At 43.5% G+C, this 124,893-nt stretch overlaps 2 protein-coding genes across 2 annotated transcripts; one reads left to right on the top strand and one right to left on the bottom strand.

The window, feature by feature from the left end:
* The first annotated feature begins 23,816 nt into the window (after window positions 1-23,816).
* Window positions 23,817-30,339, top strand: lrrn2 (leucine rich repeat neuronal 2). Its single transcript, XM_046294181.1, has 2 exons — window positions 23,817-24,117; window positions 27,513-30,339. Exon 2 carries the CDS (start codon window positions 27,783-27,785, stop codon window positions 29,535-29,537), a length of 1,755 nt encoding a protein of 584 aa, XP_046150137.1. The 5' UTR covers window positions 23,817-24,117; window positions 27,513-27,782; the 3' UTR covers window positions 29,538-30,339.
* Window positions 30,340-48,733: 18,394 nt separating this feature from the next.
* LOC124002027 (GTPase HRas-like) lies at window positions 48,734-80,249 on the bottom strand. The gene is made up of 5 exons (XM_046309242.1): window positions 79,925-80,249; window positions 55,724-55,862; window positions 53,617-53,795; window positions 49,145-49,304; window positions 48,734-48,880 (listed from the first exon to the last, which is right to left on the bottom strand). The coding sequence occupies exons 2-5, from the start codon at window positions 55,832-55,834 to the stop codon at window positions 48,761-48,763; spliced, it is 570 nt and encodes a 189-aa protein (XP_046165198.1). The 5' UTR covers window positions 55,835-55,862; window positions 79,925-80,249; the 3' UTR covers window positions 48,734-48,760.
* Between the last annotated feature and the right edge of the window lie 44,644 nt (window positions 80,250-124,893).

The raw sequence follows: 124,893 nt of genomic DNA on the forward strand, positions 1-124,893 counted from the left end.
ATGGGGTCATTGGTTGGACAGGGTAAAATAGATTTATATAGACTTTTTGCCTGCAGTGCCTCCATGCCATTGTGATGTCCGTGATAACACAGGACCACATTACACACAGTGGTATTTGTTTACAGTAAACCCTTATGGCAATGATGGTCACAGAAAGCGGTCGATCACATTAAGTATTTAGGCCCACAACCAACATTTTTATTTTGCAAACTTTAATTGAAATTCCATTGAAACTTCCATTGAACAACCCCCAGAAATGGAAATGGTTCACTGAACTGGCATCTATTAAAAACAAAGAAGGTTGCAACACAGACAATGATGAAGAAAGAGCCAGTAGTCTTTACTTTCAGGGTGAGGGTTCAGGAAGTCTTTGCTCCAACCTTAATGAGATGACTCAGGTGCTCCAGGGTTGTTTCCGTGGTAACTGGATGCAGAGGGTGTGTCTACTCTGCGGAGCATGAGGAAGGGCGGTAGAGGGAGGGTCGTCCCTAGTTACCACAGCCACAAAGTCAGAAGGCCCGCCTACTTGACCAATCAGATGAGAGTGAGGATGATGCGTATGCGGCTTACGTTTGGTGGTAAACGACCAATCAGATGAGAGAGTGTGATGATGCGTATGCTGACTGGCATGCAGGGGCAGACAAGAGACATGCATTTATTTTATCTAGTAATCCATCAATGATATGAGTATTTATTAAATATAGTTAAATCAACTGTTCTAAATGCAAAGTGTTTGCCCTAATCGATGTTTGCCCTTATGTTACTTATTGTTTGCAAAGTTACTATCATGATGTTTGCTTATAAACTTATCATGATGTTTTGCCCTTACTCATGGTTACTATCATGATGTTTGCCCTTACTCATGGTTACTATCATGATGTTTGCCCTTACTCATAGTTACTATCATGATGTTTGCCCTTACTCATGGTTACTATCATGATGTTTGCCCTTACTCATAGTTACTATCATGATGTTTGCCCTTACTCATGGTTACTATCATGATGTTTGCCCTTACTCATGGTTACTATCATGATGTTTGCCCTTACTCATGTTACTATCATGATTTTGCCCTTACTATCTATGATGTTTGCCCTTACTCACTATCATGATGTTACTATCATGATGTTTGCCCTTACTCATGGTTACTATCATGTTACTATCATGATGTTTGCCCTTACTCATAGTTACTATCATGATGTTTGCCCTTACTCATAGTTACTATCATGATGTTTGCCCTTACTCATGGTTACTATCATGATGTTTGCCCTTACTCATGGTTACTTGCCTTAACCCAAAATGTTTCCCCCCATGTCTGTGTGTGGAATTGTGATATGTAAATGTATGTGTACTCCAGGCTGGTTTGTGCCGGGTTATTGTAACCTGCGTGTGTTTAGTTTTCTGAGTGCCGTATTTTGTTGGCCTCAATAAAGGGCTCTGTTTGCTACCCATTTCTGCTCTCCTGCGCCTGACTTCCCTCTGCAGTCAGTTACACACTACTTTACAATACAAATATTTGTATTTTTGTTGGTTTTGATAAAATCCCCAAAATTGACCCGAGGACACGAAAGTGCCCTTAGTTGCAGAATCATTATTTATACACTTTTATATATATACATTGTACTTTTATACACAGTTACATGATAGGATTACAGTTTGATTTACACATAAAAATGGTACTCATCATTAAATACTCTTGCAATAAGTGCCATGGGATCTTTAGTGACCACAGAGTAAGGACACACATTTAAAGCCCAGTGTATGGTATACATTACAGTGATTTGTCTTTGAACGTACTGCCTTCATGTTCATTTCAGCAACACATTTCTCTTTAGATTTTGTTTGTGTGTCTTTCCCCTGGTGGCATTCATACGTCTTTGTGCCCACGACTTGAAGCAGAACATTGGATGGGAGACTTTTACTCTCCCAACTGAGGTTTTCTTTTGCATCTGTTGAAGGTCATGAATATGATACATTACTATTAGAATTAAAGGCTTGGGAAACTAACAACGTTGCTCTATCAAATAGAATAACTCCTCTGTGTTTGGAATGGAATCCCATATGTTGGCTAGCTAGCAAGCTCATTTTAGATGATAGTATCAGAAGTTAGCTAGTAGTTTTCTTAAAAGGAAATGACAACTTACCCTTTTGCCCAAAACCTTTTGTCTTTTCAAACTAACCACGTTTCCATCCACAGTTTTTATGTTGAGTAAATCATACCGTATAAAACAGCTGCGTTGGAAACAGGAAGATCCGGTACAATTTAATACATGCCGACAGATACAGTTGAAATCGGAATACAGTTGGGGTGGCAGGCAAATCCACGAGCTGACAATGTACAAATCTGTCATTGAACAGGCAGTTAAACCATTGTTCCTAGGCCGTCATTGTTAAGATTAAGATTTTGTTCTAGTTAAATAAAGGTCAAATAAAAAAACACAAGTTTACATACACCTAGGTTGGAGTCCTTAAAATTAGTTTTTCAACCACTCCATACATTTCTTATTAACAAGCTATAGTTTTGGCAAGTCGGTTAGGACATCTAATTCTTCCAACAATTGTTTACAGACAGATTATTTCACTTATAATTCACTGTATCACAATTCCAGTGGGTCAGAAGTTTACATACACTAAGTTGACTGTGTCTTTAAACAGCATGGAAAATTCCAGAAAATAATGTCATGGCTTTAGAAGCTTCTGATAGGCGAATTGACATAATTTGAGTCAATTGGAGATGTACCTGTAGATGTATTTCAAGGCCTACCTTCAAACTCAGTGCCTCCTTGCTTGACATGATGGAAAAATCAAAATAAATCAGCCAAGACCTCAGAAAAAAATGTAGACCTCCACAAGTCTGGTTCATCCTTGGGAGCAATTTCCAAACACCTGAAGGTACCACGTTCATCTGTACAAACAATAGTACGCAAGTATAAACACCATGGGACCACGCAGCCGTCATACCACTCAGGAAGGAGACGCGTTATGTCGCCTAGAGATGAAGTTATTTTGGTGCGAAAAGTGCAAATCAATCCCAGAACAACAGCAAAGGACCTTGTGAAGATGCTGGAGGAAACAGATACAAAAGTATCTATATCCACAGTAAAACAAGTCCAATATCAATGACCGTCATTATGTTTGGAGGAAAAAGGGGGAGGCTTGCAAGCTGAAGAACACCATCCCAACCGTGAAGCACGAGGGTGGCAGCATCATGTTGTGGGGGTGCTTTTCTGCAGGAGGGACTGGTGCAATTCACAAAATAGATGGCTTCATGAGGCAGGAAAATTATGTGGATATATTGAAGCAAAATCTCAAGACATCAGTTAAAGCTTGGTCGCAAATGGGTCTTCCAAATGGACAATGACCCTAAGCATACTTCCAAAGTTGTGGAAAATGGTTTTAAGACAATTAAGTCAAGGTATTGGAGTGGCCATCACAAATCATTGACCTCATCCCATAGAAAGTTTGTGGGCAGAACTGAAAAAGTGTGTGCGAGCAAGGAGACCTACCAACCTGACTCAGTTACACCAGCTCTGTCAGGAGGAATGGGCCAAAATTCATCCAACTTATTGTGGGAAGCTTGTGGAAGGCTACCCGAAATGTTTGACCCAAGTTAAACAATTTAAGGGCAATGCTACCAAATACTAATTGAGTGTATGTAAACTTCTGACCCACTGGGAATGTGATGAAAGAAATAAAAGCTGAAATAAATCATTCTCTCTACTACTATTCTGACATTTCACATTCTAAAAATAGTGGTGATCGTAACTGACCTAAGACAGGGAACTTTTACTGGGATTAAATGTCAGGAATTGTGAAAAACTGAGTTTAAATGCATTTGACTAAGGTTTATGTAAACTTCCGACTTCAACTGTAATTCCTTCGTTCGACATGGTGGGATCTTTTTTTGTCTGTAAAATGAATCCAAATTGGAGTCACGCGATGATAAGGTGTGTGGTCCTCCCACTACAACAACCATGCAGTTTATTAGGCTACAGATGAAATAACGTATGATGAACTTCACAGCTTGGTGAAAATGCACAGTGATCTTGATGCTCCTTTCCAATAATGAGGGTCTGATTCTGGTGACATGATGATCAATGCTTGACTGCCATTTGACAAATAAAAGTATTCTCGCTCTTATCCATAATAATCTCATCATGTTAACTACCTATATCTGCCAGTTGTTTGCTGGAGCGTACGTCCCAAGACCAGAGTACGTAAATTTGCTCTTTAACGCAACAGTTGTTGTGAGAAAACTATCGATGGATTTGAAAATGCAATGGAAACACATTGAACTTAGATTTTTATTCGGTACATGAAAAAGGTACATTTTGTGTGCACTATGTCATCACACACTGATTTATATCCACATGAAAATCTATCGCTGTGTCACGACTTCTGCCGATGTCGGTCCCCCTCCTAGTTCGGGCGGCGTTCGGCGGTCGACGTCGCCGGCTTTCTAGCCACCGCCGATCCACTTTTAATTTTCCATTTGTTCTGTCTGCATTTTCACAGCTGGTTTCACTCAACTAATTACTTGTTTATTATTTAACCCACTGTTCCCCATGTGGTATTTTGTGAGTGATTGTTTATTTGTATTTTCGGTCTGTCATGGTGTGCATGTATTTGTTACTTTGTATTTTTGACATTTTGAGTAAAAGTACGTTGATTACTCATATCTGCTGACTGGTGCCTGACTGTCTACACCAGCTCCACCTAGGACCCATTACAAGCTGGTTGGATGGAAACCTAGTTAATGTTATGAATTTGAGTGACGTTGACAATTCTTGTTCGCTAATGTATTTAGTTATTTGGTCCTCAAACCGGAATAGGCGTCATCACACTACCTCATCTGATTGGTTGGGTAGGAGGGCCACATGACTTTGTGGCTGTGGTAACTAGTGACGACCCAGACGAGGCTCTGGGTGGTGTAGGGTGGTATTTTCTGAAGTCTGAGGGCCCTCTGCTTGCGGCCCATTTTGTCCACGCCGTCAACACACAAGCACACACACACATACAGACCCTTACATGCACGCACATATGGAAAGACAATCTGTCTACTCTACAATTACTTACCACTGCTCTTTCTCTGTATATGTCCATATATGTTATTAACATATAATATGTCATAAACATAGAGAATTTCCTCACTATGCGCAAATATGAGCGTTTTTGCATCTCACCGGTAGACACGAGGCATCTACACTTCCTGGTTTAAAACAAACCATAATATCTAGAATTCATAGCGATTTCAGGACGTAGTACCGCCCCTGTCGAGGTGGATCCGGTTGAGAATGTGTGTTAACAGTTGCCAACGTTACTCACTAGACCAGCCACTCATTCATGAAATATTTGCTGGCAAAGAACCATTTATTTTGTGTCGACAACAACTGTAAAGTTTTGTCATGGTGTGGTGCTCAGTCAGTGGCGACCCGTCATTCAGGGCAGAGCCCCACCTGTTTTGAAACCCACATTTTTTTGCATGTTATTTTGGCATTAATACGTGTCACATATCAATTTGCAATTAATGTAAAAAAAATGTATCATTGCATTAATAAAGCCGCATACAAACAGTCTCTTTTTTTGTTTTCTTGAGTAAGGTAGCTCCAAAATGCAGGTGTTTCAGCCTAACTCAGTGCTTTCTGTGGTGGTGGGGCAAGCCAAGGTTAAGGGCAGACTTCGAAAATTCTAGCTCCTCTGATGCTGCCATAGTTACATTAGAAGTGCCCATCCAAGAAGGCTCAAGGTCATTGGCCACAGATAAAATTACGTCAAATCACATATATACAGTAACTTTGTTTGGACTGATCATGTCAACATCATACTTTCAAAATCTTAGCTAGCAGTCATCATCATGAATCAAGTCGATAATCTACTGGCAAATCCTTTTTAATATTATCATATGAAGTGAAATGAAGAAGTGAAATTATAGATAAAACTTATGGCTGATCATTGGCCATTGGGCATAAACAACACACAACGAGTTGGAAATCGCAAATTCACAATGAGTGGTTTGGAAGGAATCAGTGACAGTAGTTGTGTGGTCCCAAATCTGGGATTAAGGGGCTCATGTCCAAGTTTAAAATGATAAATATTCAACATTGGCCATGCTGTCAATGAAGCATGATTTGTGCTGCCCTCAAAACAAATGTTAACTCGAAACTGCGAAAACTTGACTTCAGTGAGTTTACAACTGGGAATTCCGAAAAAAACTAGCTCTGACTGGGGAATATGTTTTGAAATGTCATCCAACTCCGAATTGTAAATCGGGAACTGAGGCATCTTTCTAGAGCTACGACCTGAAGAACAGAGAAATGTAATCATAAAATGTTGTAAGAGCTTTCATAGTCTGCATATATGCCCCCGTCATTTATCACACGGTTCTGACATGGATGAGAACTCTGTAAGAACAGACCATGTACTGAATTCTGTTGCTGTACATTTCAAAAGTGCTAAACAAATAGTTATTAACTATGTCCGTCCTCGCTCACTCGTTAATGTCTTCATCCAAATTACGGATTGCCTCTTTTCCACTTGTCATCCCCTTCTACCATAGTTTGTACATCTCAATTGTCATTAGAAACACATTTGTTTAAGCAAGTAAGCCATATCAGCTATGTTTTTATTAAGTCAGTAAATGAGGCTGAATTAACTGTTTCGCTGCCAGACAAGGCTCTGCTGATAGCCAGGTGTAGCAGTGTTAGGATGTTGGGACTGCTGTTGGGACAGATTTATGTAGGCCCTAACAGTTTGGTGGCACAGTTTGTCACCGTTATAGTGCAATTAATGACTGTAGTGACTTTGCTTGCATGCATCCCACTTTTTTGTTTTGCCCCATCAAGATTTACATGCTAAAATCGTCACTGTGCTCAGTATCTGCATGTGCAAACTACAAGCAAGCACAGGCTGCTGGGGTAACAGTTCATTGGTTACCTTACTATGAAGTCGAGCAGAGATAACTAGCTGGCAAACTACATTTGTTTATCTAAACCAAACTCTGTCTAGCTAGCTTTCATAATAAGCTGGCTAGACATTCCAAAGCAAATGGCAATGTGATTTGTAGCTTTGCAAGCTAAAGTTAGCTTCATTACAATAGCAACAGCCTACCAAATGTGATCAATATCATGCCAAATGTATTCACAAATGTAAATCACTTTCGACAAATGTAAATCACTTTCCACAAATGTAAATCAGCAATCCACAAATGTAAATCACTTTCCACAAATGTAAATCACTTTCCACAAATGTAAATCAGCAATCCACAAATATAAATCACTTTCGACAAATGTAAATCACTTTCCACAAATGTAAATCAGCAATCCACAAATGTAAATCACTTTCCACAAATGTAAATCACTTTCCACAAATGTAAATCACTTTCCACAAATGTAAATCAGCAATCCACAAATGTAAACCACTTTTGACAAATGTAAATCAGCAATCCACAAATGTAAACCACTTTTGACAAATGTAAAACACTTTCCACTAATGTAAATCACTATCCACATATGCAATCCACTATCCAAAAACAAACACCTTTTGATTTGTATTTGTAAATCAATATATTGCATTATAATTTTTTTAATAACTGCAGATATACAGGTAATATCCAATTAAGTAAAATTACTGCCATGAAGACAAAGTTCTCCAGGGTAGAAAAAAAGTTCCCATAAACATTGATCCCATTGATGCTTTTGACCCGGATCACTGGTTGCTGCGGAAAGGACGCAGTGAAAGCGAGTGAGTGCAACTGGTGTGAAATGGCTAGCTAGTTAGCGGTGTGCGCTAATAGCGTTTCAATCGGTGACATCACTCGCTCTGAGACCTTAAGTAGTTGTTTCCCTTGCTCTGCAAGGGCCATGGCTTTTGTGACTGTTGTGTGCAGAGGGTTCCTGGTTCAAGCCCAGGCTGGGGCGAGGAGAAGGACGGAAGCAATACTGTTACAAAGTCTGATCTCTGAGGTTGAATTATTATAATCAAAGGAGAGACTTTTAAGATTTCTTCCAAACAATCAAACTTTATTATTTAATTAGTGCAGTAATGGAGCTGGTCGGTAATCACCCCTGGAGGTGATCACTGAGAACTCAACCAGCTGGTTTGAGCCACAGCATTTTATAGCAAAGTCCATCCTCCGTCATTCTACATGACACACAACAGATGTATGGAATGGGTCACAAGGTTAAGATTTGTATGAAAGATACTTATAATTCACGTGAGAATTATTGTTAACTCATTGTGTAAAGACCAGTGTCTGGCCCCGCAACTCCATACTGGAGCCATCTCTCCCTGGTACCTTATAGACAGAAACATTAACTCATGCTCTGGAATGCGAAATCCCCAAAGACATCGTAAATCTTCCAGAAGCCCATCCTCAGTAGAACACACACAGATGAGCATTCTAACAACCCCTTATTCTGTTGCATAAAACAACCATTTGATGCAGTAACAGCATTATAACATAATCTTGTAATCTCCACCATATCCTGCATATCATGCATCTCTTGGGAAAATGGTTAGAGGCCTCAGGAATGGTTAGAGGCCTCATCGTCTGTGCATCATGAGACAGCGGATGGATTATAATCATTTACAATGTATGACATATCCTTCAGATTCAGTGATGCTGTCACACTGGCCAGCTAATTCAACTATTTGGGTGATGCACACCGCAATAGTGTTGCAAATATAGAGTAATCTAGGGCTAGGGTTTCGATGTATTTATGTTGGATATACTATGGTTACACACATGGTTAACATATTATGGTTACTATTCTATAATTTCCGCAGCCTTGAAAGGCAGGCATCAACATGGCCGAATGAGAGGCTGCCAGCAATTTATAGAAATCACTTTCTATGGGTACAAACCTTTTTTTCTATTAATATAAATAACTTTATACGTGTGAGAACTTTTTTTCTACGCACGAGAACTTAATATTTTTCTTGTCGTCAAATCCCTGCCAAAAGTCAGGTGACCTAAGCGCAGGTTTGCCATATGCCATGTGTGCGCATATCCCTCCTATGTGCAAATCTTTATGGCAGTCATTTTTCTTAAGGCCCTTGGAAATTACCTGCATATCTGCAGTTTTAAAACAATTCTAATTCAAAATATCGATTTACAAATCTAATCAAAAGGTGTTTGTTTGTGTATAGTGAATTGCATTTGTAGATAGCGATTTACATTTGGGGAAAGCAATTTACATTTGTGGATTGGTGATTTACATTTGTGGATTGGTGATTTACATTTGTGAACACATTTAGCATGATATTGATCCCATACTACCGGTCTGTATTTAACCATTAGCTAGTAAAGTCTAACATGACTGGCCTAAGTGTTCTATTGATAGAGTCCAATTCTATTAACATCTGCAGCGGCATCTACATCAAGCTCAGCACCAAGAACTAGTGTCAACTTTGTTAAATCTTCTGTTAAATCTTCCCATGACAAGTAAATAAACATACTGGAGCTAGGCATAAACACGGTCTGTGTCTTGAGGTCATAGTTGGTGTGCTTATAAGTAGGTTACAACTTTTACTGTAGTTTCCTTTGTATTATGGAGGCTTGAAGTTTAAATTGGAGAAAAGCAGAGTTAGTAAGGAGGGGATGGTGTGGGTAACCGACTGCTGTCTGTTGGGGGTAGGTACTGTGTGTATGAAGGTTATTATGCATGATCAATTTACACAAAAGGGAGGGGTGGATATAGTGCCTTGTTTGAGTGTGTATTGATCTGGACAAAGTAGTAATATGTTGGCTAATCCCTGACTAGTGTATGTCCTACAGACTAATTCTGCTGCTGCTGCTGATGATGATTCGTCACACCTTTAGTAGTACAGATCCTGTAGACCCATTGGAGGAAAACTTTCAGCATTGGAGGAAAACTTTCAAGTTCTGACAGACCAGCTGACATTTTCCAACGCAAGATGAAGTTCACCAGCTGAAGAACATTCAGGTCCCTGCCAGGAGCATTCAGCCAACATACCACCTCAAGCTGAACTTCGGCAAGACGGAGCTGCTCTTCCTCCCGGGGAAGGACTGCCCGTTCCATGATCTCGCCATCACGGTTGACAACTCCATTGTGTCCTCCTCCCAGAGTGCTAAGAACCTTGGCGTGATCCTGGACAACACCCTGTCGTTCTCAACTAACATCAAGGTGGTGGCCCGTTCCTGTAGGTTCATGCTCTACAACATCCGCAGAGTACGACCCTGCCTCACACAGGAAGCGGCGCAGGTCCTAATCCAGGCACTTGTCATCTCCCATCTGGATTACTGCAACTCGCTGTTGGCTGGGCTCCCTGCCTGTGCCATTAAACCCCTACAACTCATCCAGAACGCCGCAGCCCGTCTAGTGTTCAACCTTCCCAAGTTCTCTCACGTCACCCCGCTCCTCCGCTCTCTCCACTGGCTTCCAGTTGAAGCTCGCATCCGCTACAAGACCATGGTGCTTGCCTACGGAGCTGTGAGGGGAACGGCACCTCAGTACCTCCAGGCTCTGATCAGGCCCTACACCCAAATAAGGGCACTGCGTTCATCCACCTCTGGCCTGCTCGCCTCCCTACCACTGAGGAAGTACAGTTCCCGCTCAGCCCAGTCAAAACTGTTCGCTGCTCTGGCTCCCCAATGGTGGAACAAACTCCCTCACGACGCCAGGACAGCGGAGTCAATCACCACCTTCCGGAGACACCTGAAACCCCACCTCTTTAAGGAATACCTAGGATAGGATAAAGTAATCCTTCTCACCCCCCCCCTTAAAATATTTAGATGCACTATTGTAAAGTGGCTGTTCCACTGGATGTCATAAGGTGAATGCACCAATTTGTAAGTCGCTCTGGATAAGAGCGTCTGCTAAATGACTTAAATGTAAATGTAAATGTAATATCATCCATATTCATACTGATGTTGTAATATAGAGTGCCTAGTATGCTCACAACTGCATTGTGGTATAAACACAACTGTGTTGGTGTGTGTGGACCATGATCATTCTTTAGTGATGTGTGGATGGGGGCATGCTCGGCCCTCTGTTTCCTGTAGTCCACGATCATCTCCTTTGTCTTGCTGACGTTGTGTCCTGGCATCCCACTGCCAGGTCACTGACACCATGGTGTCATCTGCAATCTTAATGATGATATTTGAAGTTGAGCGTGGCCACACAGTCGTGGGTGAACAGGGAGTACAGGAGGGAACTAAGCACGCACCCCTGAGGGGAACTGTGTTGAGGGTCAGTGTGTTGGATGTGTTGTTGCCTACCCTAATCACCTGGGGACGGACTGTCCGGAAGTCCAGGATCCAGTTACAGAGGGAGGTTTTTAATCACAGGGTCATTAGCTTAGTGATGACCTTGGTGGGCACTATTGGTGTTGAACGTAGAGCAGCGCTTTATTATAGACAGACTTATTCCCATCCTAGCTACTGTTGTATCAATATGTTTTGACCATGACAGTTTACGATCCAGGGTTACTCCAAGCAGTTTAGTCTCCTCAACTTGCTACATTTCCAGATTTAGTTGAGGTTTAGTGAGTGATTTGACCCAAATACAATGCTTTATTTTTTTTTAAATATTTAGGACTAACTTATTCCTTGCCACCCATTCTGAAACTAACTGCAGCTCTTTGTTAAGTGTCATTTCAGTTGCCGTAAGTAGCAAACGTGTATAGTGTTGAGGCTTCTGCATACATAGACACACTGGTGTTACTCAAAGCCAGTGGCATGTCGTTAGTAATGCTTGAAATAGTAAGGGGCCTAGACAGCTGCCCTGGGGAATTCTTGATTCTACCTGGATTTTGTTGGAGAGACTTCCATTAAAGAACACCTTCTGTGTTCTATTAGACAGGTAACTCTTTATCCATAATATAGCAGGGGGTGTAAAGCCAAAACACATACATTTTTCCAGCAACAGACTACGATTGATACTGTCAAAAGACACAATGAAGTCTAACAAAACAGCCCCACAATCTTTTTATCATCAATTACTCTCAGCCAATCATCAGTCATTTGTGTAAGTACTGTGCTTGTTGAATGTCCTTCCCTATAAGCGTGTTGAAAGTCTGTTGTCAATTTGTTTACTGTAAAATAGCATTTTATCTGGTCAAACATTTTTTCTCAATGTTTGAAACAGGTTGATTGGCTAGCTATTTGAGCCAGTCGAGGGGGCTTGACTATTCTTAGGTTGTGGAATGACTTTTGCTTCCCTCCAGGCCTGAGAGCACACAATTTCTAGTAGGTTTAATTGAAGATGTGGTAAATAGGAGTGGCAATATTGTCCACTATTATCCTCAGTAATTTTCCTTCCATGTTGTCAGACCCCGGTGGATTGTCATTGTTGATTGACAATAATAATTGTTTCCACCTCTTCCACACATACTTTCTGGAATTCAAAATCACAATACTTGTCTTTCATAATTTGGTCAGATATACTTGGATGTGTAATGTCAGCGTTTGTTGCTGGCATGTAATGCCTAAGTTTGCTAATCTTGCCAATGAAAAAATGATTAAAGTAGTTGGCAATGTCAGTTGGTTTTGTGATGAATGAGCCATCTGATTCAATGAATGATGGAGCAGCGTTTGTCTTATTTGCCCAAAATTTCATTTAATGTGATCCAAAGACAATAACATTTTTCAATTCCTCACAGACCAACAAATATTCTTCACATCAACAACATATGAATCACGACAAAACTTATTGTATGACCTCTTATACATTATATTAGGCCAGGCATTTGGAACTTTGGTTTTCCTAGATATGGCTACTATATTGTGATCACTACATCCGATAGGTTTGGATACTGCTTTCAAACAAATTTCTGCAGCATTAATAAAGATGTGATCAATACATGTTGATGATTTCATTCCTGTACTGTTTTTAACTACCCTGGTAGGTTGATTGATAACCTGAACCAGGTTGCAGGCACTGGCTACAGTTTTGAAGCTTTCTCTTGAGTGGGCAGCCTGATGAAAGCCAGTCAATATTTAAATCACCCAGAAAGAATAACTCTGTTGATATGATATACATTATCAAGCATGTTATCCAGATAATGACTGTTAGCACTTGGTGGTCTATAGCAGCTTCACACCAGAATGGGCTTTAGGTGAGGCAGGTGAACCTGTAGCCATATTACTTCAACAGTATTTAACATTAGATCCTCTCTAAGCTTCATAGGAATGTGGTTTTGAATATAGACCGCAACACCTCTGTAACTGACAGTTATACTTTCAGGTTATGTCGTTGTCTTTTGTTTGAATTGTTTATGTGTCCGCTGTGCGGGGGAAATGATAGTACAAGCAGAACTACGTAGCTAATACTGTTGTAACGGGGATCCTTATTGTAGCAACACACTTTTGGAGGGAAGGCAATCCTGCGCTGCCTTAGCTAAGTTTTCATGTCACCGGGTGTAGTTCATAAAGGTTGAAGAGTGTATGTTAGGATGAAGTGTGAATTCATGCCAGGAATAATACGTGTGAAGTTTGATTTCCTCCCTTCTGTAATAAGCAGCCAATGAGGTATTTGTTCCTTTATTCATGTGTTTAATCTGAACCCGTTATAACGCCGGTTAAACTGTTATGCATGTAAACACTTCAGAGTTATACCAAGCTAATAAGTCATGCGTAAGATAAGTGTCACGACTTCCGTCGAGGTTGGCTCTCCTGCCCGTTCGGGCTGTGCTCGGCGGTCGTCGTCACCGTCCTATTAGCCACTACCGATCCCTTTTCGGTTATCTGTTGGTTTTGTCTGATTGTTTTCACCTGTGTGTTAGTTAATTAGTATCTGTATATAATGTAGGTTGTCCCGCCCTTGTTTTGTGCGGGATTGTTTGTTTTTGACATTTCGTTTCGGCTGTCGGTGTTTTTGTGTTTTATTTCTCCGGTTTGTCTGTTTATTCCTGTTTTGGATATTTTCACCCTGTTTGTATTTTTGGGTTGTCCATGTTTATTGTTGTTCACCGGAGAATAAACCTTTATTCATTATTTGCTCTCTGCGCCTGATTCCACCCACCTTGACTAGTCGTTACAATAAGGTTGTAAGAGTGTGCTTAACTGTATTTTTCATTTACTTTATAGTTCTCACTGAAGGTGATAATTCTGACTAAAACTACAGAATAAAGCCGCCAGTTAAAATCAAGGAACGGTTGTGCTCGTGGTTACTGAAGGGAGCTACAACCTCCACCATTGGCATTTCTGTCTTTTCTGTAAGTGTTATAACCTTGTATCTACCACTGTATCATCAAAGGTTTTATCTAAGTGAGTTTGAGATAGTTAAAATATGAATGTCATCTGTTGCTAGCAAATGATTGATTTCATGAACCTTGTTTCTTAAGTTAAATATGTTAATGTAGGCTATTTTTAAAACTTTTCTGGGATGCTTGATTATTTTTCTTGCTTAGCAGAGGTATTTTTATTTGTGCAGGGTGAGCTGCATAAAGTAGACTTCCTACTAGGGCACACCACCTCAGTGCTAACAGTATTACTCTGGTTCATAGTCATATGATTACTGCATACAATAGCTGTAGGACCAGCAGAGGCATTCTGGGCAGTAAGAGGGACATAAATGAGGTTATTTACATTGAAGACACTTGCCAGGTTGTCAGCGCATGCACTGAGTACACATCAAATGAAATTGTATTAGCCACATGCTCTGAATACAACAGTTACAGTGAAATGCTGACTTACAAGTTCCTAATCAACAATGCAGTTTAAAAAACACAAAGAAGAATAAGAAACTCCCTACTCTCTGTAGTGCCTTGAGGTCAAGCAGTTTCCATACCAGGCAGTGATGCAACCAGTGAGACCATGCTCTCTATTTGTGTAGCTGTAGAACCTTTTGAGGATCTGAGGACCCATGCCAAATCTTTTCAGTCTCCTGAGGGGGAATATATTTTGTTGTGCCATCTTCACAACTGTCTTGGTGTGCTTGGACCATGTTCGTTTGTTGGTGATGTGAACACCAAGGAACTTGAAGCTCTCAACCTGCTCCACTATAGCTCTGTTGATGAGAATGGGGGCATGCTCGGTCCCCCTTTTCCTGTAGTCCATAATCATCTCCTTTGTCTTGATCACGTTGAGGAAGTGATTGTTGTCCTGGCACCACACTGCCAGGTCTCTGACCTCCTCTCTATAGGCTGTTTCATCGTTGTCTGTGATCAGGCTTATCCCTGTTGTGTCAAAGGCAAACTTAATGATGGTGTTGGAGTCGTGCCTGACCGTGCAGTCATGAGTGAACAGGGGACTGTGTTGAGGATCAGCGTGGTGGATGTGTTGTTACCTATCCTTACCACCTGGGGACAGCCCATCAGGAAGTCCAGGATCCAGTTGCAGAGGGAGGTGTTTAGTCCCAGGGTCCTTAGCTTAGTGATGAGCTTTCGGGGCGGAGTGTGGAGTGCAAAGAGATTGCATCATCTGTGGATATGTTAGGGTGGTATGCAAATTGGAGTGGGATAATGGTGTTGATATGAGCCAGGACCAGCATTTCAAAGCACTTAATGGCTACAGATGTGAGTGCTACAGGTCGGTAGTCATTTAGGCAGGTTACCTTCGTGTTCTTGGGCACAGGGACTGTGGTGGTCTTCTTAAAACATGTTGGTATTACAGACTCGGACAGGGAGAGGTTGAAAATGTCAATGAAGACATGGTTGGGGTATGTAGGTACAGTCACTGTGGGGACAACATCATCGATGCACTTATTGATGAAGCCAATGATTTATGTGGTGTACTGTCATAGGAAGAATACCGGAACATATTCAAGTTTGTGCTAGCAAAAGAGTCCTGTAGCTTAGCATCTGCTTCATCTAACTACTTTTTTATTGACCGAGTCACTGGTGCTTCCATACATGAAGGGAACATTTTGCCATTTGCCATATGGTCGGTGAGAAAGTCCATATTGCAAATGTACGGTCCCTTATGTTTCTAAAATTCGCGGACGGCGGCGGGCCGTTCACGGGGGCCGGATCTTCCGGGAAGTCATCGAACGAAGTCTCTCGGACATTCGGTTTCCGTTTGATAAAATGAACACATTTTGGTCATTTTTCCACTGTCCCGGTAAATCCCACCAGAGGGCGAATGGAATCATATTCCAAATGTACAAAACATCACCAATCACGACGTGACCTTTTCTCCTAAACGGAAAATACTTTGAAGACAAAACTTGGTGAGCATAGGTTTGGCATAATGGGCAGTTGGCACCGAACAAGATGGTGTCGAGGCCTCAACGCTTTTTGAGTTATGGAAATTTTTCTGGGATTAGTGGTCAAAAACTAAAATAGAGCACTAATTTGACCGCTTCACGTCAAAGTAAATGAACCTACGGTGTCAGGAAAAAAAGAACCAGCCATTTATCTATCGTAATTTAAGAGAAATCATACAATGTACAATTGGAGATGTTCAAAAAAAGGTGTTTCCCCCCCCAAAAAAGTTACAGATCCAGTTGCAGCGTGTTCAGACAAATATTTTTTAAGTGGGTTTCGGAGTTCTGCGAGATTTCTGTGATTTTCTGAAATAACACACATTCATTCAACCCTCCGTAAATAAGTCAGTTCTTAACATAAAGATTTAAAAATTCTATAAGTGCCTACACCAAAGAGGATATGTGTTCACATTCAGCTTCCTGTGTCAACCAGAAGTGCCTTAAAATGGTGTCATAGGTGCTGTTTCGAAGGGTTAAAAAGGTCTGATCTTTTCAAAACTTCATATGCGTGATTAGGCAACCCTCGAACTGTAAATCAGTCATTTCTCCCAACAGATGTCAAAGAAAAGCTCTCTCTCACACACACACTCACAGCAAGGATGGAGTGACAAAGTGTGGTGCTTAAAGACACTCAGAGCCTTCAATGGCATTATCATAACATCATAATCATCTCTAGGCTGTTCCGAGTTCAACGAGATGCCCCGCTAGACCGTAGCTTGCTCGGTCTGAGCTCAGCGACCATGAAAAAAGTAGGCCCATAATGAAGCCTGCCCTAAATTGCAGGTGCTTTGGGTGACAGCGGGAGAACAGTTAGGGTTAGAAGCACAATTCGACCTCAGGAACATTCCTGAGGTCCTCCCGATCTGTGCAAGCCTAACCTTGACCATATGCCATTAACCCTTAACAGTTAAAAGAAGGTGTTTACACCCTAAAAGTGTTTTTCCATACCCAACAAGCAGTTTGTGATAAGTAGTGCATTCAACCCTGTGTAAATCGGTCAGTTCTTAACATAAACACTTAAAACTCAGGATTTTGCAAACTGGAAGTGCCTTAAAAGGGTGTCATAGGGGCTGTTTCGAAGGGTTAAAAAGGTCAGATCTTTTTAAAACTTCATATGTGTGATTAGGAAACACCCATGAACTGTAAATCAGTCATGTCTCCCATAAAATTTCCAAGAAAAACTCACACACACACACAGCTAGGACAGAGGGACACAGTGTGGTGCGTAGAGACAGACAGAGCATGCAATAGTTTGTAACCTTTGTTTGTAATAAAAAAGAACCGTCAGACCTATAGTTCTGAAACTTTAGAAACCTGTTCTAGAGCTCAGGTCGATACTGCGTGGTGAGTTATGTGGCTCTAGAAGGTTCTCAGACCGAGAAACAGCCTCGTACATATGCAATAACTTCAATTCATTTAGACCATTATGAAAATGACGACATTTAGAAAAGTCCCAGAGTCGCAAGACTAGGTGCATTGAAACCATCTCGGCCCATAGAGACGGACCAGGACATTTCTGTCCGATAGCTCATTCAAGGACCCCATAGCAAGGCATGGAAAAAGTGGATTTTCAGCACCAATTAAGGTCATTGCTCGGGCACCGAATGACCTATCGAGCTGAAACTCGGGATTCGGGGTCGCCTCACATAGGTCTAGACATAATGTCAGAACTGGACCCACAGCTAGAACGTAACTATGTGTTTTTAATGTTTTTATTATGTTTTAAACTGAAGGCGCTGTGAATTATGGGCCTGCTCTGAAATATGTGATAGTTGGCTTCTAAACGAGTTGGAAAAAGTGGGTTTAGTGTCAGATGGTATCAGTTTGGTGTCCGAATGACATCTAATTTACTGATGGACACTGACTTGCTAGTTGACTTTTGTAAATTTGCAATATGTTTAAACAGTAAGGGACCATCACCAAAATTACATTCTGAAATCAACACTAAAAAGGGCTTCACCATAGTCTCCAGACCATGCCAAATTCAACGAGATGCCCCTCTTGACCGTTGCTCGCTCTGAGTGCAGCAACTGTGAAAAAAGCAGGCCCAAAATGAAGCCTGGCCATAAATTTCAGAGGCTTTTGGGGGACAGCGACGGAACCGTTAGGATTAGAAGGAAAATTCAACCACGGGAATGTTCCTAAGGTCCTCCCGATCTCAACGTCAACAAAACTAAGGAGATGATTGTGGACTTCAGGAAACAGCAGAGGGAACACCCCCCTATCCACATCGATGGAACAGTAGTGGAGAGGGTAGCTAGTTTTAAGTTCCTCGGCATACACATCACAGACAAACTGAATTGGTCCACTCACACTGACAGCGTCGTGAAGAAGGCGCAGCAGCGCCTATTCAACCTCAGGAGGCTGAAGAAATTCGGCTTGTCACCAAAAGCACTCACAAACTTCTACAGATGCACAATCGAGAGCATCCTGGCGGGCTGTATCACCGCCTGGTACGGCAACTGCTCCGCCCTCAACCGTAAGGCTCTCCAGAGGGTAGTGAGGACTGCACAACGCATCACCGGGGGCAAACTACCTGCCCTCCAGGACACATTTATATTTACATTTAAGTCATTTAGCAGACGCTCTTATCCAGAGCGACTTACACCTACACCACCCGTTGTTACAGGAAGGCCATAAAGATCATCAAGGACATCAACCACCCGAACCACTGCCTGTTCACCCCGCTATCATCCAGAAGGCGAGGTCAGTACAGGTGCATCAAAGCTGGGACCGAGAGACTGAAAAACAGCTTCTATCTCAAGGCCATCAGACTGTTAAACAGCCACCACTAACACTGAGTGGCTGCTGCCAACACACTGTCATTGACACTGACCCAACTCCAGCCATTTTAATAATGGGAATTGATGGGAAATGATATAAATATATCACTAGCCACTTTAAACAATGCTACCTTATATAATGTTACTTACCCTACATTATTAATCTCATATGCATATGTATATACTGTACTCTACATCATCGACTGCATCCTTATGTAACACATGTATCACTAGCCACTTTAACTATGTCACTTTGTTTACTTTGTCTACACACTCATCTCATATGTATATACTGTACTCGATACCATCTACTGTATGCTGCTCTGTACCATCACTCATTCATATATCCTTATGTACATGTTCCTTATCCCCTTACACTGTGTATAAGACAGTAGTTTTGGAATTGTTAGTTAGATTACTTGTTGGTTATCACTGCATTGTCGGAACTAGAAGCACAAGCATTTCGCTACACTCGCATTAACATCTGCTAACCATGTGTATGTGACAAATAAAATTTGATTTGATTTGATTTTGATTTGATCTGTGTAAGCCTAACCTTGACCTTGTAGCATTAACCCTTAACAGTTAAAAGAAGGTGTTTACATCAAACAGGTTTCACTGACTTCTCTCCCCATATGAAAACATTGCCTGCAACCCTAAATTCAACCTGAAGCCTATGTGGGTTAAGAATGCCTTATGAACCTGTCTTCGATAACAATCCATCAGGGCACTATGAGGTCTACCTGTGTTGATTCTAAGCTTCCTGGAGCAACCAGAATTGTTTAAATTTACCCAAAAGGTGTTTTGATGTACATAACCTGCAATTGTGAAAATCACTGCATTCAACATTCAACCATGTGTAGGTAGATCAGTCTATTCTTAACATAAAAACTTAAAACTCAGGATTCTGTAAGAGCCTACCCCAAGGAGGATATGTGTTCACGTTCAGCTTTCTGTGCCAACGGAAGTGCCTTAAAATGGTGTCATAGGTGCTGTTTTGGAGGGTTAAAAAGGTCATATCTTTTCAGAACTTCATATGTATGGTTAGGCAATCCTCATGAACTGGAAATCAGTAATTTCTCTCAACAGATGTCAAAGAAAAGCTCTCACACACACATACATACATACATACACACAGCAAGGATGGAGTGACAAAGTGCAGTGCTTAAAGACACACAGAGCCTGCAATGGCATTACCATAATCTCTAGGCTGTGCCGAGTTCAACGAGATACCCGCTTGACCGTAGCTCGCTCGGTCTGATTGCAGCGACCGTTAAAAAAAGAAGGCCCAAAATTAAGCCTGGACCTAAATTTCAAGTGCTTTTGGGAGACAGAGAGTGAACCGTTAAGGTTAGAAGCACAATTTGACCTCAGGAACATTCCTGAGGTCCTCCGGATCTGTGCAAGCCCAACCTTGACCGTGTGGCATTAAGGGGGTGATACGTGTTTTGAAAAAATGTTCAAAATGTTACTCTTGGGTCTTGACTTGTGTTACATTTGCAATATGAAAAATTACGGTGGAGCGCACTCGCATTCTAGCGCACTCGCTATCTATTGGATTTATGCAGTGTTACACTTGGCATTGGCAATCAACTTTGAATGAAACAACATCCAATTGAGTGGTATTGTAAATCGTGTATATGTTTCGTACGGTGCCAATATGCTCCCATTCATTGTTGTCCATTTCAGTGGGGTGCTCCCTTACTGCTTTAATATTTGCTTGTAAGCAGGAATCAGAAGGATAGAATTATGGTCAGATTTGCAAAATGGAGGGCGAGGGAGAGCTTTGTACGCATCTTTGTGTGTGGAGTAAAGGTGGTCCAGAGTTTCCCTGCATTTGGTCTAAGTTTCCCTGCATTTAAGTCCATGGCTTTGATGCACGAGCGGCACGTCTGGATGAGCGTTTTACTGTTTGCTTATGGCAAAAGACAGCTCATTGAGTGCGGTCTTAGTGCCAACCACATCGGTTTGTGGTGGTAAATAGACAGCTACCAAAAATATTGACGAAAACTCTCTTGGTAAATGCTGTGGTCTACAGCTTATCATGAGGTATTCTCACTCAGGTGAGCAGAACCTTGAGACATCCTTAATATTAGAGATCACACGCCAGCTGTTGAGCCGCCCTGATTCTGCTGTTCTGTCCTGCTGATTGTATAGAAAACCAGCTTGATTTAAATTGACCATGTCCTTGTTCAGCAATGACTTGGAGAAACATAGGATATTACAGTTCTTTAGATCACATTGATTGGATAGTTTCAAACGGAACTCATACAGTTTATTCTCCAGTGATTGCACATTCGCCAATAGAATGGAGGGTATAGGCAATTTATCCACTCTGACATAGTCTCGCCAGACATCCTTCACGCTGTCTCCTCCTTCTTCGATTGTGAAGTGACTATGACCACAAATATCCTATTTAATTTGTAGTCAATTTTGACACTATAATAAATGTTTCCGACTCATATCAATGCCACATTGGCCACTTTCTAGCATTTTAAGAGCAGTCACTCTTTAAAACCGTACTGGATTTAGTGTCAAATAGCGCCAACGTGACCAAACAGCCATCATAAACAAGGCCGGTCGGTCTAACTTGCATTTGATTTTCTGCTCTAAACTCAACCATGCATTACAAAACCCTCTCTCTCTCTCTCACACACACACACACACACACACACACACACACACACACACACACACACACACACACACACACACACACACACACACACACACACACACACACACACACACACACACACACACACACACACACACACACACACACACACACACACACACAATCCAACTCCTCTCCCAATGCAGGCTCCCTAGCAACTGGTTGCTATTAGATACTGCTGGGCCTGTCACCATGGCAGCAGATTCTCCCTCATCCTCTCTGCAGTGTTACAACACACACACCACACCATTTAGCTGTGTTGTGCTGTGGAGGGTGTGTCATAAGTCCTTGAGGACTTACCCAGTCCAGCACACCTGTTGTGGACAGAATTCCAATGCAGAGAGAGAGCGAGAGGAACAGGGAGGTAAAGAGGGAGAAAGAACCATAAGGATTCAAAAGTATCACATGGTATCATACTGCATTGTATCATATTCATTCATATGAGATGCACTTTCTTGAGGCTGCTGCTGATGTACAGTTTGCTTACACTGAAATCAATTACTAGAGAGGCAGAAGTGTTTGTCTGTCTGTGTGTGTATGCTTTAGTGCTTTACTCTGATATATGAATCATTCCCTGGATCTGACACTGCAACATGCTTCACCTCAGCCCTAACTAAGGGTCATCGTAATGGAGCATATGATTTACAACCATGACTCAGTGTGAGTAGACCACACACACACAGAGAGAGGAAATGAGAAGAGAATCAAGGAAGGCTGGAGGAGAGAAGAGGTGAAGAGGAAAGACACAGGAGAAAAATTCAAGAGAGAATAGAGGAAGCAGTGCTTGTTTTCTCTCAAATAAAAGCAATGCTCTCTGATTGTTGCTATGACGACCTCTCCTCTTGATTCCTTTTCATGCTGCTCCCTCTCATCCCTCATCCCCACTGCTTTTCAGCCTGCAGGGTGAATACGTGTGTGTGTGTGTGTGTGTCTCGGTGACATACTTTTCTGAATCTCTGTCACTCAGCTCCCATAATCCCCTTCTCTCTGCACAACAGGAATCCTTCCATCCCTCCATTCTTCCATCCGTCATCCATCCATCCATCCATCCATCCATCCATCCATCCATCCATCCATCCATCCATCCATCCATCCATCTCCATCCATCCATCCATCCTCTCTCTGATGTTCATATTCTGTGTTGTTATGTGATTAGGAAAGGTAAAAAAAGGTCAACACTAAACATGACATTCCATCCCGACTTACATTATGGTTAGATGGGTTAGGTTAATAATGAAGATATATTTATATATCTTTATTTATAGATTTGCTGATCGATCACACAATAGACACACACATTCAAGCCTGAGTTTGAGCAGAAAAGCCTTGTGTTGAGCTGTGTAGGTTAGGTGACTTGTCAGTGTTTGTTGGGAGAGAACGGAAACTTTTGTGCAATCCTTTTGTTTCTTCCCCTCAATTGTCACTAATGGCACAGGAATGTCTGAGCATAAACACACAAACACAAAGATATATAGTCATTCTCTTTTACACACAGAGAGAAGGAAGAGGAGGGGGGAGAGGTGCAACTGCTGGAGAGAGAGAAAGAGAAGATAGAATCTTCTGCTTTACTGCACACACACACACGCAGGAAAACTCAGTGCACTGAAGCTCATATAGTTCATTCTCTATGTGGCCAGCAGCTACGCTCCAATACACAATTTTTTAAAAGCAAACCAGTGCGCTATTCCAAAAGCTAGGAGTACCTCTTAAAATAATATCATCTTAAATAATCCCACAGCCCCCCCCAAACTGTATCTATTTATTTAGGCTGATAGCTACTTTATTGAGGAAAAATGTACTTACTTTGACATATGGTTGTCCCGCCTAGCAATGTTAAGATTAACGCACTAACTGTAATTTGCTCTGGATAAGAGCATCTACTAAATCACTCAAATGTAAAGCTCACCGAGCCTGCAATTATGAGGCATTGGAGAGTAGAGAGGGACAGAATCTCCTATTAATTCATATTTGTTTTGAGAGAGAGAGAGAGAGAGAGAGAGAGAGAGAGAGAGAGAGAGAGAGAGAGAGAGAGAGAGAGAGATCCATGGTAGCCTACATGGAGAGCGCAGAAACCAGTGAGAGAGAGAGAGAGAGAGAGAGAGAGAGAGAGAGAGAGAGAGAGAGAGAGAGAGAGAGAGAGAGAGAGAGAGAGAAACCACATATACACTGTCAAAGATACAGAGGGGTTGGGGAGAGCAGAGGTAGTAGGCAGATTCATCCTGTAGAGATCTCTCCTCAGCCTCAGAGAGAAAAGCAGGGATATTTAAAAAAAGAGAGAAATACAGAGAAGGACATACAGATGTTTTAAGGAGAGAGAGAGATCGAAAGAATGACTATTTATGGTAGAGCTTGCCCTGAACACATAGAAAAAAAGCTGACAGAACATTCCCAGATAAAAACAACACCGTAAAAAGATCGAGGAGAGGTAAAGAGGCACAGCAGGAGAGTGAGGAAAGATCGAGAGATGCATGCAGTCAATGATACTCATCTGATGGTAAGGACTATTTCTCTGTGAGCTGCAAATGTTTGGACATAATTGCTTGAGTTTGTTTGCTAGGACATGTCTGGGTTAGACACAGACAGACACACAGAGCAGTAGAGTGAGAAGAGTGGCATCTGTGGTGTGTCACAGTGTTGTCAGCTCATACGTGTGCTGAGACTCTGGCGTGTGTGTGTGTGTGTTTGCTTGTGTGTTTTTGTGTTTGTGGTGTGTGTGTGTGTTTGCTTGTGTGTTTTTATGTTTGTGTGTGTGTGTGTGTTTTTGTGTGTTTGTGTGTGTGTTTGTGTGTGTGTGTGCGTGTGTGCGTGTGTTTGCTTGGCAGCAGGGGGATACATCTCTATTTGTATTGATCAGCACCCTCGCTTTCCCTCACTCCCTTCCTTTCCTAGACTCCCTTCCTTTCCCTCACTCCCTTCCTTTCCTAGACTCCCTTCCTTTCCCTCACTCCCTTCCTTTCCCAGACTCCCTTCCTTTCCCTCACTCCCTTACTTTCCCAGACTCCCTTCCTTTCCCTCACTGCCTTCCTTTCCCTCACTGCCTTTCCCTCACTGCCTTCCTTTTCCTCACTGCCTTCCTTTCTCTCACTGCCTTCATTTCCCTCGCTGCCTTCATTTCCCTCACTGCCTTCCTTTTCCTCACTGCCTTCCTTTCCCTCACTGCCTTCCTTTCCCTCACTGCCTTCCTTTCCCTCACTGCCATCCTTTCCCTCACTGCCTTCCTTTCCCTCACTGCCTTTCTTTCCCAGACTCCCTTCCTTTCCCTCACTGCCTTCCTTTCCCTCACTGCCATCCTTTCCCTCACTGCCTGCCTTTCCTCACTGCCTTCCTTTCCCTCACTGCCTTCCTTTCCTCACTGCCTTCCTTTCCCTCACTGCCTTCCTTTCCCTCACTGCCATCCTTTCCCTCACTGCCTTCATTTCCCTCACTGCCTTTCTTTCCCTCACTGCCTTCCTTTCCCTCACTGCCTTCATTTCCCTCACTGCCTTCATTTCCTCACTGCCTTTCTTTCCCTCACTGCCTTTCTTTCCCTCACTGCCTTCATTCCCCTCACTGCCTTCCTTTCCCTCACTGCCTTCATTTCCTTCACTGCCATCCTTTCCCTCACTGCCTTCCTTTCCCTCACTGCCTTTCTTTCCCTCACTGCCTTCATTCCCCTCACTGCCATCCTTTCCCTCACTGCCTTCCTTTCCTCACTGCCTTCCTTTTCCTCACTGCCTTCCTTTCCCTCACTGCCTTCCTTTCCCTCACTGCCTTCCTTTCCCTCACTGCCATCCTTTTCCTCATTGCCTTCCTTTCCCTCACTGCCTTTCTTTCCCAGACTCCCTTCCTTTCCCTCACTGCCTTCCTTTCCCTCACTGCCATCCTTTCCCTCACTGCCTTCCTTTCCCTCACTGCCTTCCTTTCCCTCACTGCCTTCCTTTCCCTCACTGCCTTCCTTTCCCTCACTGCCTTCCTTTCCCTCACTGCCATCCTTTCCCTCACTGCCATCCTTTCCCTCACTGCCTTCCTTTCCCTCACTGCCATCCTTTCCCTCACTGCCATCCTTTCCCTCACTGCCTTCCTTTCCCTCACTGCCTTCCTTTCCCTCACTGCCTTCCTTTCCCTCACTGCCTTCATTTCCCTCACTGCCATCCTTTCCCTCACTGCCTTCCTTTCCCTCACTGCCTTTCTTTCCCAGACTCCCTTCCTTTCCCTCACTGCCTTCCTTTCCCTCACTGCCATCCTTTCCCTCACTGCCTGCCTTTCCCTCACTGCCTTCCTTTCCCTCACTGCCTTCCTTTCCCTCACTGCCTTCCTTTCCCTCACTGCCTTCCTTTCCCTCACTGCCATCCTTTCCCTCACTGCCTTCATTTCCCTCACTGCCTTTCTTTCCCTCACTGCCTTCCTTTCCCTCACTGCCTTCATTTCCCTCACTGCCTTCATTTCCCTCACTGCCTTTCTTTCCCTCACTGCCTTTCTTTCCCTCACTGCCTTCATTCCCCTCACTGCCTTCCTTTCCCTCACTGCCTTCATTTCCTTCACTGCCATCCTTTCCCTCACTGCCTTCCTTTCCCTCACTGCCTTTCTTTCCCTCACTGCCTTCATTTCCCTCACTGCCATCCTTTCCCTCACTGCCTTCCTTTCCCTCACTGCCTTCCTTTTCCTCACTGCCTTCCTTTCCCTCACTGCCTTCCTTTCCCTCACTGCCTTCCTTTCCCTCACTGCCATCCTTTTCCTCACTGCCTTCCTTTCCCTCACTGCCTTTCTTTCCCAGACTCCCTTCCTTTCCCTCACTGCCTTCCTTTCCCTCACTGCCATCCTTTCCCTCACTGCCTTCCTTTCCCTCACTGCCTTCCTTTCCCTCACTGCCTTCCTTTCCCTCACTGCCTTCCTTTCCCTCACTGCCTTCCTTTCCCTCACTGCCATCCTTTCCCTCACTGCCATCCTTTCCCTCACTGCCTTCCTTTCCCTCACTGCCATCCTTTCCCTCACTGCCATCCTTTCCCTCACTGCCTTCCTTTCCCTCACTGCCTTCCTTTCCCTCACTGCCTTCCTTTCCCTCACTGCCTTCATTTCCCTCACTGCCATCCTTTCCCTCACTGTCTTCCTTTTCCTCACTGCCTTCCTTTCCCTCACTGCCATCCTTTCCCTCACTGCCTTCCTTTCCCTCACTGCCTTCCTTTCCCAGACTCCCTTCCTTTCCCTCACTGCCTTCCTTTCCCTCTTCCTCTCCTCTATCCCCTGTCATTCCCTTTTCTTCGCTCTCACTCTCTTTCTCTCCCATTCCTCCATGTCTCTCAATCTCTGTCAGTACGTATAGCTAGTTCAGCTACATCCCTCCTACTGCAGTCTCAGCTACAGCAAGACAACATCCCCTCCTTTCTATTCCCTTTTCCCCTTCTGATATTTCCCCCCTCCTTTCCTCTTTTCCCCTTTTCTCTCCAGTGTGTGTGTGTGTGTGTTATTTCAAACTTCCTCTGTTGTCATTACTGGTGACCACTGCCACTAGGTGATACTGGTGGTCATCAGTACACACACACACACACACACACACACACACACACACACACACACACACACACACACACACACACACACACACACACACACACACACACACACACACACACACACACACACACACACACACACACACACACACACACACACACACTTTAATTAATTGAATACACGATGAGAGTAAAGAAGAGAGAGATCAAAACTACATCAAATTAAATAGAATCCATTACTTAGCAGGGATGCAGATGAAAAGAGGAAGTAAATTGTTGATGGGGAGTTGAAAACACAGGAGGTATTCTCCTTTTAAATCCCTTCCTCTCACACTGGCTTTCTAAATGTGTTATAAACCTGACCTTGACCCATTATCTCCCCTGTCTCTCTCTCTCACAGGTAATCTCCTGAGTGTGTACAGAACCAACCCCAATACACATGTCGCCACAATGTGACAGCAACTGTCTGACCACAGAGACCGCCACCTAGACAATCCACAACACTATACATTCCTACAGCACTGTAACCTGACAACAGTAGATTCCTACAGCGCTGTAACGTTGTAACAACACTGAGTCAATCACCATTAAATTGCTGCCGCTGAATCAACGTCTCTGATTCAACTCCTATAGATCGACTCCTCTGAATCAACTCCTCTCTGCTGTGAGGATGCTGAGGGTGTCAATGGTCCTACTGAAGAGGCAGCTGATCCTGTCGGTGTGGGTGTCCAGTGCTCTAGTAGTCTATTCCCTGCCATGGCGGGTCTCCTGTCCGACAGGGTGTGTGTGTCAGATGAAGCCCTGGTTCTCCCCCCAGTCAGTGTCCTGCGAGGCTTCTACTGTGGACTGTAACAACCTGTTCCTAACCCAACTCCCCTCTCCTCTGCCCCCAGACACACACACCCTCCGTCTGCAGAGTAACCTGCTGTCTGCCCTGGAGATACCACTCTTACACACACTCCCCAACCTCACTGAGTTGGACCTGTCTCAGAACCGCTTCAGCTGTGTTAGAACCCTAACCTTAACCCAGCCCCAGGCTGCCTCCCTGCCCTCCCTACTCTCCTTGCACCTGGAGGAGAACCAGCTTTGGTTCCTGCCCCCTGCCTCCTTTTCCTCCCTGCCCGCCCTACAGGAGCTTTTCCTCAGCCACAACCGGCTGTTCTACCTGGCTCCTGGAGCATTCTCCGGCCTGGGCTTACTGCTGCGCCTGCACCTCAACAACAACCACCTGACCTCAATTGAGCCCCGCTGGTTCACTGCCCTGGCCCGCCTCCAAGTGCTGATGCTGGGGGGAAACCCAGTGGAGGTCCTCCCTGACCGGGGCTTCCAGGACCTGGGGTCTCTACACAGCCTGGTGCTGGGGGGCATGGGGCTGAAGGGGCTGACTGAGAGGGCCCTGGAGGGGCTGGACAGTCTGGAGAGCCTGTCCTTCTATGACAACCTCCTCACCACCGTCCCCACACAGGCTCTGAGGAGGATCCCGGGCCTCAAGTTCCTGGACCTGAACAAGAACCCTCTGAGTGTGGTTCAGACAGGGGACTTCAGGGACCTGGTCCACCTGACAGAGCTGGGTCTGAACAACATGGAGGAGCTGGTGGCCATCGAGAGGGCAGCCATGGAGAACCTGCCTGAGCTCACCAAGCTGGAGATCACCAACAACCCCCGGCTGTCCTACATCCACCCCCAGGCCTTCCTTCGGCTGGGCCGGCTAGAAAGTCTGATGCTCAACTCCAACGCTCTGAGCGCTCTGCACCAACACACTGTCCTGTCTCTGCCCAGCCTGAGGGAGGTCAGCCTGTACTCCAACCCCCTCCGCTGTGACTGCCTGTTCCGTTGGGTGGCTAAGGAGCAACCTCACACAGATACACAGATGCCGCAGGCTGTGAGATTTATCCAGCCTCAGGCCACGTTGTGTTCTGAGCCTCCAGAGCTGAGGGCTCGTAGTGTGAGGGAGGTGTCAATCACCGAGATGTCAGCCTCCTGCCTACCCCTCATCCCCCCTGGTATCCTTCCTCACTACATGGGGGTGAGAGAGGGGGAGAGGCTGACTCTGCACTGTCGCGCGCTGGCAGAGCCTCAGCCGACAATCTATTGGGTCACTCCTTCTGGAATGAGACTAGGATCATCCAACCACACCCACAGCACCAAGCTTGCATCCAGCCAGACATCATCTTACCATTCCCCCTCACCCAGCCGAGCATCTGGTAATGCCTCAGTCCTCACCCCTTCCTCTCCCTCCTCCACTGCCTACCGGTTACTGCCAGAGGGGACATTGGAGATTGTCATGGTGACGGCCCGGGAGGCGGGTCTGTACACCTGTGTGGCTGAAAATACACTGGGGGCCGACACTCACAGTGTGACTGTTGGGGTGCAGGGGCAAGGGAGGGGGGGTTTGAGGCGCCGGATGTTGGAGGGGAGAGGATAGGAGTTGAAGGAGAGGGTTTTGAGGGAGGTCAGGGCAAGGGTTAAGACAGCAAGCATGATGAGTAGTACACACACAAATAAGCCTAGCTATATAAATAATTGATGATATAACAACACACACACACTTCCTTGCAGTCCAACGTTTCCAAAGATAACGGGTTATAGGATAGATACGGCTACCGCTCTTGGCGGCGGTACCATTGTAGGTGGTTGTGAAGCCCGATCCGGGAACCACATGTCCTGCCGCAGCTGAATCTGGAGCAGCTTGCGGGAATTTTTTGGGAGCAATGGGGCCTGTAAATAGAACATATGACAGGGCAGTGGTGTACAATCAGATGTGTATTTATATTACAGTATATATGCATACACATTGACATTGTTCGTGTTTGTATAAAGAGGACAATCAAATTGCAGTACTGCTTTCTATCCCCAGAACCTATCCACCTAACTCTAACCCAGCGATTGAACTTCAGGAGAGGACTCTCACCCTCTTTACTCACACAAAGGCACAGGCATTTTCTAAACAGTGCCATTTTATGGTAGCCTATCCTTGCTTTCTTTGAGGTTTTGTAAGTCAAAGTGTTTAATGTGAGTAGCCCTTTCTCACTCCATCCTTTCCCTTGGCTTTCTATCACATTACTTTATTCTTCTATCCAACTGCCTGTACATACCTGCCTGTACATATCCAACTGCCTGTACATACCATGAACTAGTTTTCCTACCCAGTATACCACTTCTCTTTCAAAGATGATTTAGATGTATTAAATTCTATTTTGAGCTATTATTAAAACATTTTGGACTGATATGCTGATGGTTTGTTTTCCTGACTATTAGCCAATTCCCTTATCGCTGGAGGCATGTGCAGAGAATGCAATACATGATTCACTCTCCAAAACGGTAAGTGGACCACATTGAATTGACAACAATCTTTCTATCCATCTTCCTACAACAACTTAAATTCATATTCAATTGCATGTATACCTATACATTTCTACTGGCCATGGTTTGTATTAGCAATATGTCTGGGGTAATTAAATACAATCTCAGATCATAACACCCTACATAATTAGTATGCTGTGCCGATTCACACAAGAGTCAAAGTGATCCCGTCCAGAGCTTGTTTGGTTGGGGAGTCGAGGAGGGACGGACGTAGTCTATCGTTCCTAATCAGGTTTTACCCTGATGAACCCAGTGTCTCGGCCCTCTGGCGGAGTAGCGGTGAGCTTGCTGGGCAAAACTACAAAGTAATTTCGATGGCTATTGGGTCAAGCCACACGTGGGTTGATGTTCTGTTGGGAGATATCCTCGACGGCACTCTGAGGTTCCATGGAACAGGTGTCTCTGCAGGACTGTGCCAGGGTCCAAGTGCATGTGTTGCTTCTGCCAAGGGAACACACACAACACACTGTCAAAGATTTACTCACACACAGCAAATATGTGCATTTTGAATGTATTTGAAGAGCTCAATGTTAGTGGGGCCAATTCTTAAGAGACCATCAAGATGGCAAAGCAGTCAGACGTCTTTTGTCCTCGTCTTGTCGTGTCCCGTATATATACAGTATATATTTACTACTTTCTTCGCATACCTTTTTATATTTATTTTTATTTTCCATAAACTCATCTTCAAAACACTCTCCTGCAACTCGCCTCACCAATTTATATATATTTTTTAAAAGAAAGTATTATTTACCTTAAATCTGTAATCCTCCATAGAAGCTACCCAGAAGCTAGCCAGAAGCTAACCAGAAGCTAGCCAGAAGCTAACCAGAAGCTAGCCTGAAGCTAACCAGAAGCTAGTTAGCTTCTTTACTGACTAATCGTTAGTATTCAGCTAACCACGGTTTGTGGTCATCGGCTATCCTTTAGCTCAAAAATCTATCGCCAGTTTTGTAAGGCGTGGCTCGGACCGGAACATACCGGACCTATTTTTCTCTCCATGTCCCCGGATTTCAACCCCTAACTCTGGATTTTATACCTGGATCTCGCAGCTGATGTATTAGCTGCTATCCGTGTGACTATCTGCTTACATCGATTCCGGAGCAAACATCAATTATTCCGGAGCTAGTCAGCTGAAGAGTTCCATCAGTCACTCCTGGGCTACAATCACCTATCCGGATCCGTTTTACTACCAACGAGGAGCCCCACCGGGCCTTCACAACTGGACTACCAACGTTATCTGCCCGAGGGAGTTATCCAGCTGGCTCCTCCGTCTCGACGTTACCTGAACGCCCATCTGTGGCCCGCTTATCGTTAGCTGTCTTATCAGCTGCTATCTGAATAGACCTATCGGACAATATCTATAAAAAAAAAATATTGGGCCTCTATAACTATATATACAGTGCCTTGCAAAAGTATTCGGCCCCCTTGAACTTTGCGACCTTTTGCCACATTTCAGGCTTCAAACAAAGATATAAAACTGTATTTTTTTTGTGAAGAATCAACAACAAGTGGGACACAATCATGAAGTGGAACGACATTTATTGGATATTTCAAACTTTTTTAACAAATCAAAAACGGAAAAATTGGGCGTGCAAAATTATTCAGCCCCTTTACTTTCAGTGCAGCAAACTCTCTCCAGAAGTTCAGTGAGGATCTCTGAATGATCCAATGTTGACCTAAATAACTAATGATGATAAATACAATCCATCCATGTCTAATCAAGTCTCGGTATAAATGCACCTGCACTGTGATAGTCTCAGAGGTCCGTTAAAAGTGCAGAGAGCATCATGAAGAACAAGGAACACACCAGGCAGGTACGAGATACTGTTGTGAAGAAATTTAAAGCCGGATTTGGATACAAAAAGATTTCCCAAGCTTTAAACATCCCAAGGAGCACTGTGCAAGTGATAATATTGAAATGGAAGGAGTATCAGACAACTGCAAATCTACCAAGACCTGGCCATCCCTCTAAACGTTCAGCTCATACAAGGAGAAGACTGATCAGAGATGCAGCCAAGAGGCCCATGATCACTCTGGATGAACTGCAGAGATCTACAGCTGAGGTGGGAGACTCTGTCTATAGGACAACAATCAGTCGTATATTGCACAAATCTGGCCTTTATGGAAGAGTGGCAAGAAGAAAGCCATTTCTTAAATATATCCATAAAAAGTGTTGTTTAAAGTTTGCCACAAGCCACCTGGGAGACACACCAAACATGTGGAAGAAGGTGCTCTGGTCAGATGAAACCAAAATTGAACTTTTTGGCAACAATGCAAAACGTTAGGTTTGGTGTAAAAGCAACACAGCTCATCACCCTGAATACACCATCCCCACTGTCAAACATGGTGGTGGCAGCATCATGGTTTGGGCCTGCTTTTCTTCAGCAGGGACAGGGAAGATGGTTAAAATTGATGGGAAGATGTATGGAGCCAAATACAGGACCATTCTGGAAGAAAACCTGATGGAGTCTGCAAAAGACCTGAGACTGGGACGGAGATTTGTCTTCCAACAAGACAATGATCCAAAACATAAAGCAAAATAATCTACAATGGAATGGTTAAAAAATAAACATATCCAGGTATTAGAATGGCCAAGTCAAAGTGCAGACCTGAATCCAATCGAGAATCTGTGGAAAGAACTGAAAACTGCTGTTCACAAATGCTCTCCATCCAACCTCACTGAGCTCGAGTTGTTTTGCAAGGAGGAATGGGAAAAAATGTCAGTCACTCGATGTGCAAAACTGATAGAGACATACCCCAAGCGACTTACAGCTGTAATCGCAGCAAAAGGTGGCGCTACAAAGTATTAACTTAAGGGGGATGAATAATTTTACACCCCCAATTTTTCAGTTTTTGATTTGTTAAAAAAGTTAGAAATATTCAATAAATGTCCTTCCACTTCATGATTGTGTCCCACTTGTTGTTGATTCTTCACAAAAAAATACAGTTTTATATCTTTATGTTTGAAGCCTGAAATGTGGCAAAAGGTCGCAAAGTTCAAGGGGGCCGAATACTTTCGCAAGGCACTGTATATATTTTTTGCGAATTGGATTGATCCCCTCTACCACACGGAACCCCACTAATCCTACCGACGGAAACGCACAAGGTGGCTAAAAACAGACCTCCTCATAAGCAACTAATTGTAAAACACTGAGAAATATTGACATTTCATCAATTACATTACCCTCCCCTGGACTAGATAAAAAAAATACTAAACCCTCCAGATCACAACACTCTCTGCAGTGTCCATGTCAAGCTGCGAGGGACCTTGGAGCGGGGCACGGTGGCAGGGACAGGGGTTGTAAGATTTGGGTAGGGGTAGGGGTGGTGAAGGGTGTGGGGTTGGGGATAAGCGTGGTGTTTAGAGGTGGGGTAACTGGGGTTACAAATATCGGTGGTGTCATGGTGGGCTGTTCTAGACTCAGAAGCTGTGCTAGAGCTGAGGGTAGAGAGGTGTGGTGTGAGGGAGGTGGGTTCAAGACTCCAGGGAAGGTGTTTAGGCAGGGCAGCAGGTGTTGCAGTTTGCCTGGTGTGTTTAGGCCCAGCTGGATGGGGCAGCTTGGGAGCGGAGGAGCAGGAGGGTGTGGAGAGGTGCAGCAGATTCAAGCAGGGGCTTTAGAGGATCTTCGGGTTGAGAATCGTGCACTGGTGGAATGGGGCACTGGACCCTGGGCCGGTGGCTGTGTCCGGTGCTGGATCCTTGTGTATGAGGGCTGGGCTCGAGATCAGGACACTGGGTTTGAACGCTGGGCCTCAATCCAAAGCCTTTTCCTGGACAGATCACGACTGGTGGTTTTCTGTCTGAGATCAACTTAATGAGAAACAGACAGTCAGTCAAGTCACTGGCCATGAAGAACCACTTTGCTTTGAGAGTTTGATACAACTGCAAGTCTTGATTTCTGAAGTGATAATGAATAGCAATTGTATGCGCAACTGTGCCTGGCTGCTGATATGATTTAACATTTTATTTTGAGGATGTCGTGGTTTCAGATCATTCACAAATAAATAACATTCAGAACTTTCAGAAAAAATTGTAGAAGCATACAAGATCCTATGTCAGGTGAATTTCTTTCTATCAGCAAATAGCCTATTTCTATTCTAAATATTTAAACCTGCTGAATAAGCCCCTCTATCCATGTAATACTGCTTGTGGTTTAGTAGCCATAAACGCTAGCTCGGGATAGTTCTTACCTGGGAGACCAACAGTTGTCTTCAATTTGGTCCAAAAAAAAGAACAAATTAGATTATGAAAAAAATAAATAATCCAGTCTCCAGGCTGCCCACAATGCTGCACCTGCCAGCCCGGTGAAACTTACTTCCATGAATTTCCCGCCATTTGCAGAACGAAAAAGGAAATCGTAATGTAGCTAGCGCCCGCGAAGGTAAATGACGAACTAAAGGAAGATGGTGGGGAAAATAGACAGCATGCGACGACAGATCGTGGAGGTCAATGAAAGTATGTTGAGCATGGCAGGAAAACAGAAAAAGGTGGAAGAAGGCAATATCTATCATTACACCTGGTGAAGACCCCCAAGATTAAGCCTCGCCCTGATGATGATAAAGATAATTCTGGCACATTGGGTGTGAGTTTTTTTGGGGAGAGAATGGTGGTTCCATATGTGGTGTTAGGTTGGGTGGAGAAGAGGTGGGGTACTGCTGAGTTGGTGAAAGTAACTCGAAGTTGACTCACAATGATTTTTTGTTTTTCTACCATCCAGAGAGAGCGAGCGCTTCATACTAAATGCCTCGGGACATGTACTGTGACTTGCATTGTTCTCTGGAGCAGGGTGCCATTGAAAATAGTGATAACTGGGGTGCTGTTAAGTTGGGGAGGAGCAATTGAAATGGAAGATTCCCGGTGTCTGTGACGTCCGCCATTCAACACATCTCTGGTGGAGAGTGTGTTGAAACAGAGAAAACATTGTCTGTTCTGCTAAGTTTTGATGCAGAGTCTTTCCCTGAAAAAGTTAAGTTACAATGTGTCAGTTACACCGTGAGAACTTTTGTCCTGAACCCATTACAGTGTTTTAGGTGCCAAGCTTATGGTCATGTTGCATCAGTGTGTAGGAGGGAAATTCCTCGATGTGAGAAGTGTGCAGGAGGGCATGAGACAAATAATTGTGTAGTACTGGTAGAAGGAGGTTGTGTGTGTTAAATGTAGGGGTACCCATGGTGCTGGAGATCAGAAGTGTCCGGTGAGAGAAAAGCAGGTTGAGGTTGCTACAGAAGGTATCATATGCTGAGGCAGTGAAGACAGTAATTGTGGCAGATGGGTCCAGGGTGAGGGATCCTAAGAGGATCCCTGTGAGTAGGCCGAGGCCAATAGAGAGTGATAGGAATAACACGTAGTTCAGTAAGATTGAATTCTAAGTGTTCATAGCCATGGTTATGAACTGTGCTGCAGAAATGGTACGTAAATCACAGAAAATAGATGTTGTGGTGGCAGCAGAGAAGTACTTGGGTGTATGAGATTTAACTGCAGAAGAGTTACAAGCGTTGTTGAGCAGGAGTGTGCCATCCTCCCAGGCTGCCGGCCCGGTGTTGGAGCAGATAGGGCCAAGTAGTGGAATAGTGGTGAAGTTTTTTAATGGGTGTAGGGTTGGTTGGCAAGGCAAGTTTAATGAACGCACATTCCAGAACAGTAGGTAGAAACACAGAGCTAGATGAGAGGAATAGATTAATAGGGAGGCTGTGGATGGCCTCACACTCCGGTACAGTAGGTGGCAGTGTAGGTACCACACGGTCACAATCTGCAAATAAAAATTAAGAAGAAGCTAGCGCCCTCCCAGAAGACAGACATGTGATGTTGATTGACAGATGTTGGGTGAAGGTTGTTGTGTAATAGGTTACTTATTTAGCCTGCACTACATCACTTAAAGTTATGTAAACAATAATTTCCCAGGCAGTAGCTAGAATTAGGCGGAATAATTAATACACTTGGATGCTCTGTTGCGGTTGTAGCCTACTGCTCTTGCAACAAGTCAATTTGATGGAAACCTCTTTGGTGGGAAAATGTGCATATTGGTTTTATGCATATTTTTGAATATTCACATGAAAATCTGTCGACAATTGGATGGAAACCTAGCTAGTGAAAAGAAGGAAGCCTGTACAGAATACACATATTCCAAAACATACATCCTGTTTGCAACAACGCACTAAACTAATACTGCAAAAAATGTGGCAAAGCAATTCACTTTGCGTTCTGAATAGAAAATGTTTTGATTGGGGAAAATCCAATACATTGCATTACTGTGTACCACTCTCCATATTTTCAAGCATAGTGGTGGCTGCATCATGTTTTGGGTAAGCTTGTCATGGACTAGAGAGTTTTTCAGGATGAAAAAGAAACAGAATGGAGCTAAGCACAGGCAAAATCCTAGAGGAAACCCTGGTTCAACCTGCTATCAACCAGACACTGGGAATGAACTTTTCAGCAGGACAATAACCTAAAACACAAGGCCAAATGGAGTTGCTTACCAAGAACACTGTGAATGTTCCTGAGTGGCCGAGTTACAGTTTTGACTTAAATCTACGGCATGACTTGAAAATGGTTGTCTAGCAATGATCAACCACAAATTTGACAGAACTTGAAACATTTTGAAAAGAATAATGGGCAAATGTTGCACAATCCAGGTGTGGAAAGCTCTTAGTGACTTACTCAGAAAGACTCATAGCTGTAATCGCTGACAAAGGTGCTTCTACAAATAATTGACTCAGGGGTGTGACTACTTATGTAAATGAAATATTTCTGTATTTCATTTTTCAATACATTTTCAAACATTTCTAAAATCATGTTTTCACTTTGTCATTATGGGGTTTTGTGTGTAGATGGATAAGAATGTGTGTACATGGAGAAAAATAACATTTAATCAATTTTGAATTCAGGCTATAACAAGAAAGTTGGAATAAGTCAAGGGATATGAATATTTTCTTAAGACACTGTATTTGAGATGGAGCACTGTTAACTTAAATTGCTTACCTTTCACTCAAAATTGGAGAACCAGTTATTTGCAAAACTGGAATATACTAATGTTCAATAAAACATGGTGGCACAATTCACTTTTAGGTCAAGAGTTCAAGACTATCTTGTGGAATTATGTTTATTTTGATGTCTTTTAATTTCGGTCACAATGAACATTTAATAAAGTCTTTATTTGTAAAACTATGCTGAACAAAATGGAAACATACATGTTCTTTGTGAGTCTTGGTAAAAAGGCCCTCTGTGTGTGAGGAAGAAAGAGAAATTGAAACTGTTTCTGAGCTTTGTTGATAAAGACCAGTTGAGATGCGAACAACTCAGTTCCTGCATCAACTCTTGTGTCTGGGCTCCCAATAAAAGTAATAAACTTTGCCTGAGTTTCTACAGGCAGCCCAATTCAAATCTTTTGCCAATTATTTGCATATCTGATACCCATCTGCTCTTATACCTAATGGGTAAACAGAAAAAAACACATGGAACCTGATCTTTGACTTCCGATTTATAACACCTCCATATGTGGATCTGAATCCTGTAACAAACCTAATCCTCCATGTGACCTTAACGTGGATGCTCAGATCAGATATATTTGCTCTGAAGTGTTTTTTTCCTTCTTTTTCACATGAGCATTACATATGTGTACTACTTTAAATCAAATCTTATTGGTCACATACACATGGTTAGCAGACGTAAATGTGAGTGCAGCGAAATGCGTGTGCTTCTAGTTCTGACAGTGCACTAACATCTAACAATTCCCCACAACTACCTAATACACATAAATCTAAAGGGGTGAATGAGAATATGCACATATAAATATATGGATGAGCGACAGCCGAGCGGCATAGGCAAGGTGCAATAGATGGTATAAAGTACAGTATATACAGTTGAAGTCGGAAGTTTACATACACCTTAGCCAAATAACTCAGTTTTTCACAATTCCTGACATTTAATCCAAGTACAAATTCCCTGTCAGAGGTCAATTAGGATCACCACTTTATTATAAGAATGTGAAATATCAGAATAATATTAGAGAGAATGATTTATTTCAGCTTTTATTTCTTTCATCACATACCCAGTGGGTCAGAAGTTGACACACACTCAATTCGTATTTGATAGTATTGCCTTTAAATTGTTTAACTTGGGTAAAACGTTTCGGGTAGCTTTCCACAATAAGTTGGGTGAATTTTGGTCCATTACTCCTGACAGAGCTGGTGTAACTGAGTCAGGTTTGTAGGCCTCCTTGCTCACACACGCTTTTTCAGTTCTGCCCACATATCTTCTGTAGGATTGAGGTCAGGGCTTTGTGATGGCCACTCCAATACCTTGACTTTGTTGTCCTTAAGCCATTTTGCCACAACTTTGGAAGTATGCTTGGGGTCATTGTCCATTTGGAAGACCCATTTGCGACCAAGCTTTAACTTCCTAACTGATGTCTTGAGATGTTGCTTCAATATATCCACGTAATTTTCCTGCCTCATGATGCACCAGTCCCTCCTGTAGCAAAGCACTACCACAGCATGATGTTGCCTCCCCCGTACTTCACGGTTGGGATGGTGTTCTTCAGTTGAGAGCCTAGCAGTAGCCATACCGGGCTGTGGTACAGTCCAACAGAATGCTCTCGATTATGCATCTGTAAAAGTTTCAGGGTTTTGGGTGACAAGCAAAATTTATACAGCCTCCTGAGGTTGAAGAGGGGCTGTTGCGCCTTCTTCACCACACCGTCTGTGGACCATTTCAGTTTGTGATGTGTATGCCGAGGAACTTAAAACTTTCCACCTTCTCCACTGCTGGCCCTTTGATAGGGGGGTGCTCCCTCTGCTGTTTACTGAAGTCCACAATCATCTCTTTTGTTTTGTTGACGTTGAGTGAGAGATTGTTTTCCTGACACCACACTCTGAGTGCACTCACCTCCCCCTGTAGGCTGTCTTGTCATTGTTGGTGATCACACACACTACTGTTGTGTCGTCTGCAAACTTGATGATTGAGTTGGAGGCGTGCATGGCCACACAGTCGTGGGTGAACAAGGAGTACAGGAGGGGGCTGAGCACACACCCTTGTTGGGCCCCAGTGTTGAGGGTCAACGAAGTGGAGATGTTGTTTAATTCCTTCACCACCTGGGGGCAGCCCGTCAGAAAGTTCAGGACCCAATTGCACAGGGAAAGGTTGAGACCCAGGGACTCCAGCTTGATGATGAGCTTGGAGGGTACTATGGTGTTGAATGCTGAGCTGTAGTCAATGAACAGCATTCTTACATAGGTAATCCTCTTGTCCAGATGGGATAGGGCAGTGTGATGGTGATTGCATCGTCTGTGGACCTGTTGGGGCGGTATGCAAACTAAAGTGGGTCTAGGGTGGCCGGTAAGGTGGAGGTGATATGATTCTTGACTAGTCTCTCAAAGCAATTCATGATGCCAGAAGTGAGTGCTATAGGGCGATAGTCATTTAGTTCAGTTAACCTCTTCCTCCTACCCCCTAATTTTTCGAACATTCTGTTAAAAATCGCGCAACATTTCAGCGCCCTGCTACTCATGCCAGGAATATAGTATATGCATATGATTAGTATGTGTGGATAGAAAACACTCAGATGTTTATAAAACTGGTTAAATCATGGCTGTGGCTATAACAGAACGTGAGTTTCATCGAAAAGTGCAGGAAAACCTGATCACTGAAAATGGAAATAAATATCCTTGCGCTACTTCCAGGAATTGTTCAAAGTGAACCGAATTACATGAGACCGAGGTTTCAGCGCCTACAGCTTCCACACGTTGTCTAGAGTCTTGTCATTTGATTCAGCTTTGATTCTTGGTCTAACTGGTTCAAGGGAACTCCTTCCCTCTGGTTTCCGACCTAATATTTTGGTCGAGCTCTCTCCGGACATGTTTTTCCATACGACACCTATAGAATTTACATCGCCTCCTGATGAATGTTATCGCTTATTAACGTGTACTAATACCTAAAGTTGCATTACAAAAGTATTTCGAAGTGTTTTGTGAAAGTTTATCGTCGACTTTTTGAATTTAAAAAAATGACGTTACGTTATGAAACGCAATTTTTTCCGTTTATCACACAGTCTACATAGAACGATATCTAGGCTATATATGGACCGATTTAAATCGGAAAAAAAGACCCAATAGTGATTATGGGATATCTAGGAGTGCCAACAAAGAAGATGGTCAAAGGTAATGAATGTTTTATATTTTATTGTGCGGTTTGTGTAGCGCCGAATATGCTAATTATTTTGTTTACTTCCCCTGCGGGTCTTTTGTGGTGTTACATGCTATCAGATAATAGCTTCTCATGCTTTCGCCGAAAAGCATTTTAAAAATCTGACTTGTTGCCTGGATTCACAACGAGTGTAGCTTTAATTCAATACCCTGCATGTGTATTTTAATGAACGTTTGAGTTTTAACTAATACTATTAGCATTTAGCGTAGCGCATTTGCATTTCCAGAGCTCTAGATGGGACGACTGCATGCCAGGTAGGAGCAAGAGGTTAACTTTGTCTTCTTGGGTACAGGAACAATGGCGGCCATCTTGAAGCATGTGAGGACAGCAGAATGAGATAGAGAGTGATTGAATATGTTTGTAAACACACCAGCCAGCTGGTCTGCACATTCTCTGAGGACGCAGAAGGGATTTAAATGTTTTACTCACGTCGGCCACGGAGGAGAGGGAGGGGCGCAGTTCTTGTTAGTGGGCCATGACGGTGGCACTGTATTATCCTCAAAGCGGGCAAAGAAGGTGTTTAGTTTGTCTGGAAGTGTGACGTCGGTGTGCGTGACGTGCCTGGTTTCTTTTTGTAGTCCGTGATTTCCTGTGGACCCTACCATATACGTCTCATGTCTAAGCCATTGAATTGACTCCACTTTGTCCCTGTACCGGGATTTCACTTGTTTGATTGCCTTGCGGAGGGAATAACTACACTGTTTATATTCAGCCACATTCCCAGACCTCTTTCCATGGTTAAATGCGGTGGTTCGAGCTTTTAGTTTTGTGCGACCGGAACATATCCGACCGGATCATATCCCAGTCCACGTGATCAAAAGCGTGGATTCCGATTGGTCAGACCAGCGTTGAATGGTTCTAGTCACTGGTACATCCTGTTTAAGTTTCTGCCTATAAGACGGTAGGAGCAAGATGGCGTCGTGGTTGGATTTGCCGAAGGGAGGTCGGGGGAGGGCTTTGTATGCATCGCAGAAGTTAGAGTTGCAGTGATTGAGTGTATTACCAACGCAAGTACTGCAATCAATATGCTCATAGAATTTAGGTAGCCTTATTCTCATATTTGCTTTGTTAAAATTCCCAGCTACAATAAATGCAGCCTCAGGATATATGGTTTCCAGTTTACATAGACATTTCTTGAGGGCCCTCGTGGTGTCTGCGTGAGGGGGAATGTACACAGCTGTAGCGATAATTGACGAGAATTCTCCTGGGAGGTAATAAGACAGGCATTTGTTTGTAAGGAATTCTAAGTCGGGTGAGCAGAAGGACTTGAGTTCCTGTATGCTGTTATGATTACACCTTGAGCCATTAATCATGAAGCATACACCCCCACACTTCCTCTTCCCAGAGAGGTGTTTATCTCTGTTGACATGATGCATGGAGAAGCCCGGTGTCTGATCCGATTCAGACAACATATCCTGAGAAAGCCATGTTTCCGTGAAACAGAGAACATTACAATCTCTGATGTCTCTTTGAAAGGCAACCCTTTCTCGAATTTCGTCTACCTTGTTGTCAAGACTGGACATTGCCGAGTAGTATACTCGGGAGCGGTGGGAGATGTGCACGTCTACGGAGCCTCACCAGGAGGCCGCTCCGTCTGCCCCTTCTGCGGCGCCGTTGTTTTGGGTCGGCTTCTGGGATAAGATCCATTGTCCTGGGTGGTGGTCCAACAGAGGATCCACTTCTGGAAAGTCAGGGTAGCCTAGTGGTTAGAGCATTGGACTAGTAACCGAAAGGTTGCAAGTTCAAATCCCCGAGCTGACAAGGTACAAAATCTGTCGTTCTGCCCCTGAACAGGCAGTTAACCCACTATTCCTAGGCTGTCATTGAAAATAAGAATTTGTTCTTAACTGACTTGCCTAGTAAAATAAAATAAATAAAAAATATTCCTGGTTGGTAAGTTGACTTTGCTCTTGTATCCAATAGCTCTTCCCGGCTGTGAGTAATGAGACAAGATTTCCTGGGGGTAACAATGTAAGAAATAATACATAAAATACTGTAGTTTCCTAAGGACTCAGAGGCCTCATCAGTGGGGTCGTGTTCCCCTGCTCATCGACTGTGTCATCGACTGACAGATTTCTAGCACATATTTATTTATCCTTTATTTAATAGGCAAGTCAGTTAAGAACAAGTTCTTATTTACAATGACGGCCTACCCCGGCCAAACCCTAACACAGACAACGTTACGCCGCCTTATGGGACTCCCAATTACAGCTGGTTGTGATACAGCCTGGTTTCAAACCAGGGTCTGTAGTGACACCTCTAGCACTAAGGTGCAGTGCATTAGACCGCTGTGCAACTCCGGAGCCCTATATAGTTAGCTAATACATAAAATACCTATCCAGGCGTTGTAAGATCTGTCAGGAGTCAGCAACGCCTGGGCAGAGGAACACGTCCTGTGACTGACTAAAATAACAATTTAAATATGGGTCACATGTAAAAAATCTGATTTGGGTCCTTAGGGTAGCAGTGTAAACACAGCCTTGGTTATTATTTCAACTGAAAAACACAATTATGATCATCACATTCCACCTCAAAGAGCTTTTGTGCCCTCTTGTGGAGAAACAAAAACCACCATTTCACTCACTGGAAAGGGTGTAGGCTAGACTAGAATTTGGGTCACCGGGGATAAATTACATCACCTTTATCCAGATTAAGAGAGATTTTGTGACAGTGTATTGCATTTTTGTGCATTTGACATATTCTTAACTCTGTAACCTGTGCTATCAATTCAGTCTGTTACTGTGATTTGCACACTTAAATTACGTGGATAAATAGTTCCTTGTGTTTGCACTAAAAACAAATGTGGTGTTCATAGTATTTACATGAATATTTGATCCTGGAGAGAGGGAAGGACTGAGGGGGAGATGAGAGATGGTAGCTAAAATAACTACGGTCAGTCAGGTGAATGAGTTTATCTTGACATCTTTATTCCTGCCCTGCTGTACATTTGCTATTTTGTTAGAGTAAATACATCTTAAATAGTTCAAACAGTTGATATTTTCACAATCAAACTTCCAAACCCACGTCCTCTCTCGCTTGTTCAAACTAGTTTTACAGGGAGAAGCAAGCCCTTTATGTGATTTCAGGACTTGGGCAAACCCCCCCAATGTCCATGTTTTTGTCCCCAAAACTCTCCCCTCCTTTCAGACATGATTACCAGTGGCCTGCTGGTCTTGTATTCCACTTGACGACAACTGATGTCCAGTTCGTAAGAATTTACCTTTAGATGTGTGTCCATCACTGCCTGTCAGTCAGTGTACAATATAGTACAGACAGACAAGGGAAATGGTAGAAAATAATTAACTGGCATATTACTGGCAACTATAGTTCAGACAACTGTACAGTACATGTCTTCTATCACCAGAGGTCCACCTGATACACAAGTTACATAGCATGTCTGATTTGTTTAACGTTACCCAGTAGATCACTATGTGGATAAAGATTTAAGATTGGTTATTTATTTTCCTAAGTACAGAACAGATTTACTTTATACGGTTATGGAGTGCCATATATTAATAGAACAATATTTTCTGTTTAAAATGCATCTTTTTTCACAGTTTGATCAGTTTGACCCCCCCCCCCCACCTCATTTTTTTGTTTGAGAATCCACCTATACAAAAGGTCAACATCGTCCCTGTCTTGGAATCCCTCAGAGCTCCAGAATATAATCTGTGGTCCACACAATGCAGTGGAGAGGTTATATCCAGACAGAGCCAGAATAAGTGTAGTGGCTGTCATCTGAGGTTACGGTACCAAGCCTGTGCGCAGTGTCTTCATCCTTCGACCACAGCCCACCTCCATGACAGTTTGTCCATTCCCTGGATCCAAGGGGTCATATGAAGGGTAGCAAACCAGGAAAGGTGACAGGATCTGGGGGAGTCTTGCCTGACTGCAGGGCCCTCTCATGGTAGAGGGTGCAGGTTAAAAAGCCCTTATATGCCAACAGGTGTTATTGTGTTCAGGCAAGATAGGGGGTAACTCAGCAGAGTGTTTGTTGGAGGGGGGGGGAGCTCCTGGAAAACCACATACAAGAGCACGTACTGTACGTATACTAAGGAACACCACTCACATGTATGATAGCAGCAAAAAGTCAGAGTGAACTTAAGCATTTCTAGAAACAAAATAAAAATTATTATTTTCCAACATTTAGGTCTGTCTTCTATACAAGAGGTCAAGGGGTGTTGACTTGGCTTTGACAGAAGTCTAATGAGGCATCACAATGTTCTACTGGGTCACTGTGGCTGAACTGTGGGGATAAGTACCTTCAAAAACAAGAGGAGGAAATCAAAATAAAGTGGCCCTTTTACAGTAAAAAAAAAAACCCAGAACACTTAATGAATTAAGATTGGAGCCATTTAACATACTTAGTTTAGACTAAAACACAAACAATCTAACTATTCAGACAGGGCATGCAGTACAAAACCACATCTGGTTGGAGTGTTTCAGAGTTTGTTTGTGCTCCTTCTCTCCCTCCAGCCATGAGGAAAACCTTCTCCAACTGCCAGAAGTCATTCACAACAACAGTTATCCACAGAGGAAAGCAGACACAGACCACCACAGAAAAACTTGCTTCTGACAAACTTACTGCTCTAACATGTACAAGGCATGAAGTACTAGCTAACAAATAAGGCAAGTTAAACAGGACCAAGCAGTGTTCATTTGTATTGTCAGCCCTATGCTGATGTTAGTGTTGTAGAGAGCACAAAAGCTAGTAGTCCTACCTACGCCATTCAATATTGAGAAATATTACGAGAACTGAAATGAATCATTTTCCCCCGCTGACTTTTCTTTCAATAGAAGTTGGCTCAGACATGGCGATCTTAAATCAAATGATCTTCTCGGGGAACCAAATATCTTTCTGAGGCGGTAATAGTGAGTAGAATGAGAGAGAAGGTTACTGTGGCCAAACAACCAGTTTTATCCCGCATATTAGCAGTAATTTAAGGCAGGTCTTGTGCATTACAATCTGTGAAATTGAAATTCTGTCATTCTATCTTATGTTCCAGGATCAAAAAGGTGAGTAATTCCTATTTCCTGAGCCTTAATAAAAACCCAGGGAAGACGGATACCTGCCATCTACAACTGGCAAACTATACTAAACACCATGAAGCCATTTAAGCAAAGGAACTTGAAAGAAATTAATGCCACCGGTAATCAAGCTCAAAGCATATTTTGTTCAACTTCCTTGAAAAGCTGTGCAAGAATCTTTCACTGCATAACCATTCCATGATAAATAAAATGGCACTGCATGGACCAAGCACTGACTTTAGTCTCTCAGCCTCCAACCACAATTCAGCCCAACCTTGAAGGCAACAGAAAGTAAAACATCACTCATGTATAACTCACTTCTCCACCCAAGACAGATCTTAAAATGGCAACCTCCCATCACACAAAATAAACATCCTGACTTACTTTACAGCGCTGAGCATGACCACCTTCAATCACAACAAAAATCACATAGCAAAAAGAATGTGTTTAAGAAGAAAAGGAAGTTAGGTTCGACGGCTGGACTAACCGTAAAAAAAGGCACCATTCCTATGTGGTGTGTCTTGTATCATGCTCTCATGTCCCCGACTTGTATCCATAATAATAAGGTTTCTGCAGAGCCCCTCTAGAGTGGAACAGGGAGGCTGGGGGAGGTTAATTAGGCATGGGGATATAGGCAACTACTTTCCACTCTTTTCACGGGTTCAAATGTAAAAATCTGTGTTTTGAGGTGTGAGGAGGTGGTGGGGGGGGGGGACTCACCAGGGGTTGGTGACCCTCCCCCCTTTAAGACCAGTGTTGAGACTGTTAAACAATAACTTCGCAGGAACTCATTGGAGATGCTCGGCATGATCACACTGGAGAAAAACAGTCATTAGTGGTGTTGCTCTGGCAGACATGGACTCAAAAAGAGGGGACAGAAAGCCTAGTCTAGACGAGACTAGCATGGCACAGCCTGGCAGGGGCAAGGTACTCCTCTCCCAAATGTCTATGGTACACAGATAGCTTGGTGATACATCTGCTTGCTCTGCCTTTCTTTGACCGTCCTCTTTAGTTTGTTGTTGTTGTTTCAGCTTCCACCGTCAGTCTTCAAGTCCATGCTGCCACTATGCGCCATAGGTCCACTCCTCACCGCCAATTGGTGAGCTGTGGGAGAGAAGGATAAATTATTAAGACATTGTGTAAGGACTCAGTGTCTCTGCTGTGAATAAATGAATCAAATGTATTTTAAAGTCATTTTAACAAATTGGCAGTTGTCAAAGTACTATAGAGATACCCAGCCTAAAACCCCGATGAGCAAGCAATGAAGAAGCACAGTGGTTGTGAAAAACCTAGAAAGGCAGGAACCTAGAAAGAAACCTAGAGAGGAACCAGGCTCTGAGGGGGGCCAGTTCTCTTCTGGCTGTGCCAGATAAACTGTTGTTGTTGATTATTCTTGAGATCAGATATGGGCAGTATTTAAATTACTTTTGAGTATTTTGTATTACACAGGGCTGAACTATACTACAATGATTTTGTAACCAGATGCATTCGAGAGCTATAATATATATATATATATATATATATATATATATATAGTATATATATAGTTCACAATTGTGTGTGCCCCCTTTCACCCTTCATTCGTATAATAAGTCTGATTGCACTATGGTGTGATCAAAGTGTCTGCTAAATTAATTAAATACAAATGTAAAAACAAACAACTGCAAAGTATGCTGAGTATTATTCTAATGAGCTCCACCCCAAAACAAGGCCAAATAATAATACAGTGTGCTTTGCAGTTCATTTTCACATACACATTTAGGATATGTATGTACCATTCTTAACCACAGTGACTTACAGTCAAGTGTGTTCAACTAAGGTAGATAAACAATAACAACTGACCTAGAATATGTGGACAGCTACAAATACCTAGGTGTCTGGTTAGACTAAACTCTCCTTCCAGACTCACATCTCCAATCCAAAATTAAATCTAGAATCGGCTTCCTATTTCGCAACTAAGCCTCCTTCACTCATGTCGCCAAACATGCCCTTGTAAAACTGACTATCCTACCAATCCTAGACTTCGGAGACGTCATCTACAAAATAGCCTCCAACACTCTACTCAGCAAATTGGATGCAGTCTATCATAGTGCCATCCATTTGTCACCAAAACCCCATATACTACCCACCACTGCGATCTGTATGTTCTCGTTGGCTGGCCCTCACTACATATCCATCACCAAACCCACTGGCTCCAGGTCATCTATAAATCTTTGCTAGGTAAAGCTCAGCCACATCTCAGCTCAATGGTCACCATAGCAACATCCACCCGTAGCACGCGCTCCAGAAGGTATATTGCACTGGTCATCCCCAAAGCCAACACTTCCTTTGGCCGCCTTTCCTTCCAGTTCTCTAATGCTAATGACTGAAACAAATTGCAAAAATCTCTGAAGCTGGAGTCTTATATCTCCCTCTCGAACTTTAAGCATCAGCTGTCAGAGCAGCTTACAGATCACTGTACTTGAACACAGCCAATCTGTAAATAGCCTATCCAACTACCAAACTACCTCATCCTCATATTATTACTTACCCTCTTGCTCCTTTGCACCCCAGTATCTCTACTTGCACTTCAACATCTATCACTCCAGTATTAATGCTAAATTGTAATTATTTTCACCTCAATGGCCTATTTATTGCCTACCTCCCTACTCTTCTACATTTGCACACACAGTACATAGATCTTCTCTGTTATTGACTGTACACTTGTTTATGTGTAACTCTGTTGCTTTTGTCGCACTGCTTTGCTTTTATCTTGCCCAGGTCGCAGTTGTAAATGAGAACTTGTTCTCAACTGGCCTACCTGGTTAAATAAAGGTGAAATAAAAATATCAGTCATAGCGAGTAAAACATTTCTGTAACTGTTACTGAGAATGTTGTTGCTGTACGGGCCGGCTACTTGCAAATGTATTTTAGTATTTTAAAATCCATCCATTTTAAATCAGACACAAAATCAAATCATAATACTTGTATTTTGTAATGTAACTGTATTTTGTCATTTGTGCCCATCCCTGCTTGCGATAAAGTTGGTAATGGGCTGAGTCTATGACCGACCTCCATCAAGACACCACACAGCGGCAGCTCATGCAGTCCTGCCCACTCTCGTCCGGAGGGTTGAGCTTCCTCAGCTTGTGTTGCCTGATCTCTCTGACTAGTGTGTAGAAGGCATCCTCTACCCCCTGCAAACACACATACACCTTCAGAACTACATCAATCTGCAAAGTGGGCATTACATATTACCAAGCTCGTAAACATGGCCATCAACAACATGACTTCTCTATATTTGTTTGAGCAGTTATGAAAATAAATTCAAATAAATTCAATCTCAAATCTTGAGCTTTTCAAAGTCGGATCGGTATCACCATGGAAACAGCAATCACATCGGATGCAACCAATAGAACATTTGCAATGGTCGAAACGAGACAATGTGTGTGGAAGTGTACCTGTCGTGTCTTGGCCGAGGTCTCAATGTAGGGAATTCCATAGCTGCGGGCCAGTTCTTGGGCTTGCCGCGTGTCCACGGTACAAGCCGGGAGGTCACATTTATTACCCACCAGCACCATCGGTACGTCGTCAGAGTCCTTCACACGCTTGATCTGTTCCCTACAGGAGGACAGAAAGACACTGGTCAGTTCCTTACTTGGTCTAATTGGTTTCTCTTTTAACCTTTGTTTACAGGAATTAGGACAGTACTCCACATTACATAAACCGTATACCAGAAGAACTACCAGTAGAATTACTGGTGTAATGGCAATACCTTGTAGTAGAGTGCTATGCACTTGCAGCCATGGAGAACCTCGTCATGGTGACTGTAAACATTTTACGTACATTTTTTTGTCATTTAGCAGAACCTCTTATACAGAGCTACTTACAGGAGGAATTAGGGTGCCTTTCTCAAGGGCACGTCGGTTACTGGCTTAATGCTCAATCGCTAGGCTACCTGCCGTCCTCTAGGCAAACACTATGCGACTGGCAAAGTATTTCCACAACTAATGCATTATGTAAAGTTGCCATAATCAATTCCCAATGAAGGAGCTCAGTGTTCGTGGGTCCTTTCACCCTTCTGTATAGAATCCGACCTCCCTCTCCTTCCCTCCATAAACATCACCAGTCAGACAAACAAGGGGCTCTATGACCTAGAGGAGCAGGCCTGGCTGTGCAGCACTGGAGGGAGGTGGACAGCAGGCAGGTGGGCAGCAAACAGTATGACCTCATCTCTCCAGCAGCCATCCAGCTAGCAGGCCAGGGGAGTGTGAGCGTGTGAGGGGAGTGGGTCAGATCTATCCACCTCTCTGTGCCCGTAACTCAACACAGTCACAGGCAGGACAGCTAACACCAGGTGGAGAAGTTGTGGTGGCATTCCAGGCTGTCTTTATCCACGGTCGTGCTGTGAAAATAAAGACAACCTGGGATGCGCATGCTCAATGTCTATGGAGATGGACGGGAAAGGCAGGGAACATGAGCTCACCACTAAAACAGCCAGTCAGATGATTGTGTGACCGTGTGAGGAGACCGAGGGTAATGGGTCAGATCTATACAATTCCCCCTTGATTTACCTTCATCACCTAGCAGTACACACAATAGCCAATGCAAACCCACCAACACCGATCTATGGTCCGTTTGGTGTGATTTGTAGATCAGTGACTGCATAGCGCTTTGGCCTTGTCGATTCCCTATATAGTGCAGGCCAAATGGTGGGCAACAGGCACGCTTTACCAATCCCATAGCTGGCAGCCTGGCATTAGAGCTGGAGTTAACACAGAGACACTGAACGAACTGCACCCTCTCTCTGGCTATCACATGAACAATACATCTTTAAATAACGTGACCAGTGTAACTCCGCAGTCATCCTCCATTCTGGCCCGGGATCTAGGATGGGGAGGTAAGTGAATATTTATAATGTTATTTCTAACTTCTGTTGACTCCAACATGGCGGATATTTTTGGCTAGATTGGGCTCTGAGCGCCGTACTCAGATTTAAAAAAAACAATCTGACACAGTGGTTGACACAGTGGTTGCATTAACACTTGTATCAATGTTTATTATGAGTATTTCTGCGATTTGATGTGGCTATCTGCAAAATCACCAGATGTAAATGAGATGTAAACGCCAATGTAAACTGAGATTTTTGGATATAAATATGCACATTATCGAACAAAACATACATGTATTGTGTAACATGATGTCCTATAGGAGTGTCATCTGATGAAGATCAAAGGTTAGTGATTACTTTTATCTATATTTCTGCTTTTTGTGACTCCTATCTTTGGCTGGAAAAATGGCTGTGTTTTTTGTGACTCTGACCTAACATAATCATGTTGTGCTTTCGCTGTAAAGCCTTTTTGAAATCGGACACGATGGGTAGATTAACAAGAATTCTCTTTCATTTGCTGTATTTGACTTGTTAATGTGTGAAAATATTTTTGAATGTCGTGCGCTGCCTTTTCAGCTAAATGTTGTTGAAAAAAGGTTAACAAACTATCGTTTTGGCAAGTCGGTTAGGACATCTACTTTATGCATGACACAAGTAATATTTCCAACAATTGTTTACAGACAGATTATTTCACTTATAATTCCAGTGGGTCAGAAGTTCACATACACTAAGTTGACTGTGTATTTAAACAGCTTGGAAAATTCCAGAAAATTATGTCATGGTTTTAGAAACTTCTGATAGGCTAATTGACATCATTTGAGTCAATTGGAGGTGTACCTGTGGATGTATTTCAAGGCCTACCTTCAAACCCAGTGCCTCTTCGCTTGACATCATGGGAAAATCAAAAGAAATCAGCCAAGACCTCAGAAGAAAATTGTAGACCTCCACAAGACAAGTTCACCCTTGGGAGCAATTTCCAAATGCCTGAAGGTACTACGTTCATCTGTACAAACAATAGTACGCAAGTTTAAACACCATAGGACCACGCAGCCGTCATACCGCTCAGGAAGGAGATGCGTTTTTTATGCGAAAAGTGCAAATCAATCCACAGAAAAACAGCAAAGGACATTGTGAAGATGCTGGAGGAAACGGGTACAAACGTATCTATATCCACAGTGAAACGAGTCCTATATCGACATAAAACTTGAAAGGCCGCTCAGCAAGAAGCCACTGCTCCAAAACCGCCATAAAAAAAGCCAGACTATGGTTTGCAACTGACAAAGATCATAATTTTTGGAGAAATGTCCTCTGGTCTGATGAAACAAAAATAGAACCGTTTGGCCATAATGACCATTGTTATGTTTGTATGGAAAAGGGGGAGGCTTGCAAGCCGAAGAACACAATCCCAACCGTGAATTACGGGGGTGGCAGCATCATGCTGAGGGGGTGCTTTGCTGCAGTAGGGACTGGTGCACTTCACAAAATAGATGGCCTCATGAGGCAGGAAAATTATGTGGATATATTGAAGCAACATCTCAAGACATCAGTCAGGAAGTAAAAGCTTGGTTGCAAATAGGTCTTCCAAATGGTCAATGACCCAAGCATACTTCCAAAAGTTGTGGCAAAATGGCTTAAGGACAACAACGTCAAGGTATTGGAGTGGCCATCACAAAGCCCTGACCTCAATCCTACAGAAGATATGTGGGCAGAACTGAAAAAGCGTGTGCAAGCAAGGAGGCCTACACACCTGACTCAGTTACACCAGCTCTGTCAGGATGAATGGGCCAAAATTCCCCCAACTTATTATGGGAAGCTTGTGGAAGGCTACTCAAAATGTTTGACCCAAGTTAAATATTTCAAAGGCAATGCTACCAAATACGAATTGAGTGTATGTTAACTTCTGACCCACTGGGAATGTGATGAAAGAAATAAAAGCTGAAGTAAATCATTCTCTCTACTATTATTCTGACATTTCACAGTCTTAAAATAAAGTGGTGATCCTAACTGACCTAAGACAGGGAATTTATACTAGGATTAAAATGGCAGGATATATGAAAACCTGAGTTGAAATGTATTTGGCGAAGGTGTATGTCAACTTCCGACTTCAACTGTATGTATAGATGGATGAATAGATAGATGGATGTGTTTGTATATCTATCTGTGTGAGTGTGCATGTGTGCTAAGGTGCAAAGAATCAGAACAGGTGGTCAGTCCAGTTCAAATGTTCAGCAGTCTGTTGGCTTGTAGATAGAAAATGTCTGAGCTTGTTGGTATCAGACCTCATGCTCTGATATCGTCTGCCCCACGGTAAGATAACAGCTCATGGCTGGGGTATGTGGCGTCCTTGATGATGCAGCATGCCTTCCTCGGGCACCGTTTCAAGTAGATGTCCTGGATGGGTGGGAGCCCAGTCCCAGTGATGTACTGACCCGTCTTCATCACCTACTGGATGGTCGTGGACGGAGCAATTCCCGTACCAGGCTATGACGCAACCAGTCAGGATGCTCTCAATGTTGCAGGGATAGTATTAGGGGAGGACCTGATATTACTGTACTCCTAATATTTAAAAAAATTGCATGAATGATGAAAAAAGCTACCGCAACTCGCATTTGCTGCAACACTTAAGATTGGAAAAAACATGAAAAGGAGCTTCATGTGAAATAGAGTCTCAAGTGGAATTGTCACATTTATCAATTAAAATTGTCATAGTTCGCATTTTTCAAGGGCATCTCATCTCTCTATCGTCATAGTTTTAGTCAAGAAAAGGGTTGTTGAGGAAATTAACACTGCTCTCTCTGGTCCAATTGAGTCAGGATCGATTTAATTGACATCGTGCTGTAATCCCCTCAGTCACAGGCTAAGCTTTTTTTATAGCTTTGTATAACCCTTTGTCCTGACACACACACACACACACACACACACACACACACACACACACACACACACACACACACACACACACACACACACACACACACACACACACACACACACACACACACACACACACACACACACACACACACACACACACACACACACCTGTACTGGTGGATGTCCTCGAAGGACTTGGTGTTGTTGATGGCGAAGACACAGAGGAAGCCCTCCCCTGTCCTCATGTATTGGTCCCTCATGGCGCTGTACTCCTCCTGACCTGCAGTGTCCAGGATGTCCAGCAGACACGTCTCCCCGTCAATCACCACCTGCTTCCTGTACGAGTCCTAAAACAGGGGGAGGGACATCCTCCAGTTACACTGCTACAGACAGGCTGCCTACGTATTCTTTAACCAAGTGTGCACAGGAGCAATTAGGGTTGAGTGCCTTGCTCAAGGGCACAGACAGATTTTTTTTTAATCTAGTTGGCTCGGTGATTTGAACCAGCGACCGTTCGGTTACTGGCCCAACGCTCTTATTAACTGCTAGGCCACCTGCCACCTTGTTAGGTTTCAGATGGCTGTAATCTGGAGAGCCGCACACTCTAGGAGCTCAGATGCAATAATTTAATAACCAACGTTGACAGACAACCTGTCTTCATCATGGTATAAAGACAAACACTGCAGGTCACATGTTTATATAGTGTCACAGGACACACACAGGTATCTGTAATCATGGCCGGTTGTGGACTGATATCATTGGTTAATTGTCATATAAAAAATATAATTAAAAAACACATGAATGGAAAGCATTCGAACATAGATACAATTTAGCTACATAGGAAACACAAACAATAACAAAATTCCAAATCACAACATGGGCTTCAGATCACACTTCAAGTCTACGTTGAGAACTTGAGGAGCAAGGGTCTTTAAATTAAAGATCCAGGCAGCCTCTCATTTTAACAATAAATTGTCGAGATCACCCCCTCTCCTAGGAAGGGTGACATGTTCGATCCCGATATAACGTAGGGACAAAATCGAGTGGTTCACTTCCAAAAAAAAGTGGGCCGCAACTTGGTAAGTCAAGTCACACTGTCATTGAAAAAGATCATGTCTCGATTTGTTTTGAATTTTCTCAATTGTGGTATTAATCTGAACATTTTTGTACCCCCTCTCCTTACATTTTCTTTGCGTCTCAGCCATATTTCTGTCGAAATCTGATTGGGTTTTGCAAATTATTTGCAAATAAATTCCATTATTGACTAAATTAACATACTAGAAAATATGCGTGTTCAATATAATAACTAACAATTTACACACGTATCTCAAATATGCCTGAAGCATGATGCCTGGGACCAAGTTTCTCTCTCACACACACACACACACACACACACACACACACACACACACACACACACACACACACACACACACACACACACACACACACACACGTTGATATATACGCTAAACCCCTATGCTGTGTGACTGGTCAGGGAAGCGGTAGTGGTATCAAAAGGGCAGAGTAGCAGGGCAGATGCTTAGCGTCCCAACACACAGACACAAACATGTGGTGCAGGGCCTTTGTGTGCTAGTGCATAGGGGACAGGAATGCACACACACAAAAAAGACATTGTCTGGCCAGAGGCAGACGTGGTGAGAATGAGAGCGAGAGAAATGGGGAGAGAGAAAGGGTAGTGGAGAAATCAGACAGACTCTCTCTCTCTCCAAATCTCTCTCCCTCTCTTATAGTGAACAGAGGGGAATGACATTAGGAGTAGCGGTGTAGTAAAAAGAAAAAAGGAGAATTGAATTGATAGTGAGTGGCATATTTGTTCGTGAGTTTTTTTGTAGTGAACAGCAGGGACGGGACAATACCAGTAATGCAATACCCGTTAGTGTCATGGCAAGGAAACAAAACACAAAGTGGTTTTAGGAAAACATCCCAAATGTTGGAAACAACATGTTGTCATCCAGAGTCACGTGTATTTATTTTCCAAGCTATCACACACTATTTTACATACAGCAGGTTTTAAAAATACCAAAAAGTAGTCTGCTTCGTGTTTTTTTAAATGTATTTTTAATACTGCGATACTGGTATCGTCACAGCCATAGTGAACAGTGGTCTCTCCAACGAGCCAGCGGAGTCACACTAGGTTACTCTATCCGTTCACTGTAGACCTGGGGAGGGGAGGGGCTACATCCGCATGACATCACCCACAGTGATCAGCTGCAGATGTGGACAGAAGCTCTGGACACATACGTACACATACCTCTATGGTGGGGTCGTATTCATCCACAAAGTGGTTCTGGATAAGCTGGATGGTGAGTGCACTCTTCCCCACACCTCCTGCCCCCACCACCACCAACTTGTACTCCGTCATCCTCACTGCTCCCCACACACACACACTTCTGCGAGAGAGAGGGAGAGCGTGAGAGGAGAGGAAGAAATAGCAGAGCAGCAGAAAAACAGGGAGTGAAGAGAAAGGTTAATACATTTTATGATGTGTTTTTCTTCAAATGTACAGTATACATTTGGGGTACTGTATATTCATTGGCAGTATTCTGAGTAACATTCGCTTCACTGAACCCCTACCGTGCTACTGAGTTTACCACCAGGTGAGATGTGTGTGTGTGTGTAAGGGGGCTGAGACCCCCATAGGGGAATGTGAAAAAATGTGCTGAAGGTACTCAATGTTTCCATCCACTCCCGCTCAACATGAGGGGGAGGGAGAGAGCTGAGGGGGTTTGACACTGGTAGAGTGCTCCTCATTGATGCCTAGTATTGCCGACCTCATAATCTGAAGCCTTTTGTTGTTGTTTTTTATACAGCGTAAAGGTGCTGTTTCTCTGAAAGCCTGTGTGTAGCCCATGCAGCTGTTGAATATACAGTACATGGTGGCACTGCAGCATTGATGGGCAGTGGAAAGGAGAGGACAGGAAAGGGGAGGCCCTGCAGTCAGAAGGTTTTAGGACTACCATGTGGGTCCAGTTAACAGGCACAGCCATTACAAACGGCTGCCCTGCCCATAAATCATTGGCTCTCACTAAACAACTTGAGTTATATTCCTTAGTGCAAAACGTTTTGCAAACGAAAGCAAGCGCTTCTTATTGGGCAGGAATGTCCTTTTTTTGTCCTGTCTGCTTCCATATGGCTAATCGTAAATACGACCAGGCCTTATTCTCTTCCAGAACACATCCTTTCCTATTGCCATCTCACTTTATCTCTAGCCTGACGACCTCACACTAAATTCTTCAGCTGCTCTGTCGTTCACTACATACTTTAGTGAAGTTGTTTGTGGTGATGAGGGGCATTGTACAAAACGTCAGCGATTGAATCGTCTCTAACCAATCAGATTATCAAAGCGAATGACAAATTTTGAAACCGGCACTTTACGCACGTGTTCTGTTTCTACCAATCGGTTTCTGGACCAATCAGACGGCCTGGAATGTGTTCACATTCGGTGAAAGATTGGGGAAGTACGTCCATGGGCGTGAAGTAGCGTTTGGCTGAAGCAAGGAGTCTGGGTAGCCAGGCAACTTCATCTCATCACTGATCGGACATGACTGGCGAGAGAGACTCAAAACAACAGGCTGTGGCAGGTAGGCGAGTGGTTAAGAGCGTTCGGCCGGTAACCAAAAAGCTGCTGGTTCAAATCCCTGAGTCAACTTAACCCTAATTGCTCCTTCCTGTGTGTCGCTGTGCATAAAAGCGTCTGCAAAATGTAAAAATGTCTGTCTTTAGAAATGCATCCTTTTGACAGGTGAGCGCTATAAAAAAGGTGGAAATCTACCATATCCAATCCATTCACCCATCATTGATCATGAAGGAGAGGCGGCAAGGAAAGGGAGCCATAAGAGTATTGTCCAATACACAGTGAACTGTCAGGTGGAAGGGTAAACTGTCTGTACATATCCAGTCTCTCACTGCAACAGATGGCAGAATGGAGTGTGTGAGAGGGATTCAGAGATTACCCACACCATCAAAAGATATGAATGTAGCCTAGATGGCACTGGTGATGGTTTTGATACATGTGCGTCACTACACACTGGCCCCACTAGCCCCAATCAGTGTGTCACATGTAACTATATAACACAATGTCAGACTAGTGGCTTACTTATAGGACATCAGTGCCGTAAAACAAAAACCGCTATCAGAAAGCTATCAACTTGTAATTGTCCCATAAGATCTCAGCACATGCATCCCATGCCAGCCTTAGTAGACAGAGCCAACCAGTAAAGCTCTGATCTGACAGGGTCAAACCCAATAGGCCAGTGAACTGGGTGGCAGTGTAGCGTGGCTAAAACAGCCACACTGATAAATTGTTGCCCCTTCCCAAAAAAGATTAAACAAATATTCTTAAAATAACATTACAAAAAATATATCACACACACAAAAGTTTGGACACACCTACTCATTCAAGAGTTCCTTTATTTTTACTATTTTCTACATTGTAGAATAATAGTGAAGACATCAAAGCTATGAAATAACACATATGGAATCATGTAGTATGTGAGAGACCCAATTGATATGGTTGGGATGAGTTGGACCGCAGAGTGAAGGAAAAGCAGTCAACAAGTGCACAGCATATGTGGGAACTCCTTCGGGACTGTTGGAAAGTTATTCCATGTGAAGTTGGTCTAGAGAATGCCAAGTGTGAAAAGCTGTCATCAAGGCAAAGGGTGGCTACTTTGAAGAATCTCAAATATATTTAGATTTGTTTAACACTTTTGTGGTTACTACATGATTCCATGTGTTATTTCATAGTTGATGTCTTCATTATTATTATACAATGCAGAACGTAGCAAAAATAAAGAAAAACCCTTGTATGAGAATGTGTGTCCAAACTTTTGACTAGTACTGAGATATTATATATAATTAGATTTACTCAGCAAAAAAAGAAACGTCCCCTTTTCAGAACCCTGTCTTTCAAAGGGAATTCATAAAAATCAAAATAACTTCACAGATCTTAATTGTGAAGGGGTTAAACAGCGTTCCCCATGCTTGTTCAATGAACCATAAACAATTAATGAACATGCACCTGTGGAACGGTCTTTAAGACACTAACAGCTTACAGACGGTAGGCAACTAAGGTCACAGTTATGAAAACTTAGGACACTGAAGAGGCCTTTCTTCGGACTCTGAAAAACACCAAAAAGAAGTTGCCCAGGGTCCCTGCGCTAACGTGCCTTAGGCATGCTGCAAGGAGGCATGAGGACTGCAGATGTGGCCGGGGCAATAAATTGCAATGTCCGTACTGTGAGACAGCACTACAGGGAGACAGGACGGATGATCATCATCGTTTATTGTTGAAGGAATGAGCGTTACACTGAGGCCTGTACTCTGGAGCTGGATCGATTTGGAGGTGGAGGGTCTGTCATGGTCTGGGGTGGTGTGTCACAGCATCATCGGACTGAGCTTGTCGTCTTTGCAGGCAATCTCAACGTTGTGCGTTACAGGGAAGACATCCTCCTCCCTCATGTGGTACCGTTCCTGCAGGCTCATCCTGACCCTCCAGGATGACAATGCCACCAGCCATACTGCTCGTTCTGTGCGTGATTTACTGCAAGACAGGAATGTCAGTATTCTACCATGGCCAGTGAAGAGCCCGGATCTCAATCCCATTGAGCACGTCTGGGACTTGTTGGATCGGAGGGTGGGGGCTAGGGCCATCCCCACCCAGAAATGCCTGGGAACTTGCAGGTGCCTTGGGGGAAGAGTGGGGTAACATCTCACAGCAAGAACTGGCAAATCTGGTGCAGTCCATGAGGAGGAGATGCACTATAGTACTTAATGCAGCTGGTGGCCACACCAGATACTGACTGTTACTGTTGATTTTGACCCCTCCTTTGTTCAGGGACACATTATTCCATTTCTGTTCATCACATGTCTGGAACTTGTTCAGTTTATGTCTCCGTTGTTGAATCTTATGTTCATACAAATATTAACACATGTTAAGTTTGCTGAAAATAAACGCAGTTGACAGTGAGAGGATGTTTATTTTTTTGTTTATATAATAACAAAAAAAACATTGGGATGTAAAAAGTTTGTGTAAACTTAAATGACTAAAATCAGATAGTGTTTAAGATAATGGAGCTATATATATATATTGAAAATAGGATCATCATCGAGAACTAACAATCACCAAAATAAAAACTAGACAGTTAGGGAGAATCAAACATTCAAAACATGTCATGGCATAAGGCCCCCTTCCAGACCCACATCAAACATCTCCAATCGAAAATCAAATCAAGAGTCTGCTTTCTATTCCGCAACAAAGCCTCCTTCACTCACGCTGCCAAGCTTACCCTAGTAAAACTGACTATCCTACCGATCCTCGACTTCGGCGATGTCATCTACAAAATGGCTTCCAACACTCTACTCAGCAAACTGGATGCAGTCTATCACAGTGCCATCCGTTTTGTCGCTAAAGCACCTTATACCACCCACCACTGCGACTTGTATGCTCTAGTCGGCTGGCCCTCACTACATATTCGTCGCCAGACCCACTGGCTCCAGGTCATCTACAAGTCCATGCTAGGTAAAGCTCCGCCTTATCTCAGTTCACTGGTCACGATGGCAACACCCATCCGTAGCACGCGCTCCAGCAGGTGTATCTCACTGATCATCCCTAAAGCCAACACATCATTTGGCCGCCTTTCGTTCCAGTACTCTGCTGCCTGTGACTGGAACGAATTGCAAAAATCGCTGAAGTTGGAGACTTTTATCTCCCTCACCAACTTCAAACATCAGCTATCCGAGCAGCTAACCGATCGCTGCAGCTGTACATAGTCTATAGGAAAATAGCCCACCCATTTTCACCTACCTCATTCCCATACTGTTTTTATACTGTTTTTATTTATTTATTTTTCTGCTCTTTTGCACACCAATATCTCTACCTGTACATGACCATCTGATCATTTATCACTCCAGTGTTAATCTGCAAAATTGTATTATTCGCCTACCTCATGCCTTTTGCACACATTGTATATAGACTGCCTATTTTTTTCTACTGTGTTATGGACTTGTTAATTGTTTATTCCATGTGTAACTCTGTGTTGTCTGTTCACACTGCTATGCTTTATCTTGGCCAGGTCGCAGTTGCAAATGAGAACTTGTTCTCAACTAGCCTACCTGGTTAAATAAAGGTGAAATAAAAAATAAAAAAAATTGATTTTGTTAGAATTTTTTAGTCACTCAGCATAACATGGCATAAGCCATAGCAAAATGTGTAGAATCATGTTTTGAAACATTTTCTGGATGTAACCAGGACCTCAGCTAACCACAAGATAATTTCACTGATGCTTCTTGGCAACCGCAGAACCCCTCCCTTGGTTACACAAATGCAGAGTAATGTAAGAGAGGACGTAGATCAGTGATACAGCATCATCAGAGCTGTTGTGTGTGTGTGTGCGTGTGTGTGTGTGTGTGTGTGTGATATATACATATCTCTCAAAAGGGCAATAAGCAGATGAGCACAGACAAGACCGAACACACTGGTGGAATCAGTTCCAGTACGACACCCAATCCTCTGGCCAGCCAGCCAACCATCTAGAGGCGAAAGAAACGCACACCTATTTAGGCGAGGTGCTGGCTAGCGGAATAGAATACTTTTAAAAACAAAGGAGAGCTGCACACTCTAGGAGCTCAGATGCAAAAATATTTATGTCCAACAGTTGACAGACAAGCTGTCTTCATCAGGGTATAATGAGCCAGCCAACCCCTCCTACCTCCCACCACTGTGACCTAGTGTATGGATCTGCCCCACCTTTATCTACTACTGTACCCACACAGATCATGTACAAACAAACAAACCCTGGATCTTCTACCCCACATATGCATACTCCTGTAGTAAGTACACTACACTCACCACAACCTTCTTGACCAACCAGCCACTGTACATCCTCACTGCACTCAGAAATATCTTTATTACGCAACAGCCCCATCCTACACTAACCTCCTGTCCTGACCTGTGTGTGCGTGGGCACGTGTGTGTGTGTGTCTGCCCCACCCTACCTCTACAGTTTGAGCTCCATGAAGCCCTGTTACTCCTCATAAAACTGTACACACACACATCTGCCTACACACAGCAGCTGCAGTGTTCCCAGAGGAGAAGAGTAACGAGTGACATCAACCTGGACTCTGGACAGTTTGACGAGAGGATACATGACAAAATCCCCCAAAACAACCCATTTACAAGGTTAATGCAGTGTCGGGGAGTCAAAAGCAACAGACACACACCAAGTAACTCCTATATTTGTCTCTGGGTGTATTAATAGATCATGTAACTCCGCTTCTCTGAGCCCCTATGTGTGTGTGTGTGTGTGTGTGTGTGTGTGTGTGTGTGTGTGTGTGTGTGTGTGTGTGTGTGTGTGTGTGTGTGTGTGTGTGTGTGTCCAGACCAGGGTGACTTGTTGATGAGCAGACTGTTGGATCACAGCAGGCAACTGCCCTCTGCTCTGCTTCAAAACAGCTTCTCCTGCACGGCAGCTCCAGCAGGCTCTATATCAGACTGCAACAGGGTTTCATGGAAACAGGTAGCTCTCCAGATCGGCTAGACCATCACCAATGTCAACACTCACAGGCTTGTGAAAACAACTTGATGGCTATAATTCTCTCTCTCTCTCACACACGCACAGCTATAATTCTCTCTCTCTCACACACAGCTATAATTCTCTCTCTCACACACACACACAGCTATAATTCTCTCTCTCACACACACACACAGCTATAATTCTCTCTCTCACACACACACACAGCTATAATTCTCTCTCTCACACACACACACAGCTATAATTCTCTCTCTCTCTCACACACACACAGCTATAATTCTCTCTCTCACACACACACACACAGCTATAATTCTCTCTCTCACACACACACAGCTATAGTTCTCTCTCTCTCTCACACACACACACACACACAGCTATAATTCTCTCTCACACACACACACACACACAGCTATAATTCTCTCTCTCTCTCTCACACACACACACAGCTATAATTCTCTCTCTCACACACACACACAGCTATAATTCTCTCTCTCTCTCACACACACACAGCTATAATTCTCTCTCTCTCTCACACACACACAGCTATAATTCTCTCTCTCACACACACACACACAGCTATAATTCTCTCTCTCACACACACACACACACACACACAGCTATAATTCTCTCTCTCTCTCACACACACACACACACACACAGCTATAATTCTCTCTCACACACACACACACACACAGCTATAGTTCTCTCTCTCTCTCTCACACACACACACAGCTATAATTCTCTCACACACAGCTATAATTCTCTCACACAGCTATAATTCTCTCTCACACACACAGCTATAATTCTCTCTCACACACACACACAGCTATAATTCTCTCTCACACACACACACAGCTATAATTCTCTCTCACACACAGCTATAATTCTCTCTCTCTCACACACACACACAGCTATAATTCTCTCTCTCTCACACACACACACAGCTATAATTCTCTCTCTCTCACACACACACACACACACACACACCACACACACACACACACACACACACACACACACACACACACACACACACAGCTATAATTCGCTAACGCAACAGGAAGGGAATTACCACGACCTCAATCGTGTGGGCAAACATTTAGCTTCCTTCTTTCCATACTGTAAATAAAGTCAGTAAAAAACATACACGGAACATCCACCTAAGTGCATACATGCACGCACACTATTCTTGTCTATGCACACACAACGCACTAACATAGCCAGATACTGGGCATTTAACTGATTATTACAGCAGAGGTGGAGGACATGTTTTGAGGCGTCTCTTGGCTGAGCCTGGCCTGGGCGACCGTAGTGTTATCTCCTGAAGCAGGAGGCTGTAACAGAATACAAATCAGTTATTCATTCTATTGTGATAGAGGTCTGGTCCAGAGAGAGAAGCTGCTGCTTTCATCCATCCCTCTGAATCAATAGGGAAGATGGCTTCTTGCATACAGGCCATTGTTGCCTTTTCAACATGGAGATTTATAGCAGCAGATCTATCTTACTGGGCTGTCAATCCTGACAGGCAGGTGGACACAACTACAGGGATGACGGGATAGGATGACATCACAGGAGAGGAGAGGCACAACCAATCAACAGGATGGACTGGGCAGGGAGGTCAAAATCAGGGAGACTGTGGAAAATGAGTGACAATTATTCTCCTCACCTTCACTCACTCGACTCCTAACCATTCCACTCCCTTGGTGCTCCCCCCTCACCTATTCCACTTCCGTTGTAATAAAATAAAACATTTTATTAAAGTAAATGTGAATAAATGATGGTTAATAAGTGATAAGCAGTAATGGGCAGTCGCTACCTTGGGAATTGTAATTGTTTTATTCTGTGTTACAGCATTCAACCCACATAATGCATTTCATAATGCATTTCATGTCTAAAACAATTAATCGAAACAGAAATCGAAAAGTGATTATCTTTTACCGAAACAGACCTCAATAAGCACAAATTGCTCAGCACGAATAGTACCTTCTTTCTACGCCGTATAAGGGATGATCATGGATCATTAAATTCTCATTATAATGAGAATAACAGTTTAACTCTGTAATGTGACATATGTAGTCATATCATGACATCACTTTGAAGTGTGCCCACATTGGGAAGAGCCAATAGCGGCAGTCTAGGCAGATTTGAATTGTATTGTGGATGTTGGTAAGAGGAGCTGTCTATTACACACTTCTATGGGTGAGGGGAGACAAAGACGTGCAATTCAATGACAATCTTGGCCACAGGTGTCAGTCATGCCACGTAGGGCCGAGTGTCTGCGGGTTTTCCCTCCTCCCTTGTACTTAATTGATGAATTAAGGTCACTAATTAGTAAGGAACTCCACACCTGGTTGTCTAGGGCTTGAAAGGGGGGGGATGGAAAAACCTGCCGGCACTAGGCCCTCCATGGAATAATTGTGACATACCTGATCTAGGCCATGTCGGAGATTAATAATCCAGATATAAATAGGGAGATTTTTTTTTTTTTTGCAGCCCTGCCTGCGGACTCCAGTACCACTTGTTTTTTATTTTACTTTACCTTACCTTTATTTTACTAGGCAAGTCAGTTAAGAACAAATTCTTATTTTCAATGACGGTCTAGGAACAGTGGGTTAACTGCCTGTTCAGGGGCAGAATGACAGATTTGTAACCTTGTCAGCTCGGGGGTTTGAACTTGCAGCCTTTCGGTTACTAGTCCAACGCTCTAACCACTAGGCTACCCTGCCGCCCCTTGTCTGTAGGGATCTGTGCTCTTCTGTGGTGTTTGTCTAGCTACTACTGAGGGAGGACACTACCACCCGGGATACTACCACCCGGGATACTACCACCCGGGATACCCCCCACACACACACAGTTCCCTGTGCCAACACTACCCTCGCTCTCTCGCTCCTCTGACTGTATGGTAATTAGTGCCACAACACATTGGGTCTCTCTACCAGTCTTAATTAGCCCCTAAAGTACACACATACTCCCAACACTACAGTACCCTAATGCTACAGTTCACAGACCACAAATATAGTCACACACACAGTCGATCACTACAGTAAACACATACAGTCTGGTATGGGCACAGTGCTGGTGATCTATATACAGTGTGGAGAACAAGTATTTGATAACCTGCAAAATTAGCAGTGTTTCCTACTTACAAAGCATGTAAAGGTCTGTAATTTTTATCATAGGTACACTTCAACTGTGAGACGGAATCTAAAACAAAAATCCAGAAAATCACATTATGATTTTTAAGTAATTCATTTGCATTTTATTGCATGACATAAGTATTTGATACATCAGAAAAGCAGAACTTAATATTTGGTACAGAAACCTTTGTTTGCAATTACAGAGATTATAAGTTTCCTGTAGTTCTTGACCAGGTTTGCACACACTGCAGCAGGGATTTTGGCCCACTCCTCCATACAAACCATCTCCAGATCCTTCAGATTTCGGGGCTGTCACTGGGCAATACGGACTTTCAGCTCCCATTCCTCCTCTGGATCATCCAGATGGTCATTGGCAAACTTCAGACGGGCCTGGACATGCGCTGGCTTGAGCAGGGGGACCTTGTGTGCGCTGCAGGATTTTAATCCATGACGGTGTAGTGTGTTAATAATGGTTTTCTTTGAGACTGTGGTCCCAGCTCTCTTCAGGTCATTGACAGGGTCCTGCCGTGTAGTTGTGGGCTGATCCCTCATGATCATTGATGCCCCACGAGGTGAGATCTTTCATGAAGCCCCAGACCGAGGGTGATTGACCGTCATCTTGAACTTCTTCCATTTATTAATTGTGCCAACAGTTGTTGCCTTCTTACCAAGCTGCTTGTCTATTGTCCTGTAGCCCATCCCAGCCTTGTGCAGGTCTACAATTGTATCCCTGATGTCCTTACACAGCTCTCTGGTCTTGGCCATTGTGGAGAGGTTGGAGTCTGTCTGATTGAGTGTGTGGACAGGTGTATTTTATATATTGTATATATTGTATTTTATATATTTATTTATATTATTATTATTATATATTATTTTATACAGGTAACGAGTTCAAACAGGTGCAATTAATACAGGTAATGAGTGGAGTGGAGGAGGGCTTCTTAAAGAAAAACTAACAGGTCTGTGAGAGCCGGAATTCTTACTGGTTGGTAGGTGATCAAATACTTATATGTCGTCATGCAATAAAATGCAAATTAATGACTTAAAAATCATACAATGTCATTTTCTGGATTTTTGTTTTAGATTCCATCTCTCACAGTTGAAGTGTACCTATGATAAAAATGACAGACCTCTACATGCTTTAAGTAGGAAAACCTGCAAAATCAGCAGTGTATCAAATACTTGTTTTCCCCACTGTATATACACTGCTCAAAAAAATAAAGGGAACACTAAAATAACAACCTAGATCTGAATCAATGAAATATTCTTATTAAATACTTTTTTCTTTACATAGTTGAATGTGCTGACAACAAAATCACACAAATTATCAATGGAAATCAAATTTATCAACCCATGGAGGTCTGGATTTGGAGTCACACTCAAAATTAAAGTGGAAAACCACACTACAGGCTGATCCAACTTTGATGTAATGTCCTTAAAACAAGTCAAAATGAGGCTCAGTAGTGTATGTGGCCTCCACGTGCCTGTATGACCTCCCTACAATGCCTGGGCATGCTCCTGATGAGGTGGCGGATGGTCTCCTGAGGGATCTCCTCCCAGACCTGGACTAAAGCATCCGCCAACTCCTGGACAGTCTGTTGGTGGATGGAGCGAGACATGATGTCCCAGATGTGCTCAATTGGATTCAGGTCTGGGGAACGGGCGGGCCAGTCCATAGCGTCAATGCCTTCCTCTTGCAGGAACTGCTGACACACTCCAGCCACATTGTCATGCATTAGGAGGAACCCAGGGCCAACCGCACCAGCATATGGTCTCACAAGGGGTCTGAGGATCTCATCTCGGTACCTAATGGCAGTCAGGCTACCTCTGGCGAGCACATGGAGGGCTATGCGGCCCCCCAAAGAAATGTCGCCTCACACCATGACTGACCCACCGCCAAACCGGTCATGCTGGAGGATGTTGCAGGCAGCAGAACATTCTCCACTGTGTCTCCAGACTCTGTCACATGTGCTTAGATTGAACCTGCTTTCATCTGTGAAGAGCACATGTGGCCTGCTGGAGGTCATTTTGCAGGGCTCTGGCAGTGCTCCTCCTTGCACAAAGGCGGAGGTAGCGGTCCTGCTGCTGGTTTGTTGCCCTCCTAAGGCCTCCTCCACGTCTCCTGATGTACTGGCCTGTCTCCTGGTAGCGCCTCCATGGTCTGGACACTATGCTGACAGACACAGAAAACCTTGCCACAGCTCGCATTGATGTACCATCCTGGATGAGCTGCACTACCTGAGCCACTTGTGTGAGTTGTAGACTCAGTCTCATGCTACCACTAGAGTGAACGCACCGCCAGCATTCAAAAGTGACCAAAACATCAGCCAGGAAGCATAGGAACTGAGTGGTCTGTGGTCACCACCTGCAGAACCACTCCTTTATTGGGGGTGTCTTGCTAATTGCCTATAATTTCCTCCTGTTGTCTATTCCATTTGCACAACAGCATGTGAAATTTATGATCAATCAGTGTTGCTTCCTAAGTGTACAGGTTGATTTCACAGAAGTGTGATTGACTTGGAGTTACATTGTGTTGTTTAAGTGTTCCCTTTATTTTTTTAAGCAGTGTATATAACGATCACCAGGATTATATATATATATATAGTGGGGCAAAAAAGTATTTAGTCAGCCACCAATTGTGCAAGTTCTCCCACTTAGAAAGATGAGAGGCCTGTAATTTTCATCATAGGTACACTTCGACTATGACAGACAAAATGAGGGAAAAAAAATCCAGAAAATCACATTGTAGGATTTTTTTATGAATTGATTTGCAAATTATGGTGGAAAATAAGTATTTGGTTAATAACAAAAGTTTATCTCAATACTTTGTTATATACCCTTTGTTTGCAATGACAGAGGTCAAACGTTTTCTGTAAGTCTTCACAAGGTTTTCACACACTGTTGCTGGTATTTTGGCCCATTCCTCCATGCAGATTTCCTCTAGAGCAGTGATCTTTTGGGGCTGTTGCTGGGCAACACGGACTTTCAACTCCCTCCAAAGATTTTCTATGGGGTTAAGATCTGGCTAGGCCACTCCATTAATTTTTTTCCCTTTCACGGATCAGTCGTCCTGGTCCCTTTGCAGAAAAACAGCCCCAAAGCATGATGTTTCCACCCCCATGCTTCACAGTAGGTATGGTGTTCTTTGGATGCAACTCAGCATTCTTTGTCCTCCAAACACTACAAATTGAGTTTTTACCAAAAAGTTCTATGTTGGTTTCATCTGACCATATGACATTCTCCCAATCTTCTTCTGGATCATCCAAATGCTCTCTAGCAAACTTCAGACGGGGCCTGGACATGTACTGGCTTAAGCAGGGGGACACGTCTGGCACTGCAGAATTAGAGTCACTGGCGGCGTAGTGTGTTACTGATGGTAGGCTTTGTTAGTTTGGTCCCAGCTCTCTGCAGGTCATTCACTAGGTCCCCCATTGTGGTTCTGGGATTTTTGCTCACCGTTCTTGTGATCATTTTGACCCCACGGGGTGAGATCTTGCGTGGAGCCCCAGATCGAGGAAGATTATCAGTGGTCTTGTATGTCTTCCATTTCCTAATAATTGCTCCCACAGTCGATTTCTTCAAAACAAGCTGCTTACCTATTGCAGAGTCGGTCTTCCCAGCCTGGTGCAGGTCTACAATTTTGTTTCTGGTGTCCTTTGACAGCTCTTTGGTCTTGGCCATAGTGGAGTTTGGAGTGTGACTGTTTGAGGTTGTGGACAGGTGTCTTTTATTTTAATTTTACCTTTATTTAACCAGGCAAGTCAGTTAAGAACATATTCTTATTTTCAATGACGGCCTGGGAACAGTGGGTTAACTGCCTGTTCAGGGGCAGAACGACAGATTTGTACCTTGTCAGCTCAGGGGTTTGAACTCGCAACCTTCCGGTTACTAGTCCAACGCTCTAACCACTAGGCTACGCTGTTATTCTGATAACAAGTTCAAACAGGTGCCATTAATTACAGGTAACGAGTGGAGAACAGAGAAGCCTCTTAAAAAAGAAGTTACAGGTCTGTGAGAGCCAGAAATCTTGCTTGTTTGTAGGTGAACAAATACTTATTTGCATAGAAATTCATTAAAAATCATACAATGTGATTTTCTGGATTGTTTTTTTCTCATTTTGTCTGCCATAGTTGAAGTGTACCTATGATGAAAATTACAGGCCTCTCATCTTTTTAAGTGGGAGAACTTGCACAATTGGTGGCTGACTAAATACTTTTTTGCCCCACATACATATACATATATTTAGAAGCTTCCAAAAGTATTTGCGTTGGACCTTGCATCAGCACCTACATTAAATTCCACACAGCTCCAGAGGTCAAAAATGGAGAAGCAAACATCATGTACGCACTTTCCAGTGGGGACAGATAATATAGTCTACATACTCTGTCCGTCTTCGGCCACATCCCTGTCTGATGGCCTACTCCACTAAATCTCTGCATGGCTGTGCCCTTTTGCTCAAGGAGAGGTACATGTGTAGGGTTATATATAGCCCACGGCCATCTTGAGCTGGGGGACATTAACAGTTTGTTTTGAAACCCTAGAGCTTTGCCTAGACCATGAGGGTAATCTTACATGACAGTTTATTGAGGGCGCAGGCTGGGAGCTGGGAGTCATCGACCTGAAACAGTCAGAGACATCCAACTTACCTTACTGGTATGCACTGCCCCCCACGAGTTGGGCCTACATGTTGGACCTAGGAGGTAGCACTGCCTTAGCAACTCATTGGGTTTATATACAGTGGGGTCTGAAATTATTGATACCGCCAATAAAGATTATTGCTAATTTCTGTATAAAACAAATAAAAATACTGAGCTATATTGTATGCTCCAAACATTTTGGGGGAAAATGATATTATTTTAAACAAATACAAGAGAGATTACTTGAACCATTTTTTTTGAGGTAGGTCAAAATTGACACTCTTAAAGAATCTTATAGAGTATTCAAAAATGTAGTATTTGTCTCAATGTTCCTAGAAAGTCATGTGACTCTGTAGAGTCACATCAAGCTCGTCACTCTACAAACTTGTTGGATGCATTTGCAGTTCTTTTTGGTTGCGTTTCAGATTGTGTGCCCAATAGGATTGAATGGTAAATGGTAAAATAATGGTAAAAATGGTCAAATACTGTAGGTTTCTCAACACTAGACGCTACCATAATTATGGATAATCCTGAATGAATTGAGAATAATGAAAGTTAGAGGGTCAAAGATCATATCCCCAAGAAATTCTAACCTCTCCTGTTATTGGTTATTCTTACCTGGGAATATTGAAGACGCATGTTAAAAGGAACCATGTTCTCATGTTCCGAGCAAGGAACTTAAACGTTAGCTTTTTTACATGGCACATATTGCACTTTTACTTTCTTCTGCAACACTGTGTTTCTGCATTATTTAAATCAAATTGAACATGTTTCATTATTTATTTGAGGCTAAATTGATTGTATTGATGTATTATATTAAGTTAAAATAAGTGTTCATTCAGTATTGTTGTAATTGTCATTATTACAAATAAATCTAAATTAAAACACTTTTTTTGAACGGACGATTAATTAGTATCGTCTTTTTTTGGTACTCCAATAATCCTTATCGGCTTTGAAAAATCATAAATCGGTCGATCTCTAATGCATAGACACAGTACGGGCGGGCAGAAAATAAATTGTATTCAGCATTGATTTGATACTAGAAGGCTACTCTTTGCCACTCAATCGAGTTTCTGATGAGAGGGAGACTACCTTTCATCCTGAAAACAAAGAATTGTCCTGCTGTCGGTCCCACCCATCCTATGTCGAGGATAAAGAACTTAAGAGCGGACTTCTGCGTCTACACATGCAGCCCCCTCTCTCAACAAAAGCACTTAAATTGGTTAAAGGATCCATATTGGCAGAGCCAAAAGCCCACTGCAGGGATAATAGATTTTTAATGGAGAGATGATGGTAAGGGGAACCTCTCTAGGGACGGATCACAATCGAACACAGCGACCACCATGGAGCCAACCCCCCCCCACCTCACACAAATGACTTCATCTCTGTAAATGGCATCTTTAGTGGGGCACTGGAGGAGACTTGGCTGCAATGCTACAACAATGTAACCAAGCCTGGACACAATTTAGCTTAAGAAAATCCATCCATTTACAAAGGGAGATATAACTATCCAGGCCTTTCAGGGTTCTACACTAACTTTTTCCACTGGTGATTGTCGCACAATTTAAAAACAAATACACAATGACCTGGCCTGTGTGCCATAAATGTGCATGCATTCCATATATAACCAGTGTTCTTACATTGATTTACTGTAACAGCAAAGTAAAGACTTTAAAATCTGCAATAAATAAATATGGCACTTTATTTGAAGTGTTTTGTGTTTTTTTTCTGCAAAATCGATACCACAGCAAAAAAAGAAAAATGGCAAGGTCTGATGTTTCAGGTTTTGACTCTCAAAATCACACTTATTATTATAGAAAAGTCCACAACAATGCTTAAACCACATCAGGGCACCATTTGAGGTCTAGGAAAAATGAGACATTAAGATTTTTGTTGTGTAGTTAACCTTTAATTCAGGTGTGCACCAGCCAGACAGCTGTGTTTGGCTAGTGGCGTGTCTTTAGGCACATGTGGAGTTTTCAAAGCAAATGGCCACTGGATTGATGCAAATAACCATGATTATGCAAGGTTGGCATAGGCTACTTTGTAGTTACCTTTTAATTGACTGCAAAAAAACTAAAATGGTTACACTATCACTAGCGATGCTAACGATCACACAAGTGGTAGTAGACATGGTGGTAAACATATAGCAGGGCTTGATATTCCGGTAAATTTGCCAGTAGCACACCAGGCCAAAGCTACTGGCCCCATATGAAGAAAAAAAATCTGTCCCAGGTCTAGATCTGACAGGAAAGCGAATGATGCGCACATAACTTCATCTGCTAAATCATCTGCTATCTTCCATTTGCAAACTGAGCAACTTCATACAGGTTCATACAGACATCGGCAAGTCAAATTTAAGGACTGTCAAGGACTTTTTCCAAGGACTTAAATTGTAATTTTCGAGGACTTACCATGATATATTTTATTGTTGTAGTAACACCATTTTGTGGAGAAAATCTCATAATCTCATAATGATTACATTGTTTCATGTTGTGTTTATATTTTTGTTCAGTACAGGCAGCATGCTCCCGACACAAACACACTAATGAAGCCTGTCCACATGTGGTATCTAGTCAGTCTCGCCATTTGGGATGTTGAAGAGTTATTGAGGGGTTACTGTGTCATGTTTTAAAATGAGAAAGCGACCAATTTTTTTTTTACACTATGGAAACCAAGTTGAAGCCAACATTCAATGATTTTACAGCAACATGTGCAGCATACCAGCACAACGCCATTCAATTGAAAATGGTGGTTAAGAAACAAAAGCGCCTACCTCATAAAAACTGATCAGAAATTTAAAAAATAAATAATTATATTGGAGTAGTAGAACTTCTAAATCGGCTACCATAACATCCATGAATTTTCAGGGACTAAAGAGCCTAGAGGAAATGTCTGATTTTCAAGTTAGGCTTCCATGATGGTTGAATATGTACAATGGGCAATTCAGTCAAGACTTTGAAGACTTTTTATTTTTTTTAAACCTGGTTTGCATACCCATTCTTGCCCTAGCATTTACTGGTAGATAACTTATATTTTAGCCCTTGGCAACGCAGATGCTCATTGGTGCGCACGAGCAGTGTGGGTGCAATAATTGAATAATATAGATTTCTACATTTATTTTGTAATGCTCTTTTTTATTATAATTATTTTTTTTAACCTTTATTTTACTAGGCAAGTCAGTTAAGAACAAATTCTTATTTTCAATGACAGCCTAGGAACAGTGGGTTAACTGCCTGTTCAGGGGCAGAACGACAGATTTTGTACCTTGTCAGCTCGGGGATTTGAACTCGCAACCTTCCGGTTACTAGTCCAACGCTAGGTTACTAGTCTAACCACTAGGCTACGCTGCCGCCCCAAATGCATGGTGTAGTCGGGGTATAAGGTTGTAACGTAACAAAATGAGGAAATAGTCAGGGGATACGAATACTTTAAGAATGCACTGTATACCTTGATTTTTACAAATGTATTCCAAAATAAGAGTTGTACAATTAAAAGGTCAAATACACCTGATGTTAAAACAGCAACAATCGAATGAATTCAGGGCTTGTGAACTTATACCTAGTCTGAATATAAGCCTTCCACAAACTTAAGACCCACTAATAATTTATTTTGCAATAATCACGGATCTGGCTTTCAAGTCTACGAGAATATGATTAAAAAAACAACAAATTTAACTCGAACCACGCATAATGCACATTCACTAATAATGACAAACTTTTTGTAGCGAGTATTGGCTTACAGAAAATTAACACAGGTCTCATCAACAATCAAGCTTTACGTGCTAGTGATTAGCCAGCTAATCTTTAGCCAACTTGGATCTATTTGCTAGCTAACAGTATCGAACCCCATCTTTAGGGATGGATAATGGGAGCACTGGATAGTGAGTAACCCCATTACATTCATGGCTCATCCATTTGAACAGTGTGAAGATAGAAGCCTGCATCTCCTATGAATAGGGTCACAGTTTTCCGTCAGTCAACTAATCAAGATCCTTGAAGTCAAGAAAGCAGGGGGGTGTTAATGAGTGAGAGTGCAGTGCCCTCTCTCTTCTCCACAATAAAATGCTGTGTGTAGAAAAGAATAGAAGTGAGGGCCCTAGCCTCAAAATAGACATCCTCTTAGCAAAATATGACCTTTTTCCTCACTGGGTCCTCCTTTCAGGTTGTTAACCAGGGATCATCTCACACACAAACACAAGACAGGACCATCAGTGGACAGAGTCGCTCTCTATTCAGCTCTATGACAATAGAAAGCAGCTGGAAGACCAACCATTAAATCCATTAGTCAACAATCCCTAACACAAAGCAACATGCCCAAGCATAGAGGGGCCTTGTCCCTCGGGTAGCTTCGGCTACCCCTCATCAAGTGCAACAAACCACCTCAACGCCCGTTATGTGAACGGAACCCTTTCTAAATCTGACCACGTCCATATCAATGGTTTGTCTAGCTTGAGTGTAAATGAGTAGAGAACTTCCATTGGCATCATTGCTTTTTGTATTAACCTGTTACTCATGGGGTATTGATTTCATGCTTCTTGAATCATTCTTTATCAGACCACTGATTTGTCATCCACTCATATTTTAGTGTACTGTACTACTAAGCACCGTATTACTAAGCACCGCTAGGCTACCGTATTACTAAGCACCGCTAGGCTACCGTATTACTAAGCACCGCTAGGCTACCGTATTACTAAGCACCGCATTACTAATAAGCATCGACATCATAAACAAAAATAGGAAGTTATCAACAAAACACCCGATGACTGACAATGTGTGAATCTGACATGCAATGAATGGCATGTATGATTATACAGTGTAAAAATATATAATCCATAAAGGTCTCTATAGAAATCACTCCAGCGATCAATGTGCCTGCGCGTGCATTTTGGAGCAGCGTGCACTTCTGCATTCCACCCAGAAAGGAAGTCTGCCTTGTGTAGTGTATATCTACTAGGGGGCTTGTGATGTCGGAGTAGCTTACCAAGCAAGAGGGTCCAAGGCACTCTGACAGTAGCTAGTGATGACATTTGAACTTCCGGATCTGGTGTTATGTGCCTTTTGTTTACAAATACTAGCTAGTATGGTGTTCTATTTTGTAATTTTGACCCATCCCCAACCCAAATTTCTTGATATCCAATTGGTAGGTGACAGTCTTGTCCCATAGCTGCAACTCCTGTACGGACTCAGAGAAGTGAAGGTAGAGAGCCATGCATCCACCGAAACACGACCCGCCAAGCTGCACTAGTTCTTGACACACCGCTCGCAAAACCCAGGAGCCAGCCGCATCAATGTGTCAGAGGAAAAACCATACAGCTGGCGCCCTGAAGTCAGCGTGCATGCGCCTGGCGGCCACAAGGAGTCGTCACTAGAGCGCGATGGGACAAGGACAAACTAGCCAAACCCTTCCCTAACCTGGACGACGCTGGGCCAATTGTGCGCTGTGTCATGGGTCTTCTGGTCGCGGCCGGCTGCGACACAGCTTAGGATCGGATGCAGTGCCTTAGACCACTCCGCCAGTCAGGAGGCCCAGACACTTTTAAGGATTTAACAAGTTAGAGGCAAACATGTCTCTCTACGAAGTGGAAGACCTTGAACAGCTCTTAATACTCAGGGGGAGAAATAAAAACAAAAAAAGCAAGAAAATGGTATGTTCGTCCAGTGAACACTATAAGAAGGGATGAGCTTGTCCATAGCTAAGTGCTGCAGAAAGGCTGGCTATGACCCTTTGGTTTTTAGCGAGTGGCAGCACACAAAGTATCGCAGCAAGTTATAAACTAAAATATCAACATTTTGTGACATAATCACAGAAGTGTGCCAGGCTACCTGGTATGTCCTGAAGGAGGATTTTGTTGCTCATCCCTCCATGGAAAAATGTGGCAAGTTTTGGGATCGTTGGAATTATTAGTTGTGTGCAGGAGCTGTCGACGGAAAACTCAGGCAACGAGTACCACAACTACAAGGGCTTTATCTCAATGGTACCGATTGCAGTTTACGATGAAAGTACTGCTTCATCGTGATCGACATGGGTGTATATGGTTAGGAGGGAGACGTGGGAATCTTCACGCAAAGCAAGGTTGGCTCCCAACTCATTGCAGCTACCAAGGCCGGAGTGCATACCGGGGACCCAAACACAGAGCACATATGTCTAAGTGTGGGAAGAGGCATTCCCACAGAGTAAACCTGATGTGACCATATCCATGTAGATATGCTCAATGCATATGACTAATTATATATGGTGTGAAAATTATACCAACATAGAACTTGTAATTATATGCCTCAAAAGTGATCTGGCATCCGAATAAGAGGATTGGGGCCTGTCCAAAGCATAGGCCACAGTTGTTACAGTACACAATAGTATTGAACAGGATATACCAGCTGGTTGAGTATATTTCCAAGATGCTGCCATCACATGTGGCACACTACAATAAATGTTCAAAATGTTGGTGTGGTACGGAAAACATGGGAGCGCAAATGTTCTCTTCCTCTGGGTGATGTCTGTTTCTAGGTCATGTTGTGAGCGACACACTTACTAGTCACAATAAAGAGTACAATAATGAAAGTCACTTCATCCTCGTGTCATTTAAGTTTATCATATTCTTTTAAGGCTAGACCCATAAGACATTTACATGGCCATGTACAACCTTGTGTTGTGTGTAGTGAGTGACCTTTCAACATTTTAATGAGAACTTTCCTACTATGGTAAATAGGTGAAAATGACTGTACAGCAGTATACAATAAGGACAGACCCGCAAGACATTAACCTCATCTACTTCACATAGCTCATGTGCAAAGCAGTACAAGTTTACTGAGTGACTAATTAAGAAAACAGAATTGTTTTCTGTCACAAGTGCAAATAACCAGACAAAGAAAGATATTATAGAGCAAAAGGTCTGACATTTTCTCCCTTTTTCCCCCACGTGACGATCACAAGAGGACATAATGTCAGTGCCCTAAGGATCCTCCGCTGTCATCCTCATCCAGCCACTGGAGTTTGATGGAGTGCCAGGGAAGAGAGCAAGGGTGCACCTGGGCGGAGCATTAGGCCTTAGTGAGAGGGTCCGGGGACGTGATGAACTAGGCCGGGGAGATGATGAATCAATGGACGATGAATCACCTGTAGATGGGCCCTAGTCCTGTCTACAATGCAATCCCTCTCCCAACGCCTATAAGCAGCCATCTCCATTGGCCCAGTTTGAGTTAAAATGCTCACACAAAATAACTGATTTCATAAACATCTCAATCTAACTAGCACACACAGTGTCTGTTTTCAGATGTTTGAACTGGCCTTGCTAATCATTAGGATAACAAAAACAGGCACAGGATATTTCCAACTTACAATTTCTCCCATCCAGAAATGAGATGATTTCACATGTTCTAACTAGGTCTGCTAAACGTAAGATCAAAACATACACTGTTCAAAAGTACTCAGCTGCATGACAAGAGTACATGGCATATCTGGCATATGTCTGACGATGATGTTTCACGTAAACACGAAGCCACACTCAGTCTCCTTCACCTTTTTCTAATTGCGAACATACCGGTCCCGAATCATACTCCGTTTTTCTTCGATATCAGTATCCGTGTTCCAATTTGTGATATCTCCCTCCAGTGGTTATCTTTTACGTTCTTGTCCAAAAACAACTGCACTGAAGGATTGTAGAGGTTATCGTATCATCACCTCCTTGCAGATGCTCCTTAAAACTGGACAGGCATAATTGCATGTAGCAAATGTTGAAATAAAAGCACATAAAAAGGATGCTTGCAAGTAGAACAATAAGTAGAATAGCAGTTGCAGCGAAGTAGCAGCACTTCCATCTCTTCTGTGTTTATATCTGAAGGGAGGTGATTTAGATACAGGGCGGGACTTCCATTGCAAACCTCACTCAATTTTTTGCAAGGAATGATATGGCGCTTCTCAATTTCCAGTTAGTAAAAAACTGTGTCAAATGCCGGAGCGTATTACAAGGAGCTGCCGCTTTCGTGACAAAAACCGACATTACAGCACTGCGCTACGCTCCGTAGCTTCCGTCTCTGTAGTGTGGATTTACCTTAAATCTCTTGGTCAACCCTACATGGATGAAGTCATTACCACACTGAGTGGCAGTGAGAGGGTCGTCATTAGTTACTACTGCCAGAGTCATAAACCCAGCGCACTTGGGTTGACTTTAAACCTAACCTCAACCACACAGCTTACTTTTTGACTTTGTGGCTGTGCTATCTAGTGGAAACCCGGTGAGAGTTGCTACACTTTGGCAGGCATAGATAGGGAGTAGCAATGTTGTTGAATGAGTGTTATATTTAGCCTTGTGTGGGCTATATATACTACACACAATACCATGCTTCTCTTTTGTTTTAACGTCAGGCTACTCAAAAATATTGTTCCGAATGTACTCAATGCCTAAACTTTGAATATAAGCTAAGCAACATTGACAAACTTCGGACATTTTTGTCTGGTAGGACTGATAGTAAAAAAATGTATTTAAAAAAATGGCCAATCATGATATCAGTGATCTTCAGGTTGAAAAAAAAAAAAAAAATAATCAGAGCTCTAGAAAGAAGCCAGAGTTCCTGATTTGGAATTCCGGGTTGGTTGCAGGCCCCCCAGTGTCCTGTCTGATGCGTGGAGTCACGAGCGCTGCTGGACGGCTACTGCGTAGCAACCAATGCCAAAAGCCCAAGAAAGCATTTGTAAATTACGATCACCAGAAAGTCCCCCAAAAATGTTGGATGTCTGTTTTCGGATCTAAAATTTGTTTATGATCAAGTTTGATTCCCACAGTGAATTATTTGAAAGTTTGTTACAAATCAATATATTTAATTAAATAGTGATCCATTCTGACTCCCACATTTGTCATCATACTGGACCACATGTTGACAGACAACCCACAGGCTGGCATGCTATGAGGAGACGCCATTTAACTCTCAGGCAGGATGAAAACGACTACATTGACCATGATCCTTTGCAAGTTACGGCCACTTTCACCATAACCCTTAGAATTTTTTGGGTGCCATTCAGCAATATGGCTCACTTCAAATTCAAATACTTCCGTATTCATGCCCGCCTGGAGATTTCCATAGGAATATGTGGATGATGTCAGCGTTATCCCTATCTACTGGTATTACGGTGCTTTCAAGACAATTGGGAACTCTGAAAAAAACAAGGTTAAATCACGAGATCTGATATTTTCAAGCCGGAATGTCGGAGCTCTAGAAAGATGCCCTAGTTTCCAACTTGGAATTTCGAGATGGATGACTGCATAAAATTATTTTTCAGTCGTAGAATATATATATATATATATATATTAAAGAGTTCCCAGTTGTCTTATACTCACAGAAGTCTAAGATTTCCGACTTCCCAGTTGTTTTGAACGCTGCATTAACGTCTAGTTTTTCCCAGTCGGAGCTAGTTATTTTTCCTGAGTTCTCGGTTGTCTTGAACGCGGCATAACCTACTGTCTCTAGCCTAGAAATCAGTTATTCCTGGACCATGACCAAGCACGTCGGAATGGAATCGCGTTCTTAATCAAACGCCTAGTAATGGAATGCAACTTCCGCAGTGCTCCAATTCGGTTTTCACTGTGACTGGGCGTCACCCGCGTCTGTGTGGTCTACAAACTACAGACGCAGGGCGGCTGTGGAGCCCTCATTGACTGGCCATAACATTTTAAAAATGGCAACAGTTTAACACTTGAATTTCTTGACAATGAAAATGTGCTTCCATGGTTTAGTTTACATATCGGCATTAAATTATCCTCCCCTGTCCGTGAAGTTCAGGCGGCGATCCGGAATTTAGCCTACGAACTAAATATAGCCTATATTTGAGAAAATAGTAGTAAACAAATTATATAGCAATATGTTGAGTCAATGATCACGGAAACATCAGCGTGTTTAGCGAAACGTTAGGCTACACTTCCCAATGTTGTGCTTGCCACCGAGACAGCCTGATGCAGGCGTGAATGATGTCGTAAAAACACAAAATGTAAAGGTGCGCCGCAGTGGTTGGCGGTGTGAACGAGCTCGAACAGTTGTAGCACATTTTGGTCCCCTGTATGGGTTCCCTGGTCAATGCACAAACAACGTTGAGCGACACATTTCAAGAATCATATATTTGTGTAAGAGGTGAAAAATGTGCACGGAATACTTACAATAAGCAGAGCTCTACCCTAATTATCAAGAGGGCGAGGTGGTCTACTGGAAACAATGTATTATTACTCAGTAGCTTCTGAGCGTTCCAAGCGTTGAAGTCCAGATGGTGTTTCCTCAACGAATGTCTCAATAGTTTCGACAACAGAAATGTATGTTATTCCAGACACTGCAATTTTAAGTGAAATGTATCAAAGCATTCGTTCTGTGTTGTATGCGAGGTTAGCTCACGGCGAACAATGTGCTTCGAATAGGGAGAAGAGACTGTTAGAGTCCACGCCCAGCCCTGTATGAACCGCCCCGGCGAGAACAGTTCAGTTGCTGTTTTGACCATCGTTAGTTAGCACATTGGGCGGTTTCCGTATAACTGCAAAATATAAAGGGGCAGTGTGGGCATACAGAATTACAACTACAAATTCCGTAGTAGCCAATCTTAACGTGATTTATGCATTTCACATTTTCGAACCATAGCCCAGTCAGATAAAGTAAACCTGGGAGCTTTAGTATTACATGTTTAATATTAATGTGTGGCTGAATATGTAGACTAAAATGTGTGGTAACTTATCATCGTAGTGTTGTTATCGATCATGCAATAAAAAAAACACTTTAGACTACATATCCCAAGTGGCAAAGCCCCCTTTTATAACCGTATCCAGGAAGTCATTTGCCGTTGTCAAGCAAACTTGTGCGTGTCTCTCTGAAGAATGTGCACTTCACACGTTTACGAATGTAGCTAGCTATCTAAGGTAAGATAAAATACGACATTGGGTATTGGGTGGATAACCAAAATGAAAAGTTATTTGTGATTCCATTTGGACTTTTAAATAAATTTGTTATCTGCAGCCAATCAACACGTCAACACATTTGTATGATATTGAGATGTTAGGCAGCTTCTTTTCATACTCAAGCCAGCAGAGCCAACCCCTAAGTGTGAGGTATCAGCTAGCTGACTAACAAGGCTAACTAACCAAATAGCCAGATAAGCGACTTTTTCTGACAATATACCTCAGATAGAATGTCTTGTTTAGGAATTTATGCAACAAGTATGTTAGATGCGCCAGTAGAAGTGGCGCTAGCTAGCAATGTCAACTTTTATATGCTTTGTTTTTAGTTAGTATCTTAGATATATTCTTAAATGGTTTCAATTGCAGTTACAGTAGCCACATCACACTCCTTTACACATAACAACCATCTCACACACATAAATATGTTGACGCTTTCACTAACATATTATTATTATTCACCTTTATTTAATTGCTTCCAGGTGTCCGTGAGTGATGATTTGTTCCCAGGACTCTGTACCTCTGGCGCGGCCAGGCACAGAGATGGTATTGGAGACTTCGCTGAGTGGGTTTGGTCAGATGAACCCAACCCCTGCTGCTTACAAGGACTCTGACATGCTGGTGGAGCTCTACCTCTCTATAGAAAAGCTGGTGATGCTCTTATTGGGAAGGGATGTGTGGCCCTTTATGGGATATGGAAGTATGCTTCTTGACTACATTTAGGGCATTAAAACAATTATATAATTGTAGTTTGCACAAAACTTATACATTCCTATATTTGTATGCTTTTAAAGGACAAGCATGTGACTCCACAAATTAGCTAATGTTCTTAAACCATTAACATGCTCCATGACCTTGATTGCTGAGTGGACATATGGGGGGGGATATTCAAAAGTGTCACAAGCATCAGAGGTTGATGAATGGCACACTCGACGCTCAGGATGTAGGCCTAAGCACAGCATTAGAGAACATAAATGACACACACCCTCTGTCTATGTATGTAGAATTCTTCATATTTACATTAAGGCTAACATCAATAAGATTTTAAAAAAAATGTAATCTCTCCTTGCAGTGTCTGTTTTTTAAAATGTTTTTTTTTATCAAAATGACAAAACAAACTCATTGCCCTTTCCTTCAGTGTCACTGTTTAAATGATTTGGTGGGCTAGTTTATAAATGAGGCTGTGGTGTGGTTGCCTGGTGCGAAACTCTATTAGCCTCTTCAGTGAAATTGGTCTCTGGAAAGGAGGAGACAGCTGGGTGCAACTAGAGAAATCTGTCCATTAAAGCTTTTGGGGAGATTTGGATTTATCTCCGATGTCTGTGCATCCTTGTGAGTATGCTAAGCCAAAAGGCATGTAGTGCAAACACTCCCATCTATAATCATCTGTGGTGTGCAGTCAAAAATGAGATTTTATTTTATATGCATTTGGTCATTCCATGGTCACATCACCATGCGGAAAATTAGTTAATAGAACAATAAGAAATAGTTCCAAACCTCTCTGCCTATACAAGCTAGTTTTCTGTTTTTCCCTCCCCACTCAGACACTCTTAGCTAAATTCTTGCTTGAGAAAATTGAAAACAATCACAGTAAGGTACGTAGTTGTTACCCACCAATTAGTTGATATTGAGATATAACCATCTGCATTGGACCTTTAACCTAGAACCTGACTGCCTCCTCCAGTAACAGACAGACAGACAATAGTCACAGTCACTTGGATCTCTTTATTACTTTTTCATGAGTCAAATTTAGAAAGTTTTCATTGCCTGTTTGTCATGCAATAAAATGCAAATTAATTACTTAAAAATCATACAATGTGATTTTCTGGATTTTTGTTTTAGATTCCGTCTCTCACAGTTGAAGTGTACCTATGATAAAAAAAATACAGACCTCTACATGCTTTGTAAGTAGGAAAACCTGCAAAATCGGCAGTGTATCAAATACTTGTTCTCCCCACTGTGTGTGTGTGTATATCTATATATAAAAAGAAATGTGCGCTCACTGTCAACTGCGTTTAATTTCAGCAAACTTTACATGTGTAAATATTTGTATGAACATAACAAGATTCTACAACTGAAACAAAAACTGAACAAGTTCCAGACATGTGACTAATATAAATGGAATAATGTGTCCCTGAACAAAGGAGGGGTCAAAATCAAAAGTAACAGTCAGTATCTGGTGTGGCCACCAGCTGCATTAAGTACTATAGTGCGTCTCCTCCTCATGGACTGCACCAGATTTGCCAGTTCCTGCTGTGAGATGTTATCCCACTCTTCCACCAAGGCACCTGCAAGTTCCTGGACATTTCTGGGCGGAATGGCTCTAGCCCTCAACCTCAACAGGTCCCAGAGGTGCTCATTGGGATTGAGATCCAGGCTCTTCGCTGGCCATGGTAGAACACTGATATTCCTGTCTAGCAGTAAATCACGCACAGAACGAGCAGTATGGCTGGTGGCATTGTCATGCTGGAGGGTCATGTCAGGATGAGCCTGCAGGAAGGGTACCACATGAGGGAGGATGACAGCAAACTCAGTCAGATGATGCTGTGACACAGGGCCCCAGACCATGACAGACCCTGCACCTCCAAACCGATCCCGCTCCAGAGTACAGGCCTCGGTGTAACGCTCATTCCTTCGAGGATAAACGCAAATCCGACCATCAACCCTGGTGGGACAAAACAGCTACTCGTCAGTGAAGAGCACTTTTTGCCAGTCCTGTATGGTCCAGCGATGGTGGGTTTGTGCCCATAGGCGACGTTGTTGCCGGTGAGGACCTGCCTTACAACAGGCCTACAAGCCCTCAGTCCAGCCTCTCTCAGCCTATTGCGGACAGTCTGAGCACTGATGGAGGGATTGTGCGTTCTTGGTGTAACTCGGGCAGCTGTTGCCATCCTGTACCTGTCCCGCAGGTGTGATTTTGTGATGTACCGATCCTGTGCAGCTGTTGTTACACGTGGTCTGCCACTGGGAGGACGATCAGCTGTCCTCCCTGTCCCCCTGTAGCGCTGCAATTTATTGCCCTGGCCACATCTGCAGTCCTTGTGCCGCCTTGCAGCATGCCTAAGGCACGTTCACGGAGATGAGCATGGACCCTGGTCATCTTTCTTTTGGTGTTTTTCAGAGTCAGTAGAAAGGCCTGTATGACAGCTTTATAGGGATGATTAATCCTACGCAGTGGGCTTGTCTATCATGTAGAGAAGTGGCCTCAGAGCCCAGGTATACAGTAGCTTATTGTTGCGTCTCCCTTATGACCTACACTAACTACAGCTGAATGAGAGGGAAACAGAAAGTACAACACTCTGACACACACACAGTACAGAGACGGAGGAGATTTAGGTATCAGCACTGGGGAGGACCAACACATCTGATTCAGCAGCCAAACCATGTTCAGACCACTTCTATTCCTCCTATCGAGATACTCGACTGAACAAACCACTTCAGCATCTCTGACCGGACCTAATACACTCAGCAAAAAAAGAAAGTACGCATGGAATTGATATACAGTGTATTTACAACCCTTGAAGTTTTCCACATTTTGTTACGTTACAGTCTTATTCTAAAATTGATTCAATCGTTTTTTTCTCTCTCTTCAATCCCTTTATAATAAAGATCTGTGGCTATATATTTGGCTATGTATAAAACCTGCTCCAGAGTGGTCAGGACCTCAGAATGGGGCAAATGTTCACATTCCAACCGGACAACAACCCTAAGCACACAGCCAAGACAATGCAGGAGTGGCTTCGGGACAAGTCTCTGAATGTCTTTGAGTGGCCCAGCCAGAGCCCGGACTTGAACCCGATCGAACATTTCTGGAGAGACCTGAAAATAGCTTTGCAGTGACGCTCCCCATCCAACCTGACAGAGCTTGAGAGGATCTGCAGAGTAAAATGGGATAAACTCCCCAAATACAGGTGTGCCAAGCATCATACCCAACAAGACTCGAGGCTGTAATCGCCGCGAAAGGTGCTTCAAGAAAGTCCTGACTAAAGGGTCTTAATAATTATGTAAATGTGATATTTCTGTTTTTTATTTTTAAGGTCCAATAACATATTTAAAATAATCAATCTACCTTGAGGATCTGTTTGGACAATTTGCACATTTGGGTCAAAATTATTGATATCATCACTGCTTTTGTAGTTTCTTTGCCAATAGGAGAAGTATATTCTGCCCCTCCAGTCATTTTTCCATACAACTACATCTAAAATTGTTGAATGAGTTTTCTGTAAACAATAGATATTATATTCCTTCTCTTTTAGCCAGGTAAATACTGATAGTCTTTTATTATCGGTCAAGCCATTATAATTATAAATGGCTATACTTACTTCACCATTTACCACAATGAGATACAAGTTTCAATACTATTTATCATAATATATGTTTGTAAACTTGCCATTAAATAGTGCCATAATGATTGAATGTCCAAATAGCTGTACCACTGTCCAAATAGCTGCACTACTACTGAGTAAACCTCCAATTGTTCTCCACTATTCCACCTGCTAAAACCTCCCCCCATCCCAGGTTGGATTGTAGTCCCAGTGACAAGCAGACCACACCTGTCCACCTGTATCCTATGGCCTTTGCGAGGTTGGGACCTATCCAGCACTGTTACATACTGTAGGCTTAGAGAAACAATGTAAAAAAAGACCATTACATATTTATATCTGACTGAGGGATGCAAAGTACATTGAAAGGAGGTGATTCCACACAGGTGTGGTTCCAGAAGGTGAAGGAAGCATGGAGAGGTCAAGAGTTTAAAAAAATACAATTATTATTATTATTTTTTACATTTAAATTATTATTTTTTTTTAAGAGAGGTCAGAGTTAGCCTGACTTGTAAAATAGGCTAAGGAACAGAAGTTCGGTTTTGGAGAAACGTCATCAATGCGTGCTCTGCAAGCAATGCAGTGGATGAAGGCGCGGCAAGAGCATGGTGAACGGATAGATGTGATAATGGACAGCGAGGAAGAAGGAGAAGAGCCAGGTGTAGTGGGAAGAAGCGTGTTGAGGAAGAATGGCGTCAAATATGATAAGGAGGAATCTGGGCCAATAGGAGTGTCATTTTGGGAGAAAGTGGGCCCCTGCCTGTTGGCAGATCCATTTGTGGTTTCAGGGTGGGTGAGAAAGGAGTTGTGGGCAGTTGAATCAGTGAAGTAACCTGTAGCGGACTTGTGATACTGTATGTTTTTGTGTTTTTTTCTGATCAGAGGGAGCAGGCGCTACCACGTTGTTTCGGTTGCAATGGTCATGTTTCAGCAGTGTGTAGAAGGGATATTCCAAGATGTGGGATGTGTGCAGTAGTGCATGGGACAGAGTATTTTGTAATTTTGGTGGATAAAGTTGTATGTATCAACTGTAGGGGTGCCCTTGTTGCTGGGGATCTGAAGTGTCCTGGGCGACAGAGGCAGGTTGAAGTGGCCAGAGTCAGAGTAGTGCAGAGGGTGTCGTATGCTGAGGCAGTGGAGGGGGATGAGTCAAGGGTGAGGGATCCTGAGAGGATTCCAGTGAGTAGTAGATTTTTGCCAGCACAGAGGGATAGGGTAACAAGTGAGTTATGCTTCAGTAAGGTTGGCTTCTTAGTGTTCATACTGACTGTAGCAATGGTTATCAACTGTACCGCAGAAATGCAATGTAACTCACAGCAAATAGATGTTGTGGTGGCAGCTGCAGAGAAGGGTATACGAGATTTGACTTCAGAAGAGTTACAGGGTGTGTTAAGGGGTGGTGGCCCGTCCTCCCAGGCCATCAAAGTAGTGGAATAGTGTAGTTGGCATCTGCAGAGAGGTACCTGGGTGTATGAGTTAATGGGGTGCTGATTTTTATTTATATGAAATAGTGGTATATAGGTATAGGGTTAGTTGGTGGTGCAAGTGTTTCCTTTTAGGAACAGGAATAATGAAGATAATTTAATGTTGGTAGGTCGTGACTGGGTTCACATTTTAGTACAGTAGGGGGCGGTGTATGCACCTTTAAGTTGGATTCGATCCGCCAACCCAATCCCAAAGAAGAAGGTGTGGTTCCGGAGTTAATTAAGCAATTAATATCTATCTTGCTAGGATTATGTATGAAAATGCTGGGCAGGCCATTATGTTGGCTACCATGGCTTTGTCCCCATAGGATGACAATGCACCCATCCACAGGGCTCGAGTAGTTTTTAATGGTTTGATGAGCATGAAAACGATGTAAACCATATGCCATGTCCTTTTCAGTCACCAGATCTCAACCCAATTGAACACTTATGGGAGTTTCTGGAGTGGTGCCTCAGACAGTGTTTTTCCACCACCATCAACAAAACACCAAATGATGTAATTTCTCATGGAAGAATGGTGTCGCATCCCTCCAATAGAGTTCCAGACACCTGTAGAATCTATGCCAAGGTACATTGAAGCTCTTCTGGCTCGTAGTGACCCAACACCCTGTTAAGACACTTTATGTTGCCATTTCCTTTATTTTGGCAGTTACTTGTAACACAGTGAGCTCCAAAAGTATTGGGACAGTGACATATTTTGTTGGATGCATTTGCTGTTTGTTTTGGATGTTTGTTTTCAGATTATTTTGTTCCCAATAGAAATTAATGGTAAATAATGTATTGTGTCAGTTTGGAGTCACTTTTATTGTAAATAAGAATAGAATATGTTTCTAAACACTTCTATATTAATGTGGATGTAACCACGATTTCAGTGCTGGAGTACATAGCCAAAACAACAAAAAATGTGTCGCTATCCCAATACTTTTGGAGCTGTATTTTTGCAGTATTTGCAATTATAGGGGACTGTGTACTGTATATTCTACTGTATATGACGTGTATGTGAACAGTACTGTATGTGAATCCTTGTTTTAATCAAACATGAAGTGGGCATTATGCAATACCAACTGTATGTGTGAAATGTACAGTGTTGACAGACTCACACATTATGTGTTCATATTATGTGTATTGACTCATAGTATAGATAAATTAAGACAATCACAATCTACACAGACATGGTTTACTGTTAGACAGATAAAGGCCAGACAAAACATACCGTGGCTGTGTGATGCACACAACCAGGGGTTGGAACCAGTTCAGGGAACTGCACAGAAAATTTGAGGAAAAAATATGTTTTTCAAGGAACAGAATCAGAACCGGGAACGAAAGTGATCTATTCCGGAACAGAAACATTATTTTAAAACAATGGGAATCGGTTAATAACAATATTTTACATTCTGGGAATTTTTTCCTATCCCACTAAAAATTGCAACATAAGCCCTATGCAAAGCCCTCATTGTCACTCAGAAACGTATTCCAGTGTCTGCCTGCCAGCTGAAAATCTTTGTGTGTGTGTGTGTGTGTAGGCTACCCCACACTCTGGTTTGTACTGTACCATACATAGCTCTCTCACTGAGCACAACTCCCTCCTGCTCTTCCCACTGCTTTAACAGATAAGGACAGAAAGAACCGCACCATCATGCTCACCTATGTCCTTAAGAAAAGCCCAATTGCTCAACTTGTGCGGGCATGACGGAAGTTTGTCTGCGCAGGGGTGAATCACTAGCAGCAGACTCTGTCTCTCTCTCTCCGCTAATGAATGGATATTATAGGTCTGTTAAGGCGTGGCTGGGAGGGAGCCAGCCAGTTGTTTAAGACCCAATCGAATCAAGTCATCAGCCCTCTGTGACGTGTGAGGAACGTCTCTCTCTCTTTATCTTATCATCTTGCAGGTGCCTACTTGCCCAAGCTGGTGCAGCTGAAAATTAACAACAGTATGATAACGTCAGTGGGGTAAGCGGAAAGTCCCACTCTATAGTGCTCTGTCTCTGTCTCTTTGTTTATTGTAGTTATGTGTTGGAATTGTCTGTTAAATAAAATAAAGCATTTTCTGCTCTGAGTACTACAAACACTACTACTAGCAATAGCTAACAGTATAAAGGCAGGTAGCCCTAGATGCTCCATTCCTATGATAGGGGACAAACAGGAGACCCACTGTGTGTGGGTTTCCCATCCTCCCACAAAGAGAGCTGTAATTGGAACCAGAGCTAGCGTCGTCCCATGGGGATCTCTGTGACGCTTCACCCTGGCCTGGCTGTCTGCATCAGGAAAGGCCCAGAAGCAGAAGGCTCTGGAGGCCCACAATGTGGTTAAGAGCTAGGCTTTGAAGACCGAGACCACTGGGTCCTGCTGGTAGGCTATGGGATAGGAACATACACAGTACAGGTGCAGTGGCTTTATTTCCACTAAGGCAGGCCGTAGGGAGCTGTAACACTAGGGCGAGGGGGAACAGCAAATCTGACTGAGGGCCTTTGTCTGTGGAGAAAGAGGATGCACCCGGCCTGTAAATCGCACAGCAGACAGACAGACAGACTGTAGCCTGTTTGCCAGATCAATTTTTGCTTTAGCCAGAACCTCTGTCATTCACATGTATAACAGCACAAAGCACACAGATTTGGCAACCAGGCAAGGCTGACAAGGTGCTGCTGGAAAAAGCCTCTCGTTGGAGGATGAAGATGAAGCCATTGTGCATCTGGGTACGTGTTATACAGGAAGCAGAGGATGCGAGAGGAGCAGAGGAGAGAAATATCTGTGTTACATGGCCTGGATGTTCTGTAGAGGGAGCGAGGGATAAGAGAGGAGAGGGAAGGTAGAGTGATACAGGATCAAGGTATATAAGAGAGGAAAGGAGCAGAGGGGAGATAGAGAACTGTGTGACCCACCCTGTGAGGAACAGCCAAGGGCCGGCCGGACGTGAACAGCCTCGATAGCATTTCCTGCTCTGGGCTGCAGAGGCTGATGAGGAGAGTGTTTGTTAGGGAGGGTGGTGGTCAGGGACAACTGAATACTGCGCCTGCTGTCAGGAGAGAAAGTAGGGAGTGTAGAGAAAGTAGGGAGTGTAGAGAAAGTAGGGAGTGTAGAGAAAGTAGGGAGTGTAGAGAAAGTAGGGAGTGTAGAGAAAGTAGGGAGTGTAGAGAAAGTAGGGAGTGTAGAGAAAGTAGGGAGTGTAGAGAAAGTAGGGAGTGTAGAGAAAGTAGGGAGTGTAGAGAAAGTAGGGAGTGTGCTGTTGGGGCTAAGGTTGAGGGGACCAGCTTTTAAAAATATACTGAAGTTGGGGACAGACCATAAGTCATAGATAAACAAGGCTTCCAAAAGGTTTCCCATGGACCTGGGATTGGATGCGGGGGCTGGGTAAGTGTGCAGAGAGTAGGGATAGAAAGTCCAGGGGGGTTGTGGAGAATGCAGTATGCTGGCTGGGTCCTGGAGGCCTGTCGGGAGACTGTAAGGAGTGTGCTAAGGTCCAGGGGTACTCATAACAGAGGCTGGTGAGAGAGGAGAGAGTGTGCAAGGGAGGGAGGGCTGGGACTGGCGGATGGAGGTGTCAAGTGGGGACCGCTTCGGGAAAGAGGCTGGTAGGATCCTTTCAGATGTGATTATTTTTCCTTATCATGAATTCCAAATTTTCGGACCAATACTATGTCTTACAACTGTTGCTATTTTATTATCGTTATTAATGGACAGGTGGCCTTTGGTCTAAAAGGCAACCATTTTGGTCGCATAGTCCTATGCTCTAAATATTTCTGCTGTGCTAGCTGGAGTATTGATAATTTGGTTGGTAGCACCTAGTCTCATGTTGCCATACCTCCAAAATCACATCGTGGTCACGCTTCCCTTGGCGGTCTTTAGAATTTTGTATTGCAAAAACTGTTTGAACTGTTTGAACGATACGCTGGCTCCCAGTGGCAAGATTTTGATTGGATGTTACATTTTAAGAACCCTCCCCCCACACGCCCATAGAAATAAGGGCTGTGTTTCATGTAGGCTTACCCTGGCATGACGTTTTAAAAACCATGTAAATCTTTTGGACAAGGTGACTTTTATCAATATATTCGGCGCTATTTACTCTCAGATTAAAACATGCTAATTGCACAAATCAGGCATCACGCAAGACTACAAATCCTCGCAAGCTTCTGCACGTTGTCTCTCAATGGCAACTTTGCTAACAGGTACATTTAAAGAAATTTGGTCTTAGGATAAGCCTACACAAAACACAGCCCTTATTTTAAGTGTTTTTAAAACCCCCTATGGGAAAAATGAATGGTGGAAAAACTTTTGGAACCGTTTCCCTTCTTCTTAGGTTTAACGGTGGTTGGCATCCATTGTTAATTGTGCATTACCGCCACCGTCTGGATGGGGTATTGAATAAGAAAACTTTCTGGGAAAGGGGGAAAATGACATCATACAAAATAAAACATGTCAACTAACATTTAAAAAAAAAATGCAATCATACTTTTACCAATCAAAGTCCAATCCAAAATACATCCCTTCACAGGCTCAGGAGCCTGTGATGGGGCTACATTCACCGACAGGATTTCTTGCACCGCCTCGGCTGTGAAATCACAAAGTCCCAAAAAATGTTCAGGAGGATTCAAAATGATTCCAATTTTCGTATACTTTTTCTCCGCTTGTGCTGTACAGTTTATGACCATTACAATAAATAATAAAAAGTCCACCTTTTTACCATGTAGCATTTCACTGTCCATTGGTTAATGAGAAACCTTCACCGGTCTTGGTGGCTCTACTACAATTGCTTCTTCCCCGCTACTCGTTCCTTCTCATTTTCTCACCGCCTCCAGATAAGAGACATGCTGGACACTCCTTACCCTTGCCACCTCATTCTCCTCCACCCTAACAGGGCACTCCAAGAATTCAAGCGCATGTTCACCTCCACAGTTGCAGCATTTCCCTTCACATGGCATACAATACTCTTCCCTTCTGCACACACTTGACACATGACCAAATATTTTAGATTTATGACACTGAAGGGGCTTGTGCACAAAAGCTCTGACAGGGTGTCTCATGAATCCTAACTTTATATGAGAAGGGAGAGACTCTTCATCAATGAACAGTAGCATGGATGAAGTGAACTTCTTTTCTCTGTCCGTCGTACAGGTCAATGAACGTGCAACAACCACTCCTCCGATGTCTTCAGTAATATCCTCTACCTGTATTTCTTCACCACAGAAATACCACAGAAATAACCCCTGCTACGAAAACCCACGCAGGAAACATTCCACTCCGATATCTTTTTTGAGTCTTAACACTCGCGTCTTCTGCTCCGCAGACACACAAAAAATCTAAATAAGACCACTTCTTGTGACTCTCACTGACTCCACACTTTCTTCCAACACATTCCAGATTTTCCTGGATACGTTAAACGGATCTCTCAAGTAGCATTCATCCAAAACCCTGACACTGACCAAAAACAAGTCTTGTGGTTTCATATTTTCCAACACAGCTTTACTTCTCGTTTCCCGTCGTCTTCGTCACTGTAACCCACTCATTCTCACTCCGTACTATTAGCTTCACTCGACTCACTAGCAGTTTCAAACAAAACCTCAGTTTTTGCAATCATCCTTCCGTAATCCTAGCTACCTGAACTATTTCCCTGTTTGTCCGCTAGGTTTTATGGGTGTTATGACTCATGCAGTTGTACTCTATTCGTCCACATGGCTGCGCTTTATTACCACAGGTAAAATCTTGAAGATTGCCCATTATTTCGCTGTAGTATGGACCCGAATAAACCAAGTGAGTGGGAGAACCTATTTAAATTAAGTAAATGTTTACAAAAAACATTTTTTTTTACAGTCCTAGTAGTAGGCCACTTTGTAGGCTAACTCAACTGAGCTGCTAGCTAATGTTACACATTGTTTAGCTACGTGAATTAAATGTCATCAGCTAGCTAACTTTCTATTAGCTAGCGATCTTGATGTAATTATTGTAAATGAAAACAGTCTCCAAATGCTTTTGTAGAAAGCAGTCATGAAATGAAGAGGGTGAAATTGCAGCTCCAACTGTCAGAAAAGGGAGAGTGTAGGCTACTTGATAGCGCAGGTAACTTTGTGGGAGAACATTATGAAAACATTCTCCAGTTCCAGACCCGAGAGAGAAAAACCTTGAGGACAGAGAGATAATAGCGACATAATATTCAGTGCGGTCTAATTTGAGTATAATGAAGCCTGTTTCTTTGTGATGTATTCTGTCCTCAGATAAAGAAAGCCTATGTTTTCAAATGAAGAGAAGGGTCACAATGAATGTTCAAAAAGACTAATGGTGCATTTCCACACATGATTTACACCAGTGTTTTACCCATAAGGCTCAGACTTTTCGGTTTCCATCTACACGGGCCAGCACCCTTGTGCCACTGGGCCATGTCTCTGTTGGACCTGCTCTCACTTGGGGCCAAAGCCAAGCCACTGGTACTTTACTGTTTAATTTACATAACAAAGGCTAAACCTTCTCACAAACCAACTTTGTATACCAGCTGTATTTTTGTATACAAAATGTTGATAACATAGGTAGGCCTACCTATATGCCATGAGTTATATGTGTAGGCCTACTTATGTTAGCACAGGTTGTATAAAAATATACAGTTAAACATCACACACAATGTATAAACCTATTACAATTGGGGCAGGCGAACCCTGCTGGAGGTCTGCTGGGTGTGCGAGATTCTGTTTCAGCCCAGCAATAACACACCTGATTCAACTTATCAAACACAAGGAGTTGACAATCAAGTGTGCTATTTCTGGGCTGTAACCGAAGTTAGGTCATCCAGTAGAACAGGGATCAGTGGAACAAGGTTGTGCTATCGCTGGTATGGTGTTTTTTCTTTTGTTCACCTGAAATGATGCTTTAGTAATAATAGTCTACTCCTCAATGATCTATTGTTGTTTTCACTAAGATGTCTAATCTTAACATACGAGTTATCTTATTTGTACATTTTATAGCGATGAAGGGTTGATTCTTTCAAGGGAAGTGTTTTAGCTTGTTTTAATTGTTAAACTATTTTATTCAAATGAACTAGTGTCAATGTTGATTAATCGCATATCACAATCCTGCAATAAAGAGGGGAAGGGCTTCTGTCTCTGTGTCTGTTTCTGTGTTGTATTCTCAAATGAACATTTCCTTTTTGCCTAGTAGTTGAACTAATTATTTTCAGATGGTTATACCAAGAATCATTTAGCTATTTGATTTTGAATTGTAAGACCCCTTGAAGTATCAAAAAATGATTTAAAAAATATTTGCTGAAAACAATGTTTGGACCTTACTGCTGTTAGCCCATACAAGTGCATTGAATAACAGATTCACTACATGGAACAACAAAAGGAAGTTTGTTATGAAGTGTCTGTCCTATATCTGAGAGATATAATAGATATAATATACTAAGCTATTTAGAATAGCAAGATAATTTGATTTTGAATTTTAAGACTCCTTGAAGTATCAAAAATAATGATATACAGCACCAGTCAGAAGTTTGGACACACCTACTCATTCCAGAGTTTTTCTTATTTTTTTTTTCTACATTTTTTTTTCTACATTGTAGAATAATAGTGAACACATCAAAACTATGAAATAACACATGGAATCATGTAGTAAACCAAAAAAGTGTTTAAAAAATCAAAATATATTTTATATTTGCGATTCTTCAAAGTAGCCACCCTTTGCCTTGATGACAGCTTTGCACACTCTTGGCAACTCTTGTAACATAACAAAATGTGTAGGAAGGGAAGGGGTCTGAATACTTTCCAAATGCACTGTAGGTGGATGCCATGCATTAAGATGCATCCAATGCAAAAATAAAAACATATCTCTAGCTTAAACTGATGCATTTTTATTATGCTAATTATATTCCTGTGGGTGAGTGGACATCGACCTGAGGGGGTTTTAAGTGCCGACATATAACATCGGTTAGTGCAAATCCAACCTTTAAAATGTAGGTACAGTATGAAAATAATATTAGTCAATAATATCCTTTTTTATTAACATTTTGTTGGCTTTATAATCATGAGAAATGTAACTATACTGAACAAAAATATGAACTCAATATGCAACCATTTCAAAGGTTTTACAGAGTTTCAGTTCATATAAGGAAATCAGTAAATATCATTAGGCCCTAATTTATGGATTTCACATGAATGGGAATATAGATATGCATCTATTGGCCACAGATACCTTTAAAAAAAGGTAGGTGCGTGGATCAGAAAACCAGTCAGTATCTGGTGTGACCAACATTTGTCTCATGCAGCTTAACACATCTCCTTCGCATAGAGTTGATCAGGCTGTTGATTGTGGCCTGTGGAATGTTGTTCCACTCCTCTTCAATGGCTGTGTGAGGCTGTGTGAAGTTTCTGGATATTGGCGGGAACTGGAACATGCCGTCATACATGTCGATCCAGAGCATCCCAAACATGCTCAATGGGTGATATGTCTGGTGAGTATGCAGGCCATGGAACAACTGGGACATTTTCATCCTCCATGAATTGTGTACAGATCCTTGCATTATCATGCTGAAATATGAGGTGCTGGCGGCGGATAAATTGCACGACAATGCGAGTTCAAATTGGCATCGATAAAATGCAACTGTGTTTGTTGTCCGTAGCTTATGCCTGCCCATACCATAACCCCACCACCACCATGGGGCACTCTGTTCACACCGTTGACATCAGCAAATCGCTCTCCCCAAAAGACACCATACACGTGGTCTGCGGTTGTAAGGTCGGTTGGACGTACTGCCAAATTCCCTAAAACGATGTTGAAGATGGCTTATGGTAGAGAAATTAACTCTGGTGGACATTCCTGCAGTCAGCATGCCAATTGCACACTCCATCACAACATGAGAAATCTGGCATTGTGTTGTGTGACAAAACTGCAGATTTTAGAGTGACCTTTTATTGTCCCCATTACAAAGGTGCACTTGTGTAATGATCATACTGTTTAATCAGCTTCTTGATATGCCACACTTGTCAGGTGGATGGTTTTTCTTGGCAAAGGAGAAATGCTTGGGATGTAAACAAATTTGTTCACACAGGTTCCTTGACTAACCTGTACCCCCACACATTTCCTCGGTACCAGGCCCCCTGTATTCTACTGTTACTTGTTATCTTTACTTTATTTCATTTTGGAAATATTTCTTGAACTGCGCTGTTGGTTAGGGGCTTGTAAGTAAGCATTTCAAGTATTCGGCACATGTGACAAATAACAATTGGTTTGATTTGAATTTGAGAGAAATACACTTTTTGTGCGTATGGAACATTTCTGGGATCTTTTATTTGAAACATGGGACCAACACTTTACATGTGGCATTTATATTTTTGTTCAGTGTAGCTAGTTATACCTAGGTAGCTTACAACGTTAGCTGACTTTTCTCAAAACGTACTTCATTGTGGCTAGCTTCTTCTTGGCCCTAATGCTAGCCAGCACAGTCAAATATCACTCCAGAAAAAAAATATATATATACAGTGCCTTGCGAAAGTATTCGGCCCCCTTGAACTTTGCGACCTTTTGCCACATTTCAGGCTTCAAACATAAAGATATAAAACTGTATTTTTTTGTGAAGAATCAACAACAAGTGGGACACAATCATGAAGTGGAACGACATTTATTGGATATTTCAAACTTTGTTAACAAATCAAAATCTGAAAAATTCGGCGTGCAAAATTATTCAGCCCCCTTATGTTAATACTTTGTAGCGCCACCTTTTGCTGCGATTACAGCTGTAAGTCGCTTGGGGTATGTCTCTATCAGTTTTGCACATTGAGAGACTGAGTTTTTTTCCAATTCCTCGTTGCAAAACAGCTCGAGCTCAGTGAGGTTGGATGGAGAGCATTTGTGAATAGCAGTTTTCAGTTCTTTCCACAGATTCTCGATTGGATTCAGGTCTGGACTTTGACTTGGCCATTCTAACACCTGGATATGTTTATTTTTGAACCATTCCATTGTAGATTTTGCTTTATGTTTTGGATCATTGTCTTGTTGGAAGACAAATCTCCGTCCCAGTCTCAGGTCTTTTGCAGACTCCATCAGGGTTTCTTCCAGAATAGTCCTGTATTTGGCTCCATCCATCTTCCCATTAATTTTAACCATCTTCCCTGTCCCTGCTGAAGAAAAGCAGGCCCAAACCATGATGCTGCCACCACCATGTTTGACAGTGGGGATGTTGTGTTTAGGGTGTGTTGCTTTTACACCAAACATAACGTTTTGCATTGTTGCCAAAAAGTTCAATTTTGGTTTCATCTGACCAGAGCACCTTCTTCCACGTGTTTGGTGTGTCTCCAAGGTGGCTTGTGGCAAACTTTAAACAACACTTTTTATGGATATCTTTAAGAAATGGCTTTCTTCTTGCCACTCTTCCATAAAGGCCAGATTTGTGCAATATACGACTGATTGCTGTCCTATGGACAGAGTCTCCCACCTCAGCTGTAGATCTCTGCAGTTCATCCAGAGTGATCATGGGCCTCTTGGCTGCATCTCTGATCAGTCTTCTCCTTGTATGAGCTGAAAGTTTAGAGGGACGGCCAGGTCTTGGTAGATTTGCAGTAGTCTGATACTCCTTCCATTTCAATATTATCGCTTGCACAGTGCTCCTTGGGATGTTTAAAGCTTGGGAAATCTTTTTGTATCCAAATCCGGCTTTAAACTTCTTCACAACAGTATCTCGGACCTGCCTGGTGTGTTCCTTGTTCTTCATGATGCTCTCTGCGCTTTTAACGGACCTCTGAGACTATCACAGTGCAGGTGCATTTATACGGAGACTTGATTACACACAGGTGGATTGTATTTATCATCATTAGTCATTTAGGTCAACATTGGATCATTCAGAGATCCTCACTGAACTTTGGAGAGAGTTTGCTGCACTGAAAGTAAAGGGGCTGAATAATTTTGCACGCCCAATTTTTCCATTTTTGGTTTGTTAAAAAAGTTTGAAATATCCAATAAATGTCGTTTCACTTCATGATTGTGTCCCACTTGTTGTTGATTCTTCACAAAAAAATACAGTTTTATATCTTTATGTTTGAAGCCTGAAATGTGGCAAAAGGTCGCAAAGTTGAAGGGGGCCGAATACTTTCGCAAGGCACTGTATATTGATATGGCCATTGTTGTAGACCATTTCTCCCTTCTTGCCACAGCTTTAGCTAATCTCGAAATATCAGAAATGCAGCGAAAACCAGCGTGCTGCAAGCGTTCTAAAAATGTGCTTGTTGACTAAAAGTGCTTGTTTTTTCTATGTCACTACTCTGGTGAGGACCTTTGGCAAGACATTTGATTGGTTTAACGTGTTACGAGTCGTCACTGATTAACACCCCTCTTTAGTAGACTTCCGCACTTCCCCTGGTTTCCCGTTTTACAGATGGAAAAATTAAGGAGGCTTTTATATTATTGAAAAAAATTGCCTCCTATTGGTTCAGTCCAGGGACCAATCACAATGTGAACACAACACAAAACATAATTTGTTTGGTCAGATTGTGGCAACTCATTTACCAATGAGGGGATTCAATTATCTGGCTCGAGTTACCCTGGTGAAAGGAGTTTGCAGCGGTTGAAAAGTGATTGCATTAGTTTTGGAGGCGGTTTATGATACTCATAGTTTGTTGAGCCTGGTGGTTAGTAGGGTTGTGGCTACCAGTACAGCTCCATCTAGTTGTCATATTGGGGATAACAGTTGTGGACAACTGTAGCATTTTAGCTAAGCCTAATCCAAAACCTTTTCCTAACCTTAACCTCATTTTCCTAACCAGCTACGTAATGTCACTTCTGTTCGTAGCTGGGTTAGGCTTAGCTAAAATGCTACAGTTGTCAACAAACCATCAATCTCGACAAACCATCAGTATCATCACAGGGGCTCCAGGGGATGAGCTTCAAAACATGATTCATATAGGCTATCTAAATACCTTTAAATCAATCTATTACCCTGGTGCTCGTTTTAAAAGTTGGGTACACCAGTGCTACTAGTACCAATGAATAAAGCCCTGCCGGTAGCCTTTTTCCCTCCTGATGTTCTGTTGTGACAATTCCACCCTTGCCTCTGGATCATGGCTGTGTAGGGACCTGGGAACCACGCTGTCTCACCTTCAGGTGCTGTGGATATCTCACTGCAGCCTGGCAGACCTGGATGGTGTCCCCTCCTCCTCTCTCAAGGTAGAGTTTGTAGTGGAAAACCTTTGCTGTGTACCATCATGAACTACAGTCTACAAGACCTGTTACTCCACCTGGCTTCTATCCACCTCGTTCACCTGTGAAAACCTTGCAGTTCAACAAAGGTTGACGTTTTATGTATTTAACTATGTAAATGTTGAGTTCCACTAAACCTGAGCCTGTGTTGGTATGTCCTCTCCCTACGCTTGGAGCTGTATGTGGCCTACAACAGAGTGTCAGACCTGAGTCAGTTGAGCATGCTGGAGAATCTACAGCTGTTGGACCTGGAAGAGAATGATGTGAATGACCTGGTGCAGGTGCAGTACCTGGGCCAGCGCTCCCAACTCTGCACACTCACCCTAGAGGGAAACCCTGTCTGTATGCACCCCCACCCTAATGCCACACAGGTATTTCCGCACACTCCTACACTCCTAACCCTCACCACAACCACTATCATATGTATTATTGTATATATTACTGAATCTGGATTTTAGATACTCCAAGATGTGTGTGTGTGTGTGCGTCCAGGCATGGGGGTTGTGAGTGTTTGAGTCTGGTAATGAAATTATCCAGAATGACTGTGCTACCATGGTTCTGCATGCTGGGCTCAGGCTGTGAGTCATACTCTCCACAATGTCCCCCATATGGGCCCAGATGATAATGTCTGCATCAGGCAGAACAGGGTGGGACTGGAGAGCAGGGGACAGGGAATTGGTGTACAGAGCAAAACAGGCTTTGCTTGTGTAAGTAGGGATGGTACAAGCTGTGGTGATAGTTAGTATAAACATTGCTCAACTAGGCAGGGTTGAAAATATACTCTCTTTAGCACAGGTGTTGATATGGGAATGAGCCCATATTAAAATGGTATATTAAGGTTTCGCTATAATGACGTGATGCAGTGTTGAAGTGGTATGAATGGATGAGTGAATGTGTTTATTTTTGACCCACCCAACCAGCAGCAGGAATTAGGAAACTGGGGCAGTGAGGGAGGGAACGCTGTCCTGAATATGCATTAGGCTTGGTCCAAGCTCTGAGAGAGGGGTCCTTGGGTTTGCTTTTTTTTTCTTCTTTTCTAGACTCTATACCCTTGGTGGAGCACAGAAAGTGCAGCTCTCTCTCCTTCTCTCTCCTCCCCCTTGGTCTCGCCTCTCTCTTGTCTCTTTCCCTCTCTCTCCCCTCTCTCTCTGTTGGTTGGTGAAGGGTGAGAGTACTCCGCTCTAATTTAATCTCTTAGCAGCAGCATAGTGCTTTTACTGGTCTCTCTCCCTCCTCGCTCTCCTCAGTGCTGTCTCCCAGTGCTGATAAAGGACCAGAACACTGTACAAAGTGCAGATTATTGCCATTATTAGCACTCAGAACCATTTTCTTTGTCTCCTCCTTTGAACACTCATTGTGGCTTAAAGCTCTTCTAACAGGGCTATGTTCTTTTACAGTATGTTATTCTGGTGTTAAGTGGTGTGTTTGGCGTGGAAAGGATAACTTTGAAAGGCTGGACATTCCTTGGCCTTAATCGACCATTAAAATCACAACCAAAGCACAACATTGGACCCTTTATGAAGTCACCTATCATATTTGTATCACCTAACATACTGAATCGACTGTGTAGTTCAGAGGTAGTGTCATGTTTTGTCTTAGATTGTCTTGTCATTTTGCTTTTCCCTCTGTTCGTTTTCCCCCTGCTGGTCTTTTTAGGTTCGTTCCCCTTTTTCTCTCTCCCTTCCTCTCTCTTCTCTCTATCATTCCGTTCCTGCTCCCAGCTGTTCCTATTCCCCTAATCAATCATTTAGTCTTCCCACACCTGTTCCCTATCTTTTTCCCTGATTAGAGTCCCTATTTCTCCCCTTGTTTTCCGTTTCTGCCCTGTCGGATCCTTGTCTATTGTTCACCGTGCTGTGTCTGTGTATCGCCCTGTCGTGTCGTGTTTCCCTCAGATGCTGCGTGGTGAGCAGGTGTCTGAGTCTGCTACGTTCAAGTGCCTTCCCGAGGCAACCTGCAGTTCAAGATCGAGTCTCCAGTCTGTTCTCGTCATTACGAGTGGAATTGTGCTTTATGATTGTATTTTTATTTTACTGGATTAAAGACTCTGTTTTCGCCAAGTCGCTTTTGGGTCCTCATTCACCAGCATAACAGGTAGGCAACTCTGCTTCTCCAGGGCTGCACTGGATGCATTTATTCAAGCCCTGTTTTAACACACCTAGCCTAATTCAACCTGTCATCTGCTTATATGGACCTCGATTAGTTGAATGAGGTGTAAGTGCTGGGCTGGAACAAAAGCCTGCACATACTGCAGCCCTCCAGGACTAGATTTTCCCCACCCTCCATGTAGTACCCTTTGACTGAGCCGGTCTTCTGCAACTGAAAGTAGTTGGAGTGGATCTGTTAGCGTTTCTTTTTTATGTGCGGGATCTCTTCCTTCATGGTACCCTCTCGTGTTTCTTCATCCAGCCTTCTCCTTTCCGTAGTTCGAGGAGGAAAAGGGTTAGTTCTACCGGTTGGCGGTAAGGGAGCTGGTCCCACAGCTGCATTACCTAGACTACATGTGTGCAGAGGAGAAGGCAGGGCCTGGCTGCACCAGCTCCATGGGGGAAGACTGGGCCCTGCTCAGAGAGTCCATCAAAGATGGCAGCTGTGTAGAGATGGCACAGGGTGTGTGTGTGTGTCTTTTTGCTTCCATAAGGCCATTAATACTACTCTGTATTGTACTCTTCTATATGTTCCCTCTTCCCTGTCTGGCCATAGAGGAGAGAGCAGCCAGTGTGAGTGCCTACTCCAGACCCAGCTCTGGCCAGCGCCTAGCTAACAGCCTCTCCAGTTCCCATCCCTCCAGTCGACCGGTCAGTGCCAGTCCCCTCTCAGCAGTTGACTCCAGATCCCTTTCTAGGTCGTGACCCTTATCAGGGTCACGACCTGGATCCAGAGCCTTCTTTCCTTCCGGGTCCAGATCCGGTTCTGCTGATGCAGGTCCAGCCTCTGTGGACCCAGACGCTAGCGTTCTGATGCACGGTGAGATACTGTATTGGTGTCCTTAGCACTGAAAGCCCTACCATCTCCACATACAAGGCCCCACTTTTAGTAACTGAATATGGCCCATATAGTGAACCAGGCTTATTGTTTTGTATCCTTCTTGTGTGTTATTCAACAGTTTCTAATGTATTTGACTTATTTTCAAACAGTAGCATCCAAATGTATAATTAGTCAACGCTGCCACCATGAGGACATGTTGTAACAGGGTCTGAAGATTCATCATCATGTCGTTTTAAATCAGTGATCATTAATTTTCTGACCCCAGAAATCAGGCATACTATGCCTTTATCCAGTTTCATAATTTCCCATGTTGTGACAATCCCATCCCTGATTAGCTATCCTCCACAGTAAGGTGCAGGGAAGATCTTGTTCTGTGGGAACCCTGTCCAGGCCCTCAGAGCCAGGCGACAGAAGATGAGGCTATGTTGACCCATCAGTGGGGAGAAACTGTAGATACGGAGTTCTTACTCATCTCTGGCACATTGACCACCACAGCAGAGATTTGACAGTTTTCCAGCGCCAATGGAAGGTGGCCCAGAGTGAAGGTGGAATAGTTATGTGTTGTGAAAGACCACTATGGCTGGGTGACGTCGCCCCCCCCCCCGTCTCTCTAATGTGATGTCAGGATGAACAGAAGGAGATAATTATCCGAGAGAGGAGGGGAGGGTGATGGAGCGATGCAGCTGTGGCCCAGGTGACATGACAGATGGAGCTCCCTGCCAACGTCCGACGATCTGTCATCTCTACACACTCTGTCACTTTCTCTCTCTGTTCTTCACTGTATTTCTTCCTCTGCCTCCATCCATATTCTATATCTTCATCCCTCTCCACATTCCTGTCCCTCTATCCCTCCCTCTGATTCCCTCTCTCTATTCCCCATACCCTCCTATCTCCAACCTCATCCATCTCTCTCTCTCTCCCTATGCAGGTGCCACCCCCACCTCTGTGTAAAAGCTCTGTCTTTAACTTCATAATGTCTCCCTGCCTCTCTCTCTCTCCCTACCTTTGTATGCAGACGGCGGCCCCCTCACCTGTGTCCACTCCGAGCGCCCCACCCCTCCATGTTTTGGAGCACACATATGACCTTTCGGAGCAGGACGGACACCAGCGCAGCGACGTGTTCTGAGCTCAGGGCCTGGAGGGAACAGCATAACATGTACTGACCACTTAGTCCTGTGTCAGTCAGCCAGCCACTCTGAACTGACTTTTCACTCTTTTCTATGACTGTGTTCCAGACGTCTATTAGCCATGGAGAGGGATGGCCTCAGATACTGACCATCCTCCACAGTTATGAAGAGAAGGATGATGAAGGAAGTCTCAGCATTTTCAGTGTGGAGGAGGTGGGTGGAAAAAGAGACGGGTCGAGTCACTGGGCAAACATTGGCTCGCCAGACTTACCTTTCCAGTCCCCCTCTTCAGGTGAGTCTATCTCATCTCTGGTTTACAAGGCCATCAAACATGTCAAACCTATTCAGTATATAAAATATAAAACCAAGAAACCTAAATATAAATCCAAGGATTTTAACACAGAATTACTTGAAATCACACTACCACAATGCAACATCAAATGTTCTCTAGTAAACTATGCTTCATTTACAGATGTGTTTCAGATAAAAGCCAAATCCCTTGAGGTGGCCTTATCTCCCTGTCCTCTGAATCTATCCTGACGCCCTCTCCCCCTCAAAACGCCACATCAGACCCTGGTGGCCGGAGGGTGTCAGAGCTGCGAGCGCGCAGACTGAGGCTTAGTGGTGGGGTGGCTGAGGCCAGGGCTGGGACTGCTGTAAAGCCTACTGACGACCACACAGAGCTAGGTCCAATTAGAGGAGACCCAGGCTTGAGGAACCAAGGGCTCTAGGAGTCTGTGAGGCCCAAAGTCCCTCTGCTTCCCCAGGATACTCACCACCTGCCACACAGGCCAGCCTCCATCCCCCTAGTCCAAGGGCTCAGGTCACCGACAGGCAGAGCTTCTGTGCAGTCCAGCAATGGGCATCAACCAATCACCTCATGCAGACCACCAGAGAGGATGGCCATCATGTTTAGTGAAAAGGACCCTGGGGGCTGGATTACATCCAACAATCACCTGAAGAGTGAAACATGGGATCCAAGTGTGAACTTCCTATTTCAATGTTTTGACTCCCTCTGCTGGACAGTTAGAGAATAATTTGCATCCCTCTTTTCTTTCCCAGCTCAGAATTGCACTGATCCTCCTTTACTGAGGACAACAGCCCTTGTAGGGGGAGGCACAGTCCCAAAATTCAATTTTTGTTTTACCAAGGCAACAGTGTGCTTAAGGACCATGTGGACACATCCGAGCGGTCGGATAGGCTGTTTGGAGTGTTCATCCGACTGGATTAAAAAAAGTAATAATAATGTCCCCCCAATTTCTAAAACCAAAGTTGTGCCCCTGATCATAGCAAAAGTAATGAAGACATCACATGGAGGTTTCTAAATGAAATAGTGTATGTGCATATAATCAGACTGTGTCAGAGTGCTTTAGGCTAGTACTAACACTACTGGAGCTTTTTCAGAATATTTGGAAAAAGTTAGTTGGCCAGTGTTCCTGCTTAGAAAAATACCCCTGAGCTGCTGGATCAGGACCAGTGCTATTGTGAAGCTTACAATGGAAAGGTCAGGACCAGTGAGCAAAACTGATCCTAAATCAGTTTCTAAGGGTTCAATGTAATTTAATTGCTGTTGGTTTTGACTAGAGAAACTGTGTGACACCTTCCTCTTCATGTGGTGTCCCATGTCGACAACAGGTGAACAATTTCAACCAAGCTGACATATTTGAGCAAGCCCAATCCTGTTCCGGGAACACACACACACACACACACACACACACACACACACACACACACACACACACACACACACACACACACACACACACACACACACACACACACACACACACACACACACACACACACACACACACACACACACACACACACACACACACACACACACACACACACACACACACACACCGCAAAGGGCTTGATTCCAGTCCACATGTCTGTCAGTTCTGCTTCACTGCTGTCTCAGGCAACAGGACACAAATAAAGGAGCAATAGAATAACAAAACATTGTCTGTCATCACAAACACAGACTACTGTTAGATTACTTACTACCATTGAAGACTTGTGTGGGATTAATGGATACACAGAAACACAGAAAATACCATACGAAGGTGCATGTTTCAACCATGAGACTGTCCTTACATAACAAGAAGAAGCTGTTGGTTTGACTTGCCTGAATAACCTGATGCATTTTGCTGCCTCCTGTCTGAGCCCATCTGTGCAGCCGTTTCCCAACATGCACCTGTGCTTTCACCAGCCATGTCTCACATGATCTGTATAGCTGGCACCCTGTTGGGCCTTCTCAACTGCAATGCCTACTTACTGCTCATTTCATTTAATTCTCTGAGGTTAACACTCTTGGAAAAGGGCAGTCATGCACACTGCCTGCTAGTGATGGGAGAGAAAGACAGAGAGAGAGGGAGTGAGAGAGAGGGAGAGAGAGAGAGAAAGAGTGAGAGAGAGTGAGAGAGTGAAAGAAAGAGAGAGAGAGTGAGAGAGTGAGAAAGAGTGAGAGAGAGAGAGAGAGAGAGAGAGAGAGAGAGAGAGAGAGAGAGAGAGAGAGAGAGAGAGAGAGAGAGAGAGAGAGAGAGAGAGAGTGAGAGTGAGAAAGAGAGAGTGAGTGAGTGAGAGAGAGATCTATGCAGCAGACAGCTGGAGAGGGAGGCTCAGTAGTAGTAGGCTCATTTAACATGTTTATAATTTGACTGTGGAAAGACAGACTCCCAGCTGGTGGTGACTGACTGGAATCTGGATTGTAGAGAGCTTGGCCCTGCTCACCAGTCATTAGTCTGTAACCAACCACGTGCACTGTAAATGTAGCCTTGTAGGTTGTATATCTACTCTCCCACCATTACGCCACACACTGAAGTCTACCAGCGTTATCATTAAATGAGAAAATACCTTCACCACTATACAAGGCTGCTATTTGTAACCAGCTCACCACTACATGAAGATGACAGACCACATAGTAAAGGGCCTGGTAACATACTGTCAGGGTGGGTTAATGTGAATGGAACACTATCAACCTTTTTGTGGGGAGATGATTGACACTGTTGGTATGACAGCAGGTGGAAGGAAGATGCTTTTTCCCTGATATCAAATTAAAAAGACAATTATACCACCACACCACTCCTCCCAAAATCTGCCTCTTGATTCCCAAGAGATATCTTTCAACAGAACATTGATGCTCTTTAGAGGGTGGAGGAAGAGTGTTTAGGCTCAAGTCCAATTTAAAAAAGTAAACAGTACTAATTATAATGTCACCCCGTTTACCAGACATCTGAAACGCAAACAAAATGCCAAGTGGATGGATGTTTATCGTATCGTAATTTTTTTAGATTCTTTCTTAGAAGTAAACGATCTTATAGGAGTCTCTGAGAGGAGATGGGGACACCTCATTCCTAGCTTCAGTGGACATGTGGCATGCAAATATAAACCGGCGTTCTTACACTGAAAACAACATACCTATAGTGACGGCCCACACATAGAATAACTGAACACAGAATTCTGAATAACAGAACTAACAGTAACTAGCCCCCCCCCTAAGAACAATGTCTAATTGCTGACACAAAAAAGCAACATTTGGACAAAAAAATTGTATGTGGATGGAGGTCATGTTTAGGCAAATAAACTATAAAGGGAAATAAATTACTATACTATATATATAATATATATATATAATTACTATACTATATGTTCTTAGAAAAACAATTAAGTCCCGGGGTAACTGCGTCCCCCCCCCCCCACCACCAACACACTCATCCAACATATTACATTTCTCTCTCTCTGAACAAGTGGATTATTTATCTTAAGACTTTCCTGCTTGTACTGTATATTTAAAAAATATATATAGTGGGGCAAAAAAACGTATTTAGTCAGCCACCAATTGTGCAAGTTCTCCGACTTAAAAAGATGAGAGAGGCCTGTAATTTTCATCATAGGTACACTTCAACTATCACAGACAAAATTAAAATAAAATCCAGAAAATCACATTGTAAGATTTTTAATGAATTTATTTGCAAATTATGGTGGAAAATAAGTATTTGCAGACTGGCTAGGCCACTCCAGGACCTTGAAATGCTTCTTACAAAGCCACTCCTTCGTTGCCTGGGCGGTGTTTTTGGGATCATTGTCATGCTGAAAGACCCAGCCACATTTAATCTTCAATGCCCTTGCTGATGGAAGGAGGTTTTCACTTAAAATCTCACGATACATGGCCCCATTCATTCTTTCCTTTACACGGATCAGTCGTCCTGGTCCCTTTGCAGAAAAACAGCCCCAAAGCATGATCTTTCCACCCCCATGCTTCACAGTAGGTATGGTGTTCTTTGGATGCAACTCAGCATTCTTTGTCCTCCAAACATGACATGTCAAGTTTTTACCAAAAAGTTATATTTTCGTTTCATCTGACCATTTGACATTCTCCCAATCTTCTTCTGGATCATCCAAATGCTCTCTAGCAAACTTCAGACGGACCTGGACATGTACTGGCTTAAGCAGGGGGACACGTCTGGCACTGCAGGATTTGAGTCCCTGGCGGCGTAGTGTGTTACTGATGGTAGGCTTTGTTACTTTGGTCCCAGCTCTCTGCAGGTCATACACTAGATCCCCCCGTGTGGTTCTGGGATTTTTGCTCACCGTTGTGATCATTTTGACCCCACGGGGTGAGATCTTGCGTGGAGCCCCAGATCGAGGGAGATTATCAGTGGTCTTGTATATCTTCCATTTCCTAATAATTGCTACCACAGTTGATTTCTTCAAACCAAGCTGCTTACCTATTGCAGATTCAGTCTTCCCAGCCTGGTGCAGGTCTACAATTTTGTTTCTGGTGTCCTTTGACAGCTCTTTGGTCTTGGCCATAGTGGAGTTTGGAGTGTGACTGTTTGAGGTTGTGGACAGGTGTCTTTTATACTGATAACAAGTTCAAACAGGTGCCATTAATACAGGTAACGAGTGGAGAACAGAGGAGCCTCTTAAAGAAGAAGTTACAGGTCTGTGAGAGCCATATATCTTGCTTGTTTGTACGTGACCAAATACTTATTTTCCACCATAATTTGCAAATAAATTCATTAAAAATCCTACAATGTGATTCTCTGGATTTTTTCAAATAATTTTGTCTGTCAAAGTTGAAGTGTACCTATGATGAAAATTACAGGCCTCTCATCTTTTTAAGTGGGAGAACTTGCACAATTGGTGGCTGACTAAATACTTGTTTGCCCCACTGTATATGTCTAACGTTTTTTGGAATATATCTACACCTTACCAGAAAATCACTTTGTCTCAAAGTTGTGATGACACAGACAGCATATTTTGTTGAGCAAGAGCAGTGGCGGCCAGGGAAAGTGTTGAGAAATTTGGTGATATCTTGGTCTTAATGTGACTACACAGTTACCCCAGGGGGCTAGTTACCCCTAGTACCCTGCTTTGACTAATGTAAACAGTGTCAGCACAACATACATACTAGCTATAAAAATAAGGACTCAGAAATAATTGGGTTTGGATGTGATTTACGATCTTGTCAAGTAGGTTTCTGTTAAAATCACAATCCGACAACCTCAATCATAAGAGGCAGAAGAAGAAGTGATATAACTACAGTAGATGAGTTACAATATAAGTTAACAAGGCACAAAATCGCAGTCTGAGCCTGATGCCAAGCAAGAAACGTGTAATTATATAACAGACATGCATTCTCTGACAAAGACACCTTGACAAGTGTGAGCAATTAATAAGAAACCTATTCGAGGAAACTGCCTGCCTTGTTCTGTTACTTTAGGTGGAGGCATGTCAGTTTTCCTTTCTCGAAATGATAACAAAGCTCAACTTGGTCCCAGTGTTGGAACAGCTTATGGGTTCAGACACGTATAGTATGGAACAGAATCCTGCCCACAGCAGTGTTCATTTTGGCACTATTTTTTAGATTGAATCTACTCTTAGTCAATTGGACTAAAACAGTTTTTTTTTGTCATTTAAATAATGATTATGTCTAGTTATTGTCAAAATGACAAAAACAATGGGCCATTTTAGTAAACTAAATGCCCTTAGATTTGAGTTACATTACAAATGTTGTATTGCCCCATGAAATTACAGTAAACATAAATCACTGACTTAAGTGCAGAAACTTGTCTTGCCAACATATATTTTTGCATAACATCCTACTCTCTTCCCAACAGCAGACAATCATACATACATGTACAGTTGAAGTCAGAAGTTTACATAACTAGTTTTAATGACACCAACCTAAGGTTTTTCAACCACTCCACAAATTTCTTCTTAACAAACTGTAGTTTTGGCAAGTCGGTTAAGACATCTACTTTGTGCATGACACAAGTCATTTTTACAACAACTGTTTACAGACAGATTACTTCACTTAATCACAATTCTAGTGGGTCAGAAGTTTACATACACTTGGACAATTTGGACAATTCCAGAAAATGTCATGGCTTTAGAAGCTTCTGATAGGATAATTGACATCATTTGAGTCAATTGGAGGTGTACCTGTGGATGTATTTCAAGGCCTACCTTCCAACTCAGTGCCTCTTTGCTTGACATCTTGGGAAAATCAAAATAAATCAGCAAGGACCTCAGAAAAAAATTGTAGGCCACATTCATCTGTACGAACAATAGTACGCAAGTATAAACACCATGGGACCACGCAACCGTCATACCACTCAGGAAGTACATGTGTTCTGTCTCCTAGAGATGAATGTACTTAGGTGCGAAAAGTGGAAAACAATCCCAGAACAACAGCGAAGGACCTTGTGAAGATGCTGGACGAAACAGGTACAAAAGTATCTATATCCACAGTCCTATATCGACATAACCTGAAATGCCACTCAGCAATGAAGATGCCACTGCTCCAAAATCGCAATAAAAAAGCCAGACTGCACATGGGGACAAATATCGTACTTTTTGGAGAAATGTCCTCTGGTCTGATGAAACAAAAATGGATCTGTTTGGCTATAATGACCATCATGTTTGGATGAAAAAGGGGTGGCAGCATCATGTTGTGGGGGTGCTTTGCTGCAGGACTGGTGCACTTCACAAAATATATGGCATCATGAGGCAGGAAAATTATGTGGATATATTGAAGCAACATCAAGACATCAGTTTGGAAGTTAAATCTTGATTGCAAATGGGTCTTCCAAATGAACAATGAGCCCAAGCATACTTCCAATGTTGTGGCAAAATAGCTTAAGGACAACAAAGTCAAGGTATTGGAGTGGCCATCACAAAGCCCTGACCTCAATCCTATAGAAAATGTGTGGGCAGAACTAAAAAGGCATGTGCGAGCAATGAGGCCTACAAACCTGACTCAGTTACACCAGCTCTGTCAGGAGGAATGGGACAAAATTCACCCAACTTATTGTGGGAAGTCTGTGGAAGGCTACCCAAAAAGTTTGACCCAAGTTAAACAATTTAAAGGCAATGCTACCAAATACTAATGAAGTATATGTAAACTTCTGACCCACTGGGAACGTGATGAAATAAATACAAGCTGAAATAAATCATTATCTCTACTATTATTATGACATTTCACATTCTTAAAATAAAGTGGCGATCCTAACTGATCTAAGACTGGGAATTCTCACTAGGATTAAATGTCAGGAATTGTGAAAAAAAGGTGTATGTAAACTTCCGACTTCAACTGTATTGAGAATATACACCATGTACAAAACATTAAGAAGACGTTCCTAATATTGTGTTGCACCCCCGCCCAAACTTTTGCCCTCAGAACAGCCCCTTTCCATCGGGGCATGGACTCTACAAGCTGTCAAAAGCGTTCCACAGGGATGCTGGCACATGTTGACTAGAATGCTTCCCACAGTGTCAAGTTGGCTGGATGTCCTTTGGGTGGTGGACCATTCTTGATACACACAGGAAACTGCTGAGGATGAAAAACACAGCAGGGTTGCAGTTCTTGACACACGAAAACTGGTGCGCCAAGCACCTACTACCATAACCTGTTAAAAGGCACTGAAATCCTTTGTCTTGCACATTCACCCTCTGAATGGCACATGCACAATCCATGTCTCAATTGTCTCAAGCCTTAAAAATCCTAGTTTAACCAGTCTCCTCCCCTTCATCTACACTGATTGAAGTGGATTTAACAAGTGACATCAATAAGGGGTCATAGCTTTCACCTGTATTCACCTGGTCAGTTTATGCCATGGAAAGGGCAAGTATTAAGCAATGGCTTTTTTTCTGGCCACTCTTCCGTAAAGCCCAGCTCTGTGGAGTGTACAGCTTAAAGTGGTCAATGGACATATACTCTAATCTCCACTGTGGCGCTTTGCAGCTCCTTTAGGGTTATCTTTGGTCTCTTTGTTGCCTCTGATTAATGCCCATCTTGCCTGGCCTGTGCGTTTTCGTGGGCTGCCCTTTCTTTGGCAGGTTTATTGTAGTGCCATATTCTTTCTATTTTTTAAATTATTATGGATTGAAATGGTGTTCTGTGGGATGTGCAAAGTTTCAGATTTTGTTTTTCATAACCCTACCCTGATCTGTACTTCTCCACAACTTTGTCCCTGCCCTGTTTGGAGAGCTCCTTGGTCTTCATGGTGTCACATGCTTAGTGGTGTTGTAAACTCTGAGACCTTTCAAAACAGGTGCTGAGATCATGTGACACTTAAATAAAGTCCACCTGTGTGCAATCTAACTAATTATGTGACTTCTGAAGGTAATTGGTTGAACCATGATCTTATTTAGGGGCTTCATAGCAAATGCATATGCACGCACCACTTTTCCATTTTTTTAAATTTCTTTATTCATGTAATTTTTTTTCATTTCACTTCACCAATTTGGACTATTTTGTGTATGTGCATTACACAAAGTCCAAATAAAATCCATTTAAATTACAGGTTGTAATGCAACAAAATAGGAAAACTCCAATGGGGATGAATCATTTTGCAAAGCACTTTATAACAATTATCCGGCCATGTAAATTCCTAATTCAATCTACATAGATATTGCACATTACATACAAAACAAAAAGACACACACAAGCACAGAGCAAGAGAGAGCGAAAGTAGCATGCTCGACTCCTGGTCTAAATCTGTAAATCTATATCACTGGGTCAGGATTAACCCAAAATAAAATTATTTACTCAGTCAGATATAGTGTAGTGGCAAGAGGGATTTGGTCAACTGTTGCCATCCATTTTCCTTTCAGTGCCACCAAATGCTTGCATATAGGCTACTGGTATTGCTACCAAAACGTTTACAAACGTTGCAGATAGAAATTGCGTGAATAGAGCCGACGCTATTCCTTATTCAGCATGTCAGAGAGGCATGCTTGTTCTACATTGCATATTTCTATATTAACGTTTCAAAACATTGGGTCTTCCTGAACGCGCCCCAGGTTGTTTGCTATAGCTAGCTAATAAGGTAACATGATTGAACAAAGTGTATGCTAAACAAATGGTTAACGGTCCGCAAGTAGCGTAGGTTTAGGAAGGTCGTTTTAGAAAGTTATGCGTTATGCTTTCTGAATGTAAAATGCAGCCCACCAAAGCAGGTTAGAAAGAAAAAAAGTAGTGTCGGTGTCATGGGTCTTATTTTTTTTAACAGTAATAGCTAGAATCAAGCTGTTTTTTTCTGAGGAAAAGTGGGACGAATAGCATGGGGAGCACAGACAAGACATCAAACATGTTCCCCTCCTTATTCGAGAGCTGATGGGCTCAACGGAGGAAGATGTCCATGACTTGGTTATTGGCGGCTCACCGTCTGTGCCCTGTAACGGCAAAGTGCAGACCTCACCCTCTCCAGGTGCGCTCAACGTTGGACAAACGCTGAGCGGAGGGAACGCTGGACTCGGCAAGCTGGGATGAGAACAGTATGTTGGCTACAAACCTGGCTATGAAATGCAGTGTGGAAAGTGCGAGGGTTGAGCGAGACTATACATTCCAAAACGTTTCTATACTCAAGGGAGAGAAAAACTGCTATTCTTTTTAATTTTGTGGAGCAGCTTGTGTTTTTCTTCACCAGGCAAATGGTAGGCTAACTAACTAGACTGCTGGTTGTGACTGGTTAGCTACCGGGAAGCAAGAGAGGCACCTGCTTGATGTGTAAAATCAGAGGCAGAACGGAGTCTGTCTGGCCACCTGCGTGATTGCGCCCTCTCAGCTCACCAGCTGATGTAGGCTAGGCTGTGTACTGCTGAACAGGTCTGTTACTTTTCTAACTGAATATAAACATTTTAACAATGTAATTTAACCAATTGAAGTTTGGAAATATGGGGAAAATGCAGACTGGTTTAAGCTTGGGAAGGACACTTATTTCACAGATGTAATCATGTAGCCCAATATTGGGACTTTTATTTATTTATTATTATTTTTATTTTTTTTCACCTTTATTTAACCAGGTAGGCTAGTTGAGAACAGGTTCTCATTTGCAACTGCGACCTGGCCAAGATCAAGCATAGCAGTGTGAACAGACAACACAGAGTTACACATGGAGTAAACAATTAACAAGTCAATAACACAGAGAAAAAAAAGGGGAGTCTTATATACAATGTGTGCAAAAGGCATGAGGAGGTAGGCGAATAATTACAATATTGCAGATTAACACTGGAGTGATAAATGATCATGTACAGGTAGAGATATTGGTGTGCAAAAGAGCAGAAAAGTAAATAAATAAAAACTGTGGGGATGAGGTAGGTGAAAATGGGTGTGCTATTTACCAATAGATTATGTACAGCTGCAGCGATCGGTTAGCTGCTCAGCTAGCTGATGTTTGATGTTGGTGAGGGAGATAAAAGTCTCCAACTTCAGCGATTTTTGCAATTCGTTCCAGTCACAGGCAGCAGAGTACTGGAACGAAAGGCGGCAAAGTTCTGGAAGAATGAGGTGTTGGCTTTAGGGATGATCAATGGGATACACCTGCTGGAGCGCGTGCTACGGATGGGTGTTGCCATCGTGACCAGTGAGCTGAGATAAGGTGGAGCTATGCCTAGCATGGCCTTGTAGATGACCTGAAGCCAGTGGGTCTGGCGACGAATATGTAGCGAGGGCCAGCCGACTAGAGCATACAAGTCACAGTGGTGGGTAGTATAAGGTGCTTTAGTGACAAAACGGATGGCACTGTGATAAACTGCATCCAGTTTGCTGAGTAGAGTGTTGGAAGCAATTTTGTAGATGACATCACCGAAGTCGAGGATCGGTAGGATAGTCAGTTTTACTAGGGTAAGCTTGGCAGCGTGAGTGAAGGAGGCTTTGTTGCGGAATAGAAAGCCAATTCTTGATTTGATTTTCGATTGGAGATGTTTGATATGGGTCTGGAAGGAGAGTTTGCAGTCTAGCCAGACACCTAGGTACTTATAGGTGTCCACATATTCAAGGTCGGAGCCATCCAGTGTGGTGATGCTAGTCGGGCATGCGGGTGCAGGCATGTTTATCTCTCACTTGCCAGCTACTCCTTGACATCCTGCTAAGGTGCAACCTTTGGTATGCTGATGGAAGGCTACTCAGAGTCAGAGTCTGCGCTACAGCAAAGCCTAATCTAAGCAGACATGCCTGTGTTCATGATGATTCTTACAGGAAAAGTGACTTTATAAAAGGAATTTGCTCATGGTGCACGCTGCTTAAATGACATGTAACACATTTGGACCAATACCGTCGGACATGAAACAACGATTCAAATGTAATGACAGCACATAGGATTTTGCACCCTTTTCAGGAGCCTTTTCATTTTAAACACCAGTGGTGCAACTAGTGCTTTTTAACAGCACTGAATCAAAACAGTGGAGAGCGGGAGTGAAGCAAGTGGTCCAAACCATTCCTTTTCCGAGGATGGGGCGAAGTGGTGCAACACTTATCTATTTTAATACAGACAAGCTCAAGAAAATGACAAATTAGCCAATAGATCACGATAATTCTCTGGTAAAAAGTGGTGTTTCAAAAACATTACATCCATATTTTGTTATGCGGAGTGGAACCCAAGAGCAGACTCCGGTGAGGAGACTGGGATGAAGTAACCAAGGTATTTATTGACACGGGAGAGATGGAGTGCAGGTCAGGGGAAGCCTGGGCGGGTTGCTGGAAACCAGGTGCGGAGGCTGGAGCGAGAGGGATTGAGACAGGGTAAGCAGGTCTGGAGGGGAATTCAAGGGAGTAGTAGAGTGGGCAATCCAGGACAGAGTAGCAGAATGACGAGACTTGGGACTGGAGACGGGGACCAGAGTCAGAGCGGGCAAAACTGTAGCGGAGGGGAAAACAGCATCAGGCAAGGAAAACAGGCACAACAGGATCTGAATAGCAACAAATGGCTAGAAATGTAAATGGACTGAGCAGAGATTATGATCTGACAGTGTGGAAGTGGCAGGACTGAGTATTTGTAGAGGTCTTGATTATGGAACAGGTTACAGCTGGTGGGGGGGGAGTCTGCTCTGACTCCAGCACACCAGTCTCTGCCTACACAATCACACACAGAGAGAGGGGGGAGAGAGTACTGGGGGAGTGGTGGCAGGTCAAGGAGACACAGGATGAGCAGTAGATGGCATTGCTGGAGACGATGTGACAGTACCCCCCCCCCCCCCGCCTGACCAAGCTTATCTAGGTGTGAGGTATAAAAATCCCGTAAGAAGGAGGGGTCCAGAATGTGACGGCGGGCACCCAGCAGTGCTCCTCAGGCCCGTATCCCTCCCAGTCCACCAGGTACTGCCAGCCATGACGGCGCACGTCCAGGAGCCGCCAGACTGTATAGGCAGGATGGTCATTGATCAGCCGAGGGGGTGGAGGAGCTGCTGCAGGAGTAGACAGGGAACTGGAGCAGACAGGTTTAATCAGGGATACATGAAAGGTAGGATGGATCCTGAGAGAGGCTGGGAGTTTCAGGCACACCACAGAGGGGTTAATGACCCGGTCAATTTCAAAGGGACCAAAAAATCGGGGGAAAGTTTCTTCAATGCCATCTTCAAAGACAGGTCCTTCGATGAAAGCTATACCTTATGACCCGGGGTGTAGTCTGGAGCTGAGGTCCGGTGACGATTGGCTTGAGATTGGGTCCTATCAGATGCACAACGAAGGACAGCCAGGGCCTTCCTCCAGGTATGGTGACAAAGGTGCAGATGGTCCTGGACAGGGAACCGCAACCTCTTGGGTGGGGAACAAGGGGGGTTGGTAACCCAGAGCAGGAAGGGTGACATACCTGACGAGGAGTTGGTGAAGGTGTTGTGGGCATATTCAACCCAGGGTAGCTGAGCGCTCCAGGAGGAAGGGTTGGCAGAGATCACGCAGAGGAGGGCAGTCTCCATCTCTTGGTTGGCCTATTCGGTCTGGCTGTTGGTCTAGTGGTGATATCCAGTAGAAAGACTGACATTGATACCAAGAGCTGAACAGAAGGTTCTCCATACCTGGGAGATAAACTGGGGTCCTCTGTCGGAAATTATGGCGGTGGGGATGCCATGCAGACGGAACACATGGGATACGAACAGTTCTGCAGTCTCCCTGGAGGATGGGAGCTTAGAGAGGTGGATGAAGTGAGCCATTTTGGAAAACCTGTCAATAAGGGTGAGGATGACAGAGTTACCGTTAGATGGGGGAAGGCCATTGACGAAGTCCAGAGCTATGTGTGACCAGGGGCAACTGGATCTGGGAAGAGGGCGGAGCAGACTGGAAGTGGGTTTAGTGGAGGTTTTGTTCCGGGCACAAACTGAACAGGCTGAGACAAACTCCCAGACATCTCTCCATGGTGGGCCCCCAAAAGTGCTGACGCAGGAATGCGAGGGTCCGGTTCATACCAGGGTGACAGGTGAGGTGGGTAGAATGGCCCAACTGAAGAACATCAGAGCGAACACAATCTGAAACAAACAGAGCATTACTAGGACCGTTACCCAGGTCAGGCTGGTTCTGCTGAGCTTGGCGGATACGGGACTTGATCTCCCAGGTGACGGCGGCAACGATGCAGGTGGATGGCATCAACAACACTAAGAAGATGATTGTGGACTTCAGGAAACAGCAGAGGGAGCACCCCCCTATCCACATCGATGGGACAGTAGTGGAGAGGGTAGTAAGTTAAGTTCCTCGGCGTACACATCACAGACAAACTGAATTGGTCCACCCACACAGACAGCATCGTGAAGAAGGCGCAGCAGCGCCTCTTCAACCTCAGGAGGCTGAAGAAATTTGGCTTGTCACCAAAAGCACTCACAAACTTCTACACATGCACAATCTAGAGCATCCTGTCGGGCTGTATCACCGCCTGGTACGGCAACTGCTCCGCCCACAACCGTAAGGCTCTCCAGAGGGTAGTGAGGTCTGCACAACGCATCACCAGGGGCAAACTACCTGCACACCTACACCACCCGATGTCACAGGAAGGCCATAAAGATCATCAAGGACAACAACCACCCGAGCCACTGCCTGTTCACCCCGCTATCATCCAGAAGGCGAGGTCAGTACAGGTGCATCAAAGCAGGGACCGAGAGACTGAAAAACAGCTTCTATCTCAAGGCCATCAGACTGTTAAACAGCCATCACTAACATTGAGTGGCTGCTGCCAACACACTGACTCAACTCCTGCCACTTTAATAATGGGAATTGATGGAAATTGATGTAAAATATATCACTAGCCACTTTAAACAATGCTACTTAGTATAATGTTTACATACCCTACATTACTCATCTCATATGTATATGTACATACTGTACTCTATATCATCTACTGCATCTTTATGTAATACATGTATCACTAGCCACTTTAAACTATGCCACTTTGTTTACCCTACATACCCTACATTACTCATCTCATATGTACAGTGGGGCAAAAAAGTATTTAGTCAGCCACCAATTGTGCAAGTTCCCCCACTTAAAAAGATGAGAGGCCTGTAATTTCCATCATAGGTACACTTAAACTATGACAGACAAAATGATTTTTTAAAATCCAGAAAATCACATTGTAGGATTTTTAATTAATTTATTTGCAAATTATGGTGGAAAATAAGTATTTGGTCACCTACAAACAAGCAAGTTTTCTGGCTCTCACAGACCTGTAACTTCTTCTTTAAGAGGCTCCTCTGTCCTCCACTCGTTACCTGCATGAATGGCACCTGTTTGAACTTGTTATCAGAATAAAAGACACCTGTCCACAACCTCAAACAGTCACACTCCAAACTCCACTATGGCCAAGACCAAAGAGCTGTCAAAGGACACCAGAAACAAATTTGTAGACCTGCACCAGGCTGGGAAGACCGAATCTGCAATAGGTAAGCAGCTTGGTTTGAAGAAATCAACTGTGGGAGCAATTATTAGGAAATGTAAGACATACAAGACCAATGATAATCTCCCTTGATCTGGGGCTCCATGCAAGATCTCACCCCGTGGGGTCAAAATGATCACAAGAACGGTGAGCAAAAATCCCAGAACCACACGGGGGGACCTAGTGAATGACCTGCAGAGAGCTGGGACCAAAGTAACAAAGCCTACCATCAGTAACACACTACGCCGCCAGGGACTCAAATCCTGCAGTGCCAGACGTGTCCCCTTGCTTAAGCCAGTACATGTCCAGGCCCGTCTGAAGTTTGCTAGAGAGCATTTGGATGATCCAGAAGAAGATTGGGAGAATGTCATATGGTCAGATGAAACCAAAATAGAACTTTTTGGTAAAAACTCAATTCGTCGTGTTTGGAGGACGAAGAATGCTGAGTTGCATCCAAAGAACACCATACCTACTGTGAAGCATGGGGGTGGAAACATCATGCTTTGGGGTTGTTTTTCTGCAAAGGGACCAGGACGACTGATCCGTGTAAAGGAAAGAATGAATGGGGCCATGTATCCTGAGATTTTGAGTGAAAACCTTCCATCAGCAAGGGCATTGAAGATGAAACGTGGTTGGGTCTTTCAGCATGACAATGATCCCAAATACACCACCCGGGCAACGAAGGAGTGGCTTCATAAGAAGCATTTCAAGGTCCTGGAGTGGCCTAGCCAGATCTCAACCCCATAGAAAATCTTTGGAGGGAGTTGAAAGTCTGTGTTGCCCAGCAACAGCCCCAAAATATCACTGCTGTAGAGGAGATCTGCATGGAGAAATGGGCCAAAATACCAGCAATAGTGTGTGAACCTTGTGAAGACTTACAGAAAACGTTTGACCTCTGTCATTGCAAACAAAGGGTATATAACAAAGTATTGAGATAAACTTTTGTTATTGACCAAATACTTATTTTCCACCATAATTTGCAAATAAATTCATTAAAAATCTTACAATGTGATTTTTTGGATATTTTTTAAATAATTTTGTCTGTCATAGTTGAAGTGTACCTATGGTGAAAATTACAGGCCTCTCTCATCTTTTTAAGTGGGAGAACTTGCACAATTGGTGGCTGACTAAATACTTTTTTGCCCCACTGTAGAGCCTTCTTGGAAGAGCACTTCTAATGTAACGCTATGGCAGTGCCCAAAGGCCTCACATTGTTGACGCCTAAACTTACTAAAGGCAGTGACAGTGTCCCCATGAGTGACAGAACACTGAGTCAATCACGGTGCAATGCTGAGCCAATCACAGTGCAATGCTCCTATTTTCTGCTGGCCTGCCCCACCACCACAGAAAGCACTGAGCTAGGCTGAAATGCCTGCATTTTGGAGCTGACTGTTTGTACGCGGCTTTATTAACGCAATAATATATATATATTTTACAGTGTTTGCAAACTGGTATGTGACACGTATTAATGCCACAATAACATGCAAAACAGGCCACCCCCAAAATAAAATCATATATATATATATATTTATACACATTTTTATTTATTTATTTATTTGGGGGGGGAAATAATGTGGGGCTCAAAACAGGCTCTGCCCCACCTGCCCTGAATGACGGGACGCCACTACAGTTAATTACCGATTTCTGAGGCTGGCAACTCTAATGAACTTATTCTCTAAAGGTAACTCTGGGTCTTCCTTTCATGTTGCGGTCCTCATGAGAGCCAGTTTCATCATAGCGCTTGTTGCTTTTTGCGACAGCACTTGAAGAAACTTTCATGTTCTTGACATTTTCCAGACCATGTCTTAAAGTAATGATGGACTGTCATTTCTCTTCGCTTATTTTAACTGTTGTTGTCATAATATGGACTTGGTCTTTTACCAAATAGGGCTATTTTCTTTATACCAACCCTAACTTGTCACAACACAATTGACTGGCTCAAACGCATTAAGGAAATAAATTCCATAAATTAACTTTTAACAAGGCACACCTGGTAATTGAAATGCATTGCATGATGAACTGGAGTTCTGGGTCGGGCTGAGTAAGGAACGGAGGTGAAGCGACGCTTGAGTTCATGGAATGCTGCCTCTGACTCAGGAGTCCAGTGGAACGGGGTGGACGTGAGAAGTGCAGCCAAACGGCTGTAGTTGCGGCTGAAACTGTTATGCAGGTGAATGAGGACCCAAAAGCGACTTGGCGAAAACAGAGTCTTTAATCCAGTTTAAGGAAATAGCAATACTCCTAGACAAATCGGAGCGGTAAATAAAGCATAAAAACAATTTCACTCGTAATCACGAGAACTGACTGGAGACTCGATAATAAACTGCAGGTTGCCTCGGGAAGGCACTTGACCGTAGCAGACTCAGACACCTGCTCACCACGCAGCATCTGAGGGAAACACGACACGACAGGGCGATACAAAGACACAGCACGGTGAACAATAGACAAGGATCCGACAGGACAGAAACGGAAAACAAGGGGAGAAATAGGGACTCTAATCAGGGGAAAAGATAGGGAACAGGTGTGGGAAGACTAAATGATTGATTAGGGGAATAGGAACAGCTGGGAGCAGGAACGGAACGATAGAGAGAAGAGAGAGAGGAAGGGAGAGAGAAAAAGGGGAACGAACCTAAAAAGACCAGCAGGGGGAAAACGAACAGAAGGAAAAGCAAAATGACAAGACAATATAAGACAAAACATGACAGTACCCCCCCACTCACCGAGCGCCTCCTGGCGCACTCGAGGAGGAATCCTGGCGGCAACGGAGGAAATCATCAATCAGTGAACGGTCCAGCACGTCCCGAGATGGAACCCAACTCCTCTCCTCAGGACCGTAACCCTCCCAATCCACTAAGTATTGGTGACCCCGTCCCCGAGAACGCATGTCCATGATCCTACGTACCTTGTAAATAGGTGCGCTCTCGACAAGGACGGGAGGGGGGAGGGAAGACGAACGGGGGTGCGAAGAAAGGGCTTGACACAGGAGACATGGAAGACAGGATGGACGCGATGAAGATGTTGCCGAAGAAGCAGTCGCACAGCGACAGGATTGACGACCTGGGAGACACGGAACGGACCAATGAACCGCGGAGTCAACTTACGAGAAGCTGTCGTAAGAGGAAGGTTGCGAGTGGAAAGCCACACTCTCTGGCCGCAACAATACCTTGGACTCTTAATCCTACGTTTATTGGCGGCTCTCACAGTCTGTGCCCTGTAACGGCAAAGTGCAGACCTCACCCTCCTCCAGGTGCGCTCACAACGTTGGACAAACGCTTGAGCGGAGGGAACGCTGGACTCGGCAAGCTGGGATGAGAACAGAGGAGGCTGGTAACCCAGACTACTCTGAAACGGAGATAACCCGGTAGCAGACGAAGGAAGCGAGTAGTGAGCGTATTCTGCCCAGGGAGCTGTTCTGCCCAAGATGCAGGGTTTCTGAAAGAAAGGCTGCGTAGTATGCGACCAATCGTCTGATTGGCCCTCTCTGCTTGACCGTTAGACTGGGGATGAAACCCGGAAGAGAGACTGACGGACGCACCAATCAAACGACAGAACTCCCTCCAAAACTGTGACGTGAATTGCGGACCTCTGTCTGAAACGGCGTCTAACGGGAGGCCATGAATTCTGAACACATTCTCGATGATGATTTGTGCCGTCTCCTTAGCGGAAGGAAGTTTAGCGAGAGGAATGAAATGTGCCGCCTTAGAGAACCTATCGACAACCGTAAGAATCACAGTCTTCCCCGCAGACAAAGGCAGACCGGTAATGAAGTCTAGGGCGATGTGAGACCATGGTCGAGAAGGAATGGGAAGCGGTCTGAGACGACCGGCAGGAGGAGAGTTACCTGACTTAGTCTGCGCGCAGTCCGAACAAGCAGCCACGAAACGGCGCGTGTCACGCTCCTGAGTCGGCCACCAAAAGCGCTGGCGAATAGAAGCAAGAGTGCCTCGAACACCGGGATGACCAGCTAACTTGGCAGAGTGAGCCCACTGAAGAACAGCCAGACGAGTGGAAACAGGAACGAAAAGAAGGTTACTAGGACAAGCGCGCGGCGACGCAGTGTGCGTGAGTGCTTGCTTAACCTGTCTTTCAATTCCCCAGACTGTCAACCCGACAACACGCCCATAAGGAAGAATCCTCTCGGGATCAGTAGAAGCCACAGAAGAACTAAAAAAGACGGGATAAGGCATCAGGCTTGGTGTTCTTGCTACCCGGACGGTAAGAAATCACAAACTCGAAACGAGCGAAAAACAACGCCCAACGAGCTTGACGAGCATTAAGTCGTTTGGCAGAACGGATGTACTCAAGGTTCTTATGGTCTGTCCAAACGACAAAAGGAACGGTCGCCCCCTCCAACCACTGTCGCCATTCGCCTAGGCTAAGCGGATGGCGAGCAGTTCGCGGTTACCCACATCATAGTTGCGTTCAGATGGCGACAGGCGATGAGAAAAATAAGCGCAAGGATGAACCTTATCGTCAGACTGGAAGCGCTGGGATAGAATGGCTCCCACGCCTACCTCTGAAGCGTCAACCTCGACAATGAATTGTCTAGTGACGTCAGGAGTAACGAGGATAGGAGCGGACGTAAAACGTTCTTTAAGAAGATCAAAAGCTCCCTGGGCGGAACCGGACCACTTAAAACACGTCTTGACAGAAGTAAGAGCTGTGAGAGGGCAGCAACTTGACCGAAATTACGAATGAAACGCTGATAGAAATTAGCGAAACCTAGAAAGCGCTGCAACTCGACACGTGACCTGGAACGGGCCACTCACTGACAGCTTGGACCTTAGCGGAATCCATCTGAATGCCTTCAGCGGAAATAACGGAACCGAGAAAAGTAACGGAGGAGACATGAAAAGAGCACTTCTCAGCCTTCACGTAGAGACAATTCTCTAAAGGCGCTGGAGAACACGTCGAACGTGCTGAACATGAATCTCGAGTGACGGTGAAAAAATCAGGATATCGTCAAGGTAGACAAAAACAAAGATGTTCAGCATGTCTCTCAGAACATCATTAACTAATGCCTGAAAAACAGCTGGCGCATTGGCGAGACCAAACGGCAGAACCCGGTACTCAAAATGCCCTAACGGAGTGTTAAACGCCGTTTTCCACTCGTCCCCTCTCTGATGCGCACGAGATGGTAAGCGTTACGAAGGTCCAACTTAGTAAAGCACCTGGCTCCCTGCAGAATCTCGAAGGCTGATGACATAAGGGGAAGCGGATAACGATTCTTAACCGTTATGTCATTCAGCCCTCGATAATCCACGCAGGGGCGCAGAGTACCGTCCTTCTTCTTAACAAAAAAAACCCCGCCCCGGCCGGAGAGGAAGAAGGCACTATGGTACCGGCGTCAAGAGACACAGACAAATAATCCTTGAGAGCCTTACGTTCGGGAGCCGACAGAGAGTATAGTCTACCCCGAGGAGGAGTGGTCCCCGGAAGGAGATCAATACTACAATCATACGACCGGTGAGGAGGAAGGGAGTTGGCTCGGGACCGACTGAAGACCGTGCGCAGATCATGATATTCCTCCGGCACTCCTGTCAAATCGCCAGGTTCCTCCTGAGAAGTGGGGACAGAAGAAATGGGAGGGATGGCAGACATTAAACACTTCACATGACAAGAAACGTTCCAGGATAGGATAGAATTACTAGACCAATTAATAGAAGGATTATGACATACTAGCCAGGGATGACCCAAAACAACAGGTGTAAAAGGTGAACGAAAAATCAAAAAATAAATAGTCTCACTGTGGTTACCAGATACTGTGAGGGTTAAAGGTAGTGTCTCAAATCTGATACTGGGAAGATGACTACCATCTAAGGCGAACATGGGCGTAGGCTTGTCTAACTGTCTGAAAGGAATGTCATGTTTCCGAGCCCATGCTTCGTCCATGAAACAACCCTCAGCCCCAGAGTCTATCAAGGCACTGCATGTAGCACCCGAACCGGTCCAGCGTAGATGGACCGACATAGTAGTACATGATCTAGATGGAGAGACCTGAGTAGTAGCGCTCACCAGTAGCCCTCCGCTTACTGATGAGCTCTGGCTTTTACTGGACATGAATTGACAAAATGTCCATCAAGTCCGCAATAGAGGCACAGGCGGTTGGTGATCCTCCGTTCCCTCTCCTTAGTCGAGATGCGAATACCTCCCAGCTGCATGGGCTCAGTCTCTGAGCCAGAGGAGGGAGATGGCTGCGATGCGGAGCAGGGAAACACCGTTGACGTGAGCTCTCTTCCACGAGCTTGGTGACGAAGATCTACCCGTCGTTCTATGCGGATGGCGAGAGCAATCAAAGAGTCCACACTGGAAGGAACCTCCCGGGAGAGAATCTCATCTTTAACCACTGCGTGGAGTCCCTCCAGAAAACGAGCGAGCAGCGCCAGCTCGTTCCAGTCACTAGAGGCAGCAAGAGTGCGAAACTCTATAGAGTAATCCGTTATGGATCGATCACCTTGGCATAGGGAAGCCAGGGCCCTAGAAGCCTCCCTACCAAAAACTGAACGGTCAAAAACCTGAATCATCTCCTCTTTAAAGTTCTGGTATTTCTTAGAACAATCAGCCCTTGCCTCCCAGATAGCTGTGCCCCACTCTCGAGCCCGGCCAGTAAGGAGTGAAATGACGTAAGCAACCCCAGCTCTCTCTCTAGAGTATGTGTTGGGTTGGAGAGAGAACACAATATCACACTGGGTGAGAAAGGAGCGGCACTCCGTGGGCTGCCCGGAGTAGCAAGGTGGGTTATTAACCCTAGGTTCCGGAGGTTCGGCAGACCAGGAAGTAACAGATGGCACGAGACGAAGACTCTGGAACTGTCCAGAGAGGTCGGAAACCTGAGCGGCCAGGTTCTCCATGGCATGACGAGCAGCAGACAATTCCTGCTCGTGTCTGCCGAGCATGGCTCCTTGGATCTCGACGGCAGTGTTACGAGCGTCTGTAGTCGCTGGGTCCATT

Source organism: Oncorhynchus gorbuscha, linkage group LG02 (assembly GCF_021184085.1).
Source record: "Oncorhynchus gorbuscha isolate QuinsamMale2020 ecotype Even-year linkage group LG02, OgorEven_v1.0, whole genome shotgun sequence".
NCBI classification, from domain to species: Eukaryota; Metazoa; Chordata; class Actinopteri; order Salmoniformes; family Salmonidae; genus Oncorhynchus; species Oncorhynchus gorbuscha.

What these genes read in the sequence shown, in the direction of transcription:
- lrrn2 (XM_046294181.1), top strand. Translation starts at nt 27,783, where the DNA reads ATGCTGAGGGTGTCAATGGTCCTACTGAAGAGGCAGCTGATCCTGTCG.
- LOC124002027 (XM_046309242.1), bottom strand. Translation starts at nt 55,834, where the DNA reads ATGACGGAGTACAAGTTGGTGGTGGTGGGGGCAGGAGGTGTGGGGAAG. An exon ending in AATACGACCCCACCATAGAG is followed by an intron (nt 53,796 to 55,723) that starts GTATGTGTACGT and finishes CCCCTGTTTTAG; the next exon opens with GACTCGTACAGGAAGCAGGT. An exon ending in GAGGACATCCACCAGTACAG is followed by an intron (nt 49,305 to 53,616) that starts GTGTGTGTGTGT and finishes GTCCTCCTGTAG; the next exon opens with GGAACAGATCAAGCGTGTGA.